The 105,221-nt window shown below is 49.0% G+C and overlaps 3 protein-coding genes across 5 annotated transcripts in view; 1 reads left to right on the forward strand and 2 right to left on the reverse strand.

Moving 5' to 3' along the window:
* Window positions 1–999: 999 nt before the first annotated feature.
* Window positions 1,000–71,858, forward strand: chd7 (chromodomain helicase DNA binding protein 7). Of its 3 annotated transcripts, none has more exons than XM_086172657.1 (41): window positions 1,000–1,672; window positions 21,577–23,144; window positions 23,433–23,761; window positions 30,789–31,240; window positions 41,636–41,780; window positions 42,856–42,978; window positions 43,110–43,175; window positions 44,130–44,185; window positions 44,444–44,558; window positions 44,673–44,756; window positions 44,873–45,010; window positions 46,509–46,630; window positions 47,118–47,361; window positions 48,324–48,500; window positions 48,594–48,737; window positions 48,856–48,954; window positions 49,034–49,208; window positions 49,297–49,513; window positions 49,618–49,813; window positions 49,938–50,105; window positions 50,200–50,379; window positions 50,467–50,577; window positions 52,721–52,932; window positions 54,951–55,150; window positions 55,294–55,453; window positions 56,812–56,901; window positions 59,883–59,986; window positions 61,699–61,828; window positions 62,396–62,511; window positions 64,054–64,483; window positions 64,572–64,780; window positions 64,861–65,793; window positions 65,920–66,086; window positions 66,210–66,470; window positions 66,579–66,749; window positions 66,835–67,080; window positions 67,151–67,357; window positions 67,454–67,594; window positions 68,223–68,327; window positions 68,415–68,595; window positions 68,707–71,858. In XM_086172657.1, exons 2-41 carry the CDS (start codon window positions 21,692–21,694, stop codon window positions 69,711–69,713), a joined length of 9,864 nt encoding a protein of 3,287 aa, XP_086028783.1. In that variant the 5' UTR covers window positions 1,000–1,672; window positions 21,577–21,691; the 3' UTR covers window positions 69,714–71,858. The 3 variants fall into 3 exon arrangements, with proteins under 3 accessions (XP_086028783.1, XP_086028781.1, XP_086028782.1); XM_086172655.1 differs by having other exon boundaries at window positions 1,001–1,672; window positions 41,633–41,780; XM_086172656.1 differs by having other exon boundaries at window positions 1,001–1,668; window positions 41,633–41,780.
* A 16,631-nt stretch (window positions 71,859–88,489) lies between these two features.
* On the reverse strand, window positions 88,490–101,030 carry LOC147219368 (polypyrimidine tract-binding protein 2-like). Its single transcript, XM_086172658.1, has 17 exons — window positions 100,933–101,030; window positions 99,835–99,856; window positions 99,608–99,659; window positions 99,246–99,409; window positions 99,095–99,166; window positions 98,941–99,012; window positions 98,698–98,856; window positions 98,510–98,620; window positions 98,243–98,408; window positions 97,779–97,856; window positions 97,143–97,255; window positions 94,430–94,463; window positions 92,147–92,239; window positions 91,921–92,037; window positions 90,710–90,809; window positions 90,543–90,620; window positions 88,490–90,453 (listed from the first exon to the last, which is right to left on the reverse strand). Exons 1-17 carry the CDS (start codon window positions 100,938–100,940, stop codon window positions 90,324–90,326), a joined length of 1,569 nt encoding a protein of 522 aa, XP_086028784.1. The 5' UTR covers window positions 100,941–101,030; the 3' UTR covers window positions 88,490–90,323.
* A 277-nt stretch (window positions 101,031–101,307) lies between these two features.
* dpydb (dihydropyrimidine dehydrogenase b) overlaps window positions 101,308–105,221 on the reverse strand; it is a 15,909-nt gene continuing 11,995 nt past the window's right edge. Inside the window, exons 18-25 of the mRNA XM_086172659.1 lie at window positions 105,029–105,148; window positions 104,656–104,798; window positions 104,460–104,514; window positions 104,268–104,389; window positions 104,011–104,160; window positions 103,839–103,901; window positions 103,627–103,704; window positions 101,308–101,908 (exon numbers count right to left, since the gene is read on the reverse strand). Coding sequence (XP_086028785.1) covers window positions 101,744–101,908; window positions 103,627–103,704; window positions 103,839–103,901; window positions 104,011–104,160; window positions 104,268–104,389; window positions 104,460–104,514; window positions 104,656–104,798; window positions 105,029–105,148 — 896 coding nt within the window. The 3' untranslated portion in view covers window positions 101,308–101,743. The remainder of the gene's footprint in view (window positions 101,909–103,626; window positions 103,705–103,838; window positions 103,902–104,010; window positions 104,161–104,267; window positions 104,390–104,459; window positions 104,515–104,655; window positions 104,799–105,028; window positions 105,149–105,221) is intronic.

Raw genomic sequence — 105,221 nt, forward strand, 5'->3', positions numbered from 1 at the left:
CTAAAAAAAACAGCAAAAGACATAGCAAAATTAAACTAAAATTCAGGCCGTTCAAAAGTAATTCAGAAGTAATTCTCCGAATCCTTCTCTCAAACCAACTACCTTCATATCCTCTCTCACAAAGTCCATCAATCTTTGGTCTTCCTCCAGATCTCCAATTCCAGCATCCGTCTACAAATATATTCATAATTAGCCAGAATTTTAGTTTAATTTGACGATAATATTTACTTTTTTTGTGCCTGAATTTTAGTTTAATTTAAAACAATTTGTACTTCTTTTTTTGCCGGACTTTTAGCTTAATTTTACTATCATTTTTACTGTATTTTTAACGTGAATTGTAATTTAATCTTACTATAATTTTTACAGTTTTTAAAGCCTGAATTTAAATGTAATCCTACAATCATTTTCACTGTTTTTCGCCTGAATTTTAGTTTAATTTTACTATGTTTTATAATTTTACCTCAACATCTTCAGTAACAACATGCCATCATTGTAACTGTTTCTAGGCTGTAGATGGACGTAATGAGAGAGGTCGGGTCATGTAAAGAGGAGAGGCAGTGAATATATTGGTAAGGTCTTGAGGAAGACCTAAGAGAAGATTGATGGACGTAGTGAGAGAGGATATGAAGGTAGTTGGTGTGAGAGAGGAGGATTCAGAGAATAGGGTTAGATGGAGAAGGTGGATTCGCTGTGGCGACCCCTGAAGAGAAAATCCAAAAGGAGAAGAAAAAGTTTCTAGGCCGTAAAGCATGACTGGTCTTGTACACCTTTTCTTTCATTCTGGAATTCATAATTATACATGTTATTATTGTGATAGTATTTTTATTATGTTGATATTCTTAATATAATAATAATTTTCAAAATGTAAATAATAGTAATAATAACAAACACACGTGGATGCGCGTAAAGGCTCCACTTCCGGTCTCACTTCCGGTTTGTGTCTCGCTCTCCACGGCGTGTCCAATTAAAACAAGTCAAACGCAAAAGTCCCCGGATGGAGTGAATCCCCTCTTTTTTTTAATCTATTTTTTTTTTTTTTATGAAATCCCGACTTTTCTTCTCTTTTTTTTATCTTTTTCTTCATTTTATTTTATTTCTTTTTTTCCTCCCCAAGCGAGTCACACGGCGCGTCACACGGGCACGGCGGGGTCAGTGACCGCGCACGCCGCCTGTTTATCTGCGCGCCGAGGTCCTCGGGAGCGCGCCCCCCCCGGCAGAGGAAGGTGTCTGGAGGGGAAGGACTCGGGAGCGCGGCGGAGAGCCGAGAGAGAGAGGGATCGATCGGATTAAACTCGATTTGAGTGAAATTAACACAAAGGAGCGGAGCGGAGCGCCGGGCGCACCAGTCGGCGAGGTCGCTGATGTGAGACGCGCCGGAGGAAAAAAAAAAAAAAAAAAAAAAAACAACAAAAAAAAAACAGTCTCATGAGAAACGCCGACGTTTCAACTTTTTCTTCTTCTCCTCCTCCCTCCCGTTTATTTATATTCCACGCGAAAGAAGAAGAAGAAGGAGAAGAAGAAGAAGAGGAGCAGGACCGTGGTGAATTTTCTTTTTTTTTCCACGCAAGCGGAGATACTAACCACCACCACCACCGCCGACCCCCCTCCTTCCCCACGCCGCTAACGAGGAGTTGGGTCTGATAGAGGAGCCCGAAGTGACCGAGCTCGGTGGGTAAGCGAAGCAATTTTGAATTATTTTTTTAAATGATTTAAAAAAATTCTCAAGCGGGATTCGCTTCTGTCGTCTCCGTGAAACCACACACACACATACACACACACACACTAGCCGAATTAAACCCCCCCTCCCGCACACACACACACCGTGAATAGTAAGTTTCGCGTACTTTCCTCTCTCTTCATTTTTTTAATTCAGAGTTGGCTAAACTGAAAACCAACAACAACCTCCCTCTCCTTCTTTTTTAATTTCGCTTGTTTTATTCTCCGCGTAGAAAGTCACTGAAGGTCCGCGTAGCTGCCATGCCGACATGCTAACAATAGCAAGTTTTAGCATCGCGGCTCGCTAACTAGCTTAATGGGGAGCGCGCGCGTGTGCGGACGCGCGCGCGCGCGGTCCCCCCATTAATAGTTGAAGAAAAGTGGAAAAAGAGAGAGAAGAAAAAGCGAGAGAATTCCCCGGACGACACGGTGAAGCTCTCCTCCTCCTCCGATACGAAACACCCCATGAGAACTTGTTGATTATCCCCCTCCCACCCCGACGAACCCCTCGATTAATCCCCGGATTCGGGTTCTTTTTCGGGAGGTGGCGGCTGTTAGCATTGTTAGCTAATTGTGTTGAAGCTTTTAGGAGACACGAGGTGGGGAGTAGAGGTGAGTCACTGGCCGCCTCAATGAGCGGAGCTCCGGAGGAGGAGAGGGGGAGATTCCCTCCGTTCCCCCCTCCTCTCTCTCCGGGCTGAGCGCTTGGCAGATGTCGCCAAAACCACGCCATTCCCGTCGACTTCACCCCCTCCCTTCCCCCGACCGCCGATAGTTATATTTCAACCGTTTTGTTCGCGCAAAGTGGCCGTAACAGTCGCTAGTTCTACATCGGTCATTCCACCCCCCCCCCCGACCCCCCTGCTTTTTTTTTTAAATGACAAACTCCAAATTAAAATACGTGAAGGGGTGTTTAATTGTTGTGGGAGAGGCTTTGATTAAATAAAACTAAGAAAAAGAAGTGACTTTCGAGTTCGTCCGGTGAGACGTGCGAACCGCCGCTGATGGGCTAATTAGCCTCGCTAGCCGTTGGAGGTTAGCCCAGTGCTAGGACACAGAAGTTCAGCTAGCCTGCTAGCCAGCGCTCATCCTCATTGTGTACTCATTAGCCCCCAAGCTAGCTACTAACCTGCTCGGGGCGGTGATCAGATGATGCCTCGCTACACGGAGGCTTTAACTTCAAACTTTACCCATCACTTCGTAAAGCAAACATAAGCCCGTCGGGATTCGTATTGTTCATATTATTTTTTTATTTGAAAAAGTCCGCTTCACTTCTCCGTGTTTGACTCGCTCCGTCGTTCGAAGTTGCGAGTCGTCACAGTTACACTTGTTACTCGAGAGAGAGAGAGAGAAACAGAGAGAGAGACCCTTAAAAAACACCTGCCGACGCGCTTTCTTTCTTTCCGGGAGCAACAAAACGTTGCAAACGGGGAAACTAAAACTCAAAAAGGCGTGTAATTTTCTGCTGTGTCCGTGCACTTGGGCTCCCCTGCCCTCCTTTCTCCATTATGTGATATGTAATCGCTCAACTTGCGTAATGGTCACCCAGTGAATCACACGCAACTTTTGGCTGCGCCGACTAAACGATGGGAAAATAAAGAAAAGCACGAAAGCCCTCGGGGAAACACGACTTGCTTTGCATCCGTGTGCGTTTCGTGACAAATTCGGCGTTAAAACTGTGCTGCTTGGGTGGTTGTTTTTTTTTTTTTCCTGCTCTGTCTTGCCACAGACAGGAGCCGCTACCCCCACCACCACCTTACGTCTGTGAGCCAAGATGGCAGCTAGTCATGTTTAGTGGGCCACAGACGGAGAGATAAGAGGCCCCGACCACACACACACACACACACACACACACACACACAACAGATGTTCGGCACTATTGGTCTTTCTCCCTCGTTTGTCGCTCCCTTGTCTTTTTCTTGTGGTTGGAGTGGAGGCTCTCTTCCCCCCTCCGACCACAGGGCTGCTCTGGTTTGATTAGTCGGCCGTTGGTTGGCTGAAGCAAAACTTGGACGGAAAGTTGAAACGTTTTTTAATTTTGCATTTGGACTCTTAAGTTACTTTTGTTTGAAAGAGGAAAAAAAGTTTAGAGGTAACTGTTTAGTTTTAGTTTTTTTTTTTGTTTGTTTTTTTGAGTTTTGCAGGATTTAATGGTCTTAACTTTGGCTTGAAGTTGGAAAACATGCATCTAGGACAATCTCAGAGCATATTTGAATATCTTGGTTGAAGCTACGTTTAAACTCTTGAATTCTGACTCACATTTACTGGAATGATCGCTTAACCTGTAACAAGTCTGCACACATGATTCAGGGAACAGCTCTAATCTGAATATCGCTTAACGTTATTCTTTAATATATCTCGCCCATGGATGACAACAACATAATCGGTCATCAACTATTGACAACTGTCTGGATAAACTGGTTGTAGTTGTATTCATATAAAAGTCCTAAAATCGCAATTGTTCTGATGCAACAAACGAGTTTTCCCATATCCACGGTGTTGCAGTTCTTGTTCAATGTGTTCATCTGGATTCCCCTATATCTCTGATAGTAAATTTTACTCTCTGCCTGTGGGTATTGGACCACATCATGCTCGGGAACTTCCCTTTTTCTGCCATTATTTTAGACTGGTCTTTTCATGGCGATGGCTCATTGGATGATGAAAACTGTTGCTCACAGTCGGGGGAACTCCCTACCACCTGAACTCTGGGGACCAGCCACACGCTGCAAAACTCTACAAAGCTTTTTAACTTGCCTGTTGTTCCTCACAACAATAACGTCTAACGTGACCAGAAGTTATCGTATCAAACCGACGCTCGTTCCGTGTTTTTTCCTCTGACATTTTTGTCGCGTCTCACGGCCACATGATTTCGCCGTGCCATTCTGGTGTCTTGTACTCAATGACAGGTGCGTTTTGGAGGCAGCCAAGCGTGTCCATTTGTGTCATGTTTCCTGTTATTCAGATCTATGAATCATTAGTGTGATTGGCTTCCTTTTTTTTTTTTTTTTTTTTAAACATGTCGTCCATGATGTGCCACCTTCTATTGACATTTTAACCGACTCTTTGTTTTCTCAGTGATTTATTGAGCCAGAAGGCAGGGCCTCGGAAGTGTGAGGAAGATGGTCAAATGGAGGAGAAAAAAAAAGTGCATTCAAAGGAAGAGCTTGTTCTCCGAAAACCCAGAGGATCATGTCCTCGACACAGTGGTCTTTGCTTTTAACACTATAACTTTGACTTAACAAAGCAGCTAATCAGGACATCCTAACCAGTAAAGAATATGTTTATTCTTTATTTTGGAGTATCCAGTCAGTCTTTAAGCTACATATATATTTTAATCAGACCATATACTAATTGGGGCATATCAACTTGTTGCTGCAGTGCTAGTTCCCCCCCCACCTCCTATATCCTGACGCACTCAAGAAAAAAAACGTTATATTTAACTATAAATATGAATTCATGTTTGACCGCATCATGTTTTGTTTATCTATAAACTTTATGTACATTTCCTTTTTCGAGATTTACATCAAAACATGCACAGCTGTCTATAGCTGAAGTGTCTGCTTATCTTCGAGTAACATTTCAGTTGGGTAATTCATGGGGGGGATTGAAACCAAGACTTGAATTCTACAATTGATTCATTTTACTTATCAGCTTTCCCTTTTGACAAAAGCTACATTTACTCAACGCGAAGCAAATGTCGTAGATGAGGCGAATAAAAACTGCAGGGAAAAAAAAAACCACAGGCCTCTTCTTGCTCTCCTTGGACACGATTAGAGCAATGCATGCAGCGACAAACAAACCATAACAAAACTGTCAAATTGTAGATTTATTCCTACATGGCTCCTAGTTTGAGTAAGCTGCCTCAGGCTCCCATGAGCAGCGTTGCAATGGATTGGTCCTCGTTGGCAGCTGGCAGTGCTTTTTGCCCCCAACGGCCGATTAGGGCATTTATCTATGCTCGGAGTCACAGGTGACAAAACCGTCCTGCAGAGACACTGAAGCTCTTTCTTTTATAGCCTCAGTAGGACCATACTCATTTTAACGCCTCCGGTATAGAGATTGATCACCGCAGTTTCATGAATCTACCGTATTGATTTCAGTATCTTAAACAATGAGAGGTTAGATACTATGTCTGCGACGTCGCTTTATCTCCGCGCCTGTCGGTCATCGTTGTTAGACGTGAAGGTCGCCGTGACTTTTAACCGCTCGCGTTGCTGGAAAAAAGGCGGCCGCGAAACGATCCGCATGCGTTTTCCTGTTCTATTTGATAGCACAGCTAATTTGAAGAAAGTTGTTGGGCAGCGGAAACATTCCCCGACTATAGCTAGCGATGAGAAACTCTAAACCGCGGACGATACAGAGAACAGTGCTTTCAAGGAACACAGATGTCCAATGAAGTTTATCAATTCTGTCCGTTATCAGGAAACGAGCATCTCCTTCTCTCAGTTGGCGTGTAATGGAACTGGATACAGAGTCTGATCTCGGCCCTCCCATTTGTTTCGACGGAAAGATGTTAAGTATCACACGGTGTAAACAATCGCCGTTCTGTGTTTTAATCTTTACAGAACATTCCAGTCTACTACGACTGCTGGGGTCCAGATTATCTCGGCGACTGAAAAACCGGTGATTTTCATCTCGCGTCTCTCGTAGATATTCGAACCGCTATCGGACAGAAAAAAGCGTGTTTGGAGACTTAAAGGGGGTTGTTGCAACTGTCTTTAAAAAAAAATCCACACTCAAGCAGCTGCTTTCTTCTCAGTGGGAGTCGATAGAGGAACGCTTTTCAGGCGCTGAGACCCCATACTTGCTGTTTCAGCGACCGGCCACCAGGAAATGTACTTAATGCGTCTGTGCTCCACCGTCGCCATGGTTGTTATTGTCTGAAACTTGAATCTGCTCTTCCCCCTAGTGGGCGGCGTAGTCTACGGAAAGCAACTGCTACAGCGGTTTGAAACGGAGATGTGTTTTTTTTTTTTTTATAGATAGCGAGTACAAGTGAGCCTCAGAACCTCCGTGCTCACCAGCTGGTGTTCCCGGAGGCAGGAGGTGCCGCCACTCCCTTTGGACAGTTTCTTGTCGGAAATCTGTCATTAGGTATCCGACACAGCGGTGTTGTTTTTTTTTTTTTTTTTTTTTTTCTTTATAAGGGTAGCCATTTTGTGCCTCTTATCACGTGTCATGGATGGCGGCCGTGCTAGCAGATGAGAAGTGGCGCTGTTGTTTGCCTCCATCTCTTTCATCTTGTCATCTATCGCTCCACACCCACCTACTCACTTTGTCTCTGCCCGAGCCGGAGCTCACCCTCCTCCCCCGTCTCGCTCCTCGTTCTCACCATTTCCATCGCCCTATCTTTGCCCCTCCCCTCTCCCCGTCTTCTCATTTCCAACCAAAAGGTTAGCGGGGGTCTTTAGCACCGTGGTGACATTCAGAACTGAGTGTCATCGCCGTCTCTCTTATCCACCCCCCCCAACACACACACACACACACACACACACACACACACACACACCTCCTCCACACTCCCACCATCCCCCACTGTCCCTCCATCCTCCTCCTGCAGGGAAGGCCTTCTGGACCAAGTGCTGTGCCTAGAAGAGAGCCTGGCGTAAATACAGCTCAAGTGTTTTTGTGTGTGTGAGAGATAGAGTAGACAGCATGTCAAGTACATCTCTGACCCGTATGTGCGCGTGCCTTTTTTCATCTAACCTTGACCTCCCCTGGTGTTGACGCGTGTGTCATATCCTTGTTTCCCCCCCCCACTTCCTCCTTCGGTTCTCGCGCATCAATCTAGCCTTTACTGACGGGAGGCAAAAAAATAATGATAATAATAATCATAAATCAAGGACTCTCTGGAAAATATGTGGACAGCCACTTATGAATCTCATCACCGGGTGGGTGATAGCGGGTGGTGGTGGTGGTGTGTCACCACGAGCGTCTCATCAGTTTCCGCCCAACGTCGATGTGGTTTTAATGGCGCGGCGGTGTGGCGTCGACTCCTCGCCTCAGCCTCCATTTTCTGTCGCCATTTCCTTCTTCGATGGGGAACCGCGCGCACGGCGGCTGAAAGGTTAAGTGCTGCTGGCTCATTGCATCAACATTCAGTTCGGAGCGATGGATGCAAGGTCAGACAGGACAGGGACGGCTTTGAGAAGGAGCCGCATCTACAAGGAGGCGTTTACCGCTTAAATCACTCGGCTGCTCAGGAACGACTCGGCATTTTATCCCCGAAAAACCCAATTGTCACTCCGATAGTTTTAAAAAATCAGTGTATCTTAACATGTCAAACAATCAGTTCCCAAACAGCGGGCGCCTGATCGGACGTCGGCCAACGATTGGTTTATAAAGTGATATGATCTTAGTAGGTCCTCGACATAGATTTGATTCAAAGTGCCTTTGACAAATCTGCCAGCAAAAAACACAAACTTTGCAGCTCAAAAATATCCCGAAAATCCCATTTTGATTTGGATCCATATCGGAAGCGGTGGTGATCCAGCAGATCGAGCGAAATCCGGGGGGCAAAGTGCATTTCCCCGTGGACTATGGACCTCAAGATCTCCATGATGAAGACCGTGGAAGATAACTGGTTGTTTGGGAGTAAATGGGCGGGTGCAGGGAGACCATCCAGCCAATCCCGGGCGTGCTGGTCTTGTGTGTGTGTGTGTGTGTGTGTGTGTGTGTGCGTGCATGTGGAAAGGTTCCTTTGCAAACTCATCTGTTGGTTGTTTCTTTAACAACTGGATGCGGGAAGAATTTAATTCCATAAAGGCTCTTTCAGGAAATCTGAGCATCTCTGGTTGTTCCCAGTGTTTTCCTAAAAAAAAAAAAACTAGCTTCTATATCCTTTGCATCCATTTTGAGTTAATTTATCGATATTGCTTGTTTGTATTATTTAAAACGTGACCCCTGCATGCAGCAGATAAGTAGGATCCTCCTCATATGTGCAAAATAACAGAATTCTTTCGCTGCCCAGTGGGGATGCTGTGGTCTGGTGATGCTTCTTGCGTACAGTGGGTGAAAGGTGGAAATAATCGACCGTGGAGAAGGTACCGCTGGCCGGTCAGCGGTGGAGCCAAAGTGGCCGGTATGCCGTCTGACCCCGGCGTGGTGACCTCGCTCCTGACCCGAGTTAAATATGGGTCAGACGTCACATCGGCCCGGAGAGGGAGTCACTTCCAGTGTAGCGAGGACTGAAAGTTCCTGCATCCTATCTGGGCTGGGACGGCCGGGTGCTGCTGGAAATAGACATTCTGATTATTTTTAAGTCTGACCCGCTAATTCAGATTTTCTTTAGCCCTAATTTAACGCAATTGACACTTTTACCGCTAGTTTTCAAGTGACTGACCCGACTTTATCCGCTGGAGGTTACACACCCCGCGTTATTTATTTACCCTATAGATCGTCTGTTTATAATAAAACCTGTTTGGCCAAAAACGTTGGCGCTCTTGAAGGAGTCCATCACATCACATGATTTGACGTGTGCCGCTTTTCTAGCGCTGCATTTTAATTTTGTTTGTGTGCAAATCCCCGTTTATACAGTGAGGAAATTTACAGATTTAAACTACCTCTGGTGGAAGTTTTTTTTTTTTTTCTTTTTTCATAAGTGTCTTTTTTTTTTTGTAACATCGGGAGCAATCTATTTTGGATTTATTCAAAATACATTCTGTTTGCCTGTGGGATTACAAGTAAGTGTCTTGTAATCTGTCATCCTGCTGAAAAGTAAAACGGTTATGGCGCCTTATTAATTGAAACAATCAGCCTGATTTCCTTGCAAATGGAAAGAGGTAGACGTGGAGTGTCGAAATTGTGAATTATTGTCGTGCACACCGACCTGGTGAAGGATATTAAATGTCCGTCTCGTCTGTGAAGTAACCATCAGGAATATCGATTGCACTGTATTCATACTGTCCTGAGAGGATGGGATCATAATGTGCTACAAAAAAAAAAAAAAACTTGGAAGTTCCTACAAGGTGTGTGTGTGTGTGTGTGTGTGTGCATCTGGAAGTAATATCACCACATTCAGATAAATTCCTCACATATTATTTGCAAGGAGAGCTCCGCTACAACCCATTTAAAACTGCCAAATCATACATTTGGAGCCTTACGGTGTTGTTATTTAGCCGCTAATCACCAAGGAGACTTGGATAATACATTAGCCGCACCTGTAGCCCGCCCTACATTATAAGTCCCTCAGTTGACGCTCGGGCTATTCGCGTTCCCTCCGGTGGCTTCCACGGGAGGAATATCCCCTGACTCACTCCTGACTGAAGTTACGTTTGCAACGCACGCTTCCCTGGTGTGTTAGCGGAGCGCCGTTTTGACCGGCGCCAGGGGCTTTGCATGCTACTGCTATCGAGGTAGCGCCTTAAATCACTCCGCCAGTACCTGACTGACTGCATGTCGCTCTGACAGTGATTGAGTCTTGATGGTGCAGTTTCACCGCGGAGGCCAGAGGCGTTTCACAGTTCAAATGCTGCTTTGTTTAGGGCATTTTGATGTCGTGCCTCAGTTTGCTAGCTTGCAAAACTTGCAAGAACCCTGAATAGACATGCGTGCAAAATTCAAAATATTCTCTCTTCGCATTGCCTGTGCGTTAATCGCTTCAGAACTCAAAAACAAACGTGATTTGACGGCATCTACTTTGTGACCTAAATGGAAAAGGTTATGGGGGGAGAGAAAAACATAAACATTTATAAAAGCGATGTTTCTCTCACGGTTTAAACCCTGATATCCAAGGATTTTGTCAGTTTCAGTGACCATATAAGAGGTTCTTTAGCTCAGTGAGCACATGGACGCACACACACACACACACAGAGCAGGTTTCTTGGCCACCCCCTGTAGCCAACACTGCACCACACACACACACACACACACACACACACACAGATCTCTGCCTCTTGTGTCGTCTGGGTTCAGACTGAGAGCCGGCCAGTGGTTTTTCCTACCACATGGTAAGGGAACAGATTGGATAAACACAGCCCTTTCCTGCTGACCCACCCCTGCCCCCCTCCCCTCTGTACACAGACCCACACACACACACACTCCCTGACATGCACGTCACACACACACACACACACACTGTCCATTAACGAAGCAGCCGTGCGTAAAATAACCAGATTTTCTCTTGCTTCACTGCTTCTCTCTTTCTTCTCTCGCTCTCTTGATCCCCTGCCCTCCTCCCTCCACCCCCAACCCACGAGCCCCCCCTCCTCCACCTCCTCTCTCTTCCTTCCTTCCGGGCCTTAAATCCCAGCCCCAAACACACGTCCCAGCATCCCCTCACTTGAGCGTAATTACACACACAGCTAGCCAGCTCCTGCATGCTGTCCTCCATTTGGGAACAAAGGTATAAATTATAGCGGCTTAGACCCGTAGTGGTAATGGGAGGCGGGTGGGTGCGCACGTGTTCTCCAGAGGAAGAGAGAGATCACCAGCTCTTTCAGGTGTCTAGTCGGGGTTACGTGCACGGGGCGCTCGGTAGTTTGTTTCCTCCAGTTGGGGTTTTTTGTTTGGCTGTTCCTGTCTCGCTGCGTCTCAGAGGAAACATGGTGTTGTTGACATGGCAGAGATTTCCTGTAGTAGAGCCTGGAGGCTGCATACAGTTTAGCTGCCAAACTGTTGACAGCACAGACAGGCCTGCATTGAGCCGCTGTTGGCTAATCTCCTCCTCCTGCTCTTGCTGCAGACTAACGCCGCGTGCGCTGAGTGATTTGGTGCCGCGTTGTTCACTTTGACGGGTCAAATTAGGCAGGACAAATTGAAAGTCGTGAAACGGCTGCGGGAAGAAAGACCTGCGGTGGACACGGCCCGCTCGTGGAGCTCAATGGTCCCGTCAGAGCGCTGGAGACCATGTGTGGAGGGGCCCGCGGTCTGTACTACTATTTTATAAATATTTGTTTTCACCGTATTTGTAGTAGCGACCCTTCACTGTTATTTAAAATATTTACCGCGGGAGGAAATATTTGCCTCGCCGAGCTAAACCGTCTCCCCGCCGGTGTTTATCGAACCCCGTACGTCGTCGTCGCCGTTGGTCCTCGCATCCGTCAGGTTAAAATGACAGAAAACAACGGCGGCGCACATCCGCCCCGTGTGTGTCATCAGCTGACACCAGACTTTTCCGAGGGGAGGATTCAGCCCGACTTCTGGTCCCCGTCGCTTTACTTTTTACCCGCTTTCCGCTCGTCTGTCCGGCCGTCAAACTCCTAAAGGGTTCTGCTTTCTGTTCTGTCAGACGGGCGGTTTCAGGAATGAACTTGTCAAATGTGTTTTCCTAAAGGCTATGGGGGGGGGGGGTAAAAAAAACCCTTTTGTTTGGATTTGTTTTTTTGTTTTTTTTTTTGCTCGCTCATCACACGTGTGCATCTTAATTTCCGAAAATGGAATTTGGATTTTTATCTCGAGCATGTGCCAGGACTCATCTCAGAGACCTCTGTCTCGATGTCTGATTCTGTAATTTGATTTCTCCGCAAATCCAATAAAACATCCAAATTGTGATTGAATCTTTTCTACCAACTATTGCCTTTGTGGCCAAATTCTGTTTTATCCTCTCTTTTTTTTTTCGGTCCTCCAAATTACAGACTCCTTCCTCCTGGATTTTGAAGCCCGGCTTCTGTGTGCCTTTTAGTCTTGGGAGTCTTGATGTGGGTTAGCGTTGCATGTTGTCATCGAGGCCCATCTCTAACAAACCACAGTGAGTGACTGTGTAATTCTGCTGGCAGCCAGCGCGCCCGCTCAGTTGCACTAACTTGGCAGTGATATTCTGTGGTTTCAGTCTGGCTGAATGGATGGCCGCGATAATTGTGGTTTGACAGAGCTGCACAGTCGGTGTGAATTCCCGAGCCTTTCCGCTGATTGCCAGCTCATTTACGAAGCGCGCTGAAACTATATGTGCTAGAGCCGCTCGGTGATGACATGTGGTTTCAGGTGACGTGGACCTCGTGGAGCTGTTAATTATGTTGTGGGACTCACGGGCTCATGAGCCCGCCTCCAGCGGCGAGGCTCGCTTTTCATACCCCTCGCTTGTATTAAACTGTATTATAAAACTGTCAGCCGCCGCAAGGTCAAAGTCGTGTTTGGCCGCGCAGAAATTACCAGGAGCAGGTTTATGACCTGATGTCAGGCTACAGCCAACAGCTGCTTTGTAGCCACGCCGCAGGCCCGTAATAGCATGACGAAATTCCCGCCACGTACTTTATCTTTTCAACCTTCTAACTTGCAGATCCCGGGACAAAGCCCGAGTCGTATTTTAGAGCCTCTCGCCGTGGCGATTGGAGATATAGAGTCTGTTTAGGTGGAACGGCAAAGACGACGACAAATGTACAGAGCCATCGTATACTACAAATTTGTTATTAGCCGTATTGCTAATCTGAGCGTGCAGGACGGGGTAGCGGACAATGAAAACAACCAATCGGACAAAGTGTGAAGAGTCTGTTTAGGTGGAATGGCAACGACGAACGTACAGATCCATCGTACACTACGAATCCTTTATTGTTAGCCGTATTGCTAATCTGAGCGCGCAGGACGGGGTAGCAAGCGGCCGACGGCGTAGGTCACATGGCCGACAGCTGGAAGTGGACCGCACAAAGTGCTCGTCCAATCAGGCGCAACCAGGAAATGCGGTGCAGCACATACCGGAATATTGTGGCGGTTTGCTGCCTTGTTGATGGAAATGGAGTTGTAAATCTTTTTTATCTAGCCGCCTTGTATCCCCCCAATATCAAATATTGTACATGCGATATCATGACAATCACGTCTTTGGCGTTTCAAATAAGGCTTTATACGACAGTTTGTGTGACGACGTGCTTCTCATTTCATGAAGGCCTGACCAACATGTGCTGAGTCACTGGGCTCCGTGGGGTTTCATTTAAGGTTTTTGACCCGGAGTCTCCTCTGAAACAGGCTGCGCTTGTCCAGCCCCGGTGCTTGAGAGGATGAACCGCTTCGTCACCGGGCCGCCGGCCACCTTCATCTCCTGGCTTGTTATTAAAGCTATTAAAGCTGAACAGATGCCCCTCTGAAATCACCGAGCATCAGCGCGGCCCGATGACGTCTCCGGAGGAAAGAAATAATCCTTGGCTGTGTCGTTAGCCACCAGATTTGGGGGGGAAAAAAATAATAGCGCCAGATGAAAAGTACATTGCAACCGGTGTTTGGTATAAACAAGTTATCTATTGAATTATCTGTCAGCCATTTTGACTTACACGCTTGTTTGACTCGTACGTTTGCTCTTTGAAGCGAGGTTCGGAGAAAGTGACGAAGCCAGTGTTCACCGCCGCACCGCGTGTGTGTTTGAGTGTGTGTGACCTCTTTTCTTCCCAAACAACATCAAAAACACACATTTGTCAAGATGGAAGCGGAATTTATATTTCCACGTGTCCCCCCCACCCCCCCACCACCCAACCTCCACACAGGAGAGGGGATCCTTTTAAGAAGATAAGGAGGCTGCATGCCCGATAGTGTCAGGCAGAAGGCCGCCTCCTCGCCGCATGTGTGTTACGGCCGGGGCAGGCGGAAGGGGAGGAGTGCGCGGCGGGCTAAATGCCTCATCCTTTGATGAGATTTGGCGTCTAAAGCGGCACACTGACCGCTCACCTAATTCCCTCAACAGTGACAGCTGGGACTTGGTGCCAAACAGTGCTCGTGTTTGTGTGCGTGCATTCACCGCGGGGGGGGTAGGGGGTTGGAAAATCCCGACCGGATTCAGGGAGGAAGTGGTACGGAAAGTTGACCCTATGAAAGGAACCGCTACTTGGTGCGCCGGCCAAATAATCAGCTGCTCTCGGAATGGAGGTTTCGTCATTTGCAAATCCGTTCCTTCGGCTCTCTGATATTCGTCTGTAATTATTTCCGCGGTTCCTCGATGTCGTTTCTTGGCGTTCCGAATCAAGATGCAGGGGTTTTGTGATCTACCTTGTCAAAGGACGTGTAAACCCTCGTCTTTTTTATTAGCATATTTCTGTTGTCATGGTTACTTGATAATCAACCAAGTCTCCCTCTTGTCCAGATGGTGATGTAGGTTTTTGATAGACACTTTTTCTTAGAAGCCGCAGGAGTCACCGTGTTCCTGCAGTCCTTGAACCAAGCGGGACGATGAAGTATAGCATGATCCGTGCCTGCCAACAACCCAATATAATCAAACATATTTTTTTCACCACGACTAAAGAGAGACAAGTCAAAAAAACCCATTATATTTAAAAAAAAAAAAACAGAAAAACTCTTAGATTTGTGGGGCTGAAGCTGAGCAAAATGGGATTTCTAGACTTTCTAGATTGATGCAGAGTGGTAAAATGGGTTTTCATGAAAGTAAACATTAGCTGTCTGGTAGCGTCGCTGTCTTTAGCAATTTTAACGTATTTGCTACCAATTAGCTACACGTGAAGAAATCTAATCTGTGAGAAAAGTAGTCGTGGTGGTGTTTGGAGATGGACATTTCTCCAAAAAAATGCGTCGGGTTTATTGTCATGACATCACGAGAATAAATGTCGTAGGAGCGTCTTCCCCCGGGATAAAATGACAAACATGGAGGGTTTCGTTATACTTTGGTATCAGTTTGACGTCCAAGGAAAGGCTTAATAGATTACACAAGTGTTTCAAAGTCCTGATGCTGATGATAATCTTGCCTGATGTTTGTGCCAAAATGCTGTCAGTCTTGGTAGACCTGGAATAAATCGTATCCTCTGTGGAAAAACCAAGTCAACGCTGAACTTACTGATCAAAGAAGTATTTGTCGATTTTTCTCAAACGACGACGGTTTGAGTTTCTCGGAAATTCACACTTTTATCGCCCCGTTCTCAGAATCAGAAATGTCTTTAAAAAAAAAAATAAAAATTAATCATATCGTTCTCCTAGTGTGTCCAGACGCCTCTGGCAAAGGTCAAGAGGATCAGTTCCAGCAAAACATTGAGTACAATACACCTTATTGTATCCATCCAAAACACGACGCCTTGATCAGCAGAGATGGGAAATTCGGTCACGTCACTGGCAAAACAAGAAGAATATTGTTAAGAAGTCGCCATCGCAAAAACGCACGGCAGGTTGGGAATGCACCGCTGCCGATCACATATCTTCCCCACACAAAGTATTCCTGTCCAGCTTCCAAATGCCAGGATTTCAGTGGAACACCTGAAATCGCCGTCCCTCGAACGGACGCGGAAGAATTTGTTTTGTTGCGATTCAATGGATGTTTCGTTTTGGTACAATACCCGGGGATAAAACTGCCCGCCATCCGTTCGGCGTCCCGGCGAGCGGACAGGATACGCGCGCTTTCATACTAGCGTGCGGTAAAAGGATGTGAAAAACGCACACCCGACCACCGGCGTGTTCACGCGCTGAACTTCCCTCCTGTACCGATTTGACCGAAGCGTCGCCAGTCCAATGTGGAAATCAAAACATCGGAAAACTCACGCTGGTAGTAGGCCAGGATGATATTTCTTTTTATTGTAAACCGTCGTAAGACAAATTGTTACTGAACCAGATACGGGCGCCCCAAAAACACAGTAAATCCGACTTCGGAGACCCAGGTGCAGCGTACCGCATGCATTAATAAAAGCCAAATGGAAGGCAGTGACAGCACTCTGGAGCCTTTTCAGCTTCTTTTTCTTCTTCTCCTGAGGAGACGTTCCACGGCGGAGGAAGATACCAGCGCGAGTGAGATGTGACTGCTTCCGTTTCTGATGAGCGATTTTTACGGGAATTGAGAACGCGACGGCGGGCGCCCGTCCTCCGGGAGCTGCCAGAAACGCAAAAGTGACGGTTACAGCACAAAGCGGTCAGAAAAGCATGTCCGGGAAAGACCCAGCTGTGCAACGTGGTCGTACTGGACGTCTCCGTCGCTCAATGCGAACATCCGCGCTTTCGCGGAAAGCCGACTTCGTTATCTGCCGACGCGTACCGACCACGCGAATCTGATAACGTCGTCAAAAGTTCTCTGTCAACAAAAGTTCAGCGTGACTCTTGGTCATGTCTGGAGTAACCATGGCAGCAAACAACTTTATGAAACCTACAAACGAAACCCCCTTAGGAACCGATATGGTGTGGATTTGAAACTAAGCAACCTTAGCTCTATTCAAAGCTTCTTTTTTTTTTGTGTGTGTGCGTCGCCGATGTTTGAGCTCAAAAACCGGTGTGCGTCTCACAAAAGCAAAACCTCCAGGGTTCTCATTTTCACTGGATATAAAATGTGATTGACATTTAACACGGCAGCCCAAGGGGTTCTTGGGCGCCACCGCTGTATGTAAATGAGAACTGCCTGTTTGGTTGTTTTTAGCTCCAAAAGTGAAACCAAAAGTGTCGGGTGCAGAGGGGGCGGCGGCGGGCCGGACCCCACGCAGTACGTTGTCAGAATGTGTGACTGATAAGTCGTCCGGCTGCTCTGCAATTTAGAGTCGTAACTGTGGAAGCGGGATATAAACGGCAGGCCGGTGCCGGTTAGGCGACTGCATATCTTCAAATAACCGGCTGTGATAGCATCTATCAACCTCTGTAGGGTTTTATCACTGTTGCAAGTTCAAGAGAATGCTGTTAAAGTTAATTTGGAATCCCCCTCAGAAGTAACACTCAAGTTCTTATTTTTTTCTGTGCCAACCGCTTCCGATCCCATCCGTCAATAGCAAACTAGCAACATAATGAATTTTAATAAAGTTACCGCAAAGAGTAAAACAAGAGCGAGACTCCTGGTTTCCTCTGTGTGAACCAAAGACATATGAGGTCACGGTGTGTGTACGCTCTCTGCTCGTGTGTTTTCAAAAGGGAACAAAGATGGCGGAGCCGCGGTAAACATTTCTCCTGAAAGCCGCTGCGTCTCACGAAAGGCAAAACGTCTGTTTCGCGTCATTTCTCGGCCCCCGTAGGAAAACGTCGGATTCCGTTAGTATCGAATGAAATACCGATACTTTTGACGAGTCCGACTTGACGGCGGTGAACGTTTTTGGCGTGTCGGTGCCCCGCGGGGCATGAAAAAGGTCCCTAATGCGTTCTGGATCAAAAACAAGAATAACCCTCCTCGCATTAGACACTTTGACCCGCCTCCAAGGTGGAACGCCGGCTGCGTACCGTTCAGCCAAACCCGGGGCCGGCCTGAGACGGATGTGGCTCGCTGGGATAATTAACGGAATGGCGCCGTCCCCGGCGCTCGTGTTTGCACCTGTGCTTTTTCTGCTTTGACAAGTCAGAGTGTCTGCTGTCGGGGAGGGAAAAAGCCCCTGCTTTCTCTGTTTGGGCAAAATAAACATTTATTGCTCTCGTTTCCTGGATTCAGAGGGATACGCGACGCTGCCTGATGCACGGGCGCTCCTGTTTTTAGCTTAAATGAAGAGCCTTGTTGACTCCGCTGCCAAATTAAAATGATCAACGTCGGCCTGTTTTTGCTCCACGCCGGATACAAACATTGTTTGGATGTTAATGCTCGCTTCGGTGTAGGTTGTGATTTCATTGCCAGGATGTTTGATGCCAATAATGATTTGGATAATGTTGACGGATTATGCCGGAATTGTTGATTTGCGTTTGAGTTATTGACTTACCAAAGTCTTGGTGTCCAAACAAGAACATCCACGCAACGTGACATCGGAATGCCTCGGTGCCGATTTGTATGTTTGAGCATCGACGAGATTCAAAATTCCGAGCCAAAACAAGTGGCGGCACTCGTCTCGCGATGCTAAAGTAGCATTCGGCGGTCGTATTCGAACGCACCACGTGATAAAATGAAGTATTCATCGAGCCGTCATTACGTTTCCCGTCTCATTAATGTTCCCCCGGCTATTGCAGGTTTTTACTTTTCAACTCCTCTGCCGTTTCCCAGCGTCTCGCCCTCAATCACACATGTTGTCATTTGTTGAGGACACAGACATGCTTGTGCCTGATGAACATAATGAGATTATTTCAGACAAGTTGTAATTCAAAAATTATGCGCGCATTGATGGGCACATATTAAGATGGCAGCTTTAATGTGATTAATAGTCTTGATATTTTTTGATTTAATTTATGGGTTTTCAGGACGATTTGCTTGTTGAGCTTAATATTTCAGAATATTTAACAAGAGGTCAGCTATAATTGACATTTCCATACTTGTTATTGACTACTTGTTAGCTTTTCATCTCGCTGTTTTTAGGAAAACAAAAAACCTAAAATATGGCGATTTCCTCCCATCTTGATCTTCTCACATGGTTGTGTGGTTTAACACTTTGGGTTGCTTGCTAGCGTTGATCTGGAAGATCTTCAGTGGTGAGACAAAGTTAATTCCCGAAGATTTTGAGATAAATGCGTGCGAATGAAATGAAAGCAAAAGGACATTTCCTCGTATGCGTGTCGTTCCCGTCTTCTGCCTTTTTACATGCGTACTTTCCCCAGTCGTACGATGTGTCCTGCAGTATCGTGATCAGGCGACGTCCGAGTGACGATAAAATGCTGCAGAATTAGCTGCAGTTCGGAACCTCCAGAAACCAAATTGCTATCGGAAGACCAAGAAAACGTCTGAGAACTCGCTGTTGGCGAAGGCCGAAGGGGAATTTTGATTCTCGTTTGGCCTCAAAAGCAGAGACTAGAACACGGACTGGTCAGTTTCCTACAATCAGTCTTTTTGGCATCGGTGTCTTCGAGGGCTACATTGGTCAACATCCCACTCTGAACTTTCTTCGACGCGAACGCCGCCCAATACGAAGTATGACGAAGGACACGTGTAGGCTAGCTTAGCCGGTCCTGCTTCTTGTTCATTTACGGTAAGAACGCGAGCAACACCTGTCTTCCTGTTGGTGTTGGCAGCTTGTTTACGGTTGAATTAAACGTGGAGGAAAGGGCTCGTTAAATGCTATTTACACAACAAGAGCGGATGCTCCCATCAGGCTCTTCGGTGGCTCCTGGCAGAAGGCCTGAAGGAAGGTTTCTTCAATCCAGTCCTCTGTCATGCTAATGTTTACTGTCGGCTTACTGCTGACTGGGGCGTAATTGCCCCTCAGAAACTACAAATCGGCTGGTAGATGCTGTGATATGGCGACATTTATATCATAAGTAGGTTAAATATGGGTTAATATTGACTGGCATGAGCAGAAATTGTCAGGCTTCAGTTTGCGTACGTACAGGGTAAATCACTTAATATCCGTTAACGACTTATTTTCTGATCAATGGACCTTTGCTAGATTTAAGTATCAGTGAAGCTTGTCTTCGTTTATCGTGAAAGCAAGACATGGATATATTATACAGTACTTGGATTACTATTAGCTAGCAAGCTAGCTAGCTAGCATAACATTGTGGTTGAGCGAAGCGGATACTTGTACGTTAACAGAGATGGGGATTTAACTTTCCTTGTTTTGAAAGTATAAACTGACTATTTAGCATTTAACTTGTGTAAATAAGCATTGAACAAAAAATAAAAACCTCCAGGTTAGTTGATTTAAATCCATCTGTTATTTGTTGATATAAGATATTTTCCATCAGGTCAGGCAACTTCACTGTTGCTCCTCCTCTTACTTTGCTGTTACAAATGTCTAATATTACACCAGCCTTAGTCGTGTTATTTTTGTCTTTTTTTTTCCCTGACACAATCACTGTTCTTTTTTGCTTTTAACTGTCTCAGAATCACTTCCTGAGATTTCCTGTCCTGTGTTTGGTTCACGTTGAATTCCCGACTGTACTGAGCCAGTCCGTCCATGCATTTTTTTTGGAGAATACAGCGATCAGAGCAGTGGCTAATGGATGAATTAATGTAATGATGAGGCCTTTCTTTTTAATGGCCCACTGGTTCCGGTTTAAGATTGGCCGTCGAGTCTTTCCCACCCTTTTTAAACACAAACAAACACTCCATTGTTGCAAAAATCTTTACGGCAAGGGAAAAATGGTTCCCGCACTCTTGCAACCCTTTCTTTTTGCACCTGCTCGGAACAAATATGTGGATGTTGAAAATAGAAGTTGAAGTTGACCCCCGTGTTTTGTCGCAACAAGCGAACTTCCTGTCTCTCAATCTTGATTTTTTTTTTTTTTTTTTTTTTTTTCTCCACCGTTTTCAACCACCTGTGACTAGATTCACCCACATCTACCATCACGTGAGCGAAAGGTTTTTGTTCTGACTCACCAGAGCGGCCCGTTTATTGATCAACAAAAAGAACATTGAAGAGGCTGCACATGGGTAACACAGCCTTCTTCACTTCTTTTTTTTTTTAATTTTTTTTTATTTTATTAAATCGGTGGGCAGAATGGCAGGGTGACCCCCGGTACCTCACTGTTCAGTTTTACTGACCAACTGGTGCACAGCAAAGCTCTCTGGCCTATTGGCTGCCTGGTTTCTTGCTGGCTGGATGGCAGCTGCTGCTGTTCAAACAGAGTTGCAGCTGCCGGGTCTTTTGTTCTAACACGCTCATGCACACACACACAATCAATGAGTACATTTTGGAAAAGAAAGAAGTTCTCTTGTTTGGTAGTAAAATAGGGATGGGGGCGGGCTTGGTGGGGGGAGCACGAGCGTGAAGCTGTCCTGTGTGTTTGCAGAGACCTTATATATAAATTCCCAAACCAGCAAATTTCTCGACCGGGTGTGTTTTTTAATTTTTTTTTGGTGGGGGGTTTAACAACACTGTCGATCAACCCGAGAGGTAAAAATGTGCAATCACTTTCACCGGTGACTTGCGCAAGTGAGGCGTATCGAGCAAACACGGCGAATTTCGGTTTAACGGCAACCCCGGCTTGCTTCAGATCCTCGCCGGCAGAAATTATGTAACGTGTGACCTGACTTGAGCAAGCGCAGACACTCCTAGAAATGTCCAGATGCAGGAACAATAACGGAGGAGGCTTTAGAGCGGCACCTCATTGAAGAAACGGCAACCTTTTGTGCTAATTCCTGCCCTCCTGTTTTCTCCCTCCCCCCCCCTCTGTCCGCAGGAACGAGGACCATGGAGTAGCAAGCTTCAAAATAGCAGCTAGCTGATTAGCTCCTCACCGCACAACTCACCTCCCTCCATTCAGCCCCCTCCATCTGCGGGCCCCCCAGCCAGCCATGGCGGACCCGGGGATGTTGAGTCTATTCGGGGACGACGCAGGGCTGTTCTCAGATGGATTAGATGGTCTGGGAGACTGTTTCTCGCAGCAGCCTGCCCCCGGCCAATCCAACCCGCTCGCCCAGCAGACTAATCCCTCTCTGAATCACGAGCACCAGGGAAACCGGGGTTACCACCAAGGGATGCTCCTCGGTTCCGGACCCGGGCCGGCGCAGCCGAAATTGGGCCAGATGTATGACCACAGCCCCTACGCGGGCTACGAGCAACCTGGTACTCCCGGAGGAAGGATGATGACGCAGAACGGTCCCAGCCAGGGGCCGCCTAATGTGAACACGGCCATGAACGGCATGGCTTCTCACTATCATAACAATCCGGCTAACTCTAGCAGCACCCACCACGGGTACCCGGGTGAAGCTGGGGCAGGAGGTGGCGGGGGCGGCGTCTGGGGCCAGCAGCACCAAAGCAGATCGGCTTATCAGCAGCCCCCGACGCAAGCGAGCGGAGCCCCCGGCCAGATGGGACCCTTCCAGATGTCTCAAGGCAACTACAGCGGGATGCAAGGCCAGCCCTCGTCGAACGCAGCTCGCATGAACCAACACTACCCTCCGCAGAGCATGGCGCCACCTGCTCAGGACCCCTCTCACTACCTGGGACATGTTGGAATGGTGGGGGGGCAAATGAGGCACCCCCAGCCGCAGCCTCAACCGCAGGGCTACCCCAACATGGGCCACACAACCAGATACCCGCATTCTCCTTCCCGACAGCCCCCGCACCCTCACCAACATCAGCAGGGCATGGGGGGGTTCGGCGGCGGCCAGTACCCGGGCTACCAGGGCCAGTACGGCACCATGGGATCCGGGATGGGCCAAGGCGCCGCCGCTAACGTCAATACTAACGCCAGCCCGGCGATGGGACCGGGGCAGCTCGGCCAGCGATTCAACCAGGGATCGGGCCAGGCCGCGGGGCAGCAGGGGCAGCGGTATCCCCCGGGGGCGACGCACCAACCCCACCAGACCCACTCGGTCCCGATGCAGCAGGCGGGGCAGCAAGGCCAGCCTATGCATCCCCTAAGCCACCCCCAGAGTCTGCCCCAGTCTCAAAACCAGCCCCAGTCCCACCTTGCCCCCCCAGCTCAGGGATCCTACCCCTCTCCCCCCTCCATGTCCCCGATGCGGGTTTTGGGAACCCCTACCCCTCCCCCTCAACAGGGCAGACCCCCGAGTGCGGGACTGGCCGGGCCCACCGAGGTTCCGGGGTACACGGGCCTGCAGTCCACGCCCAATACCATCGCCCACCCTCAGAGAACTCCCCAGACCCCCATGTCCGGCCCGCACCCCCAGCACCAGCAGGCCCACGGCATGCCCCCGAACGCAGGGCAGATGTACCCCGGCATGGGGCCGCAGCGGGGGCCGCAAATGGTCCCGAACAGGCCTCAGCTCCAGCCGCAGCAAGGTGAGCCACGTGCAAGTCTTTTCGGTGATACAACTCTCGCCCCCAACCCATGTCTTAAGGTTACCTGTTCGCTCAGGGTCAATTCGGTCTTATCAATCTAGACTAACTTTTGGGAGTTCCCGTCGTGTCCCCCTTCCCGATCCGAAGCCACTCTGTCACTTTTAACATTTAGAGAATTTGCAGCTTCATACTTGTCTCTCCGATGAGTATCCCCACCCTTCCGCCGCCCTGCATGTGCTTTGATCGTGCGCTCCGATGATACTAATGACTCGTCCTTCTTGGCTCCAGGGCCCCACGAAGCCCCGGTTGGCCAGGGGGGGGACCAGCGCCTGCTCCAGGCCCAGCAGCAGGCCTCCAGAAGCGGGCAGCCCCTGCCTCCCTCTCCCATGGGTTTCCAGGGCCCGCCCGTCGGTCAGCACGGAGCCCTGCCCCCGGGCCAGGGCTTAGCGCCTCCCGCCGCCAACGCTCAATCTCAGCACGCGCACCTGCCCCCCCACCACCTGCAGAGCACGCCGCCTCCCCCCAGCCAGGCGCCCCACTCGTGGGCGCCTCCTCCCGGCGCCTCGCACCCGCTGTCCTCCCCCCCTGTCACCCCACAGAAAGTGCCTCACGTACAGGTGAGTCTCCATCAAACGGACGCTTTGATGCGGTTTCGGCGCGGCGAGGGGGGGGGGGTGTGGGCGGGCGGGAGACAGATCAAGACGACGCGTTTGTTTTCAAGTGCGGGTGTGCTTGATGCGAATGTTTATTTTTCATGTGGGTGGGGTAAATTGTGTGTTTGGAGTGTAAGGGAAGTGTGCAGTGTTTGTGTGTACATGACATTTGAGAACACAGCGGTGCATTGGGCACTGCTTCACCGGGGTTTGTGTGTGTGTGTGTGTGTGTGTGTGTGTGTGCGTGTTGGGGGGGTGGATTTTTGCAGCTGTTTGTTTCCTGAAACACGTGCGCAATACACATGAACCAACACCCTCGTGCACGCACACAGAGGCGCCACCAGCATAATCTCCCCCACCACCACCCCCCTCCTCTGTAGAGGAAACCTCCCTTCCTGTCTCAGCCTCCTCCCCGTCTCCGCTCTTTCCGCTCTGCCTGTCTGTCTCTCTTGTCTTTTCAGGGGTGTCATCTTTTAGTTAATGTTCTCTAGCCGGATGTTGGAGAGAGAGAGACAGTTTGGTGAAGAGGGAGACGGCGGGGAAGGGAGCTGTGGGAGTGATTAAGAGGAAGGGGGGGAGGGGAAGTAAGTGGGAAAACAAGCAAAGATCTCCAGAGAGGGAGTCTAGGATCTCTGGTGAAGGAGATGGGGAAGAAGTGGAGGGCTGTTGGGAAGACATGAGCGGTTTTCAGTGGCAACCTCCGTGTGCGTGTGTGTGTGTGTGTGTGTGTGTGTGTGTGTGTGTGTGTGTGTGTGTGTGCGAGCGATTGCTGGTGTCACGTGCCCCTCGGCTTCCATTAGCTTGTTTTGTTGCTCAAAGCCCCCTTTCTCCACTGACCCATTCACACACAATAGCAGCCCTGTGGTCTCACACGCACACACACACACACACACACACACACACCCAGTCCCCCTTTTCTATTCCCTTCTCGTTCACACATTCTCCTCCCTCACCCACCCCGGCTCCACCCCACCCCCCCGTTCTCCCAAGTCTGCGTGGCTGCATTTTGTGGTTGACATTTCAGCCGTCACACTTAATTTATCCAGCACTCCTGACCTAGATGCCAGGTTGACTGGTTAGCCCTGCTTCTCGCCTGGGCGCGCCGCGTGCGCCATCCCAACTCTAGCTGCAGGCCTGGCAGCCCCAGTCAACACGAACACACACACACACACACACACACGCACACACATGCCAACAGTGTGGTCTGGAATGGGACGACAAAAGCGCCTGGGGAAATAGGATAGCCTGGCTAGCGGAGAAGTTGGAGTGGTGTGTCTGCGGCACTGAGAGGCAGTTCTTTCTGTGCCTCATGATGCACTTGTTAGAAAGACACACACACACACACACACACACACACACACACACACAGGTCAGTCAGTCGTGATGACTGTATGTCTGGTAGTCTAAGCTCCATCTGTTCACTAAGCATGGTTATTACGCACACACACACACACTCACACACACGTGTGCCTCCGTCAGCAGCTCAAGGTCACAGCTCTGGCAGAGTGCTGTGTTGTGACCTTTATTCCACATCTCCTGCACACACACACACACACACACACACACACACACACACACACACACACACACACACACACACAGTGTTGCGTGCAGCACTCTAGTTGACATATAACATGCCTGCCCTGCCCCTCCCCCCCGCTCATGCACGCTTTCAGCGAGCTGCTATGCCAAGCCAGCACACCGTGGCTCCGCAGCTTCGAGGAAATGCCTCTTTTGAATATTTACCCTCAGCGTCGGTGCGGATTTTCGACACCATTTTTTTTTTTTTTTTTTTTCCCTCCCCTGTCGTCGGTTGACGGATTTCTCCGTTCTTTCCCCACCCGCGGTGTCATGTGTGTCAAGGGGAACGTTCCCAAACACATTAACCACCCCGGCGCATCTCGTTTTCCCCCACTGTTCTTCCTAATTGGTTTTCGCTCCGGTTAAGCCCGGTTTGCCCGTCCGTCAAACAGGGGTACGGTCAAGACGGCGGCGAGGCTTAAATCAAAAACGCCATCCATAGATCACCCGGGCCACCTTCTGGTTCTTGACGGTGACGTCCTTAATCATCCCTGGAGGACAGATAATGAGTGTATGAAAGTGGTCACCTTGGCAGGGTAGCTCCCAGTTAGCTGATTCATCTCGGCCTTGGTGGTTGAGCGGCTTTTACAGAAGTTGTTATTGGAATCTCACCGGTCCGAGACGTGCGGCTGCAGCTGCAGGGTCCGACAGGTCAGAGAGTTGTTTTTTTTTCCCCCCCTTACAACCTGGAGGACCCTTCACATCTGCATTCACGCATTTCCAAAATCCCAGCGTGAGAAGTTGGGACCGTTTTGTTGCGCTAACACAAAATGGTGACCCGTAGCCAGATTAGCGGGCGGCGGATGATTTCATCAACTTGGCCTCCCATCGATTTTTCATCGCCGCTCCAAACCCTGCATTTGTGTTGAGGGGGTGTTTGCGGAGAGCATCCGAATATTTATAGCTCGGGCCGCGAGAAGAAATAACGCAATTTCTGGACTATTGGGCGCACCTCAATATAAGCCGCACTAGCTAGCCCAGGGGCGGCTCCGAGTGGCTTGGGAAAATAAATTATAAATATTTAATTGAAGTATATTTCATTTGTGTTAATTCCTTTTTTTTTTTTAACTTTTAGTTCTAAGTTGGAAGATTATTGTGATCTTGAAATATTAGATAAAATTATATTTATTATTTTTCGTCGCTCAAAATAAGCCGGTATACCCGCCAGCCGGTAGAGTCCCGATTTGCAGATGCTGTGCGCTGAAGTTCAGGAGCGGAAGTCCCATAAACCAGGTAAAATAAATATTTATGAAGATATTTTGCAAATATTTATTTTTCATTGTTTACTGACACAGTGATTTTTCTCCTGATTTATTTTTAAAATTCAGTTCAAGGCTCCGCTACACGCTCTGAAAGCCCAAAGCTCAAAATGAGTTCATTACATAAGTAAAATTTAATTTTCTCTGTTATACTTTGTGAATTTCAGAAGCAACACACTTGTTTATACAAAGTGTAAAGGTTATAAAAGCAATATATACAGTGGTACCTTTATTTTAGACGTCAAAAAGCAATTGCGGCTCCCAGTGTTTTCTTTTCCGAGGAAACCGGGTCCAAATGGCTCTTTGGGCGTTACGTGTTGCCGACCCCTGGGCTAGCTAGCCGATCGCTATCTTGGGCTTCCTCCTGCGCACCAAAACCGTCAAAGTCGTCTTCTTTGAATTTCCCGGTCATTTCATCGGTCCGATGTGGGAGGATAAATGTTTTAGCGGCCTGAAGCTCATTATCCCCCCCCCCCAAAATAAACCATATATTAGCCGCATTGTTGTTTAAGTGAAAAAAATTGCGGCTTATTGTCCGGAAATTACAGTAGAAGGCTAGTAGTGTGGAATCCATTGGATTGCGCTCATTCTGGAAACTTCATTTTTTTTAAGGTGTTCACATTTCAGTTTGCGGTTGTAGCAGCTGCAGTTCCCCCGCATCGGAAAAATGACCCAAATCGACGCGTAAATTGGATTAAAACCGAATCGATCACGTCCCTACGAACCGTTAACATTAAAAAAACAAAATGAGAAGCCTCGCCGCTTCCGCACGCTTTGCATCCGTGGTCGCCGCGGATCACGCCACGTGAACACGCCACAAGCTACTGACGCAGAAAGTACAAGTTAGCACACAACGCCTGGAATATTTGATGTCTGGGGCACCTAGAGAGCTTAGGAAAGGTAACCGTGGAAAGAAAAAAACCCTAAATGAAAGATATTGTTGTGCGGTGACTTCTGCTTCGGCGTTGTAACTTCTCACCATCTAGAGGATTCAAATTTTTTTTTTTTTTGGGCAACCACTTTCCATTGAATCTCCTCTCCAATTAAGCTTCCCGACTCCAGAAAGTGTGTTTTGGCCGTGCTTCCATCTCCTCGGGCCGAAGCCTCGGCTCCACGGCGGTAGTGATGCAGCAGAATGTAATCATGTGAGAAATGGCTTCATGCGGAGGACGTTCCCCTAATACGGAGCTTTCCCGAGCAGAATGGTGATTGATAAAGGTTTCTACTAATGCTCTGTGAGACGGGGCTCTTTTTAGGGGGGTGGGGGATCGTCTTTTTTTTTTTTTTTTTTTTATTTAGTTAGTTTTATACATATGAAAATCACAGAGCAGGTTTTTCACTCCTCACCTCCACGCTCACCTTCCTCTGTCCTCCCGAGAGCCATCGTCTGCTTCGGGTCTTTCGTTTTCACCGGGAAGCACGCCGGCGAGGCTGATGTCTCTTAATGGGATGCAGGATTCCCACGCCTCCTGGACAAAACAAAAACAAACACAATTTTTCCATTAAAAATCTCTCATTCTGTGGGTTTTGCATACACGGAAAAATCCGAGATGGCTTTCCTTTTAAAAAAAAAAATTCCAAGCTGGAGTGGGAGGGGCCAAGTAAAGAGTGGGGGGTTGTCTTATTGTCCATCCAAACAATTGCTTTCTGAAAATCTCCCAGCCTTTAGAAAAGAGCTGGAACCCTCCATCTTTGGGTAAATCATTGGCTTCGGGATGGCGTTTTCCATATTATGTTTTTTTTTTTTTGTTTTTTTTTTAAAAGTAAAAGAAAAATCATGGAAAACCGGCTTCAAACAGAGCCGGATTTACTATTCAAATCACCGGGCGCCAGGCGGGACGGGAACGCGTGTGCGAATGTTTGCGAAAACAACCAGTGTGTCTTCATTGTCATTCGTGTGATTGATTATCTGGGAAGCTTGGCAGGAGGACAGATTTATCTCTGGCACCCACCCCCACCGCCTCCCCTCGCCGTCCCACCCACCCCCCACATTTGTGTGCCTAAATGGCTCAGTTTACGTGTTGTCAGCAGGTGTTTGTGTGCAATGCGTGCAGCAGTTGTGTGACCTTGCAGTAGTTTGGTCGTGACGTGTGTGTGTGTGTGTGTGTGTGCATTATTAGCATTCTCCTGATGCAAGTGGACTTGGAGTGATAACAACCTGACTCTCCTTCCCCTTCCACGTGAACACAACCATGCTACGCGAAAAAATGCCCGCATGTGTGTGTGTGTGCGCTGATGCTTTTGCATTTTACGATGAACTTGCTGATGCTCACACACTCCTCCGTTGATACGTTTTGACACACCTAAAACGCACAAGTGTGTTTTATGCACGCGCGCACACACACACACACACCCTCGGAGGCACTGTACCGCTCTGGTATGACACACACGGACTCACACACACTCCCTCGCCGCGCCTTTTTGAAGTATGGAGATAATTTATTCGTGTCATGATGCCTGATTTCCCATCTGCTACTGGGACCCTGAGCAGCTGGAGAGAGAGAACGAGGGAGGGAGCGACGGAGGAGAGGGAGAGGGAGGAGAGGCAGCTGGAGAGCCTCCCAACAGCTGGTAACCAGTTTCCTGTCACAGAAAGCTTACTTGGGAGCAATAAGGGGGAAGGAGGAGGTGCGGCGAAGCTGCGAAGGAGCAGGGGGTTGAGTTTGCAGGATGGCGAAAGGTGGAAAAATGAGGTGTCAGCGCGTTGGTGAGGAGGGCAGGAAGGGGGGAAATACTGCAGCAACAGGAAGTTGTGGTGTGGATGGATGGATGGATGGATGGATGGATGGGTGTGTGTGTGGGTGTGTGTCTAGATGGATGGTTGCTCTGTGGCGCACCATTACACACTAATGCAACTCCACGCCCTTCCCCCCCCCCAGCAGGCAGCACTGAGTGACAGGCCGGCACAGTGGAACCAGCAGCGCACACACACACACACACACACACACACACCTGCACCAGATCCATGTTAAACCCGGTGTAGTGGCTAAAGTTCCCTCTCAGTATTTGTCAAAGTATTCACTCATTTAACCACTCTTAAGACGGAAAGAACGAGTCTGTACGCGTGTTTACTGTTGACGACGGTAGAAAACAGTGTGTCGCTCCGTCTTTTACTGAATCAGACCAGCAATCAAACAGTTTTACCTTTATACACATTTGAAGTGATTACGTCATAGCTCAGCGCCCGCTCCTAACCTTATTTGGTTAACCTAAACATGCCATAAATAAGCATGTACTCAACAAAAAAGCAAAATTAAATACGATAAAGTAATTATGCTATAACCAACAATCACCAAAATACACTGCTCAAAAAAATAAAGGGAACACTTAAAAAAACACATCCTAGATCTAAATGAATGAAATATTCTTATGAAATACTTTGCTCTTTACACAGTTGAATGTGCTGACAACAAAATCACACAAAAATGATCAGTGGAAATCTATTGTATCAACCCATGGAGGTCTGGATTAGGAATCACACTCCAAATTAAAGTGTAAAAACAAACTCCAGGCTGATCCAACTTTGATGTAATGTCCTTAAAACAAGTCCAAATGAATCTGTGTTGCTTCCTGAGTGGACACTATGATTTCACACAAGTGGGATTGACTTGGAGTTACATTGTGTTGTTCAAGTGTTCCCTTTATTTTTTTGAGCAGTATGTAATTCAAATAATATTATATCCAAATCTGAGACTAACTTACAAAAAATGGAAAATGGCACTCACACCCGGGTTAGATCTGCGTGGGACTGCAGGCGGTGAAATGGCGTTTCAAACCTCCTCCTCCTCTGCACGCTGGACGCCAGAACGTCTCCACGAACCCCCCTGAGATCTGACTCGGATGTACTCGCGTTAAGGAAAAACCTGAGCGTTGCCACGGCGTTTAATCGCGAATCTCCGCCACGGACACGTAGCTTAGCGTAGCAAAGCCCGGGCGCTCATCTGACAATCAACCACACGCGTGTTACATGAAGATCCTCTCCAGACCATCCCATCGGTGCAACGTTTCCACTTTTTGGTGAAATTCTTCCGATAATAAACAAAACGGTATTTCAGGTTGGAACAAGGAGGGTCTGAAGGTTCTCCGTGTTTTCCTGTGAACTTTTTATTTCCCGAGTGACTGACGTCGGTTCGCTTTCTGCCCCCCTCCAGCATTCCCCCACAGACTCGTCAGGCGACGCCTCAATGATGGTTCCTGACAGGCCGACTGGCGGCGCCGGTGACCCCAGCCAGTCCATCAGCACAGAGCAGCCCTGCGACCAGGAGACCAAGCCAAAAAAGAAGAAGAAGAAGAAAGCGAAAGTGGCGGACGAGGAGGAGGAACGGAGGAAGGCGGCGAAGGGAGACCAAGACAAGAGTCTGTTTCCCGGAGCGGGAAGTGAGGCGGGCGAGCAGCTCGTCGGCACGGGAACTGTAGACGGGAGTTCGCCGCCGGTAGATGAGAAGAAGAAGCGGAAAAAGAAACCAAAGGAGAAGGCGGAGGGCAAAGAGCCCAAGCCCCCGAAGACGCCCAAAACACCCAAGACCCCCAAGACCCCCAAAGAGCCCAAGGAGAAGAAGGCCAAGAGCTCCACGCCCAAGCCGAAGGCCCCCAAGAAAACCAGGTAGGAGCCGCCGCGGGTTCCCAGCGCGCCTCCGCCGCTATATGCCAGATGCGCTGATCCACGGGGTCAAAGGTCATAGTCATGGTGACTCTCAAAACTCCTGGTTAGACAGGCAACCCGTGACCCCATAATCTTCTAGCTACTCCTGCACCAAATTTCACAGAATTTCCAGGGTTAGCGCTTCAGCCGCGGCAAGAAGGGGTCTTTCATGGAGGGGTTTGCATCTTCCCCCAATGTCTGCGTGGAGTTCCTCTCGCAGTTCTTGCAGGAGCTTCACTGGAGACCCCAAATTGTCCAGATCTGTGTGGTTATATGCCTCTTTACGACCTGGATGACTGGGTCAGTAGTTGTATGCTTCTGTAGGTGGTCCTGTGGTCACCTGGCAACCAGGCCAGGGTGAACCCCGCCTCTCGCCCAATCACAGTCGGGTTCGGCTCCCGCGCCGCCACGACTCCCAGTGCAGGATAAACCTATCAGAGAATGAATGAATGAATTTTCCAGGACGCTCAGTCAGTCCAAGTTTTCGTCGGCCACATTCGGTCCCTGTACACTGAAAGACCTTGAGGTATTCTGCATCTTCTTATCGCCGGCAAATTCTCTGAAAAGATGAACTCATTCCCTCAATCAGCCTCGAGCTCATCGGTTCCCACAGTGTTAAACATTTCACATGATTTATAGTTTTTTTTTTCTCTCTCAAAATGGCCAGTTCTTGTTGTGTTGGCGAACAAACGCTTCTTGTCCACAAGTAAACAGCAAATCGCTGAGGACTGTCTTCAGCCGCTGATTGCTGCTTTAATAAGTGTTGCAAGAGTGTGTGTGTGTGTGTGTGTGTGTGTGCGCGCACCTTTCTGGTAATTAAACATCGCCCAGTGCAACGCTGTGGCTCATTGATGAGTTTTTAATTATTTTTGAGCAACAATGGAGTTTTCTGCAGCCCAGAGGAGGGGCGGTATCGGGTTTCCGATACTCGGGCGCAGCGGAGGACGGAGAGTGTTCCCCGCCGCCGTTTCAAGTCTCTTGAGATTTGTTGACTCATGGGAGACCAGGAGAACATGGTCAGATCCAGCCCCGGTCAGCTTTTTGATATTGAAAATTATGACCAGCGCATAGCGCGTAGGAAGTTTTTGCTAATTTGACACTTTTGCTAGCTAAAACATTAGCAAGACGCTGACAATTGCTGTATTTTGAAGGTCAGATTAGAAAGCTGTTGTGACGTAGATCTTGATTTTGTTTTTTTTAATCGGATATTGCTAAACCCCAAAGGAGACTCCGGCGACCTCCGTCTTCCCGGAACAGGAAGTGGATCGAACTTAACAACCGGTTCAGTTTGCACGCTTCGTCCCGGCTTCGTCGCCTCTCTCTCTCAAAAACCCTCGTCCGACGCTCTCCGTCCTGCAGGGTTCTTCTCCCCCCTTCCTCCTCCTCCTCCTCCTCCTCGCTGTGAAGCAGGTTCCCACTTCCTGTGGTGAAAAAGGCCGGGGAGATGAAGGCGGCGGAGTTAGAGAGCGAGAGAGCTGGAGGAGAGGATTCATTGTGAAGGTGGAAACTTGATCGGACAGAGGAATGTGTCAGGACGGCCCCCATCTCCCTTCCCCTCCCCCCTTTCCCAGCGCCTCGCTACAACCCCCCTCGCACCCACCCACCGCCGCCCGACCTCCCCACCCTGCCCCCCTCGGCCCCTTTTATCCCGAGGAAGAGGGAGGGCCAAAGCAGCAGGCAGGGGTCAGCGCAGGGGGAGGTGTGTGTGTGTGTGTGTGTGTGTGTGTGTGCGCGAGAGCATCGGCCACTGGAAAAGAGGGGGGTGGAGAACTGGGGGGGAGGCAATGAGGGGGCAGGCATTTGTGTGTGTGTGTGTGTGTGTGTGTGTGTGTGTTGGGGGAGGGGTCGTTCTTTGTGGCAGAAAATGGCGTCTAATGATAATGAAGGCCATGCTGCTGACCACTCCACCGCCACAACTGTGTGTGTGTGTGTGTGTGTGTGTGTGAGAGCAGAGGAAATGTGGGGGGTGGGGGAGTCCATTCTCAGTCCCTCGCTTGTGTGTGTGTGTGTGTGTGTGTGTGTGTGTTTGTAAACTAGCCCTTATCTGTTGTCAGGCTTTCCTCCATCTTGAGTGGCGGCCTGCAGCTCCCAGGTTAATTTAGCATAATAATGGCTGCCGGCCATTCAGCGCTGCTCTAAAATGGTGGACCGCTGCAATCCAACCAACTATCTCCTCTTTTTTTTTTTTTTTTTTTTTTTATTCTTTTTTTCTTTTTTCCTCCCCCCACTTTCCCTCCCCTTCCCTCTAATTCCACCTCTTCCTGCCGAAGAGGAGCATATCTTTTCATCTTTTCCTCGGCGCCGTCCTCCTCGCCTTTCCCCTGCTCCGGAGGGTCGAGCCGAGCGGCGCGAGGTGTTTTTTTTTTTTTTTCTCCCTTTCCCCCCCCTCTCCTCCTCCTCCTCCTTTCCCCTCGTGTTTTTTTTTTTTTTTTTTGCATCACCGTGAAACGGCGCCTTTTGAACGTCTGTGTCAGAAGGCGAGGTGTGCAGGGACGCCGGCGGTTCCTCTGTCAGTCACCAAGCGTTAGTCACGCCGCCGTGGCTGACCTCGCAGCGTCTCGCCACCTCGCGCCTCAAAGTTATCCGCCATTAGAGATCGCCGGCGCACCTTCAACCCCCTCCTCCCGCGTCCTTCACCACTTATTTAAAAAAAAAAAAAAAAAAGTATTAACGTAACACATTGCCGGAGAGAAAATCCCCCTTCAAGGATCACCGGCGCGGGCCTCGTCGCATTTTTGAGGATTTAAGCAGGCGGAGGAATGAGCCCCCCCAAACTGTTTTTTCATGTGGGCCCTGAGTTACTGAGCTGCCATCTTTTTTTATTTTTTTTTTCCTTCTCTTTCCTTTTTCCCTCCTTCCCAGTTTATTTGCATGTGTGACTGAACAAATAAGCCGCCGGAGCCCAGAGTGAAACCCTCGCCGAGACCGGTGTGACCAGGACGCACCGCTGGCTTGGTTTTTTTTTTTTTTTTTTTAACCCTTTACTGCTCGCCGTCCTGCTCTAATTGCATCCACCCCTTCCCCCGCGGGGAGGGGCTCGTGACGTAGAAAGAAGAAGAGGAGGAGGAGGAGGGGAAAAAAAAAAAAAAGAAAAAGAAATTCCCTCAGCGGGGATCAGGGCTGGGCGATACTTGCTATACTGGCGGCATCGCTAATCTGACCTCAATACATAAATTAAGAATTTTAAAAATGTTTTTAAACTGTAATTCTGCTGTCATTTTTTTATTTTTATTTTTTAGTATTATTTTTATTTTTCCTCCAAGGTTGATCAGTCCTGAATTCGTGAAATTTTTCTTTCGTTCTTCTGATTTTTTTTTTTTTTTTTTTTTTTTCTCCACGTATATAGCACTTTATGCTAGGTAGCATTCACTAAATGGGGATCCAGTGTCTCGATTTCAGGACGTGCAGATTTTTGTGGCCGGGAATCGAACCGCCGGTTGGCCCCCTCTGCCGACTGAGCCCCATGCCCAAAAAAATAAAGGGAACACTAAAATAACACATCCGACATCTGAATGAATGAAATATTCCTTTTAAATACTTGATCTTTACATAGTTGAATGTGCTGACAACAAAATGGCACAAAAAATGGTCAAATGTATGCACCCATGGAGGTCTGGACTCCAAAAGGAAGTGTAAAAACATATTAAGGGCTGATTCGACGTTGATGTCATGTCTTTAAAACAAGTTAAAATAAATCCGTGTTGCTTCATCGGCGGACGCTTCGATTTCACAAAAGTGAGATTGACTTGGATGTGTTAAGTTTGCCCTTTTATTTTTTTGAGCTGTATGTTTCTTGAAAAAGGCCTAAGCTCTCCATATATCCTTATTTTTTTTCATTATTTTTCATCATTATTTCAATGACACTTTATCTATTTTTTGCTTTATTCTTGAGCGGGGCCTCCGTGCTCGAGTCTCAAACGTGGCTTCGTACGTCGACGGACGAAGACCGAGCGGGAGATTATCGGAAGTTAATCGTCGGGTTAAAGCGACGCGTCCACTAGAGGGCAGTGCAGAGCTGACTTCCAAGCCCATGATCACAAAAACATGGCGCCGGTGATGATTGTACGACGAGGAGCGAGCTAATAAGTACAGCCGCGCTACTCAGATTACTGCCTTTAGCTACGAATTCACAAACATACGGAATTCTGCAGAAGGCGTTTTTTAACGTTGACGTCTTTAGATGACCGGCTGTGGCCGTAACCTGATGGAACAACTAGAAGGAAAAGACGATCATTGCCCGATCGGTAATAATCCGACGAAATCTCCGATGAGTGGGTCACACCTGACGCAGATGTGGATGGGGGGAAAAAAAAACACAACCGCCAAATATTTGCCTTTTCTTTCGCTCTGGCTCGGGATCAGCGTTCGCCGCGGGATCTCCATTTTTTTTACTCTCGCTGCTGTTTCCATCAGCGCAACCTTTTTTTTTTTTTTTTTATTAAATTTCCATCGGGCCTCAAATTCTTCAGGTTCTCGCTCAACTAACACGTGCGCAAAGCCGTCGTCCACCCCGTCAGCGATGATGAAGGTCAGGCGCCGGCGGACTGGATCCCCTCTGCCGAGGAAAATCCCCGGCTCTGTCGAACAGCTGCTATTCAATGGAGGCGGGGGAGGAAATACAAAAGAAATGGAACAGCCTTTCATTTTTCCTGTCGCTGAAGTTGATTCTCAGGTGTGTGTGTGTGTGTGTGTGTGTGTGTCGCTATGAAAGAGGACAGTGTGACTTCAGACAGTTTAAATTTGTCTCAGCTTTGATGGCAGGAATAGTCCTGTGCCGGTCAGCCTGTTTTGTAACAGATAAACGGACATTAAATGCTAATCTTTATTTGCGATGGCAGTTATCCCGGCGTGCGCGCGCGGGCATGCACGCGTGCGTATATTTGTGTGTGTGTGTGTGTGTGTGTTTTCACGGCCGAGGCGGAAGAATCAGGTGGTTTACTTGCCCAGTCAGCTCACTTCTCTCCTTTGACCTTGCTTTCTCTCGCCATCGCTCACCCCCTCTCCCTTGTCTACCTCTCTCTCAGGAAGTACATCTATAAATAACCCTGGCTCTCAGCTGCCACACCCTTGTGTGTGTGTGTGTGTGTGTGTGTGTGTGTGTGTGTGTGTGTGCTGATTTTGTTTGCAGTCCATACAAAGAAGTCAGGCGCGCATCCTGGCACCTATCGACACTTGCCGACGCATGCACACAAAAATCGTGTGTGTGTGTGTGTGTGTGTGTGTGTGTGTGTGTGTGTGTGTGTGTGTGTGTGTGTGTGTGTGTGTGTGTGTGTGTGTGTGTGTGTGTGTGAGTTCAGTAGTATGACTCATCATGGCAGCAGGTGTCCCTTGCCACCCCCCTTTTATTTGTCTCCCCTCTCCAATCCAGCCTTGACATCTCCGCATCTCTGCTTCCTGTCTGTCCTTTGAGCCCGCCTTCTCTGATCTCAAAGGAATGCTTCAAACACACACACACACACACACACACACACACACGTAGAGCCCCACAGCTGGCCTGTGTGTGTGTGAATGCCAGGGTGGAAGGCCACGAGCGGACGGGGGTGAATGGGAGGCATTGAGGAGGCGGGAGGATGAGCTCATGTTTCCACCTGGACTCTCCTGCGATTCACTCGTTCATCTCCTGGTGAAACGATGAAGACGAGGCGCTGGTCGTCTTCACGTCAGGTCTGGAGTCGGAGCTAGCATCGCAATTAATCCCCCTAGTGGCCACTTGTGGAATTGCAAGCCTGGTGTCATTCGATCTTTATATTTCAATCAAAACCTACGAAATGACACAATTATTAAATCGAAACGTCCGAGCGCGGCTGTTTGAGTTGCCGTAGGCGTCCGGATTCACTGCTTGATTGCAGCGCTAGCGGTTTTTTGTTAGCACGTCGACGCCGCCCCGGACAGATTTGATTGTACTGAAATGTTTGGGGTCGTGAAAACCGACCCCGACGTGACGTGAATCTGAAAAAGATCCCCGCGGAGGGAAAAACAAAAAGCTTGTTTTTGCTCCGGCCGGATCGGCAGAAGACCAGGTGTTGGGATTCTTTCAAAAAAAAAAAACTCCCCTGATTTTATTTATTTAAAAATATTTTTTGTTATTTTCACCGACCCCGAAGCAGGAGACGATCGGCAGGCGGCGTCCGGGGTATCTCTGCACCGCGGAGGCCGGGGGAGCAGGGGGTTGCAAACTTTGCCGAAAACCACGGCGCTTCCACACCTGAACAAAAGCTTGGACCGCCAAACGCGGCAACGCACCTGGCTGACCGTTTCACGTGGAAACTCGCCAGTTGCTTGAAAAAGCCACACGAGTGTAGGGGGAAGATGAAGAAGCCTCTGATTAGTATTCAAACACTTCAAGTTACGGCGCCTGAAAAATCTGTCGACCGCCGTTTCCAATTTTTTTTTTTTTTTTTTTTTTTTTTTTTTATACATCCCCACCCCCTCCCCCCGTAAAGTACCAGAAGGATTAAGCGAAACGAGAGTAGCCGCGGTTTGCAGAGAGGAGAAGGTGCGGCGGAGACGGAGCCATGATGGAAAGACGGAGAGGAGAAGCGAGGCCATGAAGAAGTGAGGAGGAAGAGAGGCAGCCAAGTGTGTGTGTGTGTGTGTGTGTGTGTGTGTGTGTGTGTGTGTGTGCGCGGCCAGATGGCTCCAGCGTGTGGCGACCAGCCAGAGGAACAGGTGCAGGTCACATGACCAGCCGTTACCACGGAGATGGTGATTGCTCTTGGCGTGAGGATGAAAGGAGAAGGGCCCCAGGGACAGAGAGGGAGCAAGAGGGAGCGAGCGAGCAGGAGGGACGGCGGGAGAGATGGAGGCGCCGAGCGACAAAGAGAGAGAGAAACCAAGCTACATGCATACTGTAATGCAGAGGGCAGGATGGGAGATGAGACCGATGCAGCCTACGACGACGACAACACACACACACACACAACTGTTGTTGGGTTGTTCTCCAGGACGCGATGCTCCTCCTGTCCTGACCGGCCGGCCCGACGTTTCTTATTACATTACCTGGATGTTATTGTATTACCTGGGCGACGCTCCGGTTGGAAGCCACGGGGCCTCGGGAGGCCCAGAATACATTAATCCAAATAAGATCTTTACGGGCGTGAAAAATATCCCCCGACATCCCGTTCTTCAAGCATCTCCTTACCTCCGTGCTTTTACCTCCGTTTGGCTCTGCAGCCGTATGTTTAGTAGCAACGCGGATGTTTTCGTCCGTCGCTTCGCAGCTTTATTTTGAATCTTAATGAGCCTAGATAAGGGATGCCACCCCCTGCTGGTACGCGAGGTTTCAAGCTAATATTGAGGTTGGCGTGTAAAGGGAAAACTCACGTTTGATATTGGAAGCTAGCTTGGTGCCACAGCGGGAGGATTTGTCGGTGTAAACAAACCCGGCCCCGACCCCGTGACGCCTCTTAAAAGTCCAGTTTATTGACCAAAACGCAGATTAGTTACCAACAGCTGGGATCACTGCTTTGTTAATTAGCTGTTAGCTGCTAGCCCCTTTTCATTGTATTCATACAGTGCTGGTTCCCCTCTCCTCTCACAAGTCCAATTTATTGGCCGGTTCGTATAGATTAGCTGACCAACAGCTGGGAGCAGTGCTTTGTTCAAGTTAGCAGTTAGCAGCTAGCCTAGTCTCTTTGTATTCAAGTCGACCCAGTTCCTCTCACTGCAGCTGGGATCACCGCTTTGTCAGTTAGCTGTTAGCAGCTAGCCTTCCTTCTTTGGATTCATGCAGTTTTGGTTCCCCTCTCATCTCGCAGGTCTGGTTTATTGACCGGGTAGCATAGATTAGCTACCCAACAGCTGGGATCACTGCTTTGTTAATTAGCTGTTAGCAGCTAGCCCCTTTTTCTTTGCTGTAACGCTGTTCTGGTTCCCCTCTCCTCTCACAAGTCCAGTTTATTGTCCAGGTTGTGTAGACTAGCCGCAAAAAAGGTGGAAGCTATGGTTGGTTCAAGTTAGCAGCAAGCCCTTCTTTTTGTATTCATATAGTTCTAGTTCCTTTCACCACTGAGATGCATCTCAAGTCCAGTTTATTGACCAGTTAGCGTAGATTAGCCGCCCAACCGCTGGGATCACTGCTTTGCCAGTTAGCTGTAAGCAGCTAGCCCGTTTTCTTTGTTTAAATGCAGTTCTGGTTCCCCTGATCTCTTAAGTCTGGTTTATTGACCAGTTAGCAAAGATTAGCTCCCCAACAGCTGGGATCACTGCTTTTTTAGTTAGCTTTTAGCAGCTAGCCCCTTTTCTTTGTATTCATGCAGTTCCGGTTCCCTCTCCTCACGAGTTAGGTTATTGATCATTCAGCGTCGATTAGCTGCCCAACATCTGTGCTCACTGCTTGTTTGCGTTAGCTACTAGCTGCTAGCCCATTCTCTCTATATTCATGCAGTTTTAGTTCGGACTGCCCTGTTGATCAATACAGAATTCCCGACACAACTTTGTTGTCGCTGGATGGAGCTCTGCACGCCGCCTTCTCCTTTTTTTGGAGGCACTGGTTTAACAGACCCCTTCAGGGTTCCTGTTTGGTGTTTACTTTCCCCCTATGTGGCCACAGGACACAAATACTCCATGCTGTTTCCCACCTCCGCTGCCGAGCCAAACTGAAGTTTGCGCGAGCTCCGCCCCAAAGCCGGCGGAGGAGCCGCAGGACAATGGAAAGAATGCGGCGTTGCGGTGACAATGGTTCTGTGTTGTGTTTGGTTTTCTTAATTTCCTGCTGTGGAAAAGGGACTCCACAAGGGGTCGACCACAGGCCGACCCCCCCCACCCCCACCCCACCCCCCCTTTCTTCTTTTTCTTTCTCGTGTCCAGTTTTGGAGACTGGACATGAAACTCGTCGGGACGGCCACAGTTTTTCCCGACATTGTCCTCGAGCGGAGCTTTAGTCGTCTCCCATCGGCCTTTTCATCCGGCGCTCATCAGTAAACATGATATTCAAAGTTCGCCTCCGTAGCGGCGGCTTTGGCGGGAGTTGGCTACTTTTCTTCTTAAACGTATCGCCGCCGCGTCAAAATAAACATGGAATCCAGCAAACCCAGACCGGACTTGCGCCGGATCATAGTTATCGATGCATAAATGCGTACATATTTAATGTTACGGCTGCTAATGATGGGGCTCATTATAATTACAGTGTACTTCTGGGTCGGCTTATCTATAATAAATCATAATGCGAGTTATTTTATATTAATATGCATCTGCGAATTACTTAAGATTTTATCAGTGATTCATGGCGGGGCGAAGTGGCTGGGTCGCACGTCGGCAGTCCGGTTACAGCCTCGGGGTACGACGGGTTATCGCCGCCATGAGCACCGGGAAGGGATCGCAAATCTGTAAAGTTTGCGTTTTTAAGCTCCTTGTTCGCGATTTAAACGAGAAGCTACGTGTGGATCGTTAGCCGCTAACAAATTAGCGAGAAATTCTCCCCCGATTTTCGCATGTGGGGAATTACAGGGGAATATTTGGGAAAAAATATTAGAAATGAAGAGAACTGAATTTACCTGAAACAGTAAAATTCCTTGAACGCCGGCCCTTTTTTTTTTTGTTTTTTTGTAATGCTCAGGAAATTAATCTAAAATTTTCCATCGCCTGCCGTGAACGACACGCGATTTGCCTCTGCAAATATCCTGACGCGCGTCGATAGGATGTTTTTCCGTGTCACTCGTCCCGTGTGGCGGCGGCGACGGGCCGCCGGCGCGCACGGCGACGCCTCGACTCGCAGACGCTTCTCGTAAACATCCCCTAAAACGCCTGGTTTTACTTAAGCCGGGGCGACGAAAGCGGGGTAACCGAGCGCCTGGAGACGCCGTCGGTGTAAAAGAGCCAAAGCAGCCGTAGTCCTCTCCACTTCCTCCGTGCCGTGTCAGCGTGCACGCACACACACACACACACACACACACTCGCTCACTCATGGAGCCAGCTCCGCTTTCTTTCCATGCCAGAGATTAGAGGAAGCGTGGGGGCCTCTCAACCTCCTCCCCACCACCACCATCCCTCCTCCATCCCTCCATCCCTCCCCTCCGTCCCCTCCTTCCCACCCTTCCTCCCCCTCTCGCTCTTCCTCTCCAAGCCTGTATCTCTCCATCTTCCCCCCGCCCCCTCGCAGCCTTTCATCATATTAACCCCCTGTGTTCCAGAGCCCGAGGCACACTAATGATTTCTAAATGGGTAAATCAAACATGGCGACCGCCCTGGGACAGGCGGACACACACACACACACACACACGCGCGCGCTGGCTTTGTAGTCGGTGGTTTTGAAACTGCAAAAAAAAAAAAGGTTAAACAACAATCTTTCTTGTTTACTTTTCCTGAAGAGAAGATGAAGTTTTTGTTTGTTTCTTTTTTCTTCTCTTCTCGCAGCAGTAAGAAGACGGAATCCGAGGGCGGAGCGAACGCTGCTAAGAAGGATTCCAAGAGGAAGAGGCAGTCGTCCGTCAGCGACGACGTGGAGGCGAAGTCTCAGCCCGCCTCACCTGCTCCCGAGGACGAAGACGACGACGGCGTGCAGGTACGCGAGGGGGGAGGGAACGGCGAGTTTCCTGCACGTGAACGTCTCAGGAGGAGGAGGAGGAACCCCAGAACGGCCCAAAACGTCCAGGGAAGGGTTGGAGGGGGTTCGGCCGTCGAGTGTTTGTGTTGTAAACCGGCCTTGTTGACAGACCAAGCAGTCGGGCCGCGATGCCAAGTCCACATGACGCCGCATCAGCAACTCTCCATGCCCTCAATACACTCTGTGCCTGACGCTTTTTACATGTGTGCACAGTACAAATACTGCGTTTGATAGGAATGAAAGAGGAGCGGCTTCATGATGGACCATTGTCTGGAGAAACAGGTTTTTTTTTTTTTAAAGACATCTCTTTGATAACCGTGGTGACTTAAACGGCAAGGAATTAACTCCAATCATCAAGAAACTCCCCATAAATTAACATTTAAATGGCCGTGGGATTGAATTACCCTCCATCGCGCCGGCTCCGTTTTAAACGCGTCGAGTATTTCGGTGTAATTATCTGCAATGGAGCAGATACGGGGAGATATCGATGTCACAAATGCTGCTGGGTGCTGCAACACACACACACACACACACAGTGCTCAGCACACCCCGGTCTGGGTGTTGTTTGGTAGAACATGCAGCTCTGCAGTGTTCCACCTCAAACACACTATTTGTATGTGCTAATGTAATTACCCCAGGCATGTGAATCGCATAGCATCTGGCTATTAGCTGCGGCTCGTGTTGGAGCGGCGGCGGCGGAGCGACGCCTCAGCGGCGGCAGGGGCCTCCTCCGGTCCGCCCCGACATTTCCTCCCTGTCCTTATTATTTGGCAACAAATTGGCGGATGTTTTCATCAAAGTAAATATGGCTAACACGGCGTAGCATATGGAAGGGAGTAATGAATGATTAAATCCGGGTCTGCTCGGTGGACGGCCCGGTTGAATGACGGCCTTGGACGCCTTTGGCGTTTCTCCCCCTCGGTCTGCGACGACCAGTTTCTATCCACGCGGCTCCTTGTTAGCTCTTTTTAGCCTAGCCTAGCATGGATCGGAGGAGCCGCCCGAGTCGTGACAGACGTTTCCGATCCGACAGAAGCGGCGCTCCAGCCGTCAGGTGAAGAGGAAGAGGTACACGGAGGATCTGGAGTTCAGGATCTCCGACGACGACGACAGCGGAGACGACTCGCCCACGCCCAAGTCCCCGTCGCAGCAGCAGGTACGCCTCGGACGCACGAGCGAACCGCAAAGTTGCTGCGGATTTTCGTGTTTTTAAGCGTTCGCATTGTTTCAAACACCTGCCTTCGTCCTGGCGACGCCTTCAAGAAGCTCTGACGTTTGTGTTTCCAGGACGTGGCCGAGGCTGAGGGGCCCGTGGTGGAGAAGATCATGGGTGTGCGCACGGCTAAGAAACAGGTGAGACACACACACACACACACACACACACACACACACTGGCCCGAGTCATGGTTTACGTCATCTGATTAGCCGCCCCGCAGCTGGTCTAAACAGATTAAACACACACACCGCATCAGCTAGTGTGGATCTACTTTTAAGTGGAGACAGGACTTCTTATATTTCTGCGTGTGTGTGTGTGTGTGTGCGTGTGTGTGCGTGCGCACGCCAGACTTTGTTTTAGACATCTTGTTCTAAAGAAAGCTCATCTCTTAGCCAACACATGCATGCACTTATATTCAGCAGCCAACTTTCCTGTGCTAGCCAGCTGTCTGCGCGCGCGCACACACACACACACACTAACATACACACACACACACACAGCTCTATTCAGACTTGACCCCAGGCTTGGCACACAGCCAAAACCACAACGCTAGCTACGCCAGACGCCAAGCTAGCTTGTCCTCGGGCTGTGTGCGCGAGTGTGATTGATGATTCATGGCATTACAGTAGTAGTAGCATGGCGGAGGATGTGCGCGTGCGTGCATGTGTGTGTGTGTGTGTGTGTGTGTGTGTGTGTGTGCGATGCTGAATGGAAGTAGAAGGCTACACTTGAAAGAGCCACTATGTTTCCTCTTTCTCACACACACACACACACACTGTATGAATGGAAACTCACAAACCCGCTGCGTTCCAATTTGCTCACCTCTCCTCTTCACATCTTTTATAGCTTCAAATTGGGTCTTTTCTGCGCGAGCGCCGGGTAGCCGCGACACTTAACGTAACACGGGCGAAGGGAAGGTTGTAGAGCGGGGCGTCTTGTCGCCCCGGAATTCAATCGCCCCCCCAAAAAAAAGGAAAAAAAAAAAATCACTTCGACCCAAATGTTCGGCGGCGACGGTGACACGCCGCTTCTGCTCTTTGACCGTTTTAGTTATATATTTACATTGATCCCCCTCCCTTTTCTTTTTCCAGCTGGACTCGGGCGCCGAAGTGGAGGTGGAGGAGTTCTATGTGAAGTTCAAGGGATTGTGAGTGATGTGCTATTTTTTTTTTTTTTTCCCCCCTCGCCCAGTGCTTGTCTTTCACAGCATGGTTTCCTCTTTGAGGCCCGTTCCCAACGCACATTGGAGTCCATTAGTGTGAAAAGCTATCGAGCCCCGGCGGTTTTATTCCCCCCCCGGCCCCGGGTTCCTTTTTTCTATAAGGTTACGCATCGATCTTGCCGCGGATCCGCTTCTTTCGTCACGCGTCAAGTTTTGTCTCTCGTCGTGTCGCCCTCCCGTCAGTTCCTACCTCCACTGCCGGTGGGCCGACCTGGAGGAGCTGGAGAAAGACAAGCGGATACACCAGAAGGTCAAGCGGTTCAAGGCCAAGCAGCAGCTCAACAACTTTATAACCGAGGTGAGATAGGACACGATAGAACACACACACACACACACACACACTCGGCGTCCGTACATAATAATCGGTGGTCAGCTGTTAAAAATCTGTTTTTGGACGTCCTGTTCTTCTCAGATGGACGACGAGCCTTTTAACCCGGACTACGTGGAGGTGGACCGAGTCCTGGACATTTCAGAGAGCACAGATGAAAACGGCGAGGTGCTTTGAATTAATCATCCTCAAATTTATTTATTTTTTTCCTCCCGAGCCTCAGAATAAACACACAGGAACCAACCACACCTTTTCACACACTGTGTGTGTGTGTGTGTTTGCAGACGGTGACCTTATACCTGGTGAAGTGGTGCAGTCTGCCTTACGAAGACTCCACCTGGGAGCTGAAGGCCGACATCGACCAATCCAAGATCGAGGAATACGAGCGCATCGCAGCACGCACAGCCAACACTAACCGAGTGGTGAGTGTGTGTTTACACACACACGCCGTCGACACGTTAGCGTCTCCTCCAGGGGCCAGTCCTTATCGACTCTCGTGCTAGGAGCCGCTCGGGGAACGCTAGTTGTCGTGGAAACCCGAGGGCGTCCGTCACTCTGTGTTTTCCTTCTAAATCCAACCGGACGCGGCGAGCGGCCCGAACGCCGGACGTTTCGTCTCGCCGCCGAGCCGGTCCGGCAAGAGCCAATCGATAGGAGGGGGTTCCGAATGAAATACGAGGCCGTCGATGTAGATGACATTACCACCCGTCTGCGGCGCGCCGAGGCCGGCGTGTTCGTCCGGTCGGGATGTTAAAACAATAGTCTCAAGGCTAAAGCGCCGCTAACGGAGGCCGCTCGGGAGCTCATTGTGTATTTTACCGTAACTCAGCCAACACCGTGACTGATCGTTCCCATAATCGCCGATGAGGTATATTGGGGGAACACACACACACTCACACACACACACACCTTAAGCGCCGCCCCTCAAATCTACTGTGAATGTTCTGCGTTGGCAAAGCCCCCGTCTGTGGACGCTGCAGACATGTTGAATGATTCCAGTAGGCCTGTGTGTGTGTGTGTGTGTGTGTGTGTTGGCCTACTGCCTACTCCTTCCTCCTCCCAGATTTACAGCCCCCTTAACGGCTCTCCACGGGGCCACGTTCTTGTGGTCTTACACACACACACACACACAAATACACGCCCTGCTCTTGCGGCCCGTCCAAACCACGAACAGTGTGTTTAATGGTGAACAGAAGCAGCTGACTGGATGTGGTCTTTTCCATCACTCCTCTCCCACCCTCCCTCTCTCTCTCTTTCTCTTCCGTCTCGTCGGTTTAACTACCGCCTCTCCTACAGAACCGTTTTTAGCAGCGCCGCTTCATGCAGCGATGGTATTTTTAGCCGTTGGCTGCGGCGCGCGGCGGCTGTGACGGGTCCGTTCGGATCATCCCTGTGGCTCTGGACGGGGGGGGGGGGGGGGGGGGGGGGGGGGGGAGGGAGGGGTTGCAGAAATTCACCGCACACAAATTCATTCAATAAAAAGTTAACAAGCTCGCCGGCGGTCGGTTAGCGGAATTCCGTGCGATCGTTAACGCGGATATTTCCACAACTGGTAAACTATTTGCAGAAGACGAACCCCCCCCTCCCTTCCCCTCCCCTCCCTGATGTTCCCAGCGGCGAATCCTTGTTTCTCTGCAACAACAACAAAAAAAAAAAAAGATTTAGTGCACGACGAGATTCCTGTGAAACTCGTCGTGCTTGAAAATATTTCCCTGACGGAGACATGTGGAACAACCTCCGGTTATTCTGAGCCGCCGTACAGTAAATCACAGCGGGGCCGCGCGGAAAATGGCACATTTGAGAAGATCTCGCCGCCGTTCGCCGGCTCACCCCGTCATTTTGTCTCTAAAATAAGGCCGGCGAAAACCTCGGCGGCTTCCTTGACTCGCTCGTTGTTTCTTTTCTCATTTGTTTGTTCAGGATCGGCCCCCCGCAGCTGACTGGAAGAAGCTGGAGGGCTCCAGGGAATACAGGAACAGCAACGCACTCAGGGAATACCAGCTGGAAGGCCTCAACTGGCTGAGCTTCAACTGGTACAACTCGTAAGTCAACGTCCACGTCGCTCCGCTAACATCGGTGTGAGTCCTCCCCTCCCCCTCCCTCCCCCGCCGGTGATGGCACCTCATTTAATAGTCTTTAAGTGGACATTAAGGTGCCCGGCGGCGCCGTTGTGTCGTCTCTCTGGCTCCGAGCGTGATTGAAACGTCTGCTCGGACGACGTCTCCGCTAGCGTTTGTCATTCGAGCGCTGACTTTCTCCCCCCCTCCCTCTGAGAACCCTGTAGAAACGGCACCGAATTAAAGCTGTGGATTAAAATCCCAAAGAGACGATTCGACGCCGATCGATCGACGGGCCGAAACTTTTTTTTTTTTTTTTTTCGAATCGATATTTTACACTTGTAAAGATCCCGTCATGCCGAAACTGTTTGTCCGACAACGTTACGCGCTTTTAAGCGGAAATGACTTTGACGGCGTTTTGACCGTTTGGGTCGTCCGTCCCCCTCACCGAGCCGCCTCTCCCCCCCCGCAGACGTAACTGTATTTTGGCAGACGAGATGGGTCTGGGAAAGACCATCCAGTCCATTACATTCCTCTACGAGATTTACATGAAGGGCATCGAGGGGCCGTTCCTGGTCATCGCCCCGCTCTCCACCATCCCCAACTGGGAGAGGGAGTTCAGGACCTGGACCGAGCTCAACGCCGTGGTCTACCACGGCAGCCAGGCCAGCCGCAAGACCATCCAGGCCTACGAGATGTACTTCAGAGACGCACAGGTAAAGAAAAAGAACCGTCGGCCTTCCAAGTGAGCAGATCTTCCCGGATGCACCAGATTTTTTTTTTTTTTTTTTTTTTTGCAAAGCCCCGATATAGCCGGGCTCCGGGGCAGTTAGCTTCATTTTCAGTCCCAACGCTCACACCTGCTCAAACACCTGCTCACTCCCGGCTCCTAAATTCGCCACGTGCCTTCTCCCCGTCTGCTCCACCTGGACTGAAACTTGAATCCAAAAAAAAAAAAAAAAAAAAAAAAAAGAAGTAAAGGGGGTCGCCGTGAGCCGAATCTGGATACGTCTCGCCGGAGAAGCTCCGCAAAAGGAGAACGGGCTAAGACGAGTTACGAAATCAGATGCCGCCGCAGCCGCGGCTCCTCTGCTGCATAAGCTCTTTAAAATCTTCTGGCTGTAATCCACACACTGTAAGCTCTTATTCTACAATGCATCTAACATCTCTTAGTGTGACCTTCTGGCCACCGCAAGTCTGTGTGGAAAATAAGCTCTGGTAGCGCCGTCCTTGCTTGGCTGTGTGTTCCTAATCCGGGCTGAGGTAATCCTCAAGGTCACCGTGAAGGAGAACCATGTTGTGTGTTTTTTTTTTTTTTTTTTCTTTCTCCCCGAACCAAGAGCCACACACACACACACACACACACTCACGTGGAGCTCCTCGCTCCTGCGCCGTGTTTCCCGCTTGTTCGCTCAACACGAAATGACTCTAATAAAAAGGATGCTACGCTAGTTTGTTGAAGTGTTTCCATTGATAGCGACCGCTAGCAAGCTAGCACGTCAGTTGACCGCGAACCCCCCGCAACTTTATCTTAAGCCCCTTCTTCCAGGCTTGGCTTCACAAATTTATGAAGCGGCTCGAAACGAAAGTCTGAATGAGTCCTCGGTTCGGGGTCGGTGACAGATACTTTAATTATCCTCGTCGACCTTCATTCCTCACTCTGGTTCCTCGCCCTCAGGGTAAGATAATAAAGGGAGCATATCGATTCCACGCTGTGATAACGACCTTTGAGATGATTCTGGCGGACTGTCCGGAGCTCCGCAGCGTGCCGTGGCGCTGCGTGGTGATAGATGAGGCCCACCGCTTGAAGAACAGGAACTGTAAACTACTGGAAGGACTCAAAATGATGGACATGGTGAGCGGCCGCGTGGAGATCTTTCCCCCCGCCGGTTCGGATCCCACCCGCAGCTAGAAGATCTCAATCATCTCCTCTTTCTTCATTCCTCAGGAGCACAAAGTCCTGCTGACGGGAACTCCTCTCCAGAACACGGTGGAGGAGCTTTTCAGTCTGCTCCACTTTCTGGAGCCGGAGAGGTTCCCGTCCGAGCAGACGTTCATGACTGAGTTTGGAGACCTCAAGACTGAAGAACAGGTAGATGATGCGCAGAAACACAACGGGGTTGCGGTCCTATTCAGCGTCCTCTCACACACACACACACACACACACATGCGATCACGTTCCAACGTGTTACACCCTCGTTGTGCCTCAGGTTCAAAAGCTGCAGGGAATTCTGAAGCCCATGATGCTGAGGAGACTGAAGGAGGATGTGGAGAAGAACCTCGCTCCCAAGGAGGAGACCATCATCGAGGTAGGGCTGCGTTCAGACCCGCCGGCCGCCGCCACCGAGAGGAGCCAATAACCGACCGCTTCGACCGTGTCCCCGGCAGGTGGAGCTCACCAACATCCAGAAGAAATACTATCGAGCCATTCTGGAGAAGAACTTCTCCTTCTTGTCCAAAGGAGGTGCCGGAGGAGGTGGCGGGGGAGGATCCAGTGTCCCCAACCTCCTCAACACCATGATGGAGCTGAGGAAATGCTGTAACCACCCCTACCTCATAAATGGTGATGAAACCGGCTCCACGTGTCCGACGAAAAAGACGTTTTTTTTCCTCCGAGGATTTTCTCTCTTAAGTGTGTTTTTATAATGCAGGAGCTGAAGAGAAGATCATCGAGGAGTTCAGGGACTCCCACAGCGGCGGCGCCGAGATGCCCGACATGGCCCTCCAGGCCATGATCCAGGCCGCCGGCAAGCTGGTGCTCATCGACAAGCTGCTTCCCAAACTGAAGGCCGGAGGCCACCGGGTGCTGGTGTTCAGTCAGATGGTCCGCTGCCTGGACATCCTGGAGGATTACCTCATCCAGAAGCGGTGAGAGTGTGTTTCCACAGAGCCAACGGTCACTCGTATCGGGTGGAAACCTAAAAAAAAATAACTTTCACGCTTCCCGTGTGCGTGTGCGTGTGTGTGGCCAGATACCCCTACGAGCGCATCGACGGACGAGTCCGCGGCAACCTGCGACAGGCGGCCATAGATCGCTTCTCCAGACCGGACTCGGACCGCTTTGTCTTCCTGCTGTGCACGAGAGCGGGCGGCCTCGGCATCAACCTGACCGCGGCCGACACCTGCATCATCTTCGACTCGGACTGGAACCCTCAGAACGACCTGCAGGTACGAGGCCTCCCGGGGCGCCTCGGAGCCCAAGAACCGGAGAAAATAGCCTTAAAATGACAAGCGGCGCACGGATGGTGGAACTTGTGGAAATCAGCGATTTCTCACCTGGATCCTCCCGCAGGCCCAGGCGAGGTGTCACCGCATCGGCCAGTCCAAGGCGGTGAAGATCTACCGTCTGATCACCAGGAACAGCTACGAGCGGGAGATGTTCGACAAGGCCAGCTTGAAGCTGGGACTTGACAAGGCCGTCCTGCAGAGCATGAGCGGGCGCGAGAACGCCAACAGCGGGGTGAGGAGACCCATCAAGTCCACACCCGCTTCCTCTCCGCACGACCATCTCCTGGGGTAGAACTATGATTTCATTTGTTTTTGTCCCGATTCAGGTTCAGCAGTTGTCTAAGAAGGAGATCGAGGACCTCCTGAGGAAAGGCGCGTACGGCGCTCTGATGGAGGAAGAGGACGAAGGTTCCAAGTTCTGCGAGGAGGACATCGACCAGATCCTGCAGAGGAGAACCCACACCATCACCATCGAGTCCGAGGGCAAGGGCTCCACCTTCGCCAAGGTAGCTAGAAGGACGTAGAAGCCAAAACGGACGTGCTTCGGAGGGGAAACGGCGGCGCAGACTCACCCGGCGCTCTTCTGTCTGCAGGCCAGCTTTGTCGCCACGGGCAACAGAACAGACATTTCACTGGAGGACCCGGACTTCTGGCAGAAATGGGCCAAGAAGGCCGAGCTGGACCTGGACGCCATCAACGGACGGGTAAGACACACACACACACACACACACACACACCGTCCTGAACCACAGCGGGAAGTGGATGGAGTGAAGTGCTAGCAGGACGCTGTTAGCCATATTAGCCCTCAGGGAGCTAATCGCTAATGCGGATGTCTCCCTCCCGCCCTTGAGAGGTTCCTCTCTCCTCGCTAGCAGCGCTGACATCTGACACAAACACATCAGCTCTGCCGAGGACGGTCTCCCCTTCTTCCCCGGCGGCGCCTCGGGGAGTGCAGCGCGAGCGGGCCTCGACGCCTCCTCGCCGTTCCCGGTCAGGCGGCGCGGCGTGATTGATTGGGGACCGGAATGGCTGGCGCTGGCTGAGATCCTGCCAATCTGCTACCTAGACCTGCTGACGCCGCGGAGTCGAAGGTTGTCGAGGGCGACGGCGGCGGCCCGGCTGCTCCGAGGCGCTCGGTGACAGACTCAGACGGTCGTCCGGGGCCCGAGGGACGGGAGCCGAGCGGCGCATGATTACCGTCGGGAAACCGGGAAGGGGACTTTTTTTTTTTTTTTTAAATAATAATAACTCAGTCACTTCTTTCGGCCAGCAGGGTTTTTCACAGCTCAGCAGCCCACGTGACACACGCCAATCCAAACGGCGTCCGCACACACCTGCAAAACCGCCGGACGTGTTTATATAAAAGTACCAAGATGCGCCGGAGGGAGGGGAGGGGAGGGGAGGGAAGGGCGTCTGCGTCCGCCGGGCGAAAAACGAGACGCGGGAAAGGCGAGCCGAGCGGCGGGAGAATAAGAGATTAATATTGACAGTTGGGAATCTCCTTCTCTTCCTTAATTACCCATGTTTCCTCGCACTGGTGTGTGTGCGCGAGTGTGTTTGAGCGGGCGAGAGAGAGGGAGAGAACGATAGAGTAAGCTGCTTAGCTCCACTTAACAGAGCGCAGATGCCTGGAGGGTACAGAGATATCACTTAGGGTAGCGCTCGCGCAGGAAACACAAGCTTCGGGCCGCCGGTGTCGTACACACACTCGTACGCTCGGCTAACCGCGCATATACACCCTCCACTTCACCGTCTTCATTTTTTATTATTTTTTTCAATTCAACCCCCCTTTTTTGGTGTTGTTTATGTACTCGCGTCCCCTCTGATTCGGCTCGTCTCTGCCCACCCACCCCTTTTTTTTTTTTTTTTTTTTTTGGAGAGCCCTCCACTGGAACACTTAATCCAGCCCTACGAGTGTGTTGAATCTAGGCTCCGCTCGGGCCGCCGGCCCCCCCGAACCCCAGCCCGTCCCTTGGGATTTCTTATTGTGTGATGTTAAAATGGAAATGACTGCGGCACTCTGTGATAATTGTGCAGCTAACTACTGCCCTGTTCACGCATATTGATGTGATTGTAAGGGGGAGGGTTGGGGTGATGGGGGGTGGGGGGGAGAGAATTAAATTAATTGAACAAAAATGTAATTCATTAGACAACATAATTAATGCCGGTTTATGTCTGAGCTGGGTCTGCAATTTTCTCAGCATCAGGAGCGAAACAAGGGGCCAAATATCCAATTAATCAGATTTGGTGCAGAAGACGCCGCGCGTTAAAGCGAGGGGGTAGGCGGGGGGGGGGGGCTCGTCGCCGCCGCCGCCGACGACCAGAAATTCTACAATTAGCCCACTTGTGCAAAGCAGAAGGTGCGTTGCATGGCGGAGATTTTCGGGCCATCTGTTATTGAAACGGCGGAGGGAGAGCCCGGCGACGTCCACCTGCACGGACGGACGCCGACGCTCCGGATCTTTGCAGGGACGACCATGAAGGGAAGGTTCGACTTGGATCCCGACCTCCCCTACGATTGGACGGTTGGCAGTGGGTTTTTAGCTACGCTAAACACCGAAAGTGCTCCGAGTGTAGTTTTTGTTAACTCCGTTGACTTTTTTGGATCCGGCATCCATCCCTAACCTGGTAGCGGATGTGCGTGTGTTTTCATTTTCTTCTTTGGTTGGTTATTAGCGCCTTGCGCGGCAGCTTTGACGTTTTTATTTAGCTTCCGATGCTAGATTCAGTTTTTTTCCCAAATCAGATTTACAACTGATTTACAACTCCGTGCTCGAGTAAAAATAAGCCGATTATCTTTTTCTTTTTTTTTTTTCCTCCCCCCCCCCCCCCCAACCTGTAATCCAGAACACCTTGGTGATCGACACGCCGCGAGTGAGGAAGCAGACGCGTCACTACAGCAGCGTCAAGGAGGAGGAGATGCTGGAGTTCTCGGAGCTGGAGAGCGACGAGGACGAGCCCACCAAGCCCTCGTCCAAGCCGCGGCGGCCGCAAGACAAGGCGCAGGGCTACCCCCGGTCCGAGTGCTTCCGCGTGGAGAAGAACCTGCTGGTCTACGGGTCGGTATCCAGAAACCCCCACATTTGCACTCCACAATCCAGAAGATGGCGTTTAAAAAACACACGTGTGCGTGAACTCCCCGGAGCGTCTCCATGTTGTCCATCAATTCTTTTATTTTTAAAAGTCAACCCTTTCAGCTGATCGATTTGAGGGGATTAATTGGTAAATGAAAGACTTGAGTTGGTGGATCTAGCAGCCGTCCGTCGGGATCGACAGAATCACGGGGTTTTGTTATGATCCGATATCGATTATCGGACGATTTTCGATTAAATTGGACCTGCGATCAATGTCGGCTGATCAATAACCCTTGCATCGGGAGTCACAGTGGAGGAGTTATACAATATTAGTCTGATAATTCATTAAATGGATGTTGTGGCGTTCTCATGGCAGCTGGGATTTCAAAATAAAAGCACCTATCGGTGTTTAATCGATCATTTAATCAACGATTTCACGCGCACGAAAGATAACAACGGCGGTATATCCTCATCTTTTTTTGTTTCATAAACAACAGCAGTTTAAATGAATAGAAAGAGCGTTAAAAAAAAAAATGAGGGTGGAAAAAAAAAATATAAAAAATAAAAACGTCCGTCAATTTCCCCCCGATTCGTGCGGTCGCGCAACAACACCCCGGCACGTTGGAAGTCCCAGATAGGACGGCGGTGTATCGCAGACGCAGGCAAATTGACACACTTCCTGCAGATAGTGATTATGGAGCGAGCCCGTCCATTTTCACGGCTGACTTGGCGTGACAGCGTGCGCCGAGGAAGAACAGTGGTGCTAGTGAGATGTCAGCGTTGTTATTGTTACAGTCTAGTCTTGTGGCCCGAGGCTGTAGGACACAAAAACACACTGTCTGACCGGCCTCGTCCACTCCGCTCGCCGCTCTGTTGTCTTTTCCCATCATCCATCTCAGTCGTTCCCCTCCTCCTCCTCCTCCTCCTCCTCGCCGCTTGTCCACCATTTTCCCCCCTTTTCTGAAAAATCATCCAGAGTGAGGCCGGATCACATGGTTCAGTGGACATTGGGGAAGCGGCGGCGGCGGCGGAGAGATTTTTAGTCCTGGAACAAGACAGTCTGAGAGGGGGAAAGTGTCCGCCACATCAGCCTTTAGGGCGGCTCAGGTCTCCGGAGGTGGCCGTGATCCATGAAAATGCACACACACACACACACACACACACACACACACACAGTTTGGATGGCACTAGCTGGGCTGCCAGAAGCAGTGAAGTCAACAAACTGGTGAAATGTATGTGTGTGTGTGTGTGTGTGTTTGCCTAAGAGTGTTTGCTTTTTCAAACCTATAAGATCAGGGTCCAGGTAGCCCATGATGTTTGTTTCCGCGAGCTCTCTGAATTTTTTCCGGAAAACACGACAAGATTGCGCCGCCACTTGTTGATTTAGAAATAGCTAAACATGCGCGGCGTAGCGGTTAGCGTTCCTCCCACCGTCCAAAAAGGCTCCCAGGAGACCCTGACTTGCCCCTCAGTATTTGGTCCTGTGATTGGTCGAGGGTGAACCCTGCCTCTCACCCATCTCTGCTGTGATTGGCTGCAGCCACCCAGGCTACACGGTCTGTCAAATGAATGAATTGATCCGAATCGGGACGTAAAACCACATCTCGTCAGGAACGGAACGCGAGGCGCGCAAGTAGTTTGTTCCTCTCATTAGAAGTTTAATCACATTGCTTTGACCTCCTTCCTTTTCCTTAAATCTATGGGCGCGCTGAGTTGTTGGGTGCATTATTCCTCATTTTTCGTAATTTCCTGGTCACTTGTAGGTAATTTCCTGTTAATTTTCAAGTAATTTTCCCCCCTTAATAACTGGCAATTTTGAGTTTTCTTGTCGGAGGGTGGTTATTTTTATAAAAAAAAAAAAAAAAAATGGTTTTGTCCCCGATATGAGTAATTGGTCATTTAGGAGCTGCGCTTTCCTGGGAGATGTATCCTCCTTGATTTTATTAGGGCTGGTAATTGAAGTTACTCTTTATTTATTATCTCTTTTCAAATTTGTATCCCAGTTGGGGTCGGTGGACCGACATCCTGACTCACGGACGCTTCAAGCGTCCCCTGAAGGAGGTCGACGTGGAGACCATCTGCAGGGCCCTGCTGGCCTACTGCCTGTTGCATTACCGCGGCGACGAGAACATCAAGAGCTTCATCTGGGACCTGATCACCCCGAGCGAGGACGGCACGACCAAGACGCTGACCAACCACTCCGGTACCTCCGTCCTCCTTCAAATACGCCGTGTGAACATTCGTTTCCCCCCCCAAAACAAACCCGACTCGGCGTCAGGTGAAAATATTAGCGGCGTCCCGTGTTGCTACGTTACTCCGCTAATGCCCCCCCTCTTCTCTCGGCAGGTCTTTCTACCCCGGTGCCTCGAGGCAGGAAGGGCAAGAAGGGGAAATCCCCCGCCCCCCCTCCGCAGACTCCCAGGGCTGATTGGCTGGCCAGCTGTAATCCTGACCACCTCCTGCAAGAGGATAGCTACAAGAGACACCTGAAACACCACTGTAACAAGTAGGTTCTCTCACACACACACACACACACACACCAGGAGACGCATGGGGGGGGTCACTCATCTGCTGGGGTTTGAAAACACACCTATGTGAGGAGACGTTTGATATTAGCATTTTGACGCCACTCAGACTCACAATGGAACTTTGCTATACTTAAATAGCCCCCACCTTCACACACACACACACACACACACACACCGGGAGACACATGAAGGGGGGGTCACTCATCTGCTGGGGTTTGGAAGCACACCTATGTGAGGAGACGTTTAAATTAGCATTTCACTTAGATTCACAATCTTAGCTCCACAATCCCCCCCCCCCCCCCCTCACACACACACACACACACACACACCTTCCCTGCATGGTCATCTCTCCTATTGTCACCGAAATGCTTCCTTGCCTCCCCCTCAGATTCAATTCCAAGATTTTATTTTTTTCCCCTTCTTGAGGGGCGAAGTGTGTGTGTGTGTGTGCGTGTGTGTGTGTCTGGCTGTTCGCCAGGCCAGGTGCTAGGCAGGCAGACCTGTTGGAAGTGGGTGAAAGACACATACAATCACACACACATGCACACACACACACACACACATATACACACACACACACACTTGGGGGTGATTATGTGGTGCCATCTGCTAGGCTGGAGCACAGCGTTGTGTGGCTAATCAGGCCTGGCACATTGATGGATGAGCACAGAGAGCCTGCCAACAAACACACACACACACACACACACACACTGCTTACTTGTGATGCCATTGATGCATGCACACACACACACACACACTCACACACTCTGCAGAATGATTTGCAAATGACTTCCTTTATACCCCCCTTCTCTTCGGTCTCCAAACTTTTTGTTCCCTCCTTTTTCCAGCCTAGCCCTCTGTCCACCCAATTCTTCCTCTCCTCTCCGCCCCTCCCACTCACTACACACACACACACACACACACACACACACTCGACCTCCGCTCCTAACAACGTTATTGGCATTAAATCCTGGTGACCAATCTGGGGACAAATGTTTACAGTCAGGCCGATCTGTCTGGATCGCAGCGATTCCAGTGTCACAAGATCAAGTCTGACCCTTCGGCATGACTGGACTGATTCATTTCTCCGGGGAAGGAGGGGGTTCGGGGGGGCGAAAACATCTGTCCCTGCATTTATTTCTCCGCCAAAGGACGTTGTTTATTTCCACATACAACAATATCCCATTTAAACGTTTTTTTTTTTTTTTTTTTAAAGAAGTTGTTCAAGAAATGAACATCTGTCATAGTAAACAGCCACGCCTGCAGAATCCTTCTGCTTCGCATCTGATTATGTTGACGTTTAAGCGACTAAATAACCCCGCCGTGTGTCCGCCAGGGTGCTGCTGCGGGTGCGGATGCTGTACTACCTGAGGCAGGAGGTCGTCGGCGACCAGGCCGAGCGCATCCTGGAAGGAGCCGACTCCAGGTCAGTAGAAGACTTCCCCTTTTCGTGTCCTCGCAGCGAGACGTTCTTTTTTTTTTTTTTTTTAAAAGAAAAGGGAAAAAAAAAAGAGTTTTTCTTGTTCGCCCGGCCGCGTTCCTGGAAGGAGAATCCTGGAAAACCGCTGACTCGCGCGGTAATTTTCTAGAAAGCCACTTAAACGTCTTCCCGCCAGAACAAAATGATTGACCTCTGAAGAGCCGGCGGCGGTTGCCGAGGACGCCGACGCTCCTTTGTTTTGAAACATCTGATTCACGTTAGCGACACATCCTATTCTCCTTTTTGGCTCCGTATTTTAACACTTTTTATAAACCGACAAAGTCTCTCTCCTGTCGCTGCCGGGCCTTTTTCTTTTCGCAATAATGAAAGAAAAAAATCTTTTTCTCGCGGTGAGCTGAGAGCTCTGACCCCCAACCCTCCAAATAAATAAAAAAAATTTTTTTTTTTTTTTTTTAAACGCTTTCCTGAAAGGACCCCTCCGCGCTTTGGCTGCATCATGAAAGCGAGCCGCGAAATGGATATTTATGACGGCATCATGAATTATTACGCGGGTGTATTTTGGTCCCTCCTAATGGCCTCTTTGGCAGGGTCTGCTCCGGCTCTGACGGATGCAACGCCGACGCTTCCCCCACCCCTCCGCTAGATTATCGGGGGCAAATTAGATTCCCGTTGCCGTTTTTTTTTTGACCCATTTAAGCGTTTCCGACGCGCTCCTGCTTAGCGCTTGTCATCCGCCGGCGTTCCCTCCCTCCCTCCCTCCCTCCCTCCCTCCCCCCGTCCACGAGGCGGTTTGAGCGACATTCCTCACCTTGACCGCCGCCTTCGCCTCAGCTCCTCCATCTTCTGTCGTCACACTACACTTTTCTCACCATCTGTCCATCTCCTCCTCCTCCTCCTCCTCCTCCTCTTCTTCTTCTCTCCATCTCTGCCGTGCACTTTTGTTTCTTATCATCTCCCTCTTATCACCCTTTCACCCAGATGTGACTGCATTTATAATGTGGAGCACGTGCACTTCATGTTCACCCCCCTCTCGTGCACACTCGATGGCTACTGTGACAGACCCGAGTGTGTGTGTGTGTGTGTGTGTGTGTGTGTGTGTGTGTTTGAGAGCAAGGGAGCACGTGCCAGACCTGAGCATACGGGATGCCATCGTGCCAGCATATGCCAGGGGGATTTAGCACGTCAGTCTTGGCGTGTGTGTGTGTGCGTGCATGTGTGTGTGTGTGTGTGTGTGTTTTGCCAAGACTGGGCATGCTGCTGTTTGCAGAGATAAGGGACTGTTTCCCCGGGTTCCTCTCTTCTCCTGTCACCCTCTGTCTCCCTGCATCCATTGTGTATTGTACTCCCTCTCACCATAATGGAGGATGTTTTTATTTTTTTTTTATATATATTTCCTGCTCGCGCCACAAAACGCAATCTGTCCTGCAGGAGGACCGTCCCTCTTGTGTGTGTGTGTGTGTGTGTGTGTTTTTTTCTTTTTTTTTTATTGACCAGGAAGTCCACGCTCCGGGAGGTTGGAGTTGTTGCTCGCGTCACCAACGGCTGAATTTTCCGGAGGATATTTTTGCCTCTCACTAATTTTTTAAAACGATCCCTTTTTTTTTTTCCTCTTTCTCTCCGGGATCGTTTCCCTTCTTAAACCTTTTACTTTTTTGAGTTTAGCCGTTTTCGAGGCACGTGTTCGACGAGGGCGAGAGTGAAGATCTGGGTAGAAGGCAGGAGAACCAGATGTGAGGAGAAGGTTAGACGGAGGCAGATGATTGGCTGACGGGAGAAACCCTGTTTTTGAGCTGGAAATTAAACACGTGGATTTCTGCAGACAAATCCACGCGTGCGTCTGCGCACGTGTCGGGGGTTACGTGCGCTGTTGCCAAGCTACTGTCAGTGTCACTGTTGCACCTTCGTACAATTAGTGAACAAACGAGGCCGTCGGGTGATGGGCGGCCGCCGTCGCTGTCAGCGTCCCTCGGCTCTTAAGGCCACAGCTGGGAACCAAATGTCACCGTGACTAATTATTGCCACCGCTTATTTTTGATCAGCGTCCGCGGCCAAGGACGCGGCGGCGTCCGGGCGCCCAAATCGATGAGCGCGCGTCAAGAAAACAACCGGGAAGTCGGAGAAAGCGGCGTGTGGGGTTGAAATGGTAGAATGAACACGCCGCCTTTTAAAACCATGGAGAAAATGGAATACGGTTGTTTTTCCGCGGGGGTTACGTTCCAAAAAGAACCCGTGATGATAGGCAAAATCCGTGAAGTAGAAACCTTTATTTTTTTTTTTTTTACAATTATTACACAATTAAATACTCTATTAATAATCGCTGATGTCGTCCTTATGTTTTTTTTCTGACAAACGGGAGATTCATTCATTCCATAATGCCGACCTACAGCCGCATAGCTTTTAGCTTCCCTTAGCATGTCCAGAAGTTTAACTTTATCTGCATCTTCCTGTCGCTCCTGAGGGTTTTGTCAACATTACGGGTTTTAGAGAAACTCGGAAATTGCAAGAGAATTTGCACGTACGTCATGTAAATTCGGCAAGCTGTTTTACGTACGTGTACATATTAGACTGCGACGTTATTGACGCACAGGTAGAGAAGAAGCGGAGTGACTTTTTAGCCAATCAGAATGCGGAACACAACGCACGATGCAAATCCGTGAAGTCGCGAAACCGTGAAAAGTAAACGGCGTTCTAGCGAGGGATCAACGCATTAAACAATTCTGTTTCCTTCTTGGTCATTTTTAAACCGTCGCCTGAAAGGAAGAGCGTGTTTTTACCAGTAAATAATCTGAACAATTCGATTCATGATCAGTTCACTTGTCATTCTTAAGGTAAGACCCAAGTGTGTGTGTGAGTGTGTGTGTGTGTGTGTGTGCAATCTGTCCCTGCGTGACGCCTCTCGGCAGCAGAGCGCCCCCCCGCTGTGGTTTCTAAAGTTCACCGCCATCTCCCGCGTTCTGCCTCCGCAGCGAGCTGGACATCTGGATCCCCCACCCCTTCCACGCCGAGGTCCCGGCTGACTGGTGGGACAGCGAGGCCGACAAGTCCCTCCTCGTCGGCGTTTTCAAACACGGTGAGGAATCCGCCGCCGCCGCCACCACGTGCACGGGGGTCAAATACCAAGTGATGAGCGCGAGCAGATAACGCCCTCCAGACGCACGGCCGCCCCGCAGCGCCGGCCGACCTCGTCTGTTATCGCGCTCGCGCACGATCCCGCCCGCTTGTGCCGCCACTGGTTGATTTGGTGTTGCCATGGCAACGGAGGCACGCAGCTGTCAGCCCATGCTGTGCTGTCGGGGGGGGGGTGTGTGTGTGTGTGTGTGTGTGTGTGTGTGTGTGTGACTGACGGCCGCCGCTCCTCGCCGCTGAGGTGTCTTCCGCTGTGCATTACAGGTGTTAATGGATGGGAGCGGGCTCTAAACAGAAACTGGGCTGAAAGTAAAAGAAAACACACACACACACACACACACACACCCCGTGTGTGTGTGTTAACTCTTTACCTGCTGGAACGGCTGGTGTCCCAGTGACCCCCCCCCCCCCATCAAGGCGGGGAGGCTGGATGTGTTGAGGATGGAGACCCTCATTCATTATAATTTGGCATAATTGTCATAATTTTTCCATCATAGCCACCCTGTATGATTCAATTAGGACACACACACACACACACACACACACACACACACACACACGTACTTGAACGTACACACAGAAACAGTGGAATACAAAAGGGCTCACCCATAGTTAATCATAATCCCTATTCACAAGGGAGGCCCTTCGGGTTGGGGGGGGTAACACACACACACACACACACACACACACACACACACAAGTACACACAGTCAGCTTTGTATGTAGACACACACATGCACACAATGCATCTCTCTCACTCTGTGTGTGTGTGTGTGTGTGTGTGTGTGTGTGTGTCTCTCTCTCTCTCTCACACACACACATACCCTGAGCCCACAGCCAAACGTTAATCATCAGGGCCTTTACAGGCCATCACTCTTCTCGTGTGTGTGTGTGTGTGTGTGTGTGCGTGTCTGTCGGTCAGGAACAATGAGTCACGTCATTGCTAATTGAAATGTGATGGAGAGGAAGGAAGGAAGGAAGGAAGGAAGGAAGGAAGGAAGGAAGGAAGGAAGGAAGGAAGGAAGGAAGGAAGGAAGCTAGGATGAGGTTATGTCATGGCAGCCTCGCCTCCTCACCTGCACCTCCTTCCTTCTGATCCCCCTCTTTCCCCCCTTCTCTCCTTCCTGACGTGTCTCAGTATGATCTGCACGTCTAATCTGTTCTGCCTGACTGCCCCTAACGGACACACACACACACACACACACACACACACTGACTTTTGCAGACATGACACACACACACAGTTTTTTTCCCCTTCTTCATCCTCTCATACTCTTCTTTCTTTCTCTCTCTGACACAAATGAGCACCTGCAGGCTCACTCAGATAAACACACACACACACACACACCCACACACACAGCGGGGTTGTGAGTGCGTGTGAAACACACACACACACACACACACAGGCTGTCTTGTCAGCAGCTGGCTCCTGGGGTCTGCCCTTCTGCTGCTGTTTTTGTCTATTCCTTCATTTAATACGGATGGTGTGTGTGTGTGTGTGTGTGTATATGTGTGTGCGCGCCCATGCGAGTGTGTGTGTTTGCAAGCTGAAAGAGTATATTATTCAGCAATAGGCGTGCGTGTCGATGAAATGCGACAGCTAGGATGTCACCGGTCGACACCCGGCATCACTAAACCCTCCGCCTTGTCTTGCAGGTTATGAGAAGTACAACTCCATGCGTGCCGACCCCACCCTGTGCTTCTTGGAGCGGGTGGGCATGCCGGACGCCAAGGCCATCGCCGCCGAGCAGAGGGGCTCCGACATGATGGCAGATGGCGTGGAGGGGTAAGAGCGGGCGCCGCCGAGCGTAAAGCAGCCTCTTTGCCACCGTTCTCCCCACAAACACACACCCATTTTCCGTTCGTCCTGTTTCCGAAGCGCCCTCGCCGTTCTTTAGTCGCACTTACGGCGCGCGGCGCTCCCCGACTGTCTGCCGCTTCTCCTTTTTTTTTTCTTTTTTTTTTTTTTTTAAAGTATGAAGGATGAATGATTTAGCTTTAAAGGAGGTGCCATGAATTATCCAGTTTGTGTGAAAGGTGTGAGGAGCGGCGGGCGGAGCGCCGTGTTTCCCGTGTTGTTCGGCGGCGCGTCTTGCCCTGACGTGCCGATTTTTAAGTCGCGATTGAAGATTCTTTGACGCCATCCCTCAGAAACCCCCCCCTCGCCGCTTTCATCCTCCGAGCCTGCAGGCTCTCCAGGCCTCATGCATTTTTACTTCTTTTTTTTTTTTTTTTTTTTTTTTTTTATCCCCCCCCCGCCGCCGCCCCTTCTTTTGCTCCTGTCACCGCGTCTGGAAAGAACTCTGCGAAGTTGAAATAAAAATAAATCGATTAAATCTGGCTCCTTCCGCAGGGAAGACGAAGACCCCGAGTACAAACCCCTCCGGATGCCTTTCAAAGACGACCTGGACGACTTCACCAACTCTCCCCTGGACGACAAAGACGACGGCGCCGACGCCGAAGCCGACGGTAAAACCTTTAAAAAAAAAAACCCCGAGGCCTCGTCTCGGCCGCCGTGTCTGTTTTTTTTTTTTTTTTGTTTTTTTTTAACCGCTGAACCGGCCGACCGGGAATGAAGAAGGAGAAGAAGGGTCCTCCTCCTCTCCCTCCTCACCTTTATCAAATATTCAAAACGTGGAAACGCCACGGAAAATAGGTCACAGCCTTTTCAGTCACGGCTCGGGTTTGTTTGGCGGCGCCGGACTCCTCCCTCCGCTCCTCTTTTCACCCGTGCGTCATCCCAGAGGCGGGAGACAGACGTTCTGCCCCGCCACCACGCCAACATGTCCGGACACGGAAGCCGAGGGCGGAGTCTCGGGGACAAACCGCCGTATTGTCCGACAACGGCTGGAAAAGGTCATGACGAGCAAAGAGCCGAACTCAGCGGCGCAAAGTCGGAATTTATGAATTTCTGTGGAACAGCAGATTCGAAAAAAAGTGGGTGAAATCGCCAGAAGATCCCTGGTTGTTTTCTGTGGAGGCCTCGTGATCTACCAGTGTCCAAAAAAACATGCAGAAGGTTCATTTGAGACCCTGCAACGCTCAGAATGACAGCGTGAACCCTTGACGATGAGATGTACTGTCATGATCCTACAAGGCAAGCGAAAAATACTTGAAAAAATCGATAAAATTAATAAACTCTGAAGTGTAAAAGTATAACATTTAATCTTGAAAAAAAAAAAAAAAAAAAAAAATCTCTTCCCAATATACCAATATATAAATACAAGATCTTTGTACTTTTTAAGACCTTAAAACACTTTATAGCCTTGACTTTGACACTTTATGGTTTTATTTGTATTTCCTATTATTTATTATTGTTATGTTTTTACTTGAAACTCTGGCACAAGTTTGTTCTTATTCTTACAAGAATAAAAAAAAGTGCAAAGTGGCCAGTAACCGATTAGAAGGCGTTATCGTGCAGGTTTATGTCAGAAGGTAGGAAAGATCTCCTGTATCTTCAGTGAGGTGGAAGGCGTGGTCAGGGTCTCCGTGATGGACGCCAGTTTCTCCAGCGCCGTCTCCAAGTTCTAAATGCTTGCACGTCTCCATGTGAGGCGTGAACGAAGCTTTATCTGCCGTGATGGAGGACGGCGTCGCGCGGACGGCGCGCGCCCCGCCTCTCGTCCAATCACGGCCGGGATAGCCTCCAACCCCCCGCCCCCCCGGCCCGACCCTGAGTGCAGGATATAGATCATGAATCATTCATTTTTCTTTATTTTTTATGAGCCATTTCCAAGCGGCCGTTCCCGAAACCCCCCCACCTCCGGCCCGTATGTTCCAGACGGAACCGGCGCTCGTAAAAGCGCGTCCGGTCCGGCGTGTCGGCGTGTCGGCGTGTCGGCGTGTTCTCGCCCGGGTCGAGAAAACGACCGACGATCGAACCGATCGAACGAATCGCTCTGTAATAATCGGCGGGTTTCAAGTCCCGTCCGCTTTCATCGCTAATCAAATGACGGCCCTTCTCCTTTTTTTTTTTTTTTTTTTCTCCCCGCTTTCCCTCGTCTTTGGAAGCCAAATCAGCCGAACATGATCAAAGCGCCCCGTCAGCGGGCGCCGCCGCCGCCGCCGGTTCCAACGAGCGCCTCTATTGGCCGGCGGCCTCGGCGCTCACGGCCCGCCTGCGCCGGCTCATCACGGCGTACCAGCGCTCCAACCGGCGGGAGCAGCTCCGCCAGGAGGCCCTCAGCAGGCCGGACGGGCGCAGGCGGCGACGCAGGGACTTCCTGCCCTCCATCTCCATGGTTACCGAGGCGGGGGGAGGGGCGGCGGCCTACATCCAAGACCCGGCGGGGGTGTTCATGGCGGAAGGAAGCCCCTACCTCGCCAAAGGAAGCGCGTACTTCGCCAAAGGTGGGCAGTTCATGCCAGAGGACTCGCCGGTGATGAGCGCCAGCCCCCTGATGGCCGACGGCGCCCTGTACTACAAGGAGAGGAGACAGCGGTAACTGACCCGCCCTTCCACAGAGGTCCACCAATGGCGTGGGACCTTCAGTACGAGACTCATCTTTGTGTGTGTGTGTGTGTGTTAGGTGGACGCGCCGCGAGGAGGCCGACTTCTACCGCGTGGTGTCGACCTTCGGCGTGGTCTTCGACACGCAGCACCAGAAGTTCGACTGGAGCCAGTTCAGGGCCTTCGCCCGGCTGGACAAGAAGACGGACGAGAGCCTGGAGAAGTACTACTACTCCTTCATCGCCATGTGCAAACGTGTCTGCCGCATGCAGGTCAAAGGTGACACAGGTAACACACACACACACTCTCCACGCCACGTCCGCCTCGTCGCCGCCGCGCCAAAAAACCACCTTCTCCGACTCTTCCAGAACTCCCGGACCCGACGCTGATCATCGACCCGATCACGGAGGAGCGCGCCTCGCGCACGCTTTACCGCATCGAGCTGCTGCGCCGCATCCGCGAGCAGGTGCTGCCCCACCCGCTGCTCGCCGAGCGCCTCAAGCTCTGCCAGCCGTCCCCCGACCTGCCCGAGTGGTGGGAGTGCGGCCGCCACGACCGGGACCTCCTGCTGGGGGCGTCCAAGCACGGCGTGAGCCGCACGGACTACCACATCCTGAACGACCCCGCCCTGGCCTTCCTGGAGGCCCACCAGCGCTTCACCGGCCAGCGCGGGCCGGGCGCCGCCTCGGGGCCGCAGGGCGACGGCGCCAAAGCCGCCCTGCTCACCCCGGCCGAGCTGGCTGGCGCCGCCGCCGCCGCTAAGCTCGCCGTGGGCGCGGGGAAGGAGGAGGAGGCGGAGCCGCGGGAAGCGAAGGCGGAGGTCAAGACGGAGGTCGAGGACGGAGACGCCGACGACGTGGTGTGTATCGAGGACGGATCGCCCGGCCGGGGGAAGGAGGACGAGGGAGCGGCGGGAGAAGGGAAGGAAGACGCCGCTCCTTCGCCGGGGAAGGAGGTGAAGCGGGAGGATGAGGAGGTTCAGACCAGAGTGGAAGAAGAGGTGGAGGAGAAGAAGGAGAGCGTGGCGGAGGAAGCCAGCCCCAAGAGGCCCGAGCAGGAAGACAAGGACGAGGAAGAGGAGGAGAAGAGCGGCGAGACTCCCGTCCACGCTCCGGCGGAGCAGGAGGCCGCCGCCGCCGCCGCCGCCGCCGAGGAGACGGAACCCGCTCGCGCCAAGACCGGCGAGGAGGTGGAGAACTGCGAGTCCCCGAAGTCCCCGGACACGGAGAAGAGCCCGGAGGAGGAGGAGGAGGAGAGGATGGACGAAGACGACAAATCGGAGAAATCCTCGCAGGCGGAAGGTAAGAAGAGGTCGCCGTCAGCCGACGGGACGATTCCTGCTTCCTTCTCACGGCGACTCGGGAATAATTTAATGAAGAGGCGAAACGTGAGCGCGTCTCCTCCTCTTCCTCCCTCCTCGCTCGCAGCGAGCGCCGCCTCCGAGCAGAAGAACTTCGACGAGGAGAGCATCGCCTCCCTGAGCACGTCGGCCAGAGACGAGACCAGGGACGGCTTCTGCCCGGACGACCTTCCGGAAACATCGGCGCTGCAGGCGCTCCAGGACAGGACCTTCGGCTTCTCCTTCTGGCCCAAGGTCAGTATCCACACACACACACACACACACACACACACACACACACACACACACACACACAGAGGTTTCCTCTCATTAGCATGAAGGTTCTCCGGTTGATGGCCTCCTCTGTCTTCTCTTCAGGACCGAGTGATGATCAACCGGATGGACAACATCTGCGAGGCCGTGCTGAAGGGGAAGTGGCCCGTCAACAGGCGCCACCTCTTCGACTTCCCCGGCGGCCTGCTGCCCTCGCACGCCGCCGCTGCCGCCACGGCGTCCGGGGTCGCCGGCGCGGGGACGGAGAGCCCACTGCAGAGGCGGAGCTTAGCCGAGCTGACCATGAGCGGCATCCACGCGGTTTACAGCGGGAGCGAGGACAAAACTCTATCGCCGCAAGTTCACGTGAGTGTCCCACACACACACACACACACACACACACACACACACACACACACGCTTGGTCCTCTGGGAGGCTGTCATTCAAACTGTGTGTGTGTGTGTGTGTTCCAGGAGGACGCCCTGGGCTTGACGGTGCCGCGGCAGAGGAGGAGGAGGAGGAGGAAGATCGAGATCGAAGCGGAACGGGCGGCCAAGAGGCGCAACCTGATGGAGATGGTGGCTCAGCTGCGGGAGAGCCACGCCTCCCTGGAGACCCAGAGCCAGGCCATAGACCTCACCAAGGTGGGCCTTCTGGAGGAACCTTGCGGGTCTACACACCCGCTGCAGACCTCCGGGATTGACGGTGTGTGTGTGTGTGTGTGTCCAGGGCATCCAGCAGCACCACCACCACAAGGCCTCGCCCTCGCTGGCCGGGTTCGCCGGCGGCCTGGTGAGCAGCTCCTCCCTGAAGGCCCAGATGGAGCTCCTGCAGCAGCAGCAGGCTCCGGCGGCGGGACACCGGGCCAACGGCTCGCTGGAGGCCGACCTGCCCATCATCAGGAGGAGGCGCGGACGCAGGAAAAATGTGGAGGGCTTGGAGCTGCTGTTTATGGGCAACAAGAGAGCGGGAGGGGTACGAAAAGTGTGTGTTCGCGTGCGTGCGGGTGCCTTTCGGAAGCTAAATGAAGCTGTTTCTCCGGCAGGACGACGGCGACGGCGCCAAGGTGTCCGCCGCGGAGGACGGTCGCGCCCTCAGGACGATGGGGGTGTCGGAGCAGAGCCCCAGCGCTCGCTCCCTGGCGTCGGGCGGCCCGGAGGACGAGGAGGCGGCGGCCGTTTCCAACAAGGAGCTGGGCGAGTGGCTGCGGCAGCACCCGACCTACAACATGGACATGGCCGGATTCACACCAGTACGTTCGCGACGCCGGCGGCCGCGGGTTCGGCCCGCACGCCCGCACGCTCGCTCATCTCACCATCTTCTTCTTCTTCTCCTCCCGACGCCGCAGAAGAACGAGGACCTGCTGCTGTCCCACTTCTCCAAGCCCAAGCAGAAACGCCACCGCTGTCGGAACCCCAACAAGATAGATATCAACACCCTGACGGGAGACGAGAGGGTCCCCGTGGTCAACAGACGCAACGGACGCAAGGTACGACCGCTGCTCAGAGCTAGCTAGCATCGACCGCTGCTGGGAGCTAGCTAACATCAATCGCTCCTGGAGCTAGCTAGCATCAATTGCTACTGGAGCTAGCTAGCATCAACCGCTGCTAGGAGCTAGCAAGCATCAATCACTCCTGGGAGCTAGCTAGCATCAACCTCTGCTGGGAGCTAGCTAGTATCAACTGCTCCTGGGAGCTAGCTAGCATCGATCGCTGCAGGGCGCTAGCCGGCATCGATCGCTGCAGGGAGCTAGCCCGCATCGACCGCTGCAGGGAGCCAGCTAGCATCAACCGTTGCTGGGAGCAAGCTAGCATCGACCGCTGCTGGAGATAGCCAGCATCAATTGCTCCTGGAGCTAGCTAGCATCAACAGCTGCTGGGAGCTAGCTAACATCAATCGCTCCTGGGAGCTAGCTAGCATCAACCGCTGCTGGGAGCTAGCTAGCATCAACCGCTGCTGGGAGCTAGCTAGCATCAACCGCTCCTGGGAGCTAGCTAGCATCAACCGCTTCCGGGAGCTAGCTTGAATCAACTGCTGCTGAGAGTTAGTTAGCACAAAACCACTGCAGGGAGCTAGCTAGGATCAACAGGAACTGATGTCACCTTCCTGTGTTCTAGATGGGCGGAGCCATGGCTCCACCAATGAAGGAGCTCCCAAGATGGCTGCTGGAGAACCCCGAGTTCTCCATCGCCCCAGACTGGACGGAGATCGTCAAGCAGTCGGTAAGTAACCGCGGCTCCTCTCAAGATGGCGGATCTTCACCGGGCGCCTGACGGACACCGGATCCTTCTCTTCCTCCTCCTGCGCAGGGTTTCCTCCCGGAGGCCATGTTTGACCGCCTGCTCACCGGCCCCGTCGTCAGGGAGGAGGGCACACGGCGCCGCGGACGCCGGCCCAAATCCGAGATCGCCAAGGCGGCCGCCGCTGCACAGGCCGCCGCCGCCGCACAAGCTGCCCAGGCAACGCTAGCCACCGCCGCCTCGTCTGCAGGTACACACACACACACACACCCCGCTGGGGTGGGTGAGGGTGTTTATTTGATCGTGGATTAATCCATGTGTGTGTGTGTGTGTGTGTGTGTGTGTGTGTGTGTGTCTGCAGGAGGCATCAACCCTCTGCTGCTCAACAGTCTGTTTGGTGGGATGGACCTGTCGTCCCTCCAGAGCCTCCAGTCTCTCCAGCTGGCCGCCGGTCTGATGGCGTTCCCTCCGCCCGCCGACCCCAAGCAGGCCGCCGCCAGCGCCGCCGCCGCCTCCATGCTGCCCCTCATGCTGCCCGGCATGGGAGGTCTGCCCAACATGGCCGCCGCCCTCCCCAACATGTTCAGCCTGGGCGGGCTGTTCGGCGGGAATCTGGCGACGGCGGCGGCGGCCGGCGCGTCCAACTCGGCGGTCGCCGCGGCCTCCGGGAACACCAACGGCACCGCCGAGGCCGACGGCGCCGAGGCGGAGGAAACGGCGCCCGCCAAGAGAAAGCGATCGGACGAGGAGCGGGGCGGCGAGGACGACGACGACGGCGGCGAGGAGGACGAGACGGACGGCGGCGAAGGTCCGAGGAAGAAGAGGAAGGCGGAGAAGGACGGCGAGGGAGCCGGGGACGACGCGGAGAAGCCCGGCGACGGCGCCGCTCAGATCCCCGCCTCGGATTCGCCGGCGGAGACGTCGATTAACGGCGACGCGGCGGCGCTGCTGGCCGCCGCCGGCATGTCGGCCAACTCGCTGGCGTTCAACCCGTTCCTCCTGTCCACCATGGCGCCCGGCCTCCTCTACCCCTCCATGTTCCTGCCTCCGGGCCTCGCCGGCCTCAGCCTGCCCGGCTTCCCCGCCACCTCCACGCTGGCCGAGCTCCAGAGCGCCATGGCCGGGGCGCTGGGGGCCGGCGCCGTGGCGACCAACCCCCCGAGGGACGACGACGGGAAGCGTCCGCCGCCGGGCGCCGACGTCATCGCCGCCGCCGCCGCCGCCGAGGAGGACGAAGAGGACGAAGACGAGGCGCGGGGCGGCGCCGAGAGTGACTTGGCGGAGGAGAAGGAGACGGGAGCGCCGGACCGGGCCGAGGCCGACGGCCCGTCGCCCGAGGACGCCGCCGCCTCTCCGGCTCGAGACTGAACGGCGGCGACCGACCGGGACGTCCTCGTCCCGCACGACCTCCACCGACCCGTTTACACGCCACCGCCGCCCGCCAGCCGACACCCTCTTTTTATTTCACCCTTTCTTTTTGTTTTTGTTTTACGTCTGCCCAGGTGCATTTCCTCTGCGTCACAACGGAACCAGGTGTGTGTGTGTGTGCGCACGTGTGTGTGTGTGTGTGTGTGTGTGTGTGTGTGCGTGTGTGTGCGTGTGTGTGTGTGTGTGTGTGTGTGTGTGTGAGGTTAACTCTCTGATCAGTAGCATCGTCAGGGAGCCCCCCCCCCCGGCTGTCACTCACACTGCAGCTCCACCAGGACACACAGTTCCAGTAGTACTATTGTTATTATTGTTATTAATATTATTATTGCTGCTTTTTTTTTTTTTTTTTTTTTCATTTTTTGTGCTTCCTTCCTCTTCGTCTGGACTGCTTGCTGTTAGCTTTTTTTTTTTTTTTTTTTTAGGGGGGGGGAATAGCATCTCGTTTTTTTTTTTTTTTTGTTTTTTTTTTTATTTCTTTTGTTTTTTTTTCTCTCAAATTAAAAAACAAAAAAAGGAAAAAAAAAAAAAACCCTCCCCCCCCCCCCGACCCCGGCTGTCTGTCTGACAAAGAAGCTGCTGCAGGAGGAACACGGAGGTTCTGAGGAGGTTCTAAGTTCTCACATATCAGACCGGGAACACACACCGGCTGAACGAAAGGAAGAAACAGTCTCACACTGACACACACACACACACACATACACACACTAATGCCCTCTCCAGGACTCCTCCTCCCCCAAAGCTGTGTTTCCTTGAAGTGTGTGTCTCTCTCTCTCACACACACACACACACACACACACACACACACACACACACACACCGGTCGATACTGTTGAACCCAGTCCCACACTGTCCCGTCTCCTCGCCCGCCGACGGCCGCTTTTTCTTTTTTTTTTTTTTTTTTTTTTCTTTTTATGTTTTTAATCTTTCTATCGCGGGAAGTGGCGGTCGGGCTGGGTCCGCCGCCAATCAGGCCCCTCCCCCTTGTTCTGATTGGCCCGCTTCATGCCAGTAAAAAAAAAAAAAAAAAAAAAGTGTCCACGCCGGTCGCGAGGAGTTTTTGTTTTTATTTTTTCCCTCTGTGAACGGATTCGGAGCGGCGTCTTCAGGTTTTTTACCGCTTTTTCCTGCGACACACACACACACACACCAGTAGCATCTGACCACACGCCGCTCCCTCCCCGACCCTTTTTCTCAAAGACTGTTCCTCTAGTCACACACACTGACCGCCGGGCCTGGCCAACACACACACACACACACACACACAAATACAGACACACATGAGTTCCAACATGTTTGAAGGTGGAAAACGAAGGCCAGGTCTCAACATTCACGATCACAGCAGCCCAGCAGACGCAGAGAGACCCCCCACCTCCATCCCTACACCCTTCTTTCACCCATCCCTCCATCCCTCCATCCCTCCTTCCTTCCATCCCTCCATCCATCCCTCCTTCCACCCCCCCACGGGGACACACAACCAGTCCCAGGTCTCCTCTCCAAATGCTGAGACAGCAATAACCAAGGCAGCTTTTGAATGTTCTGACATAACTCTCCCAACACACACACACACACACACACACACGGACTCTGAATAACCACAAGTGTCGTATGAATAGAAAAGAAAAAGAAAAACAAAAAAAAAAAAAAAACCCTAAAAACTGTAAATGATGACAAATAAGTACTGCAATCAATTTTGTCTCACTCTGTTCCTGTTGATGCACTGGTGTTAAAGAGTAAAAATAATCAGGTACCTTTATTACTTAGCTACTTTTCTTGAAGAAAAAAGAGAAAAAAGTTAAAAAAAATAAAATAAAAATAAAAAAAATGGACTTTTTGTTACTTTTAGCCAGCAAGCTGAAGAGCATTACCTCAAAATTCTTATCTAGCCTTGAAGTTTACAGACATACCATGTAAATGTTTTTTTTTTTTCTTCTTTTCTTTTTTTTCGGGTGTGTGTCTTTTTTGTTTTTATTTTTATTTTTTATTTTATTTTTTTTTGTTTTTGTTTTTTGAGACATCATGTATGATGAATTGTAGCTATGATGCTTTTAATAAAAGTGAATCATGATATTCGCCTAGGAAACCAAAGCTCCGCCTGACGCTTGTTTTTTTTTTTTTGTTTTGTTTTTTTTTTGCTTGCTCGGATCTCCACACATCTCACGTTCTTCTCTGTAGCCTCTGACCTCAAACATCTCAACATGCCCCGTCCCTCTGACGGACTCCTTCCTGATCTTCTCCATCCATAAGAAACTCCTCATCATCATCTCCAGCTCTGCTTCCGGTCTTTTCCACCCGAGGCAGATCTTTATCCTCCTCAAAATGCGGTGGAGGAACTTCTCGACCGTCAACGTTTCCTCAGACTTCCAGGTGCTGCTGTTCACCTGTGGTCTCCAGCTCAGGACAGAACCTCAGAAGACGTGCGGCCTAAAAGGTTCGTATAAAAAAAAAAACGTCTCCTGAATTTTTCACGACTTAAAAAACCTGGTTTGTTGAAAACGCCGAGTACACACGGACTCCAGGGGGAAGGGGGTCAAAGGTCGGCGTAAATTCCAGCTTCCTCCTGGTTCTCCGGCGAGTCGGACGGTTTCCACGGAGACGAGTAACTGCCACTCACGCCGACGCCTCGCGGAATGGACGATTGTATCCCGGCGGGGTCAAAAGTCAGCCGCGGAAAAAGCGACGTGTTCTGGAGCGCCGGGAACGGGTCACAGTCCATCGCCGTGGCAACAGCACCCTGAGGGGGTTTATCGCAAAATCGCAAACAGACGGTACTTTAAGTTGGACTGATTTTATTCCAACACATCCAACCGTCGCTACTGAGCAGAATTTTATTTTGGAATTCGGTTCCTGCAATTTTGCATTTTTTACCTTTTTTTTTTTTTTTGCAATATTTGATTTTTTTTTCCATGATATAGCAATATTTTATCCTGAGAAGGAAAAAAAATAGAAAAATTAAACTCTTCGTGGAGGAGACGGCTTCTCCGCCATGACTCGATGCCTTAATAGACCAACATTCGGATCGTTGCCTTGACGACGACCTCGCCCGGACGATGAAGTCTGCAAGCGACAAGAAGAGGAAGAAACCGAAGAGACGGGTCTCAAAAAAATGTTTCTAAACAAAAACAACACCAGTAGAGGAGATTGATAAAGGGTTGAGGGTTAATATACTGCTCAAAAAAATAAAGGGAACACTTGAACAACACAATGTAACTCCAAGTCAATCCCACTTGTGTGAAATCATAGTGTCCACTCAGGAAGCAACACAGATTCATTTGGACTTGTTTTAAGGACATTACATCAAAGTTGGATCAGCCTGGAGTTTGTTTTTACACTTTAATTTGGAGTGTGATTCCTAATCCAGACCTCCATGGGTTGATACAATTGATTTCCATTGATCATTTTGGTGTGATTTTGTTGTCAGCACATTCAACTGTGTAAAGAGCAAAGTATTTCATAAGAATATTTCATTCATTTAGATCTAGGATGTGTTTTGTAAGTGTTCCCTTTATTTTTTTTGAGCAGTGTATATCTGGAAATACCATCAACGTCTCTACTTTGCGGAAATTCACTTTTTTTTTCTGCCATATCTGCATTTTTTTTTTTTTTTTTTTTTTTTTTTTTTCCCCCTGCAGTCCCGCTTGTTGGGGTGAAACCCATCCGGTAAAACCCGTCCGGCACCGGGAGGCGAGGAGTTAATGCCCTCGCCGTCTCACCTCCCGGGAGGAGGCGTAACGGCGAGGCCTCGGGTCCGGCCGGAACCGTCCTGCCGGCGAGGTTGTGAAACATGGCGGCGTTAAAAAGGAAAACACTGTGAGTTGCAGGTCAGCTGGAGGTGAGGCAGCGGAAAAAGGAAAGTGTGTGTGTGTGTGTGTGTGTGTGTGTGTGTAGCACTCTAACCAGCCGTCAGAAATGGCCTCTCTCCCACTGGAGCTGCTGACAAAACACAACCTGACAGCCAGACCACACTCCAGTGTGTGTGTGTGTGTGTGTGTGTGTGTGTGTGTGTTGGCGAGGAGGTGCGAGCTCCTGACTGTTCACTTCTTGTAACACAAACGTAGCCGTGCACGGGCGCAGCGCGTGTTGTGTTCAAAGACACGTTGAAAAGGTGTTTGTTTGTTTTGTTTTTTTTTTTGTTTTTTTTTGCTACGCGCTGCTGTTTTTTTTTTTTTTTTTTTTTTCATTCCGCATTTTCAAAAAAAAAACAGTTGTGTTTGGACTGGAGGAAACCGCAGAATTGGAGAAAATAAAAAATAAAAAAACCTCCATCCTGATGAAGGATAAAGGTTTCTCACCCATCGTCTTTCTTTAACACGTTATTTGTTATCGTCGTTCATTTCCTGTGTTTTATCCTTTTCCTCGGCTTCTCCACGTGCGACCGTTCACCCACTCATTCACTCGTCTGGACAATTTCCAGCTTGTGTTTGTAGTCGGAGGAACCCCGAGGAACCCAGAAGAACCCAGAAGAACCCCATCCAGACACGGGGGAGAACATGGAGACTCCGAATGGAAAAGAACGGTTCCTGTGAGGAACCAACCGGGGATCTTCTCCCTGGGCAGCGCCGTGCCGCCTCGGTTTAAAAAATCACCCGGAAAGAAAGAAAAAGTCAAAATAAAAAAATAAAAAATAAAAAATACAGATAAAAATAAAAACGTGTTTAAGAATTTAAAGGTAAAATTCTGCCGTCCCTTTCAAACAAACCCCGTCGGGCCCGGAGTCCGGAGTCTGTCACTGCGATGAAGGCAGGACGTTTGAGGGGGAGAGTGAAGATGATGAAGATGATGATGATGACGACGGACACGGGAACAAAATGTCTTTGTTGACGTCTGATAACACACACACACACACACACAGGCACACACACACTCTCCACACATTGCCTGGAAAGGAAGGGGACATGTCCAGCGTCCACGTCCGGAGGCAGGACCAACATCTGGACGCAAACACACCTGAGTGTCCAAGACCACACACACACACACACACACACACACAGAATGAAGCTTTCAGTTGATTTGTGTGTGTGTGTGTGTGTGTGCGTGCACTGACAGACAATGCTGAGATATAGCAAGAGTGCGTGTGTGTGTGTGTGTGTGTGTGTGTGACAGACGTCTGGCCTAATCACCATGCAGGAAGAAGTGGGACGTGAAATCCACCAGCCGCCACACACACACACACACACACACACACACACACACACACTGAGCTGCCTTCCAGCCGAGCGTCTCCTTCCAGGAAACCTTTCTATCTGATCTACTCGTTTTCTGAAGGTCAGAAAACACAATCCAAAAATATTTGGACGCCGACATCAAAGTTTCCTGCCGATAGGAAGTCATGTGACATTTGATGCGGCGGCGAGGACTTGAGCGTGGCGGCGGGGGGGCGGGGTCACGACCCCGACGGGCGGCAGCAAAGACGTGCTGAGCAGAAGATCCTTATCGGCGAGACGTCTCCGCGTCTTCCCCGGATGGAACGCCGTCTCTCGACTTCCGGGCAGGAGTTCGGTTTCCAACCCGGGTCAACACGACTTCCTGCCTGGCAAAGAGACGCGACGATCCGCATCTCCAGAAAGGACGTCTGAGATGTTCAAACTTCTACTCTGGAACCTTCTGAGAAGCTCTCACCGGTCAGAAGGTCGCCGGTTCGATTCCCGGCTCCTCCTGCGACCGTGAGCAAGGCGCTAAACCTCAGATGGCCTGGTTAGCGCCTCGCATGATAGCTCTGCCGCCATCGGGGTGTGTGAGTGTGTGAACGGTGTAAAGTGCTTTGGAACTGCAAGGTGTGAAACACACACACACACACACATGGGTCCCTGGAATGACAAAACATGCAATATTAAAACACTTTTTCATTTTATTCAGCCAGATGCTAGCAGCAGTGTGTGTGTGTGTGTGTGTGTGTGTGTGTGACTGGGTTAGAGGGCATCTAGAGAAAAACAAAACAAACAGAAGGAACCTCCTGCAGGAGTGTTTTTTCTCTTATTTTTTTGTTTTGTTTTCAGGTGTCCGTGTCGGGTTTCCCGTCGGCGTCGCCTCCTTGGAAACGCCGCCGGTTAGCGACGATCGAATTACCGCGGCGCTCAGAGGCTCGGATCAGGTTTCCGCTCCAACACTAAAAGAACTTGACCTTCAAAGAACAGCGAGAAGGTGTTCTTCTTCGGTGCGTTGCAAGAGCGGGTCGAGAAACCAAAAAGGAAAACAAGGAAAGGGCGTGGGGTCTCTTTATTGTTGTTTTGCACGAATCGGGCGCCGGTTTGATCGGGACGCTGATAAAATCAGAGCAGGAAATCGCGTTGAGGAAAAAAAAAAAAAGGCTTCGATCGGCAGACGGACACGATTTGGCGTTTGTTTAACCTCGCCGGCGAGGTCGGAGAGGGCAAGCGCCCACCTGTGGCGCCCGACGCCGCTTCCAGGGACCCCGACGTGGTGGACGGCTGTTTTCGGGACGCGTCTGACGGCTAGAATCGGAAAAGAGTGTAAGTAATGGGTCCCCATGATGGTACTCGGTGTGTGTGTGTGTGTGTGTGTTCTGTCCAGATGAATCCCTCTCCACTCTGCTGGACGTGTCACTTCCTGCTCAGGGTGGTTGTCATGGAGAGGGCCGGGGCTCCGGCGATAAAGAGCCATCTGCCGTCGGCATGACCACCTACAGGCCGGCTGCCGTCACCGCAGCCGTGATTGATAGCCCCCAGAGAGTGACAGAGAGGGAGGGGGGACGTGATGAAAAGGGAGGAGAATCGAGGAGGGAAAGGAGAGAGGAGGAAAAGGGGGGTGGAGAAGAGAGAAGCAGGTCCAGATGTCCTCCTGTTTGCTCTGGGGTTGTAACTATCTCTCTGTTTCCAAGGGAGACAAATGGAAGAAACGTGACATTGAATCAATGCATCAATCGCCAATAGTCCGACACGCACACACACACACACACACATGCGCGCACACACACACACACACACACACACACACGCCATAATGGTATTCATCCAACCTCACTTCCTTCTCCGGCCGAGAAGAGGATGTACGTTTTTTTGTCCACAATGAAAGTTTCAAATTATAAATAAAGTCTTTTTTTCGTGATCCTCGATGCTCCTTTCTTGTTTTTGTTTTTTTGTTTTAAGTAAATGACAGAAAGCAAACTCCGCTTTTAGAGCGGTTAATTGCACTGGAAGGGATCAGGATGATGAGAGTCTGCTTTCTCCTCATATAATCTCAAGTACTGAAAGGCTCCTCCAGTCACAACGTTAAATGCATCCATTTATCTTCTCCGCCTCATGCTGACACTAAAACAGAAATCGCGTTGAATGGAACACCGGGTGTCGTGTAACTATGACAGAGGAGGAGGCCACTCCCGCAGAGCGTGGACAAGTTTGATGTTTGGTATCGCGAGAAGCGCCGCCGACCTTCCTCTCTGCATCGGTCCCGGAACATCTTGCCCTTCTGAAAGGATGCAAAATACCAAAATTTCAAGCGAGGGATGGTCAATAATAAGGACTTCTGATTAAAATAAAAGTCATATCATTTGTTATGCATTAGGGATGATGTTTTTGTATATGTACCAATGGAGCCAGATGATAAATGCATTCAGAATTCATTTTCCACTAAAGGTCGCTGTAAGTCTCACAGTTGGCCACTAGGGGGCGCTGGCGAACCAGATCAATTTATTTACCTGAGTACGCCGTGCGCTACTTCCTGTTTGCCGGTGCAAAACAGCTACAGGACTGAGAGAGCGAATGACGGTAAAAAATCGCATATTTTGTAAAATATCATATAATAAATGTCTCAATATAGCCGTCTGTCGGTATTATGACAGGTTTGATTTGAAAACGGGAAGCTGGTATGTTGACGCTGGCCGTCTTAAGCTAATATTTGTCTCTCAAGCTAATGTTTTTAACTCAAGCTAATGTTAGCGGCTCAAGCTAATGTTAGCAGTTCTAGCTAATGTTAGCGGTTCAAGCTAATATTAGCGGCTCAAGCTAATGTTAGCCGTTCAAGCTAATGTTAGCGGCTCAAGCTAATGTTAGCCGTTCAAGGTAATGTTAGTATGCTAGCACCTTGCCTGGTCATTGCCATAAAAATCTGGCAATAGTCATAAATGTTTCTCATTATTTATGGCTGTTGAAATGCTTTTATTTAAGTTTTATTTTTTTAAGTGTGTCTGTCCATAGCAAAACAACACACTGCCAAATTTCTCTTTTTACTTCCCACCTCCTCATATTTTGCCACATGTGGTACATAGTCCTTCATATTGATATTTGTTTTGGTTTACACCTTGAATATATCCTGTATTTGTGGTCAGAGATGGTTAAACCGCATGGTAGAAATCAAATTTGAAAAAAGCCCAGATGTTAATGTTTCCTTTGCAGCTTCTAATTCCACGGTCTGTGTATTCACAATACATGATCTCGATACTTAACTCCCTCGCAGTGGAAGGACATGCTGTTAAATGATATCTAAACTGACTGTAATAAGCTCCAGATCTGCCTCGGGTGTAAAATCAACACTTGTGAATGATTTATACCATTTTCAGAATTCCACGCGATTCATACTTGAAACATACATGATATGAGTAACACCACTTTGTGTTTACAACTGCTTTTATAGTCTGCACAAGTTTGTCGCTTTGTATTTGCATTAAACATATGTGCTTCTCATTCAAACGGAGATTGCGAATTGAAAGTGCGTCACTTGAAATATTAAAAAGCGCAGAGACCTGGACCCATCTTCTCACGTCTGACTGTTTTGACAGGCACCTTTGTTGAATCCACGAATGCCAAATCTCTATATCAAGGGTTTTTTGTTGATATATATTTATCTACATTATATAACCATTATACACCCAATATTATATAATTGTTTGCTGTTTTTCTCAAAACCTAGAAACTATTTTTACTGCCAGAGTTGCATTTATCCAATCTAGTTTGACCTGGTCAAAAAAAAAACAAAACAGGAAGTTTGTAAATTATTTGTGCAAGATACTGTTCAGACGCCTGTTTATGGAAGGTGTGTGTGTGTTTGTGTGTGTGTGTGTGTGTGTGTTGGAGTGGGATTGTGTGTTCAATATTTCCTTTGCTATTGTTTTAATACCAGATGTTCAGGTGCCTGATGATGATTATTTTGTGGTGAAGAATTAGCTTCCTTTCCCGCCATTTCTGACTAGTGTGTGTGTGTGTGTGTGTGTGTGTGTGTGTGTGTGTGTGTGTGTGTGTGTGTGTGTGTGTGAGAGAGAGAGTGAGAGACAGATCAAGCTTTGCTGTGTTTATGACCGGGAAATTAATGGATATAACAGTTTATCGCCAGGCAAATGTCAAGAGGAAATTTACCGCCGGTCGCTTTTAGAACGCGACCTCAGGGAAGGCTAGCTGGCTTCAAGCAAGATGTAACCATAACAACAAGAATAAAAGAAATGATGATGATCCTGGACAATTGAAATGAAAAAGGGACAATTTACATAGAATTCCTTGAAATGTTGCCCGAACATTTGCATGAAATCAATGGAAATTTGAAAAGACAAGAGCCGAAAAACATTTTCCGGCAAATGGCTAAAAGATAACCCACAACCAATTTCATCTGCTTGGGTCTAATTTGTTTTGATTTTGTCCTGTTAAAACGGTGTTTTAGAGTGTGGAGTAGCAGGTGGACGGACGCGGCTCCACGCTGGAGGTCAGGCTTTGTCTTTCCTCCACGAGCCTCTGCTCTTTGTTTTTTCTCTCTAATTGAATCCGGTTCATGACTTTTCTGTCCTGATTCTTCCTGAACTGAGCGCTTCCAGTAATGCAGACGGAATCGGCAGCGGAAACCGTCAAGCAGAAACCGCGATTTCCTGGAAGCGTCGGCTTCTGGTCCCGATGACCTTCATCTCGCCGAGGTGACTCACGGCGCATTTCACCCCTCCGGAGTTTTATCTGGTGATTCATTGTGAGATTTAAACCCCACGCTGTCGCCGTGATGCCGTCCTGTCACAGATGAATATGTTCTGTATGTAACAGTTTCTATAACTGTATCTTGAATAGATTAATTTGATTAATTTCTAATTTATTTTCGAGGCTGATCTCATTTCGTCCCACTCAGTTCATCTCCTGATCTAAATCAATAGAGATATGAATCCGCCCTGTGTGGTCTGCAGGGGAAAAATCCATTTCTATGGCAGGAGATACGAGATCCTCCCTGGGCCGGCGTGTGTATATGTGTGTGTGTGTGTGTGTGTGTGTGTGTGTGTGTGGTGTGGGGACGATGAAATACGACCCAGGATTTCTGGGCTCCATCCATTTCCAGCCGCGTCGGCTGATGGCACCGTGTCAGCCTATCATATGGCTTTATGACTCTGAACTCATCACTTACCTCATCCTGACATCGGGTATTGATTGGCCGACGGAGGGAGGGGTGATGGATAGATGAGCGGCCAGATGGATGGATGGACGGACAGCTGAGGGTGGAGATAATCTTATTAATAAAATATGTTGCACGTGTGTGACGCCACCTGCAGCACAAACCGTGTTAAACCTGCGTGGGAAGGAAGCGGCTTCACGCGGCCAGTAGGGGGCGACGCTCGAGTCCCGCTCGCGTTCCTCCGCGACGTCCATCTCATCTATTGATTTACGCGTAGAGCTCTTGTTACCGTTTGAGATCGGTTCTCCGGTTCAAGGTCCTTTGCAGTGAGCTTTTAAGTCGTTTTATTTATTTAGTTGAATTTTTAGGATTAATTGTCTTCCCGAAAAGGACCAGCTAATTGTACAAACATCCTTAATCACCTTGTAACGTCACCTGTTTCAGCAGGTTTCTTGGCAGTTTTTTAGCTTATTTTTTTGTTTGTTTTTAAAACAAAAACAGGAAGAACAGCTGGGCGGTTTATTAACTTATTTGTCTTAAAGTTTTTGAAGTATTTTCAAACAGCACCTTGAAGACCTCCTAAGGTCTTTCAATTTTTCTATATAATAAACCTATTTTTCACATCGATTATATGAAGCTGACTGGTGCTTTGTCGTTGATTTTCGTGGAAAGTTTTTTCTTACAAAGTTACATTTTTATTTTAAGGTGATTATAAGAACGCTAAAATAATATTTTTCTTTTTTTTTTTTTGGAATGAAATTCCTCACAAATACCACAGCTTTTCCAGGAAGTCTTTACCCATTTTTCTCCCCTCTATAAGCGACTGCCGATTTACTTTAGGCCGTTTTCCCATGATTTAAAAAAGGTAATGACGTGTCATGATACTGGTCATTTAAAAGCAAAAAAAAAGTATTAGCAGCTGTCAGCTTATGCACCGCTGCGGCTTTATATCTCCTGTGATGCAATGAATTTCTTTTTTTAATCATTTCCCCCTTGCACTCTCCCCGTCTGTCATTTTACACGCCTGGAGCTCCGTGATGTTTCATGCACAGGAAACATAATATTTGTCGTGGCAGATCGGCCGGACCTTTTAAAGGAACAGTTCAGCCAAAAGTGCAAATTCTGTCGACACCTTCGACCTCCCCTCCACCTCACTGGCTGGGAGGGAGCAAGGAAGGCGTTTTTTTCTTTTAATTTTATTTTTTTTACTCTCCTGGAAAGCGTCTCTGCAGCTTCCCTCCAGATAGGGATTTTTTATTTTCATTTTTAGAACATTTATTTTGATCAAAAAATGCCCCCAAATATTCCTAATCTGATCGCCGGAAACCAAATTTCCAGGAAAAGGAAGTTTTTATCTCTTCCTCGTCTGACCTGAGAAACATACATCATTTCATCAAGAGGACAATACAAACTCTGTGTGTGTGTGTGTGTGTGTGTGTGTGTGTGTGTGTGTGTGTGTGTGTAGACATTTTTGTTACCTCCTGGGGACCGTTGCTGGTAATAAACTCTGGCCTTGTCAGGACCGGTTGTCCTCCTGGGTATGGCTTCCTTTTCACGGTGCAGTAAAATGTCATTTCTGAGCTCCTGGTTAGGTTTGGGGTCAGGGGTCGCGGGGTTAATCCGGGCTTATTTCTCCGTGTCGCCCCTGTGGGGACTTGTATTTCAGCGGCGTGCGTGTCTGCGGAGCTGCAGCCGCACCGCCGAAACACTAGGCGGCGGTTGGACGACGGCGACCACCGTGCGATGACTTGCTGAAGCTAATCGACGTTGGGATAACGTTACACTGAGTTGAGAGAACGTTGGAGAGCAGCGATGCAGGAGCTGATGCTGAAGTCAAGTCTGCTATCCAGATATATCCTGAGAATTTATAGGATATATTCCCCAGGTGTGCCCCCTCCCTCCGTCTCCAACATCTTTCTGTGAGAATCTCTCAGGGATCTGAATCCAGAGATTCTCCACGCCATGTCTGGGAGGGGTGGTCGTGATGGTTGTTATGTAATCATGTGACTGAATGTCCTCCGTGGAGCAAGACAAACGTGTGTGTGTGTGTGTGTGTGTGGGCTTTGTCGTTCTCCGTCACGGGTCCCCACATCTAGTCCGGACCAGAGCGACATCAGGTGACACACTGATGCTGATCTATGGCCTTGCTCCCCAGGAGCTCAGAAGCTGTGTGTGCATGTGTGTGTGTGTGCATGCTAGTGGGCTCAGTGCACTCTCCTTTTAACCCTACTTCCTGATGACACACACACACACACACACACACACCGCCTCCCTCACCCCTCCCCCCTGATCTTCAAGAAATGCGTACGGGAGGGGGACGGACGTGTGGAGGGGTGAGGGGTGTGTGTGTGTGTGTGTGCATCAGTGAACACACTCAGGGTGGGGCTGTGAGGTCATCAGGGACGCCTCCTGCTATTGGTCACTCGGGGTGGATATTGTTTCCCTTTTTTGTCTCATTTCTCTTTCCTCCTTTTTCCACCTTTTGTCTTCTTTTTGCTTTTTTTTTTTCCTTTTTGCATCCGTGTGTTTGCGACGCCTTTCCAAGATAGAGTGAAATGAATAAAGACGTTCGTGCAGAGGAATAAAAAAAGTGTTTTGGAAAAATGTAGGTCAAAGGTCAGGGGTACGTAAATACCGCAGCGCGGTCGATCTCCCGTCAGCTCGAGCGTGAGCGCGATGTCCAATATCTCATTTGTGACCGTCGGGGAGATGAGATTACCGCCGGACGTGCGGTGAAAGACTCGGTCGCGTCAGAGCCGAGAGTCGTAAAGGTAACGACTCTGGAGTCACTCAGGGTCAGGGGTCGGCCGGCGCCTCCTTCAGGGGACAGGAGCGAGGGTCAGAGGTCATTCGGCGCCTCCTGCAGGCACGGAGGCGCACCTGGGTCTCTGCTCCGTCCGCCATCTGTAGGAGGCAACAGTTGTCTGGTGAGCTCATTGTGGATCCGATCGCTCTCCCCGAAACTCTATCCTCCCGTATTCTCCTATCTGTGATGTAATAAAGGCTGAGTTATGAAACACTAAGAGATGACCCTGACCGATAACGTCGGATTTGGGCCCCGTTTTCATCTCCCCCGTCACGGACTCCTCTTCGTTTTCTCGCTATTTTGTGTTGCGCCGAAAAATCGAGGCCCCTCGTTTCTGCGCGAGCGCCGCTAACGTGAGGACTGGGCTCACAGTGACCTCTCGTGGATCACCGGGGAACTGCTTATCCTACGAGAGTCACGCCGAGATTAACAGGTCGACAAGAAACGACCTTCAAAAACAAGAAACAATGCGAAAATAGCTTAAGTGATTGAGAAATGACCTAAGAGGAATTGAGCTTTTCTGGGAAATTAATGAAGAAAAATGTCTGAAAATACTACTCGCATGTGGTTCAGAAATTATATAATAAATATAATGATACAAAACAAAAGAAGATATGATGATATATATATATATATATATATGTATAATTTATAAATAATAATATATAAATATAATAATAATAATAAATATAATAATAATATAATAAATCAATGAACCCTGAAGGAAAAATGATCTCTAAAAACAATCAAAATAATGAGTGATATTAAAAAGGTCCAGTATTGATTTAAAGCAACTTCAGGTGTCTGATAAATGACATAGAAACTATTAAAAATGAGAACAGTCGAGGAATGACCATAAAAAAGGGGAATTTTACTTATATATATTGGGAAATAACATTGAAATAATTAAGTAGCCTTAAAAATTGAAAATTTGTGCACAACTACCTGATAAATAAAAAAAATCACTAAAAATTGCAATCAAATTATTTGTCTATAAATTCTCGTGGAGAATTCAGGATAAATTCCTTAAAAGGGAAGACGCCCTGACAGGCGACCTTCATCTCGTGCTAAAGCTGGTGGGAGAAACGCCTCTCGCTGCTGAAAGTGTCCTCGTTCACATGTGAACCATGAAACGCTCCCGCCGACAGAAGACTCGGGTTCCGGCTCATCCTTCCTTATCTTGTTTTGTTTTGTCAACATCGGCCGCCCGCTATCTTTTCATTCTGTTATTGTCCGATACACAAAGTCCCAACATCTTGTGGCCGTCTTATTTCCACGATACGCATCGGATACTCTGCTCAAGACGTCTTTATGCTCTTTCGTGTCTGTCTTGAAGAACACCGGGAGGATTTGTTGGGGAGACACAAAAGGGTTGCGGTTTTCTGTCCGGGAGGTGCGTTGATAGCGAGAGATGGGCTGGGTGATATTATTAAAACGGGACCTGAAATATAATGTATAACCTGGGGTTGCACCATGAGTGGCGGCAAGGATGGAGGAGTTGAACAAAGGAGAATCTTTACTGTGATATATTTCCATTTTCAAAGCAATACGTCCTTTTTTTTTTTTTTTTTTGTTAAAGTCGACACAAATGCTCATCAAGTCAGTAAAGCAACGGCAGATTTCATCTGTAGGATTGACGAAAAGTTGCTAACGCGGCAAACCTTGCTACGACTCCACTTGCTAACGGCTACAGAATCCCCCGCTTTGTCAAAATACATCGACAAAAATATATTTTTGGAAATGGAAATTATACCTTTTTAAGGGGGGAGAAAACTGGATGATCAGTGTTTTCAGAACATATTTCCATGGATATATTGGTATATATGTGCATGTTTGGTGAAACAGCTATCAGATAACCATGATCCAACACACACGGATGCTTTTAAGACGTATAAAATACTCCGTTTCTCTGCGCGCAGCAGAAAGACGATATCTCTCCGTTCCTCGGAAACAGGGCGGTGTTTCTCCGGCGATTTCAGGCCGTTTATCGGCCTCTTCTCCTGCAGAGAATTGGGAGCTGATATGCAGCCGCTAGACTGTGACAGAATCACAGCCAATTAAACCAAAGCCTGTAATTAACCTCAATGAATCCATTAGACTATATTTATTCCCTCTTTTGCTTCCTCCGTCTCGCCCCCCTTGAAAGCGCCGATGAGGCCCCATTAGTGCCTGGATGATAAAGACATCAGAGCAGAGGTTTCATTTACTGCTCATTTCCACTGTGACATTTCATCCGCGGCAGAGACGCGCCGCTTAAGATAAATAGGAAATATGTCACACACACATAAATATATATATATATATATATATATATGACGCGTTGGAAAAGGGGGTTCTGAAGCGGATCCGGTTACCGGCAGCCCCGGGTTGTCGGGAGAGTTCAGGCTGATTGACTTTAACGGGGGAGGGGGGTAAACGTCGCTCATGATTGTGCGCGCTAGCCCGTGGGATCTGAGGACAAGGTGTCCTCAAGCGGATCGACTGCTGCATTTTCATTAATGGCGCAGGCTGTTTTTTTTTTTCCCCCCAACCTGAACTAGTTCCTGGAAGACAAAGCGGTGAGGGAAGGTTGGATAAACTAAACCAAGTGTTAGTTGTGATGTTTGACGGCGCTCACAGAACCTCCTAGTGGTTGTGTGTTGAAATGCAAAAGTTAAATGATCCAGTTTGTGTGTAAATAATTCATGAGAAATAAGTTAATTGTGTTTTTGAGGATTGTTGCGTGGGTATTTGTGTGTATCAGTTTGGTTGCAGCAAGCTAACCATCAGCACCTTAAACAAGTGGTAACACTACTTTGTTTCAGAGATAGTAACTGCAGGTAAACTGCAGTAAATACAGAAAGAATATTCGAATGGTCTAAGTGGACTTCTATGGAGTATATTTACGTTAAAACAAAGTATTGTGAGGGTTTCTTTAATCTCACATTACTAATAAAATGTGAAATGCTCTCTTTGTCAATGGACAAATCAACTATTGAATAAAAGCAAATTTTAACAGAGGGCAACATTAAATTTAATCTGAGATATAAATTAGTTCTGTACATATTAGGTTTCATAAAAAAGGACATGATCCAATCATTAAAATCGAATGCACAATAAGTAAATACAACACAATGAAAATAGTTGGATGGTATAAATATTTACAATTTCAGTTACAATGGCACTTAAATGTGTTTGAATGTATATTAGATCATCGTAAACTAAAACGTTTGGAGCTTGAAAGAAGAGTGGCTTAGCTGAAAGGAAACAACGAAACTAGAATGTTTAAAGTATGTTACATGTCAAAATTCATACCATATCTTGAGCATCGCTGCAAAACATGAGGAAATCTCTAACGAGATCAATAAGACTTGTGTTTTAAATGATTTTATAATCAGAACGGTGCCTTCACTTTTACTTCTTGATAAAGAACTGGTCAGGTGCTGCAGCCAGAATGCAGACCAACACGCAAATCCCAAAATCTGGTGTGGACGAGGCTCTTCCTGGACCAAACACCTGATCATCTTCTGGATGGACTGACAGGAGGCCACCCGACCAGGTCATCTTCATCCTCTTCAATAATGACACAAAATGTAATGGTATGAATGTTTATGTGTATTTTATTGAATTGAAAGCCTGAACGGAGTGATAGAAAGAAAAAGAATAAGCACAAGTCGCCCTGAGAAGTTTCATGAGCCTGCATCCATTACTGAACTATAAATTAAAATCACCTGCTGTCGTTGTGAAGTCAACCCTGGCCGTCACGCGTGGAAGAGATACGGAAAACACGATTATCCCGCCGCATCCGAGGAGGTAAATCGACATACATCAGACACTCAGACAATCGAAACACTGCAATACAGACTGGATTTCACTTTATGCGTTATTCCTGTTGTGGACATGCTTGGCTCCAGACGAGCCGCCCACGTCCCAATTCATCTGTGAGTTAGCATCTACTCTCCTAGCCTCTCCACTTCTTGTTGTTAGCATTTGTACTGATGATAGCTTTGCACTTCCAGTGGTTAGCGTTTGTATCGGCGACAGTTAGCCTCTGCACTCCTAGTGGCTAGCATCTTTACTGATGACAGGTGGCCTAATGCGCTCCTAGCGGCTAGCATCGATTACCGGTGATGGTTAGCCTCTTCACTCCTACTGGCTAGCATCGGTTATTGGTGATGGTTAGCCTCTTCACTCCTAATGGCTAGCATCTTTACTGATGACAAATAGCCTACGCACTCCTGATGTTTAGCATCTATTACCGAGGATAGCTAGCCCGTGCATTCTAGTAGTTAGCATTTGTACTGGTGATAGTTAGCCTCTGCACTCCCTGTGATTATTATATGTAATGCTGATAGTTACCCTCTGTACTGATGGTTGTTAGCTTCTGGCTAGCATCTATACTGACGTTCGCTAGCCTCTGCACCCAGTCACTAGCATTTGTAGTGTCATTAGCATGTATTTGCGATGCTTAGCGTCCGTTGTCATAGTAGTTAGCCCGTGTATCGCGGTGGTTTAACGTCTACATTCCAGTAGTTGAAGGATTATATCCAGACGAAAATAACGTTGAGAAGAAGTGCGAGTTTTCCCGGAATTCGCGCCGCGATTTCAAAGGTTGACTCAAGAGCTACATCCAAGCTACGGGAGTTCGACAGGAAGTGACGTATGGTCCGGGAAGGCGCGCCCCCGGAAAGCAGCACCGTGTTGTTAACGTCCCGTGTCTGAGGACACGCATGAAAATAAAGTAAATTTATATATTTAAGTTAAATTATATAAATAAATAGTAATGCAGTTATGAGTGTTAAACTAGGAACATGCAATTAAAAATACAAATAAAATTCTATTTGATGATATTGTAGTGCTTTAAACAAATCACAGGGATTTCTATTGGCCTGTTGAAAAGATGCTTTATGGGTTTTATAATTTCTGCATTAGGTAGTGTTTGGCTTCTTGTACTTTTTGTACATTGTAGAGTTGCAGGTAAATCATAAATCAAATTTACATTGATATTTGTATAAATAACTCATGCATTACATAAATCCTTCATCAAAGACTTGTTTTAGGAAAAATCAACTTATTAAAGGATATGGTCTACCAAAGTAGGGCAGAACCCTGGTATAACTGAACCGAGTTGTCATAAAGAGAAAATGGATACCAATGCAGAACAATATAATTGTGAAACCTTCAAATGGCTTACAGAAACTAAAAGTTGCAGCATTCAAATGAACTAAAGAGTGAAGCAAAGTCATTTGAATAACAAGCCAGTCTTATAATTTAACTCAAGGGTAGCATTACTTTCAGTCTTTTTTTTTATACCAACCATAAATTTCAAACTGCTTTAAGTTGTGGCTGTGACTTAAAAACAGAACGGTGCTGTGATGTTATTTATCACTTGCTCAAAACAGGCGTCAAAACAGCCATTTGGAAAAATCTGGTGTGACTGTGGCTGTTGCGGTTCGTAGCGAACATCTGATCGCCATGTGGCTCCCGCGAGGAAAAGCTGTTAAATGCGGCAGCAGCCAGGAAGATTAGTGGAGAGGAGCTACTCCTCCATCTGCAGCAGGAGCGAAGAGAAAACAGGACAGCCAGCAAAGAGGAAGAAGTGAGAGCAGAAAGACAGAACTGAGCAGAGCGAGAGAAGTTTATTGACAGGTGAGATACAGTTGAAGGCGGAGGCCTGGTCCCGAGCACACACCCAAACACCGCTTCACTTTGGCTTGTTGGTAGAAAAGACCTTTAATTTGTGCTAATTTTGAAATTCATCACAAAAGAAATTCAACGTAAGTAGAAAATTTACAATCCCCTAAAACAAACATCTTTTTTTTTTTTTTATTATCCCAAACAAAAAAAAAAAAAAAAAACAACTTCTCAGCCACAAGTAACAACATAGAGCGAAAAAACCAACCCAAAACGAAGGTCACTGCGGGGGACGAGCGTGGCTGACGAGTCCGTGCCTGTCTGATCAATAAGCTCCGAGACACGTGGACAGGACGATGAGGTTCATGTCTATTAGAAAATAATCTTTCTGTCTCTGATCTTGATACAACTGAAGATGCACAAACCTCACCCGTCTTGAAAACAAACAAAAAAAACCTGAAACCAGATCAATCTAAAGGCACATGTACTTTGGTCAAAACAGGCCTCTCAGCAGAGACCGAGACCAGAACCACATGTTGACACCTTGTCTAGTTATGTTAGCAAGCATAGTGTGTGTGTGTGTGTCCATTCACAGCCATGTCTTTTGAGTGGAGGGGTAAGGAACAGAGTGGGGGAGGTTCACACAGCAACAGCACAGATGGTCCAACTTCACATCCTCGGTATTAATCCATGTCAGCGCGAGGTCTTTACATTCTAGGATTTTTTTTTTTTTTCCACTAAGAAATTTCAGGGGGATTCAATTATCCTCAAGAACCCTCTCAAAGAAGGGCAGTGATGAGCTTGCAGTTTTTAATGAAACGGTCGTTTGTGTATAAATAATTTCAAAGTGATTGCTCAGCTCAGACAGGAAAAAAAAAAAAGAAAAACACAAAGTAGTTTAGCGGGGCTCCTTTGGGGGTTTCCAGGTACGGAGGTGCAGCTGGTGTTTTAACTACATTTTTAAAGTGTTTCTGTCCATCCAGCAAAAAAACAAAAAAAACAAAAAAGTGAAAGCTGCAGCTGTTTAAGGGGCGAGGAAGAGGTGACGCCACCTTTTGGGTCTCGTGTCTGTCGGCTTTCCCGGAACCTGAGACTTCTCAGTCGTTCCTTTTAGAAGGGGGAAGTAACCTTTTGATGAAGCCATACTAAGAAAATTCCAGCTGAACATTGACTGTTTTTTTTGTGTGTGTGTGTGTGTGCTTCTAGCTAGGTAAAGAAGCTCGACACAGTTAATTCTATCTTATTCCGCCAGTTTTTACATTGTGGATGCAGCAGAAAGTTGTTCGCCACAGATCCACATTGTAAAATGAAACACTCGCGACCCCGAAAATGTTTCGGCGGCGCACGGCTTCCATCGGCAGTAGGTTTGATTGCGCACTGAAATGAGCGGCGCCGCGTCTGACTGCTCATTTCCGTGAGAGTCCGACAGCCGAGGCTCAGGTGGACCGGCCGGAGCTGAGCGGGAAGGTGCTGGTGTCGTCACCGATGTTGTTTTACCGGCGGCCGAAAGATGGGTCAGGACGTTAAACTCTGCGCTCGCTGCTGTTTATCCAGAACTATCTGATATGTCTAAAAGGAATCTTTTGTAAAAGAGAAACTGCGTCAAACGGATTAGCTGGATTCTGTCGGTTGAAATATTGTGCCTTCCTGCTCCTCAAGAGATTGCAGTTTATTGAATTTCCATGGCCTGCGCGGCGGCCCTGCTACTTCAACTCTGACAGCGCAAACGTGTTGGAGAAGGGCGATGGTCGTGACTTCCTCGCTCGTCGTTTAGATCTTAGGGTTAAAACCGGGGGTGGGGGGGGTGGGTTGGGGTCGGATTAGATGGTCGACTTAGAAAAGGAGACTTTCAGGTGGTGGTTACCACCCATGTCATAGTTGTGTAGGTCCATCAGCGCCTGGATGGCTTCTTCTACCGACGACATCTGGATCAGGGCCATCTTGCGGTCCCTGACGGAGGCAGAGCGAGGCGAGCAATGGCCGGACATTAGGGTTTTACAAAACTGGTTGAACGATAAAAGTACCGTGGCGCTCCTTACTGAAAAAACTTGAAGGCCTTGACCATCCCACCGGTGTTGGAGAAGAGAAGACGGAGATCTTCCTCTCCGATGCCGTCCCTGTACCGACGAGAGAAAGTACTTTAGTCGGCGGACGGACAGTTGTTATCACGTTGTTTGCAAACAAGACCACGCGGCTCAGCGGGTACCTGATGTTGGAGAGGTGAAGCGTGGCAGAAGGGGGAAAGATATTCTGGAAGTTTTTGGATCCCGGCTTCTTGAAGCGATGGAGAGGCGAACCTGAAAAATCTAACCGGCAAAAACATTCAGAGAATTGCGTAAATTAGCTGTGAACAACTGGGCTCTCGGTGAAGGGTGCTTCTTCACACAGCAAACAAAATCCAGAGCTTTGGGGAAACGGTGGCCCCCTCTATTTTGTTGCCAGAAGAACTTCTTCATTTGCGACTTTTGTTAATACAGAAAAGGCTGAGTTTAATTCCAAACCTTTGAATTCTACTTTTGAGTAAATAACTGTTGTTCTCCTATCTCACACCCACAGCTCTGAAGATACGTAATCTGACGTATGAGCTGATCAGATCTTCCGAAGGAGACCTACGGCTGCCAGGACACCGGCCCGCCTGTGAGGTAGGACTGAAACCACGGCCTGGAGATGCCGAGCTCTTTTCTGACCGCGTCAGAAGCTCAAAGAAAGGCAGCTCCTGCGGTGATGCGGGATTTAAAAACCCCATGGGAAAGATTGGCCCAGACTTTAGCAGATGACGACCAGGACGGCGATCTGATTCAGCCGCTTGACGGACGAGCGTTTAGCGCACGCGTGTCAAACATACGGCCCGTGGGCTGGTATGGGCCCGCGGAATAAATCTACAATTTGAAAAAATATCTAAAAACGTAGTTCCTATATTGTCTGCTGACTGTTTTGGTCAGTGTGAGCAACATGGCACGAAACCATGTGACTCAGAACTTACAGCAGATGGACGCAATGCGGCGTCCGGGTCTGTAAATAAGTAGACGTGCAATGTAGGGTTTTCCAGGAAAAACAGACCACTTCTAATTTGTTGGTTGAGGTTAATAAGAAATCTGTTTGCGCGGTGCGGACGCAGCAAGTTTCGGTGCTGCTTTAATATTCGCCGTGGCGAAAAATACAATACAAATATATACAAATATAAAATACAATGGTGAAATTGCAAATAATTTCTCAATGAATCTCAGATTGTTCGTCATGTATTTCTTTACAGAAACAGTTCATTACGTAAAGACTTTTATCATTGGCTTATTCTCCTTTACACGAAAAACAAAGGAAACATTCGGACTTAATGTTACTTCTAGTTGATTACGCCGACATCACCCGGACCAAAATGAGTTCGACACCCCCGATTTAGCGTCCGGCGAGTCGTCTCACCTTTCGTCAGTAGCTGGTCGTCCAGGCCTTCCCGGGGCAGAGCCACGGTCTGATGCTTGGACAGCGTCACTCTCATCACTTTACCAAACACCTTCTGGCCGTTCAGGTGGCTCATGGCTTCCGAAAAACGAAAAGACGTGAACGACCGATCTCGGATTGAAAGCGAAGCTTTTTTTTTTTTTTTTTTTCCCGGTGTAACGGGCCGGGGGGGAGACGGGGAGCTCACCCAGCTGAGCCTGGTTTCCGTCCGACAGCTGGATCAGGGCGCTGTCCTTCTTGTTGTAGAGGATCTTCACCCTCTGCACGTCGCCGTAAACCCCTACAGACAGGGAGAGAGAGAGACAGACAGGGAGAGAGAGACAAGACAGGCAGAGATAGACAGCGAGAGAGCAGGGTGGAGGAGAGGATGAGGAGGACAGAAAAGGCAGAGCAGGAGAGGAGGAGCCGACGAAGATAAAAAGGAGAGGTGTGAAGGATGGAAGGAATAAAGTTAGTGCTAGAAAGACAAAGGAAAAGAGAGGACGGGATCTTCCCATTTGACCTCCACTAGAACTCAATGATTGTGCAAAGTAGTTTTACGGTGCGACTGTCAACCACGGTAATCTGCGTGCACAGTTAGGACGTGATCGATCGAACGGCCATTATTAAGTCTGAATTGGTGACGGGAGGAGAGGGAGATCTTTTGACCGACCCAGCGCTAATGTCAAACACAGGAGAGAATCAGTACAGAGAGTTTCGGGATCTTGGTCGGCGGGCTAAAGAGGCTCGGAGGGTCGGCCTCGTTTACGGGATTTTTAAGCGGAGGGGAAAAAAAAAAACAAAAAAAAAAACTGCAAAGTATCACTGGCTGAACTTGCACACAAAATGATCAATAAACCGTGACTGCACTTTGAGGTTTGTACAAAATTGAGAAGGGGAAAAAGACAGGAGAGATATAGAGGTTTAACTTGCTAGAACGAGTCCTGGTAAGAACGAGGGACGGTTGTGATCAACTTATCCGTTCATGTGGCGAGAACAGACCACAGTTAATCCACGGGTCGCCGGGTTCACACTTCTAACGGGAGATTAGGCTTGACTTGCGGTGCGTGATGAGAAAACACACCAGAAACAGCCGGTTTTACATCGTCTAGATCAGCGTTTCCCAACCTTTTTCGAGCCACGGTACATATTTTACATTAGAAAAATCACACACCACCAAATAAATATGTCAAAAACATTTTTTAACGAGTTACAATGAAACCGTAGTCTCAATTTACTTAGTGTGAAATCTAATGTATCTAATATCTGTAGATTCGTCAAGTTGCAATGCAAATTTCCCACCGACGTGCAACTTTTCCAGAACACTTTTTTCAATGTCCGAAGACATGTCATCAATATGTCTGAAAATGGTATTATTTGAGAGAACTGGCTATTTCTTTATCAACGCCAGAGCCGAGCTCTTCTTCTACAATGATTTTTCCGGCAGGTAGTATTAATGTTTTGCTGTTTGGATTTAGAGACGAGTCCAGCAACTTTATAGCAGCTTTCACTGCTTTCTCACTCGTCTTGGTAGTTTTCAACAACGCTGCCTGTTTGTTTACGCAGATACGAGTAGTTTCTATTTTAAAAATGTATCATGCAAAGCGTCACTAATCGCTCCAATACACAGATGCACAGGTTAATTCACTACCGTTGCCATCCAATGGACACGCTGCCCACATAGACATAGGAAGACACTTTATTTGCGTTGGATAAACAATTTTCGGACCAATCAGGTGAAAGTGGGCATTTTTCCACGGCGCACCTGATGATCTCTCACGGCACAGTGGTTGGGAAACACCGGTCTGGATGATTTGTGGACCCGCTATTGTCGTAAGCGGCTCACTTTCATTGTTCCGATGGAGGACAACGGAAGTATCTACGGGCATTAGCTCGGCTGAAAAAATTCCAAAAGGCGGGGTGATTCGGAAAGGAGGAACGCAAATTGGAAAACCCCCGAAACATGGATTTCCTCTTGCCGCGTCTTCGGTGCTGTCGAATGAAACAATGAGAAAGGAAAGTAAGCAAGGCGCTCTGTGGGTTCTGGGGTTTCAAATGAGCTCGTTAGCTTAGCGTGAACGTGCGTCAACACGAATACAAGTGTGAACCGATCAGGCGTCGAGGACGCTCTGAGTGGTTAAACCTGGAATTAGGAAAGAAGTGGTACTCAAAGATTGTTTTCGTGCGAATGTGCGAGCGCACTATAATTATGCTAGCCGCTAGCCGGCAGACTTCACAACACCGGTGCGTTTGTTCTCATCAGGCGACGGATAAGCCGACCACAACCGCCGCCGGGACTCGCCGCTCGCGTTCGGTCGGAGACGGCAGCGGATCTAATAAACGCTCTGGCGTGCAGAGTGACCGAGGGAGGCAGAGGCATACAGAGAGATCGAGAGAAAACAGAACGTCCACGACATCGCTGAAGAAAAAGCGAGTAAATCTGGATTATCAGAGAGAGATAAACAGACTGAATAGTAGAGGTTGAACATACCGAAGAGGGTAAAGAGACTTTGAGGCGTGACCATCTTTACAGAGAGAGACCGCAGAGCAGAGGACAGGAAGAGTAGGAGCAGAGGAGGAGGAAGAGGAGAGACGAAGGTAGAGATCAGACCGCCCAGCGTCGGATAAGGCGAGGGGGGAGGTGATGGGTTCCAGGATGATGAGGGGCGCAGCAAAGATGGAGGGGAGGTGGGCCAAACGGCAAAGCCGAAATCAGGTTAGGTCGGCGTGAGGAGAGTAAGGCGGGGAGGGAGAACCAGGGTGGAAATGAAAAAAAGGGAGAAAGGGGAAGGAGGGAAGGGGTGACGTTATAAAGGATGCAGGGCCGGGAGGGGGATGGAGAGAAAATCCACAGGTGGATGGAGGAGCAGAGGGAGGAAAGAAAGGAAGCAGGGAAGGGAGAAAGAAGGAGGAGAGGAGGACAAAAACCAAAGCAGAGGTCAGTAAACAGCATCAGTGGAACATCAACGGAGTCTGAATGATTTCTGGTTCGATTCCCAAAACACACACACACGCGCGCGCACACACACACACGCACACACACACAGTCAGGAAGAGGACGGGAAGAAGGCAGAGAATAATGCATTAAAAAGCAGGAGATAAACAAGTGAATGAGAGTGGTGGGAGATACCAAACCAATAAGAGGGCAGAGCCATGGAGCTGTAGGTCTGTGACTGAGCTACAGGAACCAACTCAACTTCAGGGACACTTTCCAAGGGAACCAGGAGCTGCTGGACACTTATTGATTAATTGATCGATTGATGTTCACGTGGGCGCTGAATACTATCACACCGATAATGGATATTTTGCTTTGTTAAAAAAAAAAACAAAAAAAAACGATCCGTTACTTTACTGTCCAAATCCAGGCGCGTCACTGTTTTGTTTCGGACCATTTTACTAACTTTGTCCAGACAACGTTTGAAAATTTGGATAAAAAACGGGGCGAAAAAGCACAGCTGGCGACGTAAAGCAATATGTCAAACTCTATCCTGCAACTTTCAAAGGCTGTACAAAAAAAAAGAAAAGGACAAAGCCTGTTTGCAGTCTAGAGTTCCTACATCGAACTGAATTTTAATTGGGGAAAAAAAGCCATTTTCAGTGTTTAATTATATCTGATAATCGGGTGAGTCCGAGCAGCCAGTTAATGCTGTAGTCATAGTAACTATTTGACTCAATACTTTTTATATGTTAATATCACCTACATGTACAAACCACTCATGGAAATGTGCGAACGAGAGAATATATAGAGCGCCGTATCCCATGAGAACTCATTCTGAATGTTCCCTTGACGCTTCCCGTTGCAGCCGTTAAACCCACAACGTGACAGGGGACGTTTGTTTGCCGCTTTGACGAGGGAAACACATTCACACTTCACCGAGCGAAGAGAACGGCGAATGGACGCCACGTCCTCCGCTGTTACTATCCACTCCGCCGTATTGATTCGCCGATAAATCTCTCCATGGCAACCGGACCCGCTCCCGCCCTCGGGGTCGGGAGGTTTCCGCAGCTCGGGGGGATTTTTTTTTTTTTTTCCCCCCACGGAAATCCGGTTGCCACGATAAGATTTCTCACAATCGCTTGACCGGGGAATCTTGGCAGACTGGTTACGTGCGGAGGCCGCATTAATGCGAGAGGCCACTAGGGGGCGCTGCAGGCGTGTGAAACTGAGGGGACAGAACAGAAAAGCACCCCCCCTTCTCCGCCAAGCGCCTCTCATTAAGGAGATGGAGAAAGACGGCCGACATTAAGGGCTTCTGATAGAGATGAGAGACACAGAACAGATACAGTTGGTAGAGAAATAACAGTAGATGCTTCACAACAAACCAAGTACAGACATGACAGCGTTCAATTGGAGAATTGCACAAGGCTTGAAAAAACAAAGTATATTTAGAACTCAAACATTAAGAAACTGCTTAATCTTAAGACCTACAACAGCTTATGGAAATCCAAGACCCCCCCTACACACACACACACACACACACACACACACAAAAACAACTTTCAGGTTGTCCATTAACATTCTGAGCTACAAGAAACACAGACGAACTGGATGACAATGTTTGAAAACAATTTTTTTAAACTAAAGTTTAAGTGTGAGGAAAATGTGCGTGACACGTGGACTGACCTGGACCTGCACCGCTTAGTGTTGACCACTAATCAAACCGTTGTGAAAAATAAACTGATTTTAGGTTAAATGTTCAAATTAAGACAAATTAACTTCAATTCAATATGTATTTTTTGTTAAAGTGTATTGAATCAGAAACGAATGATATCTGATCACACATCTTGTTATCTTAAGTATTCAAGAACCCACCATTTTGGTCAAACAACATTGATTTACTGATTTATTGGATTATTTTATCCCCAAAAATCTGCTCATTAACACGTTGGATTGATCATAATCTGAGAACTATATTAACCTGATAAGGGATACTAGATAGGATTAACCTGCTGAATACAATAATGATGGTGTATGTAGTGTATCTAACGTCAGGAGACTAACTGTCAACCCGTGCAACATAACATACCTCACCAAGGTCACATCAGGTGAAGATGCAGGACAAATCATGCTATGAACGAGCGACACCAACACACAAACCCACAGGAAAACACACAACGGGACAACGGCATCCTCCGGCGGAGCCCGCTGACGTGAAATGTAGCAGCGTGGAAAGAGTTTTTCGTTGTGCTGATGTTCATCGTACCTCTTCGTTCAGGTTGGACGCCAGCAGAACCCCCGACACCCCGGACCCCGAAAGGGCCACGCGACCGGCGGCGGCGGCCGCCGCTGCCGCGGCACTCAGAGGACTGATGGCTCCTGACGGGAAAACAAACAGGTTTCAAACAAACATGTAAAAACTGCTCGAATTGTATGAATTTCTGCCAAGCAAAATGTACACTCAACAGATTGGGTAGATTTGATGAATAATGCAGTTATCCAGGGTGTTACATTAGTAATATACATGCATGAAAAACACACACGTCATGTTGATACCAGCACGGTGTGTAGAAGAATTGTAGAAATGTAAACAATCCCAACTCTTTCGCTTATTTGAGGAATCACAGCCATGGTTTAGCACTTATTATATCCAACAATATTACAATGACTACAATTAAATAAGACTGAGCCTTTCCAGAATACAACCCACACACCTAAAATGTATAAAAGGGCTTAAATGATGGGTCACCATTAATCCCATGGCAAACATCTGCGTCTAGCTGAGATGTCATATCTAACCAAGCACAGAGGACAATAAGAAAGCTACTTTTCCAGCCCATATCTATTCAGATGAAGGATGACAAAGAACAATAACAGCAAAAAAAAAAAAAAGGATAGGTACCTCCACCCTGGGAGAGGGAGAGAGAAGATGAGTAACCTCCTCCGCTAGAGTAGGAAGCTAACGCTCCAGTCGGGGTACCTGCAAGACAGCGACCGGCTCACAATGATTATTCGTCATATTAATCGATAGATGATGGATCGTTTCAAGCTAAACCTTGTTCCTTTACACGTTCGAATGAGCATCAATGACTAGAACACAGAGCTACTTCCCTATAAACCTCCGTCTGCAGGTTTGCCTGTGGAAGAATCTGCTCGATATGTTGTTAAATGGATCAAAATAACAACAGCAACCATACTTAAAAAATAGGAATTCTTGATTTTCTGCTTCTGAAAGCAGGATTGAGGGCAATTTAACTTTATCTTCTGACATTCTATAAACAGGATGTGTTCCCCGTGAAACACAGGGTGTGTGTGTGTGTGTGTTGTGATATTACATCTGAGTGGATGTGGGCGAGAGCCACGCACCTAAGAGAGAATGATCCTTGGACGTCTCCCCGTCTCCCGTCGGAAGGTCGGGTCTGGTGTAATCTCGACTCTTATCGTTATTGTATTTAACGTTGAGGTTGACCAATTTGCTGAAATCGATCCGCAGAGTGCAGCATGAATTATAGATGTTCTGTCCATCTAAAGACTGGAGGAAGTGAGAAGCGGATGAGTGTCGAGGAGCGGCTACCGAACCGGCTAATTCAACGCTGATTAAAATGACTATTTCCACGACTGGAGGTGACCTACCAGTTTCGCTTGCTGTGCGTTGACCGGATCGCTGAACTGCAGCAGAGCCTGAAACTGGTTGTTCTTGGTGAAAGTTATGATCTTCATCACGGTGCCAAACTTACTAAAGATCTAGGGGGATCGAAAATAACGTAAATCGCCGCGAGCCGAGGACGGGTACGTAATGTAAGAGCGGCGTCCGGCTCTACCTGCTGCAGAACGTCCAGGGTCACGGGGTAAAACATGTTGTCGATGATGATTCGCAGGACGGGGCTCGGGGGCGGGGCCAGGTCCAGCACCCCCGGGTCAGACGACGGTGAGCTTCCGTCCTGAACGGCCGACACCGCCTGCAGCACCGCCTGGGCCCTCTGGAAGGAGGCGGCAAACAGGGGACGCGGTTAGTCGAACTCGTCGCGGAGCGGCCGGCTGGTAAATACACCTACGCCGTTTACCTGGTTTAGAGCCGAGTCTGTTTTGAGTTCCTTGTGGTTGGAGTACTGGATGAAGACCGGGGTGTTTCGGACCTACGGGGAACATTTGACAAAGTCACACACATTCCAGAGACGCTGGAAAAGAAGGCCATCGCGGAACGGGCGTATGCGCTACCTGTGGCGTAACAGCCGTGTAGTAGTTGACCATAGTAATGGCTGCCTCCTCTGTACCCAACTCCAGGAAAGCCTGGGAACGCAAACAAAAACATCGGGTTAATTTCATGAACTTTCCCGCTCGCACGCGTGACTCATTCGTCACTTCTCACCTGGTTTTTTCCCTTCAGCATCAGTATGTTGGTGACTTTTCCGAAGGGCAGCCCCAGCGCGATGACCTCGGTCTCCGACACCTCGTTGGGGAGCTTCCTGATGTGGAGAACTCTGGAGGGGGGCGACTCATCTAGACGCTGTTTCTTACTGTCATTGCCGTTCGCTGAAAACGCACAACGCAAAATACGGTGAGAGTTGAAAAATCGACATTTCAATTCCGTTCACTTTTGTTGACGTTTCACCATTTGTGTGTGTTTGTACTTAACGGTGAATTCTTTTAAGAGAACTAACATTTCACTGCGGTCACTGTTGGAGAAACTATGGTTCATACATTAGAAGAAACCACGGAGGTTTATCTTACCAGTCATAGAGTTCGGGCTGCTACTGTACATGTTCAGCTCATCCGAGCCTCTCTGCAGATACGGGAAAACACAATGAGTCAGTCTTCCACCCGTGATCTTCCAAAGCAGCACTCAGTGAAGTCACACACACACACACACAGTTACACTGTTCATATCAATCTGCCGAGCTGAGCATTTGTGACAGGACAAAAAAAAAAGAAATCGGTAAAAAGTCAAATGAACTTGCCTTCACACCAACCGCAACATCACTGCCAGTGGATTGAATGACAGAAGGTTGGGAGATGATGGGATGAGAAGAGAATGGAGAAAACAAGTGTTAGGTAAAACCCAAGAACTACATGGCTAAAAGCAAAGCAAAGACAAATCAAAGAGCTGTAGAAATTTATTCAAAACCCGTGTAAACTAAATGTGCCGTTGCCACTTTAAACTCTTTGGATAAAATCCCGGCGATTCATATGTTTTTAAGCAAACCGCCTCACTACTGACTCATAAAAGATTGTACAATGAACAATGTATAAAATAGAAAGTGAATGGAAGGAAGCAATGGATTATTGTACACAACAACTTGTGAATAAATCGAGTGAAATTAAATGTGGCGTTAATGCTGAGCAGAAGCCAGAATATCGGGAAAATCAGCATAATTTCAGACAATGCAAGAAGGGTTTAGCAGTTGAACAAAGGAAATTGTGTCAAATAAGTGGTTTATTATGAAAACATCATTCAGGCCCCGCTGGACTCCGAACTGCGCGTTTCGTCCTTCATTAATATTCAAACCGTTGGCCTGACGGACAAAAGGGACAGGTGAAAAACACCCCGTCGGCTTCCGTTAGTGACAAAAAAGGTTAATAACTTTGGACAGTCTTGATTTTAAACGCAGCCGAAGTGCCAGATATTCTTAATAGTCGAAGTAAAGCGGTTCAATCTCCTCGATAGTTCTTTTCACTCCGAACACCATAGACTCAATGATCAGCCTAGCTAATCCGCACTTAATTGATCCATTTAACCGAGATTGCTGAAAATATTACACAACCGAAAGCTGCAAACCGGCGCGGATTGTAAAATAATCTCAAATATCACGCTCTACCGTTCGTAAAATGTCAGCGACAAGTGAAACAAGGTTAAAGTAGCGCATTTCTCCGTTAGATCTGGGTGATGTTAGCTAACGAGCGCCTGCTCCTTTGTGTAACACCGAGGCTTGCAGGTAGGCTAACAGTTAGCACACGTCAAAGGGAGACCGGCTAGCGACTCCGCTCCGACTATATCGGCTTGAGACACCTGGATAGCGCGGTCATACGACCAGCGGTGATAATGTCGAAAGTTTTACCCGTCCATTGCAGCTCTTTGTCCGCTTCTGTCTGGACTTATTCCTGCCTTGCACACACTGCGATGGCTGGACAGTGTGAGCAAAATGGCGTTCTTCTTCGGCTCGGACAGCGGGGAGCGGGCGTGAACACTAGCGCCACCTAGCGGTTAGGAGGGGGAGTGCAGCGGATTTTCAATTGGGCCCGTCCCTATTTTAAATTAGACCTCTTTTTTAACTGAAAACATCTTAAATTAACCTCTTATACCACATTCTTATTTGGTATAAAATTACTTAAGATGTTCAGCACTGTTTTGCAGGTCAATTTGCAAGTTCCATCCGCTTCACTCTGCTCCTGCTTGAGCCGAAAAAACGAATATAATGCAAGAAAAAGGGCCGTTTCTCGTTGTGTAAAGTTGCCTTGCTACGTCCTTTATTTGAATGGCACATCAAAGATACATTTCTTTTTACAATCGCAGATCGAACAGAAAAGTCAATTTATCCGTTATTCAGTGCTAACAGTTCGGAATTTAAAGCAGAGTCTGCAATCTGAATCACGATGACTTAAACCAACAGCTAAATCATTTACAAGTCACAGTATAATTTTTCTGAAGATCTATCAGCTTCCTTCATCATGCAAAGCTTTAAACAGCACCAATCAGGTTTTATTGATTTTTCATATTTCTTTTCAGCTTTGAACAACCGCCTCTGGCATGACTCAAGAGAACCTAGGCGACCGTCGACGTGGCATTTCACCATTTTCATTTCACCTCCACAGATTCACGGTGTGCGTTTGCGAAACAGCGACTTCCCGCGTTTGGGCGCGACTCCTCCCTCAGCAGACGGGGCTGATGGGCACCCCGCGTTTGGGATTGTAGGGCGTCGTCCTGGTGACCATCTTGATGCAGTCGATGATGGGGCAGACGCTGAAGCACAGGGTGCAGCCCGTGCAGCTGTCGGTCACCAGGGGCAGGTGGGTCTCCGGGTCGAATGTTATGGCCTGTCAGGTAACATCGTAATCACTGAGCGCTCGGTTTGGAGTCGGAAAAGCGTCGGATAAAAATCGGATTTAAGGATATGATTAGATATTTCATCCAGAACGCCAGCGTGGGAAGTTCTCGGATGATATTTTCCCTATAACAGGTGGAGACCGGTGTGAGAAAACTTGCCCGCTTGACTGAAACGAGTCTGGTTCTTCAGGTTTGAGGTCGGAAATGCAGCGGCGACATAAACACACGCCTGAATTTCAGTGTAACACACATTTGGAGTAAACTTTAATTTAAAGTGTTGAACTAAATGCATGAATTGGTATTGTTCTAAACCAGGGGTGTCCAAACGTGAAAACGCATTCAGCATGACATTCTTTGAATCATTAACATTAAATACAAATGAACTATTTCATGATTTTTTTTAATTTATTTTTTTATTGCAAATGGCTTACTTTTCCTGTCAAATTCAAAGTTTTTACCAGAATCTCTCTCCCCTTTATGCTACAGTCCCCCCGGCTTATTAAGCAGAGTTGTTTTGTATATTGGTGGAAAAATAACTTTGTCGTCAACTTTCCTTTTTTTTTCATCGGGAAAATGTCATAAAAGGAAATGACAATTACAAACCAAACTTCACGGTTTCCCTACAGGAAATGGATCAATACAGCATCGCTAGAAATGGTCTTCACAACCCGAAGGCATTAAGAACGAACTTTATTTTGGAAAAATGTGTTTAATATTTGCGTGTATGTATGTGTACGTGCATAGAAAGTGAGTGTTTCAGTTCTACTCTTTATATGTTTTTTTGATTTTTGTATATATGTATATTCTAAGTGTTTCCCCTGGCTAAACAGATTTGTTGTTCACACACAGATATATAAATGTAGATATGAGATATGTGCATATGCATTCATATATATGCATATTTATACATGGATATACAGGACCGTCTCTGAAAATTAGAATATTGTAATAAAGTTCTTTATCTTCTGTAATGCAATTACAAAAACAAAAATGTCATACATTCTGGATTCATTACAAATCAACTGAAATATTGCAAGCCTTTTATTATCTTAATATTGCTGATTCTGGCTTACATCTTAAGAAAACTCAAAAATCCCATCTTAAAATATTAGAATATCATGAAAAAGTCATTTTTGTTTTTTTGATTGCATTACAGAAGATAAAGAACTTTATCACAATATTCTAATTTTCTGAGACAGTCTTGTGTATATATATATATATATACATACATATCTATATGTACATACACACACACACACACACACACACATATATATATATATATTGGTTTCACACAGGTGTGACTGACTTGGAGTTACGTTGTGTTGTTTAAGTGTTCCCTTTACTTTTTTGAGCAGTATATTTGTTAATAAAAAAAAAAAAGAAAAAAAAAAACACTTTCCTTTTTCCTTGTACCCTGTTTTATACTGTGGTTTCATGCATTTTATTTGTTTTTATGACAGAGGCCGTGGGCCGGTGTATATTTGAAAACGGGCCACATTTGGCCCGCGGGCCGGACTTTGGACATGCCTGTTCTAAACAAAATGACTAACTTACATCCTTACCTGTTTTTTTGTCCCCATTAAAATATTTGCATGCATTGTATCTATTACGACTGCTAGTAAAAAGACTTGGATGATTAAAAATGAATAAAAAGATCAATAAATAAATGAAGTTTTCCAGTAGATGAGAGAGCGGACAAACGCACCTGGTATCCAGAGTCGTTGCAGGTCATGTAACATTTACCACAGTTGATGCACATCTCCTCATCTATCAAGGCCTGGACCTGAGACGGACACAACGGATGAGGATGTGCAGAAGATCTCTGCAATATCTTTAGAAACCCTGTGTTCCCATGGTGAGTGTTAAATCTTTACATCCTCAGGTAGGAAAGTTAAAAAACAATTTCAGAAGCTTTACCTGCTCCATGTTGTTGAGTTCCTGATAGGCTCCAATGTGGCGCAGAGCTCTGGCTATCACATCCTACACACACACACACACACGCACACACACACACACACGTGATATGGATGGGAGCCGTAATACATACAGTCTGAGGAATAAAGTGTGTGTGTGTGTGTGTGTGCCGCACTTTGACGGCTGGAACTGTTTTCTTCGGCGTGTTGATTTTCTTGACGTCGCCGTCTTTCCCGTCATCGCAGCTCGTGTCTCTGTGCTGCTTCTTGTACTCGGCGATGATTTCCGTCTTCTTCTGCAGGTACGGACCAAAGCTTGGGAGGCTCTGCGTGCGCACACACACACACACACACACACACACACACACACACACACACGGAGGTCACAAGTTGCAAAATTGTCAATTGTTTTTTTTTTTTTTTTTCGCATTACCTGTCCAACTAAGTCCTCGAGTCTCGGAACCGGTTTTCCCCTCTGGTGTCGCTCTGTCGGAGGAGACTGACCGTCCCAGCCGTTCAGCTCCAGGCTCTTCAGGTACAGCAGAGTCTTCAGACCTGAGGACGCAGTTGCCGTGACGACCTTGCGGGAATCTGTGCACCGCGACGGCGTCGAGAAGGTACGTACCGGTGCAGTAATCCTCAATCACAGTGAAGTCCTGGTTCTGAACGGCACTACACACCTGGTTATCACACACACACACACACACACACACACACACGTGTTATGTAATGTTTATGCACCGTAGCAGTAAGGCTACCTTCGCTAAAGTCAAAAATGAGGTGAAGAACGACGGTATTGACATCCAAATTGCGGGTCTCACCTGCAGCACCGAGGCGCCGGCGTGGAGGAACTGCAGCCCGGTGTCCGCCGAGTCGATGCCGCCGGTGGCCAGGACGGGGAAGCCGGGCAGCGCCCTGGCGATGGCCGACACGGCCCTGAGAGCGATGGGCCTGATGGCGTTACCTGCCGTTCCACGTGAACACAAAACTCTTAAGTCGCTTGTTGTTGTTTTAGTGATTCTCAGTGTAAAAGCTGCAAAACTTTGGCTCTCCGGGAAGAAAACTAAAGCTATTCATACGTCAAGTCGTCGCGCAAAGCTGAATATTTGCATTTATCCTTCCTGCCGTCCGTTATATCCGTCTCTTGTGAACTTTCAAGTTGACTTTTTTTTTGCGTGTTTTGTGCGTCCTCACCGGACACCCCGCCATACGTGGTGCGTTGGCCCGCTCCGACGCTCGGCCAGGGCGAGCCGTCGGCCTTCAGCCCCATCATCCCCGAAACCGTGTTGGTGGCCGTGACTCCGTCCGCTCCACCTGGAGAAGCACCATCCCGCCATTTTCACCATCTCCTCCGTGACTTTGCCGATTTTAGTTTTTAGAAACCCGG

The sequence above is a fragment of the Fistularia commersonii genome, chromosome 25, assembly GCF_037954325.1.
Source record: "Fistularia commersonii isolate RoL2024-O1a breed Wild chromosome 25, RoL_Fcom_v1.0, whole genome shotgun sequence".
Taxonomy (NCBI): domain Eukaryota; kingdom Metazoa; phylum Chordata; class Actinopteri; order Syngnathiformes; family Fistulariidae; genus Fistularia; species Fistularia commersonii.

What these genes read in the sequence shown, in the direction of transcription:
- chd7 (XM_086172655.1), top strand. Translation starts at nt 21,692, where the DNA reads ATGGCGGACCCGGGGATGTTGAGTCTATTCGGGGACGACGCAGGGCTG. An exon ending in GCGAGAACGCCAACAGCGGG is followed by an intron (nt 50,106 to 50,199) that starts GTGAGGAGACCC and finishes GTCCCGATTCAG; the next exon opens with GTTCAGCAGTTGTCTAAGAA. An exon ending in CGGAGATCGTCAAGCAGTCG is followed by an intron (nt 68,328 to 68,414) that starts GTAAGTAACCGC and finishes CCTCCTGCGCAG; the next exon opens with GGTTTCCTCCCGGAGGCCAT.
- LOC147219368 (XM_086172658.1), bottom strand. An exon ending in CGACCAGCTACTGACGAAAG is followed by an intron (nt 90,810 to 91,920) that starts GTGAGACGACTC and finishes TTTGCCGGTTAG; the next exon opens with ATTTTTCAGGTTCGCCTCTC. An exon ending in CTTCACCTCTCCAACATCAG is followed by an intron (nt 90,621 to 90,709) that starts GTACCCGCTGAG and finishes TCGTCGGTACAG; the next exon opens with GGACGGCATCGGAGAGGAAG.